A 143681-nucleotide genomic window follows, 5' to 3' on the forward strand; every position below is an offset into this window, starting at 1 on the left:
CGTGTTTTTAGATGCAAGGCAATATTTCGTATGTTTTGATTAGAATAAACAGTTTTGCTTACGCCGCGGGAACAGCTCCCACGTGACCCCACGCCAAGACTGCGCGTGAAGTGACGTCACGTCACGCGCCGTCTCGGCGCTGCCCATTGGTCAGTCGCAGAGCGAACACACCGACGCTGCGACAGAATTCCAACCGGACGGAACTTGGTCGCAGGCCGTCTGCGGCTAGACCGACGGCCCTCCCCAGTCGCAGACCGACAGAATTCGCAGCGTCGCAGGCGAGAATCGCATGCATGTGAAACGGCCCTTACACAGCCCATAATCAGCTTCGCCGAACACCTACAGGCCTACAGAGAGGCCAGATAGACATACCCCACCCCTCACAAAACTCTAGACAAGGCGGAAGAACACACCCTTGGCCGACTACAGACAGACACTCTCGTCACCATCATCATCATCAGCAGCAGCAGCAGCAGCCTGACTACGCCCACTGCAGGGCAAAGGCGTCTCCCATATGTATCTCCAATTAACCCTGTCCTTTGCCAGTTGCCGCCACCGTATCCCCGCAAACTTCTTAATCTCATCCGCCCACCTAACTTTCTGCCCCCCTTTGCTACGCGTGCCTTCTCTAGGAATCTACTCCGCTACCCTTAAGGACCAGCGGTTATCCTGCCTTCGCATTACATGCCCTGCCCATGCCCGTTTCTTCCTCTTAATTTCAACTAGGATGTCATTGCCCCGCATTTGTTCTCTCGCCCACTCTGCCCGTTCCGGTCTCTTTAACGTTACATCTATCATTTTCCTTGCATAGCTCGCTGCGTTGTCCTCAACTTATGCTGAAACCTCTTTGTTAGCCTCCATGGTAGGTACTCCACCAATGGTACTCCTCACTCTACTAACCACAGTGCCCACACTGGAGAGAAATAGCTACAGCTTTTTACATGGTGCGGGCATGCCAATTCAGTCCTGCTGCAGATAGACTTCTGAACCCCAATTTGGAGCAGTGGGAGGCCATTCTGCTCAGCGAGGACCCCGACCAGCAACGAGGACTGGTTCGCAGGCATGGAGGAAGAAAAACTAGGAGGGAGCATGACGTCACAATCTTGAAGCCTAGTCATAAAAAATATAATGGAAAGAATCATGGGAAATAGGCCCTCACGTGACAAGGCAGTGGTAGTCCTTAGCCGGATTTCGGTTTCGGTTTCGCTCTCTCGCTGTACGAGCAATGCGCGACCATCTGCTTGTGTTCACTGACGGCTCCGTGGTGAGCGCAAACTGCTCGCTCGCCGCAGCGGCCACCATCCCCGAGCGACGCGTGCGCTGACTGCGGCGCAGTGGAGACATTGGAGCACATGCTCCTTCGTTGTGCCGCTTCTGCAGTGCCGCGTCGCGAGATTCTCGCGGCCTGCAGGGCGCTGGGAATCATCCCGGACAGTCTCGAAGCGCTCCTGTGGCCGCGCGGCAGTGCGCGCACCCGAGACAGAACAATGGTGAGCCTCTGTGCATTCATCGCGCAGGCGGGCTTGACTTCCCGCTCGCTCTCCGCCAGGTAGTGCACGCGTGACACGAACGCTCCGTGGGTGCTACCTCGGACGGTATACGCGGCCGGGCGCCCTACCCCGGCCGCTAGTGCAGTGTGCCGCGCGCGCGATTAGTCCGAGACAGGACGCTACGAGCGCGCGGCTATGTATACATACACTTCTTTTTGTAAGTGATTGTGCGCAGTGGCCGGGAGACCCCGCGCAGGGGAAGACGTAAAGCCGCCGGCACTCTCTCTCGACAGCGAGAGAGAGAGAAATACTTCACTGCTGCATTTCACGTCGGAACCGCGTATGTGCGCGAGCGTATTCGGCACGACTTGTGCCTCGAGAATAGCGGAGAACGGCGGGCCCATGGGCGGGCCGAAATCCGTCTGCCCGAGAAATAGAATCTTGCGCAGCGCGCCGGAGCGCTCGTTAAACACGTCCGTCCGCCGTGAGCGCTCTGGAAGCCGCTGCGCTCTTTTTTAGAGGCTCGTTTCTTCGCCTACTCTCGAGTTCTCCGCTTATAGCATGCGCTCCGTATGTGTGTATAACGACGAAAGGAATTCCTCTCCATTCTCGTTATGAACCACAGTTGAACAGTGACGAGGTCGCGGCCGCACTCTTTGATGAAAAGTTTACCTGCAGTTTTCTACAGTGAACCCAAAAAACGAGACGCGTAGCCTTCAGACAACCTCGAGCTCGGTACGCATTCCGCCAAAGCTGCAACACAGGCGCGCTTCTGCTCTACATCGGAGCACGGACGTTCACTAAAAAGCACCGCTGGTTGGCAGTCTAGTAACTGTGGAGGGCCTATTTCCCAAGAGTCAGTGCGCAAAAGGGCCCTCGGCAGCGGCGTCAGGGGAGGATGCCTTGCAGAGGCTGAGCGCACTCTCTCCTAGTTTTTTTTACCTCCATGTTCGCAGGGCCCACGCTGCGACGCAGGCCAATGGGCTGCCGGAATGGGCGGACCACCCAAAGGCTCCGGTATTGCCATTAATTTCAATAAAGTTTTCAATCAATCAATGTTTATCACGTTTCAGACCAAAATATTTAATAAGCTTGGCTCCACGAAGTTATGCACATGCAGCGGCTTAAAAATTTCAAGGATGCTTGAAAAAGAAGTATTATCTAGTTTTTTTCGTTAATTTCATGGACTATTGCAGAAGTCAGCCTGGCCAAGGCGTGATTGCTGGTGCCAACGGAAGACCAGATTAAGTGGCGGAAGGATGACATTCTCTCGATGGCTCATCTATATCCCTCGAATGCGTTTAAGGAGTGCTTCAGATGTCCGTGCTGGATATTCAGCCCTGTAAAGCGCTATAAGAAGTGCTTTTGTCAATCCGTGACGGAGTACGTGAGCTTCAGGTAAACAATTCGTACTATTTTACAATGTACGGAGTTAAAGAAACTGATGTTTTTTTCAAAACAACATTTAATGTAGCATATAACAGCAATTTAGCGGGTGAAGAGTCAAAGCTCGTCATAAAAGGCACACCCTTTGTTTGACTCGCTCCTCAGGTGGCCTTAGGCCTCGGAACCGCGGTAGAGTTGCGCGCTGTCACGACGGTCAAACAAACTCTATAACCGCTCTAAAGATAAGCATCCATTCCCTAGACAGACTATGATATAACGCCGTTAACGCTACCACATTGTGGGGCACACGGAAGATAGACTGTATATATACGCTTCGAAAATCAATGTTTTCTGGTCTGTGCTGCGTGAGAAGCACACGTAAAAAAAATAAAGAAACGTCTGCGATGCAATAACTTTTAGCGAAAACCCAGGCAGATATCTAGAAATTAAAGCGGCCAAAATAGGCGTATGCGCACGTACAACAGTCGCGAATACAACACACAGAGTAATACCATCAAATGGAAAGGATAGCGTGAGAAGCAATGATAAGCGAATTAAGCAAGGTGATCAACTTCCTGATCACGTAAGAAGTTTCAAGTATACACACTAGTTTAGATACCTAGAAATGCTCAGTACCTTGCCGACGAAGGTGTGCTTTGTCGGAACAAAGTCCTTAAGGGCTATGTTGCGGATCAATTTTTTTTTTTTTACGGATTTCATTTTCTTCCCTCGAGAAACCGCGAACAGCACGCCATTTTCACGCTGGCTAACCGGGCATAACGCGGCACTGAAACATAGTTCGAACTGTCAGCGCGTAAGCTCGACCAGCACCAGAGGCAGACGAAACGCACATGGCGCCGACGAAAAACGAAAACACAAGCAAAGCAATCCTATCGCGCGAGTTCCCTTGGCGACGGCCGGAGCCAATCATCGTTCAGAAAAGCGCCGAGCAGGGAGACGGGCGAGGAGGATGTGCGAGAGTATGCGGCGCGGCGGCAAAGTTCACGGAAAGGAGCTACTTTCAAGCTTTCAATATCAAGGGGCTTTACTACAGAGAGCCGAGAAAGGCTGCATCAGCAGATGCGGTGAGGCGAGAGAGAGAGAGAGAAAATTATCAGCGTCCACTTTCTATAGGGGTGATATGCCGCACCAATGCGAAATGTGTTTAACGCAACAAACGTAAAACTATAAAAAAATCATTCGCGAGCCATAAAGCCAGTGAGATAAACAGATGCGTGAATGCGGCAAATGCCAAGCATGAATTCATCAGCGAGCCATAAATGCCAGCCAAAAGCAAAGCGAAATATTAACACGACTTTGGCTCTGACATGTGGCAAAAGAGGAACACATTAAATGGAAAGGCGTCAAGTAGATCATCCAACGGCAATGCATTATAAGCGCATTCTGTTTACGCAGGTCTTCGCATCAGACAGTCTGAGCACCGGTCAATTTTTTCCCGCGACCACTCAACGCCAACTTGTTCGAAAATCGATATATACGCGATACGGTCCCATACGGCCACGCGGGACAGTGGGGCGTTTAACCCGAAGGACAGCACGACGAAACATTTCAGCTTGAGAACCAACTGTGGCAACTGCGGCTCTGCGTGGCAGTTCTGCAAAGTTGCTAAGGGTGCTATCAATCTAACAGCGTTGCACCTCTTCGAAATTCAATTATACGGACACCACGACCAGTTCGGAAGTTTCTCGGTTTTCAGGCATTCGAACTCCTAACCTTTTTTTCGTCAGCGAGGCAGCTGATCTGCCAGGTGAGCCTTTCGGTCACTGAAAACAGAGAAAGTTGCGAAAAAAAAAACGGTAATGCCTCCACTTTGTAGATCAGCCGCAGGCGTGCGATCGGCCACCTTAGATATGCGACTTCGTGCTGCCTGCGCCTGTAGTTCCGTAATTTGAGTGAGTATTTCAGGTTAACATCGGGATCGATGTTCCAGACAAAAAAAAAAAAAGTTGGGAAGTTGCAACTTTCGCAGATGCAAGCGGCAAAACTGGCTGATCGTAGTCCCACTTACTCCTTTTGCGCCGGTGGTTGAGGAGCAGAAAGTTCCGAGAAGACTTCGGTGATGGAAGCAGAGTTCGCAGGCAACACCGACGACACCGCACTTCCAGCACTGCACTTCCAACGCCGACGATACCGTAGTTCCAACGTCTACGACACTGCACTTCCAGCTCCGACAACACCGCACTTCCAAAACGGGCCGAGCACGTCGGCGCAAGTTCTTTCGCCCACGATGGAGGAGGATACCAGCTGTGGCTGACGGCGTCAGGCGAGCAGCTGGTACGAACTCAACGTTGCCGAGTTCCAGTTACAGCCTGGAGACGAGGCTGTAGCTCGGAAAGGATTCCGGGTCTTCAGTTGACAGTGTAGAAGCGGGTATTGTTGCACTATAGTGTGTTCAGTCAAAGGACAAACGCCATCCGACAGCAATTTGAACGGCGGAGCTCGCCTGTCGGCCGCCGCGTCTTTGCCAACTGTTAGGCCTAAGAAAAATCTCGCCAAATCTCGCGCGCCTGCCCAAACGGAGCAGACAGTATTATCTGTAATTCTAATCGGCGCGCATCACCGCCGTTCCGCTTTATCGGCCCATCAGTGTTAAACCTTTGCTCGACTGCTTTGTAGCTTTTTCTTCTTTTTGTGCTTGCATGCGGCTTCCACGTGACTGGTCGCGGAAGGGATGCAACAGTTAGTCGTCGCTTAAAGTGCGCCCTCACGTGACCAGGCATTTGGGAACTGACACGAACATGATACACGGTCATGGTGGAGGATAAACTGATCAGCTTCCACCGTGTCCGCGGTGTATGAACATATTTAGTAAAGTCACTGCGCCCGGCGGCGCGCCCAGATATCTTGTTCGCTGCTCCTTGCGCTTCTCTCAAACGCGGACAGACGGCGCCACGTGATGGGGGCTCGTCTAGTCTGCGAGCTGCGGCGACCGTAATGCAGTTGTTGCGCGATCGTTCGGCGCGGCGGCGTGCTCGCGCTCTGCAAAGTTGTACAGTGTGTTTCCGAGTTGTCGGGAGAGAGTTTGGTTGTTACAGCAAGCGCGCAGGGACCCCCCGGCCCCGTTTATCTGAAGGACGTTGCTGTCATTTTTTTCTTGTTCATTTTGTTTTCGCTGAAGAAGAAACTGCTAGATGATACAGCACTTTTTCCACCGACCAGACATGGCGTGCGAAACTTATCAAGGAATGAGCGCTTCTTTCGTGGAAGAAGGGCTATGCGATTGCTTTAGACGTGATTTCAGCAGTACTGGGCACCCGGGATATGCTGCGAGCTGACAAACGTATTGCTCTTTATTCTGGTCACTACAAGCAGCCGCTTTCACGCATATTAGCCTGCGGTGCTTCAGTCCAGCATTCCCCGTGCAGTAAAATGATGAAGCGCAAAGTGGCACACTAAACATCACCGACTGTGTGAATCGAGACGGGCCCGAGCACGAAGTTTGGGCGTCAATCGACGGCTACCGTTATCACTTTAGAAACTGGTATCACAACAAGACTAAGCGAAGGGGAAGGTGAAAGCAAGCAAGTGGAGGTGATGCGCGCTTGCAAGAACAGCTGCACTCTCTCCAGATAACTCGGAAACACGGCACGATCGGCGTCACGGTACAACCTTGCAGAGCGCTCGGCCACGCGCTCGCGCGGTGTATAGCGCATACTGAGTGCGATAGTACGTATACGTGCGCTTTAGTAAGTGCAGCAAGGCACAGAAAGATGGAAACTGCTGTAGAAACCGAATAGCTTTGGGCTACTTCGTGCTTTACTTGCTGGTACTGCATGAATGGGTGGAACAGCATAGAAAATATAGCGAAGATGCTACCGTGCGATCCTTCCGAGCTCGTTATCGAAATGCGTTCATTGCAAAGATTTTTTCGTTCATCCGCACGAATGGTGAGAGCATGCTAAGTATATCTGAGACAGAAATGGTAATAGCGCTTGTGGGGATACACATGAATCCCCTGCCCCATTGTACCGGCCGCGCGTAATTATCACGCGATGCTATGCGCGCGCCGTTCGGGAGGTTTTGCGAGGGAGGGCACTCTCGCCACCCCCGCTTCCTTTCGCTCCCCGCCGCGACGCCGCGGCGGCGACTTTCCCTCTTTCCTCTCTTACAACGGAGAGACCTCCTCTCCACAGCCCGGGAAGAAGGCGCGTTTCTCCCGAGGCTCGCTCGTCTTCTGGCGGGAGCCGTGCACACGCACGGATCAGAGATCTGCCACGGAGACCGCTGCCCTTATCGCCCGGCCACCGTGTGTGACTTGACCGCCGCGGGCCGTGAGCGAGGAACCACGCGAGGTGAGCGGAACCTTCTTCCCCCACATTTTTGCGTGCGTTCTGCCCTTTGTGTTTTCCACCCCCGTACGCGAGCGGAACACTCGCCCTCGTTACGGCGGTTGTATTGTTGCTGCTGCATTGTATTGCTCGGGAGCAATAAACGCTCCTCCGAGTAGCATACTCGTGTTTGTCCCCTCTGGCCCGAACCCGCCGTGGTTGCGACTTACCGCACCGCGGGTTGGGGGTCACAGCTCTGACTGCTAGGGCTGGCACGCTGGTGCTAGAGAGCGACAACTGCTTCTAGCCCTTTGAGCGTTATTGCAAGCATAACCCCCATATTCTTGGCGCCCAACGTGGGGCCAGAGGTGTGACAAACCGAGTGTCTGTGTGAGCGACTGCCGACACACAGACTAGCGATGGCGGCGAGCGGGATTGACATCCAGTCCCTGCTGTGGTTGTCCAATACGGCTTCTCAGCAGCAACATCCTGGTCACGGCACTCACTTGGCTGAGACGCCTAGGCGAGCCGTCCGGACGCCTAGCGCGATGGGCGCTACTCCTCCAGCGTTACGACTTTACCGTGCGCTACAGGAGGGGCAAGAGCAACGTGGTGGCGGACGCACTTTCGCGCGCGCCCGTTGACGGCTTGGGAAGTAACAACACTGCCCACTCCGCCGCGCCCGACAGCCAGAGCAGCGCGACTGCCGCGCAGCTCACACAACGCCCCGAGGGAAGGGACACCCCGTCTTCCAAGGGCGAAAGCGTGAACCACTTGGAAGGCATCAGTCCAGTGGTGAGCGTTTTCAGCAGAAAGGAGCTGTTGGAGGCACAGCGGGAGGATCCATTTTGTCGAAAAGTGTTCGACGGGCTCAGGGAGCCGGGCGGCGCGGCCGCGGCGCACATGGAGGCAACTGGTATTGTTGTCCGTGCGGGGCGCTCGAACACAGCTGGTAATGCTGTGAGCGCGATGGATTCCTATCTGCTCGACTCCGATGGCATCCTGCTGAGATATATCCCCTCCGAGAAGGATACACACGAGTCCTTCAAGGTGGTGATTCCACGCACGTTGAGAGGAGCACTTTTACGCTACTTTCATGACACGTGCATCGCTGGGCATGCGAGTCGCCCTAAGACTTACCTCAAGTTGTGCCGCCTCGCTACCTGGCCTGGCATGAAGCGGGATGCGATACGCTACGCCCGCTCGTGCGACGTGTGCCAGAGGGAACGAGTGGCCTGTGGAGAACACCCTCCCCCGCCAGCAGGCAGCCGCACCGAGACGCAAGGCTCGACAACAGAGCCCGGCGCCTCGTTACAACTTGCGCCCACGGCAGAAACAACTCTGACCAACGCGCAGGGAGTAATTTCTCCTGCTTAATATGGACGGAACACCCCTTCCATATTTCGCACCACGGCTTCCGGAGCAAGCACACGCTTTCTCGTCGGAAAAGACCGAGAGGGGTTAGACTAGCTCAAAAGAAAAAAAAATGTGAGTAAATCGTTAAAAGTAACTAAAAAGAAAAGACAGCTTTGCAGCCGCAGGCCAGCCTTCACAGCGTGCCCGGAGGAGAGCCAGCGGACGCCGCAACGACCGTTGCAGCTTCGAACACCGAGAGCCAGGCCGTTTGGAAGGCGGCCGCATTCCGGAGCCAAGAGCCCGCTGTCGCCACCAAGTTGCGCAGAAGAAGAACAGCTTCCGGTCGGCCGCGGGACGAGCGGGCGGGAATTCGGGGAAACCGGGGCCTGTGTCTACCATGGCGAAAACTGCAGCAGAGAGGCCGCCTTGGAGTCCCCCTGTCCCCGCGGCAGCGGCTTCGCCCGCAAGAGAAGCTTGGTGCCCCGCTGGGCCCGCCTCGCAAGTCCTCTGCGGCAGAGGAAAAATGGGTCGGCGCGCCTTTGCCACCCCCCAACGAGAGGAAAGGAGGGCGAGCCAAGAGCAAGTGGTTCATCCAGCTGAGTGGGGGCCGGCCGTACGCTACGACACGGTGCGTAATTGCCCTGAGCCTGCCTGCCGCCCGCGCGTCCCGGCAAAGCTGCCCTGGCCGACTCACGGGACTTGCGGTCATCGACCCCCTTCAACCCTGGGCTCCACGGTCGTCCATGGCGGTCGTCTACACTGCCTTCCTGCCCGGGCGTCCACGGCTTTCGACGACGGCACTGCTGGCTGCGAGCTGAATCTTTTCTTTATTGGCTTTTAAAGTTAAACGGTGTTTCGCCGGCCCCACTCGGTATAACCTTTTGTGTGAACGCGGTCACTTCTCGGCCGTAGGGCAGTTTTAAGGAGGGGGGGATGTGGGGATACACATGAATCCCCTGCCCCATTGTAACGGCCGCGCGTAATTATCACGCGATGCTATGCGCGCGCCGTTCGGGAGGTTTTGCGAGGGAGGGCACTCTCGCCACCCCCGCTTCCTTTCGCTCCCCGCCGCGACGCCGCGGCGGCGACTTTCCCTCTTTCCTCTCTTACAACGGAGAGACCTCCTCTCCACAGCCCGGGAAGAAGGCGCGTTTCTCTCGAGGCTCGCTCGTCTTCTGGCGGGGGAGCCGTGCACACGCACGGATCAGAGATCTGCCACGGAGACCGCTGCCCTTATCGCCCGGCCACCGTGTGTGACTTGACCGCCGCGGGCCGTGAGCGAGGAACCACGCGAGGTGAGCGGAACCTTCTTCCCCCACATTTTTGCGTGCGTTCTGCCCTTTGTGTTTTCCACCCCCGTACGCGAGCGGAACACTCGCCCTCGTTACGGCGGTTGTATTGTTGCTGCTGCATTGTATTGCTCGGGAGCAATAAACGCTCCTCCGAGTAGCATACTCGTGTTTGTTCCCTCTGGCCCGAACCCGTCGTGGTTGCGACTTACCGCACCGCGGGTTGGGGGTCACAGCTCTGACTGCTAGGGCTGGCACGCTGGTGCTAGAGAGCGACAACTGCTACTAGCCCTTTGAGCGTTACTACAAGAATAACCCCCATACGCTACAGCAAGACGTACACAAGAAAGACTGACACAGGACATGCGATTGTGTTAGCGATACTTCGGTCCGCCTTTTCAAGACTGAGGTACCACATCTTGAACGGTTTTGTTGATGCCTTGTACCGGTTTTTGCGCATGCCTCAAATTTTCTATATATTTGCTGGCTTTGCAGTGAATAAACTAAGATGAAGTAGCGCATGTCCTGTGTCAGTCTTTCTTGTGTATACGTATTGCTGTAGCGCTATTACCATTTCTGTCTCAAATAATGCACCATCTAGTCCAAATAGACGTTCTTCTAAACTATGCTAAGTATAACGACTGTTAAATATAAAAGGTCGGTCGCAACGCGCATGCTCCCACATTTGGGCCACAGAGCCTACGCCTACATTCAGACATTGCTTGAGCAGAGTAATGCGCCGGCACTGTGAGATGACGCCCGCCGTGTAGAGCCTCCACTGTGCATCGATGCAAGCGCCCTCGCACAGGCGCTGCGAACGAAGTAATAACGCGAACGCCGCACTTTCTGCCGTTCAGCCAGCACATGGAGGAAGAAATTTTTTTTTTCCTCCAAGAGCCAGCGCTACTCAAGACTTCCCCTCCCGCCCAAGAGCGAGGAAGCCTTTCCCCCTCACGCCCCACACCCTCGCGCCAAGTGCGCATGGGAGACGGGCGCCACCATCGGCCCCGCAGCCGCTCCGCGGCGGTGGGCTGCATATTTTTGACAAATACTGTACGTATGTTGTCCATGAAAACGTTTATGAATAATGACAGGAAGGGACGCCACTGCTTCCGACATTCCCTGAGAAAAGGTGGTGGGCTGAAGCCTCGGGGTGAGAAATCATCGCCTTCCAGAAGCGCCACCCACCCACCCCACCGCGTGGACCGTGTGCAGCCGAGGCCTGAGCGAAAAACGACGACGATGCCGGATTTGCTGCAAAACGGGAGCCTTAGCGCTATCGCGTGGAAGTAAATGGAGCTCACCAACATCCGCCGGTGGGTGAGTGGTCAGAAAAACCCTCACCCACCAGAAGCTCACGCAGAGGCGGAACGAAAACGGAGGCGAAATCAAGTTCAAATACGCAATGAGAAGGTGGTAATGCAGAAGCGAAATGTGCAACCAATACAGCGAACGCCCATCTTCAGCGTCACATCTAAGATCGCCCGCGAGTTTTAAAATTGAAGAAGGATGGATAACTGGGCGAGTTTGTCATCCGTCAGGCGGAGACAGCTTACCACAAGACTCTCTCCGCGGTCTCCGGTGCTGAGAGCCGGCTGGGAGGCGCCCCCTCCTAATTGCTGCGCCCCGACCGTGAGGCCCCATGATGACGGAAATAAAGTTCATTCATTCATTCATTCATTCATGGGCGAGTTTGTACTGATACATCGTGGGAGGGAACAGCGCGAAACAAAACGACGGACAAAGGAAGAGGACAGCGCTCGTCTTTGTGTCCTCTTCCTTTGTCCGTCGTTGTTTCGCGCTGTTCCCTCCCACGATGAGTTTTAAAATGCTTCGCTGGTAAAAAAATTCGCCTATTTTGGGATAGAAGTGAAATCACCTGACCGGAACATTGCCATTGGCTGGAAGGAGGTGACGTCACAAGACAGGATCATTCTCATTGGCTGGAGGTAAGTGAAGTTGTCAGAAGGGAGCATTTCCATTGGCTAGAGGGAACTGACGTGACAAGACGCGAGCATTCCCGCTGACACTGGAGAGGCCTTTGCCCTGCAGTAGGCGTAGTCAGGCTGATGATGATGATGATTCTCACTGGCTACAGAGAAGTGACTTCACAAGACCAGAGCGTTTCCATTGGCTGGAGGGAACTGACGTCACCAGACTGGACCATTCTAATTGGCTGGAAGAAACTGAGGTCACCAGACGGGAGCATTCCCATTGGCTGGAGGGAACTGACGTCATCAGACGGGAGTGTCGCGTCAACAAGTATGAGGCCGGGATGAGGGAAACATGGACTGATTTAGTGGCAGTAGTGTCAGGGTTCGATGCGCTGCCTTGAGCCAGCAGGAACATACTCGCGGGAGGCTCCAGCGCGAGGAGGGCGCCCAAGCATTCCTAATGGCTGGAGGAAACTGACTTTACCAGACGGGAATATTTCCAGTCGACACAAGCGACGTCCCCAACCAGAACTTACGTCTCTTCCAGTAAACACGTCAACAGCTTTTAATGCTATCGCATTGCTAACAATGTAAATAGGTTAATCATCATCAGCCTGACTACACCCACTGCAGGGCAAAGGCCTCTCCCAGGTCTCTCCAATTAACCCTGTCCTTTGCTAGTTGCCGCCACTGTATCCCCGCAAACTTCTTAATCTCATCCGCCCACCTAACTTTCTGCCGTCCCCTGCTACGTTTGCTTTCTCTTGGAATCCGTTACCCTTAAGGACCAGCGGTTATCTTGCCTTCGCATTACATGCCCTGCCCAAGCCCACTTCTTCCTCTTGATTTCAACTAGGATGTCATTAACCCGCGTTTGTTCCCTCACCCACTCCGCCCTCTTCCGATCTCTTAACGTTACACCTATCATTTTCCTTTCCATAGCTCGCTGCGTTGTTCTTAACTTAAGCTGAACCCTCTTTGTTAGCCTCCACGTTTCTGCCCCATAGGTGAGTACCGGTAGGATACAGCTGTTATATACTTTTCTCTTCGTGGATATTGGTAAGCTACCATTCATGACCTGAGAGAACCTGCCATACGCGCTCCACCCCATTCTTATTCTTCTAGTTATTTCCCTCTCATGATCCGGATCTGCGGTCACTACCTGCCCTAAGTAGACATATTCTCTTACTACTTCTAGCACCTCGCTACCAATTGCGAACTGCTGTTCCCTTGCAAGGCTATTGAACATTATTTTGGTTTTCTGCATGTTAATTCTTAGACCCACCGTTCTACTCTGCCTTTCTAGCTGATTGATCATGCTTTGCAGTTCTTGTCCTGAGTGGCTTAATAGGTTAATAATGATAGGTAAATGTGATAGGTAAATAGGTCCACAGGCATTTTTTTTTTCACCCTGGCTCCAGAAAGACCGCATTCGGCGGTGACGCAGCACTCGGCGACTTGATATAGTCGGACTGACGCCGTCAGAAAGATCATATTACATGAAAAGCCGTTACACTGAGATTACCCGCGATGGACTTAATTTAGCTCAGCGTCACAGCACCAGCTGGAGCACTCCTTGTATCATATCAGATCGTGAATCGTGGCCTGCAAATTATCTGGGTACTGTGCAGAGCCACGTGCTTTTCCCATGCCCTCTGCGTGCACTCACCCCTTTCCACCTTCGGCTATAAATAACACCGATCAATAGAGGAGGGGGTTCACTGTTTCATGACAACCTAGCTGTTCATCCGCTAGCTGGGCGTCCGCAAAGAGCAATGTTTCCAATGTTGCAGCGCCTCCGCACGCGCCTCTTTGAGCAAGCATGCGTGGACGCACTGTCAATGAGTGAGGCTGAGTTCTTGCGCAAATGGTCGACATATTTCATCGTCCTGCGCGGCGGTCGAGTGTCGGCTTTCTTACTGCCTTACTGACGTGCCCAGTGCTGCGTCACTGCGCATGTGCTTGACTAATCAGAGCATTGAGTTCAGCAGTTTTTTGTATTTTTTGATGACATTAGAAAAAAATAAACTTCTCTTTCTACGTCCCACTGAAGGACGATACATGGCGCCAGAAGTGGGATACCATGGAACAAGTAAGGCCGTCGGAACCCCTGCGTTTGACAACGGATGGAGGGCGGAATTGGAAGCTATTTCGTCGGAAGTTCGAATTTTTTCTTCAAGCCACGGCATGCGATGGCAAACCGAGATCGGAGGCGTCAAAGACGGCCCTGCTGCTCAGCGTTGAAGGTGAGGAAGCCCTGGACGTTTTCAACACTTTTGTGTTCACAGGAGAAGAAAGCAAGGAAGACCGTGATTTCAAAGTTTGAAGTGTGACGTTGCTGCCCGACGTGACAGCCAGTTCGTTGATCGATATATTGGGTGCGATATTTTCAAGATTTGGCATTCTAGTCTAAGTTTGCAGAGAAACTGCCCACAGTTCAGCAGCCACGAGTTTATTCTTTTTGCGCAGCTTTATGATCTCAAGCATGTTACATCCAGCCCAAAATATCCCCAATCTAACGGGCTTGAAGAAAAGGGTGTGAAAATCGTGAAGCAGATTCTAATGAAATCGAAAACGGCGAATGAGTGTTTCTGGATGGGCATGTTGTATTACAGGGTCAGACCCACCGAAGATGGCTGGTCTCCAGGCGAGCTGATGCAAGGGATGCGGCTGCGCACACCAGTGCCGGACTTCAATCCCATGCCGTGATACGGGTGCAGAAACACAGCCAGATAAGACGCAACGAGTGCGCTGCACCTCGCCTCAGCAGCGGCGACTTGGTGCGTTTGAATGAGAAGTCCTGGGCACGGAAAGCAACCGTGGTTGGACCGGCCACGAGCCTTTTATGTGCCCACAGAAAACGGCGCTGTTCTTTGGCGCAACCGGCGGCACCTTTTCGCAACGAGGGAACGGTGTAATATCAGTTCGTCATTCATATCCACCCATAATATAGTTCCATAATATAGTTCGCCAGTCATATCCGACGCTCTCGTTGCAGCATAAAGAGGCATTGGCAATCCGGCTTACCTCGGCGGCCATCGGTCCAACCAGCGCGAAGGACGACACGACAAATGAGGCCACCGGAGCGTCTGGGTTACGACCAGCGATTCCAGCAGACAAGCGAACGATGTCGAGTCTGGCGCTGAACAATTCTTGTGTCGGAGGATGTATCATATCAGATCATGGCGCACAGGTTATCTGGGTACTGTGCAGTGCCACGTGCTTTTTCCCTTGCCCTCTGCGTGCACCAACCCCTTTTGCACCTTCGGGTATGAATAACACCGAACAATAAATAAGGGGGTTCGTTGTTTCTTGGCAACCTGGCTGTTCATTCTCGTCGTCCCACTCAAGGACGATACACTCCTCGCGAATACGTGGCCGCTTCGTCTTTGCGGCTCAGAGCAGAGGTTGCGCGGAAGGTGGCGTGAAGCTCCTCTGCCATGGCAGACGCTCTCAGCAGCAGTAAGGAGCCGAGATTCGGCGTGCTCGTGGGCGTCGGCCACGAAAAAATTCAGCCGAACGCGGAGCGAAACGAAAACCCGCTTAGTTTCGAGGTTACACCAAACATCGTCTCCAGATGAACTCGGCATATCTTTCCTCGAAATAAGAATAAAACCGCGTGATTGCGCAATGTGTTATAGTGAGCGGCCAACGCCGCTATTAAAAGAGACTAGAAAGCGCGTCAGATAAAAAAAAAAGTTCCTGCTCTCATGCACTGCCATATTCCAGCGCTCCCAACAGTGTCTTGATCGAGCAAAACGTGCACGCTGACCGCGCTTATGGTTTATGGGGTTTAACGTCCCAAAGCGACTAAGGCTATGAGAGACGCCGTAGTGGAGGGCTCCGGAAATTTCGACCACCTGGGGTTCTTTAACGTGCACTGACATCGCACAGTACACGGGCCTCTAGAATTTCTCCTCTAAAGAAATTCAACCGCCGCGGCCGGGATCGAACCCGCGTCTTTCGGGTCAGCAGCCACGCGCCATAACCACTGAGCCACCTTGGCGGCAAACGCGGCATTTAAGTCTTGGTCTACATTATTGGTCTACATATAGTCATATTCTCTTTATATAGACGTCCACACTGCAGCGTAGACTGGGCGTACACACATTATGCACGAACATCTGGCAAATGTCGGACCGGACACTAATTTTGGTGTTGTAAGTACGTAGATTTTTGGAAAACGGTACTAAAATGGATGTCTGGTGGAGGTGTCTAAGGTACAGCGGCGTAAATATCTCGCTAACGTCCGTGTAACGTTTTATGGTTTACATGGGTTCCTGCTGCGAGCACGGCACGATAACACAACAACAAAGGCACACACACAATATTCAGTAGGGGGCGCAAATTCAACAAGCAATGCGTACATAGTTAGGTGGGCGGATGAGATTAAGAAGTTCGCGGGGATACAGTGGCTGCAGCTGGCAAAGGACAGGGTTAATTGGAAAGACATGTGAGAGGCATTTGCCCTGCAGTGAGCGTAGTACGGCTGATGATGACGATTACATACATGTCATGAAATCACAGTTAAGACTGTTGGAGAAAATATAGGACTGAAATTAGGGATTTTCTGGAGGTGTTCTCGAATATAACTTTTTTGTCTTCTAGGGCATTAAGGAGTACTTTCAATTCGTAGGATACTGACTGAGCATACTTTTTAGAGCGAAAAAATAGTAATGACCAAGAATTATGCTGTCGTATGTTGAAAGAAGGAATTAGCGGATCACGTGAAGCATTTGGAGAACAGTGTTATTACATAATGCAGCTTTTTTGTACATGGGTAATATCCTAAAGGCGTACAGCAGCGTAGGCGTCATAACACGAAAATTTACAAAAAGAGTTCACGTTAAAGACCCCCAGATGGTCGAAATTATACCGGAGCCTTCCACTACGGCACCTCTTTCTTCCTTTCTTCTTTCACTCCCTCCTTTATCCCTTCCCTTACGGCGCGGGGGAGGATAGATTCTTCGACCCCGCCGTCCAGGCAGGAGCCATCGAGCGCGCCGAAGAGGTCGCCGCCAGCTATCAGCTAACGGCCACCTGGCCCTTCTGCTAAGTGTCCAGGAACCCTTCTTTTCCGACAATTAAGTTTTCTCTCTTTCTCTCTCTCTCCCTTACGGCGCAGTTCGGGTGTCCATTGAGATACGTAGCTAGTGCATCATTTCCTTTCCTCAAAACCAGTTTTCAATTTTCAATTATCTCTCCGCGAGTACCATATGGCACTTTATTGCCCGCTCTAGCGCGAGGACTATTTCTTCGATGTTTTGTTTGGTTGCAGTACCTCAAATATAATAAAACAATGTGAGATGGAAGTAGGAAGGCATTGCATATTAGAAGTTTAATTTTGGTTGGTAGATTCAGCCTATGTTGATTTTGTTACAGTCTGCGCATCTCAGTTTAATTTCTCAGAGAAAATAACATCCAGACATTTTATTGCACAGAAGACTTCAATTTTGCTTACCCCAAGTGGTCATGTTGAATTTGTTTATTTTTAGCGTGGAAGATGGTGCCTGGAAGTTTGTACCTTTTGCTTTAGTTGTGTTAATTATCACTCTAGCAACGTCGCAGCCTCTATTAACTGGCAGGCTCTCGCGCTGCGAGCCTGACGAGTTTTTGCGTTGTGTTATGAATTCATCGCGGCTCATAGCGCGATAGTGACAAGCTGTGGCAAGCTTAAGTCGTATCAGGCGGCTGCGCATCTGTTCGGTTTCGCATTACCGCGTGCAGCTGGAAATCTGAAGCCTCGTAGAAACCGCGGGAGAACAGCTCTCATTCGAAGGTGCGCTGTTTTGAACAGATTGTCTTTCACATCTGGCGCCTCAGCTGCCAGCTTCGCTAACTCTCTCAAATTGCCCGACTTGCTGCTGACAGATATTTTTGTTTGCTGAATTGTGGCATCCTCATTGAAACGTAGCAGTTTAGAAGATGCGCTGCTAGATCCACTTTCTGCACAGCGCATGCATGGAATGCGATGCGATACATTTAATCGAGATGAGGTTACACCACGGTGGATTGCACGCGTCAGGCATTGCTGCATGCTCTCGAAAAACTGCTTCGGTAACGTAACTACTGCCCCAATGACATTCGCAACCGTATTCTCATGAGAACAGGGTCGGTACGGAGAATAAGCTTTCGCCACGCTTCGAGACGAGTTCCGTCTCTGGCAGCTGCGCTGGATACCGGCTCCTTGCAGATCGTGCAGCCGCTATTGCAGCCAGGTACAACGATCTTCTTGCCCCATATTAAGACATATTTATGTATTTTTTGCAGTAGCCAAATGCACAAAATATTCAAGACCGGACGAAAGCAAGTCTCCGCAGTCGCAGTCGCAGCCCAATGCATGAGACGTTGTTGCACATCGTTGTACACTAGTACGCTGAACTGAGCCACTCGGTCAGGGATTGCTTTCGGAGGCATGATGTCATGAAACGATTCTCCAATTAGCGACACGAGGCAGCAAATCAATACATACCCAGACAACACCAGACGTGCTGCGGATGTCCTCAAATGATCAGAACATCCTCATCCCGAGCAGGACATTCCGAATACCTTTTGAGTGCGTCGATGGCTAAATTTTGTCCTCATGAGGATGTCCTCAGTTTGTACTTTGCTGGACGGCTCGAAAATGAAAATTCCTCAAACGTCCTACAATCGTCCTATCGCAGGATAATATTGTGGAACGGACCTGGGATCAAGCCAGTTTTCTTTCTTGTACTCGGCTATCGTTAATTAAAAAGTACAGGTTTATTAAGGCGAAAGCCTTTAATGTCTCATCGTTGTAAGCAGCAGTTGTCGACAGAGAATGTCACGCTTTTCAGTTGGTCGTAACGGTCGTGACGTCACAGTGCGCCAATTTCAAACGGGGCCAATTTACCGACGAGCGAGGCGTAGAACCGAATGGGCGATGGCGTTCTATGGACTCCCTGGTAGCGTTGCAAGACGCTCTCGCGTTCCACTCTTAGAGGCGAAGCTTAACATCTTAACCACACATCAGTGACCACACTTTAGGTCAGAAAAGTGCACCCCCCCCCCCCCCCCCCCCCCTGAATTTTGACGGGTGTCCACTGAGATATGTGAGACAGTTACTGCGTAATTTTCTTTCCTCAAATACAATTTTCATTTTCTTCATTACGGGCCATCTTCTTCTTCTTTCACTCCCACTTCCTCCGTTCCTCTATGGTGCGGTTCAGGTGTCCACCGAGATGACAGAGATTTACTGCGCCATTTCCTTTCCTCAAAAACCGTTGCGTTGAAACGGCAAGGCATCGCGCCGAACGGGTGGTGGCGTTCCGTGGACTCCCTGGCAGCGCTACAACACGCTGTCGCGTTCCACTCCTAAAGGCGAAGCTTAAGCTTGAGCTTAATTAGCAGTTCATTAATATTCAGGCATTAATCAGTAATTAACCATTAATTAGTGATTTGTCATCACTTAGTAATTAGTACTCAATTACATGTGACGCCACCAGCGCCACAGAAGCACTGAAAGTGGTGCGGAAAACGCTTTCGCCTCTACGCACTTTAGACTGTCAAAGTGCCCCCTGAATTTTTTACGCTATATATGTGCACAATAGCGATTGAAACCGTTCTGACCCCGAAAATTGTATGCTTTGAGGCAGCGCCTCCTGTATACTTTCTGTTTGAGGAGATATCGATATTTTTGCTTTTTCATCTTATCTGCTTCTGATATGGAGTTGGACTGTTTAGATATTTGGGACACTCATTTTTCCGCTCAGGCAGCAGAATGAAACTCCACAGAGATCCCTGTGGCCCTTGGTAAACCTTTCTTTTTGCTTATTCTGGTTACCTTCGCATGCATTAATTCTGAACACCGGACTCCATGAAAAAAATAGTCTTGATACACACCCTGAAGTAGTCCTGAAAACGTCAAGCATGATCCTCAAGACATCCTGAGTATGCGCAATGGATGAACAAATGGATCCCCGTTGGACTGCTTGAGGACCAGTTAGAAACTACCTGAGGACGTCTGAACATCCTGACGCGGACATCCTGAGGTCTTACTCAGGATGTCTGGGTATATATATGCGCCTTCGGTGCTCGCTCCGCGGCGCAGCGCCGCGTGTCTGCTCGAGCATACAACGCGTTTCTCGGGTCGGAAATCGAAGTAATTGGACAGCAAGCAGTATGAAAGCTTCTACCTGCTTAGAAATAGGCGCTAAATAAAATAAACAGGCATATATGAAGTTTGGGGTGTTTGAACGCTGACTGAGGGCGCAGATGTTCTGTGCATGTGCCGCTGCTCCATAGGAAAGCACGCAGAATCGGCGGAGAGGATAGTGGATAGCCCTCTAAACACGTGCTGCCCTAGCGGCGGCGCTCAGGTGTGGCCGCTCTCGCACATAGCACGGCTAGCGCGGCTGTCAGGGCACCTTTCTCCGAAACGTACCTCTAAGCACGTGCTTGATGACCCGAATGGACGTCTGGTTGTGTGCAGTCAGATATTAGAATTCCGCAAGCAATACCATAAAGGAATGACACAAAACTCGATGTAAAGGCATCACAAGCCTCTTTTGTTACCGTATTGCCAACACATAATGCAATTATTGTCCCCTACTCGCACTGGCTATAGTTCGCATCTAAAAACTAGCGCACCACCAGTGCAATAGAAAATTCTAAAAGTTGATTTATTCCGAGCGAGCATTGTACCCAACGGTGAATTCCAATCACAGATCCGGAGCGGTTCACCCGCTCCGCGACTGAGCCCCTGAACTCCGAAGAGAGCAACTGCCCCAGACCTGCGTTTGGAACACGTCCTCCAGCCGGAGCAAGCTGGGGGCACTCGCGCCATAACAGCGACAAGTACTCGGCGTTCCTTGCGCTTTCGCGCGAGCACCGTCCGCTGTGGAACGGCAGACATCCGGACTGCTCCACGGAGCCGTATGGCTCTGCGACTGCTCTGGCATTGAAACAATACGCGATCCCAGGTCACGATCTGCCGTTGGAATAGCCGTTCTCCGGAAAGAGAAGGAAAAGTTGGTCTCGAAGTGCTCTAAATTTGCGCTTTGAATTCAGTTTAACCCTTGACTGCCTTGACTATGAAATTGTATTTGTTGTGACAACATACAGGGTGTTCCACCTGACTTTACAGTTTTTAAAAATAGCCCGTTTTGAGTTATAATAGCGCTTTTCCGGGCGTAGCGACATCAGCGGTAATATAGCGAAGATGTGCTAACTAGCAGGCAGCTGGTAACTAAAACTGAAGTTAGCTTTTTAACTATTACTGTTAGGCTCCTTAACTATTGAGAGGCTGTAGCCCATTGTAAATAATACCATATCAGTTTTTAGAATTTAAGAACATGGTTACCCTCGGCGCTGTGGTCTAACATTTCGGCTATTTCGACGAGTTGCATGCACTGGAGAGGTTGCTTCGCCTGCAAGCTACTCGAAAGCGAATGCATTTTGGCGCGATATGTAGTCAGTTTGTTGAGCCACAGCACCGAGGATAACCGCGCTATCGAAATTCTAAAAACTGATATGGATATTGCTTGCTGTGGGCTACAAGCTTCTTAATATACGAGGTCTGTTAGAAAAGTATCCGACCTTTGGCCGAAGAAAAAAACTGGCCTAACTGGAGCGTTGGAAACCTAATCATCTTCAAAGTAGTCTCCTTGGGACTCCACATACTTCTCCCAGCGGTGCTGCCATTGTTGGAAGTATTCCGAAAAAGCCTCTTTCGGAATGGAGTTTAGCTCACCCAGTCAAAAAAAAAACCATTGGAACCAATTGGATTTCCAATGGGTTCCAATTGGAATGGTGTTCCAATTGGATGGTCCAAATGGACTATCCAATTGGACCATTTGGGTTTCTAATTGGTGAGCCCAATTGGTCGTACCCATTGCATCCAGTTGGTCCGCCGAACTGCACCCAATTTATCCAATGAATGTTTGCATGTTTGTCGAAAAAGGTAGAACTAATATGGTACTTACAATAAGAGCTATCAGCAGCTTAGCCTAATAAATTGTACTCATCACCTACACCACCACTGGAGCTGAAATTAAATATCTGCGCTCAGTGGGCAAGTGCCACCGGCCCCAGCATGAGAGCCTAATAAATTGGGTATATAAGTTGGAGCAGAAGTGTGTTCTCTGGATGTACATATTGAGCTAATGTATGCTACTAGTGCCTGAATGTGCAGTGTTGCTTGTGTGTGATGCATGTGTGTCTGTTGGCTTTGATTTCCATAAAAGCATGTTAATTTCAATTCCGTAGAAAAATGTTGATTGGCACTAGGCAGAGTGCCTCCACGCAGTCCTCATAAATCAGTTTTCCTTTTGCACATTACAATGTGTTAAGTTGTAGAAATATTCATCCAAGATCCTAGAGCATATTATTCAAACATTTAGCTACCTTTCTCAATGAACGTAACATAGTTTGTGAATATTTTCTGGGTCAAATAACTGCCTGGCCTAATGGGTCCAATTGGCTAGTCCAGTTGGATACAATTGGTCGGGGGCTAAAGACAACTGGAACCAATTGGGAAGTCCAATTGGAAGCAATGGGAATGTCCATTTAGTTCCAACTGGAATGTCCAATTGGTTCCAATGGTTTTTTTTGACTGGGAACTGCAGCCATAATGTCCTCTCTTGTCTGAAATCGCGCTCCTCTCAATGTCCTCTTGATTTTGGGAAACAGCCAGAAGTCGCAGGGGGTCATATTAGGAGAGTAAGGAGTATGTTGAACTACAGGAGTCCGGTTTTTCGCCAAAAAAGTCTGAATCAAGCGCGAGGAATATGCAGGAGCATTGTCGTGATGGATGCGCCAGTTTCCTGTTGATCTCAACTCCGGCCTTTTGTGCCGCACAGCACCACGTAGGCGACGGGGGACATCCCTGCAGTACTCTTTGGTCATTGTTTGACCCTGCGGGGTGCGTACTCGTGGTGTGCCACACAGAGGGAGTCACAGAAAGCTGTCAGCATCACTTTGACATTGCTGCGCACTTGGCAGGCCTTCTTTGGTCTTGGTGACATGGAATGCTTCCACTGTGACGACTGGGATTTGGTTTCCGGGTCGTACCCGTACACCCAAGACTCGTAACGAGTGATTATGGTGTTGATGAAGTCGGGGTCACTGTTTGTGGAATCTAGCATGTCCTGTGAGACTTCAACACGAAGCTGCTTTTGCTCCACCGTGAGCAGCTTCGGCACAAATTTCGCCACAACTCTCTCCATGGCCAAATCATCGGTTATAATGGAATGTGCAGAAAAATTGCTGATGTCCACCTCTTCCGCACTTTCTCGGATAGTCACACGACGGTCCCGCATCGCCACAGCGTTCACTTCGGCAATGACCTGGTCATTTCGGCATGTTGATGGCCGACCGGAGCGTGGCTCGCTCTTTACCGATGTGCGGCCGTCTTTAAACCAATTGTACCACTGTTTAATTTGTGTGCTGCTCATAGCATCTTCACCGAAAGCCGTAGTGAATATTGCGAATGGTTTCCACTTGGCTGTCGTCCAGTTTCTGGCAAAATTTGATGCAGTAGCGCTGCTCCTGTCGCTCCGCCATTTCCCTTGGAATAAAAAAAAATCGATGAGAGCACTGCGCACTGCCTCACTCAAACGCTACGTCCCAGCGACTTACGCTATCGGCAGGCCGGAAAAAATTTGTGCATGCGCACGAAGGTTCAAGGTCGGCTGGTGCAAGAGCGCTTGTTTCATATCCATCAGGTGTTCGCAAAAAAAAAAATAGTCGGATACTTTTCTAACAGACCTTGTATATAATGAGACTAACAGTAATAGTTAGTTAGCATGTCTTAGCTGTATTCTGATGTAGTACTCCGTTGACAATGCTATGCCGAAAAAGATCGCTATTCTAACTCAAAAGCTTATTTTTAAAAATTGCGTAAAGTCTTAGGTGAAACATCCTGAATATGCACGTGCCACATGATCACAATGCCTAGCATTGCTTCATTTCGCCCTACCTGTCTCGCGTGAATGCTAAACAAACAGGGCGGAACAACCTGGAATACGAAGGCACACCAGCTTAAACAGCTGGCAGAGCACTTTTTTGGAGCTGATTAACTGATGCCACCAAGGAACTTAGGTGTAAACTGTGCCCCACATTTGTGCAATTCTGCCACACATCGTGGAGTGTACAACGATTTTTGTCTGAAGTGCGGTCAGCAAGTCATGTGCCAGGTCTTAATGACCCCCGTTATAGCTGAATAAAGAACAGCAGACAAAAATGAGTCAACATCTGTTTCAGTCTTTGTTTTCCAATATATAGGCATGACAACACAACATCATAAGTGTGCTTCACCACCAAACCCTGGCTTCACTCACAATGCCACAGTACAGATCTGCTTCCATTAGAAATGGTTTGTTTTGCATTTCAACATAACGCCCAGCAGAAGAGGTGTGTTCCTCAACAGCAGCTACTAAGACATCCACTTTAGAACCAAGTACAGCTCAGTTTTGGATGCTCGCAGAAGTGAATGCCAGATGTCAGCTCTGAGTGAGTCAAATCTGAGTGACTGCCCAAAAACCTCCAAGTGTAATTATCAGTTCGCCCGCTATGTGGGTGTGGCTCCTTTTCTTTAGTGGCAGTAGCAGCAGGGTGCTTGAAGGCAGCTGCAGAACTGACTGGTTGCAAATTTCTGGAGCAGAGATTCACCCAAGGGTGTAAAGGACCAAGGATGCCACACCTGAACAGTAAATGTGGCACAACATAGCCTGTTTTCAGTCAAACAGCGAGCACTAAAACTATTTTGAAAACAGGAATCACAATACAGACTCAGCACTGGTGCAGCACAAAAATGAACAGTCGTCCCATTTTATAACCCACCACCAATAACACTACAGCACACAAGATGGACTACAATTCGGTACAAATTTTATACAGTATGCATACCCAGCAAATACTCCTCCAATCAGGAACCAACAGCACTTCAAGCTCCCGAAAAAAGGCTACATACAGGTCTGAGCATATGTAGCTTGGGAAAAAAATCAAGTCCAGGCATCGGTCTGTACTTCACACTGAGCATATTCACAGGCTTCCAACGGCAGTGCCAATAACAAGTTGGCAGGTATCAAGCCTTGGATGTATATGACGCAGAGTCCCACAAACAAAGAGAACCTATGCAAGAAGAGTTTAATAATGCACATAAGTGTGAAATGAGCATTTTGCATCTTCATTGAGCACTATACCTGCAGTACTATAAATTATTATATCAGTGCTTAACACTGCCTCCACAAAATTGTGCACCGGATCTGTGTTGCTGGCACAGCAGCAGAATATTTTCAGCACAGTGAAGCAGTCTGTGTAAGGGATAGCGACAGCAAGCAAGGTTATGACAGAAAGAAGTTTTAATATGGGGGCTAAAAGCAAAATATTCGCATTCTCAATGGGCTGTTTAAACACAAATTAAGCTGAAAAGGACCAAATGCAAGCCTATATCACTTCAAAGTTTTGTACAACTAGGAACAGTCGAACCTAGAGTGCAACTGCATTGCACTTTTGATGTATTAAAAATACAATATGCAAGACAGACAGTAACTGGCACAATTAACGACAGTCTGGCGTAGTTTCCAGCACAATATAGACAGGCCTGAAGAGCCACCAAAGACACCACTGATGGCTGTGATCTTATCACTTATCCTTATCTGGTAGATTGAAAGAAAAGCTGTTGGAAGCAGCGGTTCTGAGGAACAGCACTGAACTCAGCACACTAGACCCAGAGTTACAAGTTGCACAACATGATACCCACTGTACATGGCTACAGGGCAAATGGCTGATTGCAAGGCTTCTTTATGCTAAGGACCCCCCACACACAAAAAAAAACCTTCTATAAAAATAGACTCACAAATTCTAATAGACCACACATTCCAGCAAACAAAGCGCACAAAACCATTGTCAAGTTTTCACTGAATGTGAAACAACAGAGTGACCCATCACAATATGATGCGGTGTGAGATACCAGAACAGTTATACAGGTTACAGGACAAATCCCATCACAGATAGGATCAGATCTTATCACAAATGGAGCCACACTGTAACACCAAGTGAGCACTACACTTACACTATACATCAACAAGAAAGAAAAAGAGAACAAGAGAGTAGATGCAAATAACTTATATCATGTACAGATCCACTACAAGGTGTCCTTACCCCATCATCATACTCAGTAAATTTTTTTGCTTTTGATGCTGCTAGCCTCCCGTTATAGTCAGGTTGTAATCGCTAGGCCAGGGTAACTCACTAAGATTACACATCTTTTCCCCAGCTATGCCATCCTAAGAGAAGGTTGGCAGAATACTGCCAGAAGATATCATGACACTCATGATGCTTCACTACAGACACATCCCCAATTACAAGCCTTAAAATTCTGAAAACATACACGAGTTTCTTCTGCTTGAAAATTATGCGCAAAATCTGATTCCTCATGATATTAAGCATGAAATGCTTTTAGCAGACAGAGCTGGGCTCAAATTTCACATTATGGAGTACAGTTTATGTCCTTAGCATTTTTTTAATCAAAAGTTTGCAGTCCACGATTACATGCTGGTATTAAGGTAGTGCCAGGTGAACAAAATATCTCACTCTCATGAAGCCTCACATTCAGCAAGAGCAGGAGGACGAGGGGAACCTACCTCTTCCCCTTGTTACCACAGAGCACCGCTGTGCAGCACTGTTCCCTCTCCCATACCAATAACATCACATCCACATCAATGCGCAAGAGTACAAAAGGAAAAAAAAATGATTTATAGCAACCACGCAAGCAACAGAGGCAGTGTCTGCCAGCAGTCAGTGCTGATTTGACCCTAGTGCATGGCAAGTGGATACACATAGCTAAAGGCCTGCTAGATTTCGTATGAAATTTAGAACAAATCAGATACAAGTCAGAGGAGATCGGGCTTAAGAAGGCACCAGTAAAATAAGGAATCTGATGATTGATGACTTTTAACATGCAACTAGCCTAATGTAATGCAATCCACTGCTGATATCATTATCATACATGGCTAGGAATACAGAACTCAAAAGACAGGCAGCATTTCTGTGGCAGAAGTCATGTTTACTTGGCTCACAGAAAAGGCGCTTTCAATCACTGTGGGCAATTGTACACATTCTAAAGCACTCCATTTTTTTATCATCCTTGTAATTGTTGGCTTACCTTATTATAACCTGCTTATCAACAACACTGCTAATCTCTGCCTGAGGCCACAGTGGGGTGAGCAATACAAGAAATAGCACACAACGCAGCCATAAAAAAAAAACATGAGAAAAGCCATTTTCGCACTTTTAGAAATGTTATAAAATGGCTAGCTGAGCAGTGAAATTCTGTCACCTCCACAGAACAGCTAGAGAGACTTACTGATAAGCGTGGTGCCTTCCGGAAACAGAGGCCAGGCTCTCAAATCTCCCAAGTTCAGCAGCTAGTAACATAACACTGCTGAAAGGCCTGTCATCTTTGAGCTGGAGAGACACAATGTTGTACTTTTGTGACAGTACACCCTTTTTATCATCTTTTTATATCAAATGCAGCGTCTGTATCTCAAACCACGCTGGCAAGAGGTAGCCACAATTTGTACATGATGAGTGGCTTATGGATAACAAAAGTGGATGGTACCAGCTTTCAAGGCATTCCCAGTAATAGTAAGCACCGGATATGTCATGCATTAATCTTTTACTCTGTTACAGGAGTTGCAGCAGTGTAACCAACTTAAATAGTAAGGTGCCAATGTCATGCAACATATTTTTTTCCAAGGCTTAAGAGTCCAGTGAAGCTGATAAGAGGAATGTAAAGAACAGCACCGGTGTCAAAAAATACTGCTCCAAAAAATCAGAGCTACAGCCAAACATCACATTGCTTTTGAAGTGGTTTAACGGGTACTATAAATAAAAGCACTAGTGTAGCACAATGCAAGAAAAAGAAGCAAGAACAAAATAAATAGGCAACAAAAAGTACAACACCCTACACATAATAATAAAGTGACTTGTAAGCATTTTGATTTCAGATGTTCATGCTGCTTTACTTACCAGCAGAAAAAACAAATAGAGGAGTATATAGACTGTCCCCAAAAAAATGTGCAGTTCTCAGGAATTCTTTAAGACTACTACCGTATTTGCTCCCATAACAGATGCATTCACTCAATGAGTGCAAGTGTTGTTTTCTTGGTAAAAATCAGATTTATGACTAATAACAACAGAGCACGCTGTTGGGCAAGTCATGTCTTGTACCCTTCTTATCCATGTTTGCTTTGTGCAATTCCTTCCTTAATGTTTCACTGATTATCCTCCAAACACTGCATCTCTAAATTTTTGTAAGTTTCTTTGAAAAGGAAGAGCATCTATTATGTGAATAATTGTGCTATATACTGGAAGTTGTGCATGAAGCAACCAGGAGAAACAACATGCAGTACTCTCAGTACTGCATGTTGTTGTTGTTTTTTTCAGAGCTGAACCTCTGAAAAAAAAAAAGAAAACGGTAATCCACATATGCAAATCCAGCTCTTAAAGCAGGCAAAGAAAGGAACACCTCAGGAAAAAAAAAAGTTCTGCGCTTCAAGTGCAAAGGGTTCTGAAAGACTGCTGGCACTGCTCATATCATACATGCTAGTCAAAACACTGTTGTCATGTAGTCACCGGAGCTTAAAAAAATAAACACGATATCTTGGCACACAGCACTCGAAGACTTACGGTAAAATCAGGCTGCCAAAGTTTAGCCGTCACCAAGTGCTTTCCTGTCTACAACGTCACTTGTATGCATCTAGAAACCCTGCAGCGAAGTGACCAATGCAAAATTTTCGGTAAGAGTGGAGTACAAGTATTGCCAAATTAATAGAGCTCTATAAACAACTTAAATGATTTATTTCATGACCAGAGCTATCAACAAAACAGCCCGGAAGCAAAAAATCTTACATCTATCGAAGGTGCTCGTCATTTTTCGATTTGAAAATTCTAGCCTAGCTAGTTGGCTACAAACAATTATTTGCGATACACACCTGCATTTTCTCTAGCTTCTAAGACCACTTTGACAGTATCCATTTTAAGCAAACGAAACAGGTAAAATAACTGTGCCTCGTTTCCTAATCATCAATTGAAAAGGCTTGTTCAATGTTCTAATTCCCACACCTGAAAATGGTCAGTGAACAAAAAGAAATGTTAACAACATCAGTTGAAGTCCACGCAACTTTCTGAGATTATTAGGCTTTTAAACCACGATGCATAAGCATCCCTGGCATTGGGTTCACCGACTACATGAAACCATGTGCACCATCTCCTATCAGCAACGTGACTTTGTGGCAGTAGTTTTCGGCAAAATTTCCCTGTGGTCAGAGGTCTGAGTAACGCAGCATTTATGGAGCATGCTCTCAAGACATTCCCTGCTCCACCTATGTGCAACAGTTCAGAAATTACAGGAAAGAACCGAGCAGTGGCTCACAAAATCGCAGTCTCATTAACCACAGACAAACCAAATCGCGCGTTCAGCACTGCAGCCCACGACATTCGGCAGTTTCCGCCAATCCGAGGCTACAACTTGCTGTCGTTATAGTACCACTCACGGGTTCTCACGAAAGAGAACCCGTTCCAAATTTGGCAGCGCATTCTACAACGCCAGATGAAGTAGTGTCTTCGGTCCTCGTGAGTTCCCATTGCCAAAGCAGACTGCTGTGGGCATTGTTTTGACATTGCGGTCGAAGTAGCTGCACACCCTGAGGTGGCTCGACATGTTCTCCTCGTCCGAAAAGGCCCATTTCCTCACTGGAGTGAACCCGTTGCTGAAGTACCAGCTCTGAAAAAGGACAGTAAGGCCACCCTCATCAACCACATTTGCCTACCGATAACAGTGTGCCTTTGATGTAGTAAACGAAACCTTTACCTTATTATGCACGCGTCTTAGGACAGTGGGAACATGAAGTTTTCCAGTCCTGCTATTTCTCTTTTATGACAGTGCACAGGGCAAGACAAAGCAGTGAATTACAGAAAAGCACAACCAGTAAATTTTGGGACTGACCAGAGGATGTGAATATAGATACCCTGCTTGCGCTTTTCATCACAAAGGAGTGGCCCAAGTTTCTCACACTGTTCAAAATGATCCGTGTGCACTGCCAGGTAATACCATATTCACTTGTAGAGCGAACTCACTTGCATAATGAACCCACCCTCCACTTTTGTTGTTGAGAATTTACTTTTTTTTTTAAGAGTTAGCTTTTTTTTTCAGCGCGTTCTACAGTTTTGTGCCGTCCGTAGCACACACTCTGGCAGTGTGCAAAGATGCTGCACGTTGATCACATCATGGCCTGTTTATCTTTTGATCAGAGCTCCTGCGGGTGTGGTGTGCTCCCAAAATTGGCAGAGCACCACAGTGCTGTGCCAGCGAGTGCTCCAGCTACAGAGAGGAGGAGTGTAGCAGTTTAAACCAGAATGCTATAAAACAATCTCTACCTGGAAAAGCTGAGGAATGATTAGGGCCTTCAGGCCCCCAACTGATCTGAAAAGGTCAAGATTGAGACATAAAATGCCTAATCCCTCTCACACCCCAGCTAAAGCTTAAACATTTGCACTCCACACTCGTAACTGTCCTGTGAGTTTTTTTAACGTCGCGTAAAAAACGTGCACCTTGCCTTGAGGGCCAGTGTTCAGTATGTTCCCTTCATGTTTCTGAGATTGGCCAGCGCAGTTGACTATCACAAAATGGTCGGATAGCACAGTGATACAACAAAACACCTTTTGCAGCGAACGATGCTTAACACTGGTGATACGAACACGGCTGACTGCGTTCTTTTGTTGATGATGAATGGATGGACAAACAGGCATGCAGACAGGCAGACTGATATGGCTGATGCTATGAATTTTCGACTGTCGCAAAAAAATCTGTCCACTTTTTTTCCCTGTGTAATGAACCCTCCCTACAAATTGATATCACGCTTTCAGGGAAAAAAAAAAAATTTCATGAGGCTTAGCTAAGGTTAAGCCTAGTCAGATGCGAAGCATATTGATGGCTAGGCTTGGTAATACATGGCTTTCCTTGGTTGACGTTCATCCCGCTCTTCATCGCCCGTTCGAAATGCGCGGGAATGCCGCTCGAGGACATTCCGGTGTCTGTGCGATGCCATCGTTCTCCCTCTCCCAGCGCGTGACGGCGATCTGTCGTGACGTCATGTGTCACGTGGTATGTCACGTGGTGTGTCGTCACTGTACCACGTGGTCTGCACGGCGTGCAGCCACAGCGACGGCACAAGGTGGACCCTCATCTTCCTCTGTCGTGACGTCATGTGTCACGTGGTATGTCACGTGGTGTGACGTCACTGTACCACGTGGTGTGCACGGCGCGTAATCACGGCGAAGGGCTGTAGTGTACCTCCATCTTCCTCTGTCGTGACGTCATGTGTCACGCGGTATGTCACGTGGTGTGACGTCACTGTACCACATGGTGTGCACGGTGCGTAACCACGGCGAAGGGCTGTAGTGTACCTCCGTCTTCCTCTGTCGTGACGTCATGTGTCACGTGGTATGTCACGTGGTGTGACGTCACTGTACCACGTGGTGTGCACGGCGCGTAACCACGGCGAAGGGCTGTAGTGTACCTCCGTCTTCCTCTGTCGTGACGTCATGTGTCACGTGGTATATCACGTGGTGTGGCGTCACTGTACCACGTGGTGTGCACGGCGCATAACCACGGCGAAGGGCTGTAGTGTACCTCCGTCTTCCTCTGTCGTGACGTCATGTGTCACGTGGTGTGATGTCACTGTACCACGTGGTGTGCACGGCGCGTAACCACGGCGAAGGGCTGTAGTGTACCTCTAGTAATATGCTTCGCATAAAAAGTGGGTTTATTACGCAAGTAAATGCGGCAATACTTTCAAGAACATAACCCACGATACAGGATTTGAAGTGTATTAGAAACATTTACCTTTGAGCGAACTCTCCAGCCGCCGGTTCCACACTTTTCCCACCTGAAGTCCACCATTCCGCGACTCTTTAGGAGAGAGCACGAGACATCTCTCAGTCGCTTTGAGACCAGTGAAAAATTGTTCAGGCTAAAGGCATCCAGGTAGGCAGCTATGTGCTGCAGCACCTGAAATTGAAGGGGAAAGATGATGCCACAAGTAATGGCTACTTCAAAAAACTGAACACACCGAAGGCATGCAATTCGAGCTACCTCAAGGACCTGATTAATTTAGGCTGAATGAGGATGCCTAAGAGAGAAGAAAAACTGCAGGCTAAAGGCATCCAGGTAGGCAGCTATGTGCTGCAGCACCTGAAATTGAAGGGGAAAGATGATGCCACAAGTAATGGCTACTTCAAAAAACTGAACACACCGAAGGCATGCAATTCGAGCTACCTCAAGGACCTGATTAATTTAGGCTGAATGAGGATGCCTAAGAGAGAAGAAAAACTGTCTGAAAGAGAATTTCCCTTCTTCAATAAATGTCCCTTCACATAGCTTTCACTTTTAGAAAACATCAAAGAATTTCAAGGATTAGAGTGGATTAAAGTAAAATAGCTATTCTCTCTAAGAAACAAAATATCAAGTGCAATTATCTGATTCAACACTTCAACCCAATTTTTTCAATTTGATTTGAAAGTTTCACAACCACAATGCCCAAAGAACACATAGGCAGCATATCTGGCAAGAAAAGGCTAGTTCACAATCAGGAAACAAAGTTGCAAAAGTATAAGTCCCCCAAAGCTTCCAATGTTGCCAGATTTCAAGACTGACTTACTGTTATGGGCAAGTATAAACAACAAATGAAGACAAGTACAGCAAAGTTAGTGTGTGGAATCTCAGAAGTGCACTTGCAACGACAGCAAAGGTAAGTTAAACTTTTTGCAAGAGCCAAAACTTTTTCCAACCAGTAGATATTCCCCCCAGTGAGCCAAATGTGATTTCGGCTAATTTAAATATTTTAATTTCAAAGATAAGTAACCATGAGGAGTTAGTAATGAAAATAAGAAAACTGCATGTCTTTATACTTAAAATTTTTTAGGCGGTGATATGGGCAAATGTGGCTCATTAATATGTTCTCTCTTTGCCCACACTCTCACTCTATTTGCAAAATTAACAAAACTGCCTGATTGTCATTAGCGCTACAGAGCACTGACTGCTGGGTCTGTGACCGTGCTGCACAATGTGTTTGTGGCGGCTGATGACAGTGGGTCATATTAAGTTTGTGGGTGGGAGTAATTATGTTAAAATTCAGTGAATGGCTGCACCTTACGTTTCAAATCCTTTGCAAAATGCTATGTTGAACCATCTCAAAACCAACATGCAAAATGAGAGCAGAAGAGAGTTTTTAATAAGTACGCCTCAGCATTTCACTCAAGTGCCAATGTGGATTCAAAGAGTATGTGTCTTAGATTTCTTGTTCTGCACGCATCAGCAGTTTGGAAGGCTTCGGATAAGCTGAATTATTCACATAATGACTTCTTCCGACAGAGATGAGCTATACGAAGTACAGCAGACTCCCCTCAAGGTGAACTTGAAGGGGCCACAAAATTTGTTTGTCTTAACAGCAGTGCCCCTAAAGAAAGTGTGTGAACATGCCACGTGCATCCAAATTTAGGTTATATGAAAAACACTGAATATGAGAGAGTAAGTGCAAAAAAAAGAGAGAGAGTAAAAAGAGAGAGAGTAAGAGAGAGAGAGAGTAAGAGAGAGAGAGAGAGAGAGTAAAAAGAGAGAGAGTAAGTGCAAATAGAGCATTTATTGCACTAAACATGAAGTCGGCTGAAGACAGCATAAAATAAGCTTATGTGATCCTACTTGAAGATGGCATTGGTGTAGCTTTCTTACCTTCCCCATCTCTATTTTTTTTCTTACTGCATCCCATAGTGGGTGGTCTTTGCGTGTTTTGTTCTGATTTTTGCTTCCCTGCCTGCTCAGAGTGCTTCAAAGGTGCCCAGCAGGGTAACCGTGCATCTCTCTCTTATCTCACTCCTTCAGCAGCATAGCTGTTACCAGCACCACAAACAGGCACGCAACGAGCTTTTCTGTATGCTGCAGGTAATATGCACAGCTCTGATATATGGCCATCTTTGCAAAGTTTTTAAGCCCAAAATCAATCAGTGGGTGCACTTCAAGCATGCGCGCCTTTTAGTCTCTGGGGACAATGTTCGGCACATGATGTAGACATGATGGCGAGACTTGCGCCAGCATAAGCGTGATGGTGGCCTGCCTTTTCCACACTGGCAAGAGAGCTTTCCCCCCAAAAAAGCACGCACTCTCAAGATGGCTTCGCCACAGCTTTGCATGAAGGAGCATGGAAGACATCTTGTGGTGATTCACTTTCTTGCATCATAGAGGTTTGTTTTACTATGACTGTTCATTTGTGCTGACATGGTGGGTCTCACCTCAAAGGGAAAATCCGAGAATGCTGGGCCATTAGGGGCTGTGGAGAGAGTAGAGGATTCGTCACATGCACCATTGGTGTAGGAGTGCTCATTGGCTAGGCGGTCTCGTGCTCTGAAACAACAAAGAAATCGAGAGGGAATTTTTACAGTCAACTTAGCGCATGAGAGTGCAATTACAATTTCCACTTCCCAAACCAGTAAAGGCTATACAAAAGCAAAATGTTAACAAGCTCGGAATTAAGTTCGGATCCCTCAAACAAAATCTAAAAGCACCCCTTTTTTGAGGTGTTAAAAGCCAGAAATTTTAAGGCGTGGTCCCTCAAATAGTACCTCCTAAAACCACTGCTTTCGAATGCTACAAGCTTGAAATGTTAAGGTGAGACCGCTCAAATGCACCCTAAAAGCACTACTTTGGGCACCTTTTCCATGCTTCTACCTTCTGCCATCCTTTATGACCACTACTGCATGAACATGGCTTTCACTGTGTCATTCAAAATGATGTGCTATCGCACTAGCTAATTTTCTTAAACTAAAAGACAGAAAAAAAAAAAAGAAAAACAAGGTCAAAGCTTGAAGATTTATGACAACCTGGGCATCAGAAGCACTGCAGATATTGTACTGGGCCTATGCATGTACAGTCACGCACAAGCTATCCTGAAATGACGGAGTGAAGCACCATGCAGCTAAGAGAGCATGAATGAACAGAAAGGCATTATGCAGCAACAAGATGAGCTGAGTGCCTGGGCTCTTGTACTGGTGCCTTTCTTACTACCAGTTCATGTTCTCAAGGCTGCATGGTGCCATCCGTAGATTTCAGTCCTTGCTCCATCATTCTAGGTTAGCCTTTCCATCACTGCACATTTTCCAATAATGAATCCTTGTTAATTTGAACCCAGTTAACTTGGAAATCCAGATGACTTAGACGGCCGGAATGGTCCAGGTCAATGCCCAAGTGAGTCTAGGGCGCTGGATGCTGATTAATTCATATACGGATAGCCTAACACCAATTAATTTGGATGGGCTTACAAAGTGGGCCGCGTTCACCTATGACCAACAAAGCAACTGATCGTCCAAATACCCCTCTGCAATCTGCAAGCCTGAATTGCACCGTGCAGACTTGCCTGTGCACTTCCCATGCGCATGCAATGGCAGATGTGGAAATGTTAACAGGGCCTTGCATAGTTTTGGTTTCACTTTTCCGAGCTTTCACCCGTGCGCAACGGCCAGCCAGCTGAACACAGTGGCACAGCATTTTGGATGCTGATTGGCATGCTGCTGGTCTCCATTTTTCTTAGATGGAGCTTCACAAATCCATCACCAACCTGCGTTCCCCTCACTTTTATTTGAGTGTTTATTCTGTTCTTCCAGTGCACTGCAACTGCAGTCATCATTTGCTGTTCACTATTTGTGCTGTGAAGACTCCTCCCCTGTGACATCACTTGCAAGGAGTCTCCTGTCCTACCACGTCACATTGTGGAGGAAGCCGCGGAGGCCTTTACCACTTTGAAGCAGTTCTGCTTCCACATTCCCAACAGCGTGCGCGCAGTAGCCCATACAATAGAAGTGCGAAAAATCGTCGTTGCTGTTAAGTTCGCTGAACTTTCTGCGGCGCCATCCAGCCTCCAGCACCGTGCATGGAACCGCGGACGCACGACGGACGCACCGCGGACGCACAGCGCGACGCGCATCGGTGGCTGCTCTGTTGTTGCTGGCGGCGCCGTCGCCAGAACGCTCGTTCTCGTGTTAGTTGCCACTGGACGCTGGACCCCTGAGCGACAGCTTTCCTTTTTTTTATTGTATAAGGAGCCTTTGATGATTGTTCCCATGGCGTTTCGTATGCACGTGTGCCGGAGGGGAAACGAAGAGGGAGGCGGAAGTTCGGAACGCTGCGAGTTGAGTGCTTTTTGTGTGCGTGCTCGAAACTTCTCCTTTTCTAGGTATTTGATTGGCTCGCATCCTTTCCCCAATGCTTTAAAAACGGAACGCTCCAGGTGAAATGGGGCTGATTTCGTGTCATCAAAGTTTCAGTTATCTTGTAAATAGTTTTCTCCTTGCTTGTTTCTTCTCGTTTATTTTGTGTAAATAAATAGTTAACCTTCTTGTCCCGCCATCGAGTAACGTGACTGTTTGCGACTCCGAACCATCAATTCATCACCATCAAGTGTTTCCTCTCGTCACCACCTGTGAAGGGGAAACTCAACTGGCGCAGTCGAGACAGGATCTCAACTGATCTAGCCAATGACAGGATTTCAACTGTTGCTGCACAGTTTTTATCGCACACAGAGACAATCATTGCCTCGGCTTTTAACAAATAGGTTTATATTTAGGTTTACTAGGGTTTAACGTCCCAAAGTGACTCAGGCTACGAGGGACGCCGTAGTGAAGGGCTCTGGAAATTTCGACCACCTGGGGTACTTTAACATGCAGTGACGTCGCACAGGACACGGGCCTCTAGAATTTCGCCTCCATCGAAATTAGACCACCGCGGCCGGGGTAATAAATTTACTATAATGTGAATGATTTTTGGCAGTTTCTTGGCAGCCATTTGGTAATTCAACCTTCAGATAAACTGGATGCTTTCCTCAGCCCCTTGAAGTCCAAATTCACGAGGTTTTACATAGAAGAGTGCTAAGAGGACAGGAAAAGTCTCACGAACCACAAAACAACAGCTTTAACCAACAGGTATCATGGCTACCTCAAGACTGAGGCACTGGCCAGCACGTCTGAAGTGCGGAAAAATTTTAAATTACGATTACCAAATGTGCCCTCAAAGGCAGCCCATATGGTGACCGTGGCTTGATTTGAACAGACACCTACAGCTGCAAGAAGTGTTAAGCAATGCATGCATGCTGTATTTTTACTCCAACAAGTGCCTGAAGGTCCTGACAAGAGTTTTAAAGAAAAACAGCATTACTCACTCTTCCTCCGTGTCAACTTTTCCACCCAGTTCCCTTCCTTCTAGTGCCGAGGGAAAAGCTAGTCCGAAGCTTTCCAGCACCTCACTGTAGACGAGCTGAGACCCCGATGGTGCAGGGTGAAAACGCCGCCTTGAGAAGCTGCAGCCGTACTGTGCCAATGGACATCGGTGCTCCAACCAGCCATTAAGGCCACAGTGGATATCCCTGTGCACATTCTGATAATGCCAGGCATATTCGTCCCGCCGAAAGACCTGCAGCATGTAATGGCAAAAGGATTTATGAGATTTAAGTTAAGTTGGAGCATGAAGCTCCAACTTAAGGTTGGGCTAGACTTAACAGCGATTCATGCACGACAGTGTTGTGAGGGAGGATGGGTCCTATATGAAAAAGGCACATTTTCTTTTGGATGATTGGTGGACTCCTCGATACTTTGACAAAAAGGTATTCATTTAAATAAAAAAAATTCAAGGGGATACTCAAGCTCCAGCCTACGGGTATGATGCGATAGCATTAATGGGTTAATGCCCATATATAAAAAATTGGTCACACATACTCTGCGTTCATATATGAGGCGGGGGGGAGTCCTCATACCATTCCTGGCACAGTGGCGCAGTGGTTAAGCAGTGCACCACTGCTACAGCAGGTGGCTGCTCCAAACACAGCCACCAGTTGGGCTCGTGAGACCCAGGTTGCTCTTCCCGAGCAACCTCTTGTGGCCGATCATTAACTGAACTGCCACCTGCTACGGTGGGCAGGTTGTGATGATGTCACAGGGTCACCTGACCTAGGTGGCAGGTGGGCCACCTACTTTTCTCGACCCGCCGACACCGAAGCCAGGGTTGCAGCTGAATGGGACCCTTAAAGGGAAACTGCATAGGTTCTAGAAATCAACGAGCTTAAGAGGGTCGAATATGTGAAACTTTCAGGTAAAGCACGTGAAGTATTTTTGGACGACAGCGGTAATTTGAAATCATACCTTCCATGACGTCACGCTGAGTTTCCCTGCACTCCTCCGATGCATTGAGGAGAAGCGCAAAATTCAATCGTCGATTACATCACTATTTTAAATGGTAGTGCAAAAACATGTGGCATGCTTTACCTACAGCCTTTGTAGATTTTAATCCTTGAATATTGTGAAATTCTCAAAAAAGTGCTGCAGTTGCCCTTTAACACTGCTGTGTTAAAATAATGACACTCAATTACTTCTGCCCTCAAACCGCCAATTGTGCACAGAAACTTAAATGTTGAGTTCGCTACCACCAGTGCAAGCAAGATACTGACGCTGAGAACTTGATGTCAGGACCTCTTTAACATCATGCAGGCACAGCTTAGTTGATTAGACCACTCTGCACCGCACAGTAAAGTTGTCTGAGAGGAGACAAAGCAAGCAGGATGCATGCATGAACACATGCACGCACCTGGCCACAGGAAAATGTGTAGACCTTGTCGGGCTTCAGCTGATATCGCGTCAGGAACTCGACACACAGTTCAACGTTGAGGGCGACTCCAGGCTTTGAAGCATAGCACGCACCAGCAACATGCATGAGGCGGTAATCCACATCGTTGCACTTTGCACCTTCCTCTATGATGACGGGTGTGTCTCCCATATGGTTGGTGTAGCCATTCAGGGTGCCCAAAGGGCTATGGCCGTCGAGTGCATCACTTTCACTACAATCGCCGTTACACGGGCATGGAATGCCGTGGGAAATGAAGACATCCCTCTGGAAGAGAAAAGTAGTCTTCTCACACACTTTTTCTGCCTTCTGGCTACCTTTATGAGAACAGCAATACGAAAATTTGTAGCTGCATTAATTACAGTTTACGCACTGACTTACACATGTTACTTACATGAAGTATGCCCATGAGAAATGAGTTATTTTAGGCTCAGTATTGTGGTGCAAATATGCACACAAAGCCTAACATTTTTAAGCACAAGTGAGCACACCTAAACTAAATCCCACTTAACCACTACCAAACCAAAAGCGCAGCACAAATAGCATGCCTGCAAAACTTGCATGTTCATTGTTCCTCTTGTACTAACATGTAATCATTTGCATATAATACATCCAATCCTTGGAAACTGAACCTGGCAACGTTTAACGCAAGAACCTTATCAAGTGAGGCTAGCTTAGCAGTGCTGCTGGAGGAATTAGCCAGTATTAAATGGGATGTCAGAGGGCTTAGTGAGGTTAGGAGGACAGATGAGGCGTATACAGTACTAAAGGGCGGGCATGTACTGTGCTATCGTGGATTAGCAGATAGGCGAGAACTAGGGGTGGGATTTCTCATAAATCAGGATATAGCTGGCAACATCGAGGAGTTTTACAGTATTAACGAGAGAGTGGCAGCTATCGTAATTAGGCTTAATAAGAGGTACAAGCTGAAGGTGGTGCAGGCCTACGCGCCTACATCAAGCCATGACGACCAGATAGTTGAAAGCTTCTATGAGGATGTGGAATCAGCAATGACCAAAGTAAAATCACAGTACACTGTACTGATGGGCGACTTTAATGCAAAGGTAGGTAAAAAGCAGGCTGGAGACAAGGCGGTAGGTGACTATGGCATAGATTCTAGGAACAGTAGGGGAGAGTTATTAGTAGAGTTCGCAGATAGAAATAATTTACGGATTATGAATACCTTCTTCCGCAAACGAGCAAACAGGAAGTGGACGTGGAAGAGACTAAAAATGAAATGGTGAGACTAAAAATGAAATAGACTTCATACTGTGTGCACACCCTGGCATCGTAGAGGATGTGGATGTCCTCGGTAAGGTCCGTTGCAGCGACCACAGAATGGTAAGGTCTCGTATTAGCTTAGATTTGAAGAGGGAACGGAAGAAACTGGTGAATCGAAAGGCTATTAACGAGTTAGCATTAAGAGGGAAGGTAGAGGAATTCAGAATGTCGCTGCAAAACAGATTTTCCGCTTTAACTGAAGAAGACGACCGTAGTGTTGAAACAATGAATGATAATCTTACAGCTATCGTTACAGAGTGCGCCGCAGAAGTAGGTGGTAGGATGGTTCGACAGGATACCAACAAGCTATCTCAGGAGACTAAAGATCTGATTAAGAAACGTCAAAGCATGAGGATGTCTAACTCCAAAAACAGGATAGAACTAACAGAGCTATATAAGTTAATAAATAAAAACTCCAAAAACAGGATAGAACTAACAGAGCTATATAAGTTAATAAATAAGCGCAAGGTAGCCGACATAAGAAAGTTTAACATGGAGAAAATCGAGCATGCTCTAAGGAATGGAGGTAGCCTAAAATCAGTGAGGAGAAAACTGGGCATAGGTAAAAACCAGATGTATGCGCTAAAAGACAAACAGGGCAATGTCATCAGCAATATGGATAAGATAGTTGAATTAGCCGAAGAGTTCTACACAAATCTATACAGTAGCGAATGTAATCATCAAGTTACTGAGGGAGGCAGTCGAGCACAGCAATGGGACATTCCGCCAGTAACGAAGGAAGAAGTAAAGAAAGCCTTAGGAGCAATGCAAAGAGGGAAAGCAGCTGGTGGGAATCAGGTAACAGCAGATTTGCTGAAGGACGGAGGAGAGATTGTGCTACAAAAACTAGCCACCCTGTATACGCAATGCCTTGTGACCTCGAGAGTACCAGAAGCTTGGAAGAACGCTAACATTATCTTAATTCATAAGAAAGGAGACGTCAAGGACTTGAAGAATTACAGACCGATCAGCTTATTGTCCGTTGCCTACAAGGTATTTACTAAGGTAATCGCTTATAGAATCAGGACAACCTTGGACTTTAGTCAACCAAATGATCAGGCAGGCTTTCGTAAAGGATACTCGACAATCGACCACATTCACACTATCAATCAGGTGATAGAGAAATGCGCAGAATATAACCAACCCCTATATATAGCCTTCATTGATTACGAGAAAGCATTCGACTCAGTGGAAACCTCAGCTGTCATGCAGGCATTGCGGAATCAGGGTGTGGAAGAGTGCTATGTGAAAATATTGGAAGATATTTATAACGATTGCACAGCTACTATAGTTCTCCATAAAGTCAGCAATAAAATTCCAATACGGAAAGGTGTCAGGCAGGGAGACACGATCTCGCCAATGCTCTTCACTGCCTGCTTACAGGAGGTATTCCGGGGACTGGAATGGGAAGAGTTGGGGATAAGAGTTAATGGAGAATACCTGAGTAATTTGCGATTCGCTGATGACATTGCCTTGCTAAGCCACTCAGGACAAGAACTGCAAAGCATGATCAATCAGCTAGACAGGCAGAGTAGAACGGTGGGGCTAAGAATTAACATGCAGAAAACCAAAGTAATGTTCAATAGCCTTGCAAGGGAGCAGCAGTTCGCAATTGGTAGCGAGGTGCTAGAAGTAGTAAGAGAATATGTCTACTTAGGGCAGGTAGTGACCGCAGATCCGGATCATGAGAGGGAAATAACTAGAAGAATAAGAATGGGGTGGAGCGCGTATGGCAGGTTCTCTCAGGTCATGAATGGTAGCTTACCAATATCCATGAAGAGAAAAGTATATAACAGCTGTATCCTACCGGTACACACCTATGGGGCAGAAACGTGGAGGCTAACAAAGAGGGTTCAGCTTAAGTTAAGAACAACGCAGCGAGCTATGGAAAGGAAAATGATAGGTGTAACGTTAAGAGATCGAAAGAGGGCGGAGTGGGTGAGGGAACAAACGCGGGTTAATGACATCCTAGTTGAAATCAAGAGGAAGAAGTGGGCTTGGGCAGGGCATGTAATGCGAAGGCAAGATAACCGCTGGTCCTTAAGGGTAACGGAGTGGATTCCAAGAGAAAGCAAACGTAGCAGGGGACAGCAGAAAGTTAGGTGGGCGGATGAGATTAAGAAGTTTGCGGGGATACAGTGGCGGCAACTGGCAAAGGACAGAATTAATTGGAGAGACATGGGAGAGGCCTTTGCCCTGCAGTGGGTGTAGTCAGGCTGATGATGATGACATCCAATCCTACTTATACTCTCAATGCATGAAGAGATTAGGAAGTCTGCTGGTGCTTATATCCTCATGTCATGACAAAAAGTTAATGGGGTAAGGAAACCAAGTTTTCAGGTTTGGTTTCTCTTGCTTATAACAGTGTGCTGGGTCTTAGGCGCATTATACCTGGACCAGACACGCACCAGTGTGATTTAAATCATTTCTCACAAGACTTTTTTCACCCTAGAGTTATGGTTTTGGATCTCGGGACTTGTTATTTCAGAGGGAAGTAAGCAGAACAGCTCACAGGTCACATGTACTTCAAGAACAGTTGCACACTTGCTCCATCACTTGTTGTGAGAAGCATGAACACAGATGCAACCAATGAAGAGCAGCAAACCCATCACTGTTCTGCGAGCGTACATTGCTCTTGGTGGTTCTGTGCACTAGCCTCCCATGTCACAGTTTGCAGGAATTGAAAGTGAAACAACAGGCAGTGTTGTAATGATTTATCTAAACGCCACTGGGCCTCTTCTCCTCCAGTTCTGCACCTGCTCTGAGACCCTGCACGCCACTGAACCTGAAAACTTCGTTGTCTTCACTCCTGTAAGCACCTAGCTATCTTCAAACAAGTCATCTGCAGCTTTCATTGTTTCCAAAATCAACAGAACACAGAAAAAACGACAAGTTGCAGCTGCAAGCTGCCGAAAAGCCCAAAAAGGGGATTCAGTAACGGGCAAGTTTGGGCTAGCTGGTTTGAGCTTTTGTTAATTTTGTTGGTTTGGGCTAGTTTGAGCTAGTTGGTTGAATATTTTGTTAAAAAAGAACAGCATACTGGAAACACAAGGACATGAAAAACATGTGGACAATGACACCGCTTGTCTTTGTCTGCCTGTCTTTCGTATCCTTATGCTTCCAACATACTGTTCTTGATTAGCTATAATGGAGGCAACAGCAGTGTTTCCCATCCTTACAGGTGCTGTGGCCACTGGCATTCTGTCATCCCTGCTGCTTCTGCACAGCTTCCTAAAGTGGCTGTCGGTCCTCAACGACTGCAGGTCCCGCATGGCCAGCGCAAAGTCGAGCTGCAGCTTGCCCGACCGGTCGACACAGTGCGGCTCGCTGGTCGTGTCGCCCAGCCAGCCCCAGCGGTTCCACTCTGCCGTGCAGTACACAAGGCTCGCTGGGCAGTGCTGCAGGTGGCTGCCCACTTGGCTTCGGAGCAGCCACACTGGGCAGCCATTGATGGCGTTGACACAGGGCACCTGCGGTCACAACAGGAAACTGGCCATTCAGCATTTGTGGCCTCGTGAGCAACCCACAATAAGCTGTTTCTCTGGTACTTTTCAAGCCAGTGATGTCATCACACAAGTATGGTTGGTGTCGCATCTTTTCCTACCTCTTCAGAAGCTTCCAAAAAGGCAAGGGTCAACGCAAGCGCACTTTGCAAAGGTGGCGCTCAGAAATAGTCAAGTGGATTCACGCACATTTCAAAGTGTGCGTGAAGCACTTTTAGGAATTTATCACCACACATAACAGTGCTACAAACCCACAAGAACACACATTGGTAAAATGAGGGCTCTAAATTTCTTATGTGCCTTGAAAATCTCGCAACTTCCCTTGTACTGCGCACTGCCCAGCATAAAGTCAGAAGTTGAAAATTCAACAAATGATACCTGAACCTTATTTTTCGACTTTAATTCTCATAACTTAAAACATTAAAAAAATTATACACACAATTAACACTCCGCCACTTGGGAGGAAAAACAGGACACAGTATTTTAATCAGCAAAAATTAGAAAGGAAAAATATCACAATAATCAAAAAACATTGCCCTGTGAGCTTAATTAATCAGGCCACAAAGATACATCATTAAGACACAATTTTTTAATGACAACAAATTGCCTAATGCTCTTTTTATCAAGCTTTTAATTATTCTGTACTGAAAAAAAAACAAAAACACCGTATACATTGTGCATCTTTTTTGTTATCAGCAATCACAATAGACAAGTGATAAGACACCAATACGAGTGTTATTTTCAGTCCTTTTATTTGTGCATGCCAGTGCCTCTGCATAATTACTTTTCTCCGTAAAATATGTAAACAGCGTTGTTATCAGCACTCACAATAGACAAGTGATAAGACACTAATACGAGTGTTATTTTCAGTCCTTTTATTTGTGCATGCAAGTGCCTTTGCACAATTACTTTTCTCCGTAAAATATGTAAACAGTGTCTGTTTTTCTCCTCAATACTACGTCCTCCAACTTCCTTTCATTTGTTTACTCTTATCTCTCACTAACTCTCTTGCTTCCTCTATCTCTTACACTATCTCTTTTGTTTCCTGTTATCTGCCACTCTACGCTATCCTTTTCATTCCTGCCAACAACAGTTCAAGTGGCTAACTTGAAAGTGACAGCTTCTGTATCCAGTGAACACACCCCCACTTTTCAAAAATAAGTAAACCGCTACCACCACCAACACTGTACGGAAATCCCACACTCGAAGGAGGCAATAGCAGTGAAGATGAATACAAGAAAAACAGACCTCCAAAGAAAACTAAGGAATCTATGGGAATCAACAATGACCATGCTTCAGCTATAGCCTGTCATGGTTTCTGGACACTGATTAAAACCTCAAGCATGAACCAGATATTTTCATCGAACTATCACCCCATGACTGATGGTGCACTCTAAGCATGCGTACTTCTAACCGACTGCATATGTCAGTGTATATAGAGAAGAAAATTTCTTTTTTGATTCCTACAGGACAACCCCTTATAGCTAGGGGTGGCTATGGTCTTCAATACTGTATTTTTACTTGTCAGCATATCTTGCTGAAACTAAAAGTGCAGGTAATCATAGAATGCTGATTTCAAATATGCATTTAGATATAAAATATCTCTGCTAGAAGTAAATATATAGCAAAATAAATCCTAATTAGGCCATTTCTTACAGGCTTTCATGGTAATTTCTCAGTTATAAAAAGCTTTTTCAAGAATATATACACATTATCAAAGGCCCACTGCATATCCTAAAGAAATGGTAATAGCGCTGCAATAAGACGTACACAAGAAAGACTGACACAGGACATGCATGTCCTGTGTCAGCCTTTCTTGTGTACGTCTTATTGCAGTGCTATTACCGTTTCTGTCTCAAATAATGCACCATCTAGCCCAAATTGACGTTCTTCTAAACCATATCCTTTCCTTTTTCTCATAAACCTGATTTACTAACAATTACGTCAAGTGCAGGCTAATTAATGCCACACTGTTTCTTTCTTCCTGACTTATTTATTTATGATGAACAAAATGACTTTATGGGCATTTTCTTACCTTTAGGATGTCTGCTATATCCATGCAGTGAGAGAAGAAAGACTGCATTTAGCAATAGCAGATAAAGAAAAAAGAAACAGAAAGAGCGATGGGATGAACATAGCTGAAAACATGAAAGGAAGCAAGCACACTAAGGAGGACAAATCACATTATATATTGCCCACTATCCTTAGCGATCTCAATGAATGTGAATCAATTCAAGCCATACCACTTTGTATACCATAAATGTAAACCATATTGATTGACTTTCTTTTGCTTTCTCACCCCCTGTACTACATTATACAAAACATATATATTTTGCCTTTTCTGTTGGGAAAAATTCTATATGATCATGTCTGTATACCTGCATCACCTTGTAGAAGGGACTGTGGGCTCTGGTCAAGCTATCCTAAAGCTTCACCCAGAACCCCTTTCACTATTCTGATGAAAAAATAAAGTGTCATTATTAATATTATTATTACTATTATATAGATATAATATTATAACTTGCTGGTGCATTGTCTATGCAGTTCAAAATGTACATAATTATTATTTCGATAATAACAACAGTAATAATAACTGCTTTGTTTCACTGATGCATGTGCAAGTTTCTTTCATTTTTAGTTTTTTAAAATGGGGAATCTTTGTTCCAGCTTCACTGTTCTTGAGTGGACATAGACTCTTTATTGCTGAGCCAACCTGCCAGGCCAAGTCTCACAAGATGCTCATAGCTTAGAAAAGCCTAATAAACACTTTATTTAACTTGCATGGTAACAAAATATTATTTATTCATTAATGTTATTGTTATTATAATTATTTGTACAGATTTTATTAGCCTGTTTTGATGTTTTCATACTGCACCGTTTCTCCTATTTTCATGTTTTTGCTTTTTATTCATCTTTCTGTTCACTGTCATGCCTTTGTCTGAAGCAAAGGCTTTGTTGACAGGTTCTTTTTTTGAATCACCTTGACTGTTGCATTACTTGTCTTTATTGTTGTTCTCTGTGTGAAAATGACTACTTTTTTTTGCGTATATGTGTACGGTATACCAGAACCAAGACCTTAGGGTTGTTCCTGGGCACTGGAAATAAAGATTTATTTATTTATTTATTTATCTATTTAATTAATGCCCTCCACAGAAGGGTGAATTTGAATGGTCTCTCCTATGCAGGCATTCAGGATAAAAAGTGTCCCACAAAGATTGGTTACATAATACAAATAAGAAATGAAATAAAAATAGTATTCAAAGCCCATATGCGAATTAAATTCAGATAGCCACTGAAAAAAATTTCTCTAATATTTCGAAAGCACCTTTCATTGGGAAACGTGCCATCTAGCTAAGTACTCATCATTACTCTTCCCAACAAGAACCAAATGCCACATTCAAGAAAACACCTGACATGAAAAAAAATGTGTTACTTTTCAAACTGTGTTCCTTAAAAAACTGTAATACTGATACAATGCAAAAAGTGCTAGCTGAACACAATAAAGTACAAAGGAAACATACACAAAATTACGCACTTCAGAACACTGAAGCATTTCCCACTGTTTTTCGTAGAAGTTCCAAATGGAATATGGTTTTAAAAACAAAAACAACTACCTAACTTAATAAACTTTCTTTTTCATTACTACATGAAAATCTTAGTTCTCATGATGTGTCAGCCTAGAAGAGAAAGAGTCACAGCTTGCAAGCACAGGAAAAGCACACTGATCCATCCTCTATACTCTAGCGGAAAGACATCAGAAGTCCAGTACTTCTAATATTTTGAAAGTATTCTGTTCAAGCATCATTAATACCTGCTACAAAGTGTAACTGATCCTTTGAAAAGAGAAGCTTAATGGGCCTGGAACTTCAAGAAGGTTGGCATTGTCTGCTAACTGTCACATGCATGATGCAGTGTTTAGGTGAGCCGCAGTAAATCTCACAAATGAAAGAATGAAAACCTGTCTTGTATAAGCGTAATGTGTATCAGGTAATACAAGCTGCTCCTGACACTTACTAGCAAGTAACTACGTGATAAGGACAACATGATATCGGGGACAATGATATGAATCGGAGACAATGATATGTTGCCGATCATAGCAGTCGAACTGCACATGTTATTGCATGTGCTGTTCGACAGATGAGATCCCAGTGATGCTTCAAAAACTGTATACAGAAAAGACAGGTCGTTAACGCAGACAAGAAGGGCTGACGCACGTCCTACCTTTACGTTGGGGCACAGCAACTGATGTTCTTGGCACTTGCACGAATGGAAACTGGCCCCGCAGTCGAGCTTGCAGTGCACGATTTGGCAGCTCGTCCTTTTCTCAAGCCGCGCCGAACATTTCGTAACGCTCACGCAGTTGAGGCAGTGAGGATGTATGGGATCCCCGTCTTCGTCCGCTGCCATAGACCTGCAGAGCCACGCAAACGCCATTCCAGGCAACAAGGCGACAAAAGATCACGAACGTATACCCCGGACAATGAAGCGGCGATTACCGCTCTGTCACGCCGGACTGATTCACAATGCAACAAGGAACGCAGGGAACTGTAAATACCCGGCAGGCAATGACCCAACAACCGGTCAACGCCTTAGCGGATGTCATTCAAAACAGCAAATGATTATCACGGCCTACACGCGGAACTTGACATCGAGAAGTGACATTTGCAAACAGTGAGCGCTACAAAAAGACCCCAGTAGTATGCTTCATGCGAGACGATGGCCACAAAATAAGAAAGAAAACTTATTGACCTTTTAGGGAGAGGTTGCTGGGCACAGAGGATCAGGGCGACACTTCCGTTTGAACCAATCTACCGAAGAAAGAGTGGTACACTGAAGCGAATTAATCGCATCGCAAGTGTACAAGCTCGAGCAGTTTGACAAAGGGATTAAAACACCACACACACAGCTGATGGCGCACCGTTGCCAAGCGCGAAAAAGCGCGCTCGCCTAATTTTGGCGCCAATAACCATAAAAACATGATGCTGATCGTACTGTACTGTGAAACAAAGTTTTGGCATAATTAAAAATGAATAAGAATATTATGCTTCTAGTTTGGTTCAGTTGAAGTTTTAGAGAAATACTACCACACCTTCATGTGGCGGGATTTTTGAAAATGTGTTTTTGAAGAACAAGTTTCTGTTTCTCTGAACACCTGTCTGCATTCAGGATCGTTCTTCTTTGTATTTATGACGTTGAATTCTGTCTCGTGGCTTAACAAAGAAGGCACTATGTAAAATAGAACTGGTCCTCTGCATGAATAAATTGGCGTAGGCCGCGTTGAGGACAGTAACCTGGCCCATCGCAACTAAAGGTGGGTGATTGTGGTCGTACGCAGAGCTGAACATGCGAGGATCACTTACGTCACGGCGAGGATGCTAAGGATACTGAGGACAGGTAAGTGTGCCTTGAGTTAAGCCCAACGGCTAACAACTACAGGAATTAGGGCGACCTTCAGCTGGATCTTCGCATAGTGCAGTGAAGCACTTCCCACATCCATCAAATACGTGATTCATCAAATTCAGGACCACCAAATACATGTCTGATGGTCCTGAACTGGGCATGTTCCACTTCAGCCAGCCTGCCTCAAGACTCTGAATGGCAAGGAATGAAGAATCAGCGATTACATCGCAGTTTTTATGTGTCTCACGTGACCTATACTGAACTCTGATATCACAGCGAAAGTTCAGCTGTTAAAACCGACCCAGAAACAGCGCTACCGGTAGCAGGTGATTACCATGATTAAAAAGAAGAGCACAAAACCAAATTCGGTGTCTCTACCCCCATAAAGAGCAGTTGCTGTAGGAAACAAATGAAAAATTCTATATTCTGGTAGATCACGGTTTGTGGTGGCAGAATCCAGTGAATACTGGCGTTTTGGTCTATGATTTATATTAAAAGCCGAGGCAGAAAGTGAAGCCAGATCCGACGACAACGCTGCGCTGTATTCAAATTTTGTCGCTCTGCTGGTAGGCCAGCTACTTCGCCACGATGATCAACTACATTTTATGAGAAGTAATGAGCACAATATCCAGAGGGGTGTCTGTGGCGTTCAAGTGCTGCGTGATGTCAGTGCACGTTAAAGATCCCCCCCCCCCCCTTTTCCATCACGGCGCGGTTGAGGTGTCCACCAAGAAGAGAGTTTCTGCGTCTTTCATTTCCTGATGACCAATATCTCGGTGTGGTGTCCGCCGAGCAGTGAGCAGTACTGTTATCGAAATCTGAAGCACCTGAGCTGCAGCTAGCGGGAATAAAAGGACATGAAGAGGACAAGAAGGAGGAAAGAAAGTAAGGATGGTAAACATTTATGAGCACAAAATAGAAAAGAAGCGAGAAAGAAGACAAAATTTTGACAGCTAGAATAAAGTCCACGGCCAAAGGACGGCATAAGGGCATAGAATTTAGGTGATGTTTGAAAATGTTGTGGTTTTCAAGGCACAAGATTCTCTTCTCCTCCTCTTTTTTTTCCAGCAATTCAGCAAGCAAGCATCGTAAGAATGTGCATGTCTGGAAGGAAAGGAGGAAGAAGTAGAAGTGTGTGCATCTTGAGAGGGCTGCCATAACATTCACCATGGCCTATGGTCAGTACTGCCAACTTTTTCATTTTCAAGCCTGTGCGCACTGCTATCGGGTTCGGGCAGTTTTGCTCCTTTGCTTTGGTCAGCTCCAAACGGTGGCAAGCTCATGATGTGGTACGCAAGTTGGGCCGCTGGCGACAAGGGCGCGATCGTTTCGATTACCTCATTCCTCCCTGCGCCACCTTGAGGGATTCCCCTAAATATTGGACAAACACTGTTCCCACTTAGACTTACTGATCAATTCGCTCTCACGCTACAATATGCATGCCAACTCGTTTAACTCAGTAAGTTGGGCGTTGGTGAGGGGACGGTCCTGAGTTCGAACCGCGAACCAGGACGAATTTTCTTTTAACTGCGCAGTTTTTGTTGAAGCTGTAGCTTTCCTTTGTAGCTGTTTCTGCTTGGGTGGATACCATTGAGTATAATTACTCCCTTACTATTACAAATCACCTCCACCCTGGGGGATCGTCGTACACATTAGATCAATATCTGGGCAAACGGGCAAGCAGGTATACCTATAGACAAATGCTTAACTCGCCACCTTCGTTTTTGGATGTTTGTCTGTCTACCACGGTTATAGCTGCGCTTCTGTGTGTGTGTGTGTGTGTGTGTGTGTTTGTGTGTGTGTGTGTGTGTGTGTGTGTGTGTGTGTGTGTGTGTGTGTGTGTGTGTGTGTGTGTGTGTGTGTGTGCGTGCGTGCGTGCGTGCGTGCGTGCGTGCGCGTGTGTGTGTGTGCGTGCGTGCGTGCGCACGCGCGCGTGTGTGTGTGTGTGTGTGTGTGCGTGCGTGCGTGCGTGCGTGTGTGTGTGTTGTTGTTGTTGTTAAGTTGCGAGAGCATGAAGGTCACTCTTGAAAAAGATCGGTCTTCCGATCGAAACGTCGAGTCCAATAAATATGTTTCCTTTAACGAAGCGTATACCTTGCTATATATATATATATATATATATATATATATATATATATATATATATATATATATATATATATATATATATATATATATATATATATATATATATATATATATATATCAAGCATGAGGGTTCGGAGACGTTGCTCTCGTGGTCGCACATGTTCCATGTTTATTCAGGCCACATACATAGCTGTTTCATTTGCGTCACGAAATGCAGTAATTAAGGTAATTTGCTCAATTCCTGCCTCCCTTTTTTTCTGCACGCAAGATGTGTTGGTCTTACACGGCTAATAGCTTGCCTTGCGACATTCTCTCGCTCTTAAATACATGCAGGGTACCATCATTCCTCCTACGATGACGGCTACGGGTGAGTGAGCTGAATTCATTTTGCTCTTTTAAATCAAGCAGCCGCGGTGGTGGATGAAGTGGTTATAGTTTGGTTTGGTTTATGGGGTTTAACGTCCCAAAGCGACTAAGGCTATGAGAGACGCCGTAGTGGAGGGCTCCGGAAATTTCGACCACCTGGGATTCTTTAACGTGCACTGACATCGCACAGTACACGGGCCTCTAGAATTTCTCCTCCAAAGAAATTCTAGTCGCCGCGGCCGGGATCGAACCCGCGTCTTTTGGGTCAGCAGCCGAGCACCATAACCGCTGAGCCACCGCGGCGGCGAAGTGGTTATAGTGTTCTGATGCTGACCCGAAAGACGTGGGTTCGACCCGACCGCGGCGGTTGTATTTCGAAGGAGGTGAAACGCTAGAGGCCCCTGTACTGTGCGATGTCAGGACACTTAAAAAACTCCAGGTGGTCGAAACTTCCGGAGCCCTTCCCTACGGCGTCCTTCATAACCTGAGCCGCCTTGGAACGTTAAACCCCATAAACCATAAACCTAAGCATGTGAAGCATTCGAAAGCATGTCACAGAGCCCGCGGCCTGAATCGATCTTTCTCTTGTGGTAGTTTTTAACATGCAGCTATGAATCATTGAGCATGTTTTAGATGAACACAATACCGCAGCCTTCACCACATTGTGTGCTATTGCTTGGAAGCACACATTTGACGGAGTCTGTCGTTGGCACCGTCGTTTCAACCCGTTTATTTGGAATACCTTGATGAGCATGCTTGAACGATCGTAAACTTGTCGATGAAATAGCTTTCTTTCTATCTTTATAATATTTATGAGAAGGAATGAAGTTTACTAACTTTAGTTACAATTTCCATTAACGACTGTTCTGCGCCTATCGTTTCGTCCTTCCAGTCACAGGAAAAAGGCCCGCTCGGAGACCGGCGCTTTTATTGCGGTCTTCCTCATGTGCGTGACATTTTGTGGATTGCTGATAGCCCTGCTCATGTTCCTTTTCCACAACAGTGAGTATTGCGCAGAAGGCTGTGCTGCGTGAGCGTACTGAGCGCGGTAGACGCCTTGTTCGTTAAGGCTAGCGTCATCGCCTGGATTAGCAGTGACTCGTGAACAGCCATGCAGTTAAGTTTTTGCCACGATAGCCCCGACATCCCAAGCGATGCGACAGAACGCTTGACACTCTGGCGCTACGGTGTGCTCTGTGACACCGCGTTGGCTCGCTACAACATGACACTGTGGATGCAAGGGCCGTGATGGCTTGGTCCCGGTAATGGCTTGCGGACAAGTATACGGGTGGCGCTCAAAGTAAGGAGAACGCTGTTCAAATGCCAAAAAGCTGGGCGCCAGTGCCCTTAAGTCGCGCGATCTTGTTCCGCATGATTTTAACGCCGCTAGTTTTAGCCTTTGTTTTACGCCGGTCTTATACGTCTTTGCTACACAGCCATTCTGGGGCTTTGGTTTTGCAGCCAGACATCCGGCGATTTCATCTGCCCGTAATGTGGGCCCCACCGCTTTGTTATTTATCTCAGCTCGAGCATTTAAAAAGAAGGAAAAGATCGCGCATTTGGAGCCTTGTGAGGGAAGTACTGTAGTCGTTCCAGAAGGCAGGAAGCCGGTGAGGACACAAAACCATTAGCACCCATTAGCGAGCGGTGCCGGCGGGCGGCACGTCAGTGCAAGAAGCGCGTCACTAACCTGGGCGCAATGCATTCTTGCTTCTAGGTTGCAGATAAGCCTATCTATTACCATTTTTTATAATAGATATATCGAACTAAGATGTCATTAACCGCGGTTAATGACATCTTAGTTGAAATCAAGAGGAAGAAATGTGCTTCGGCAGGGCATGTAATGCGAAGGCAGGATAACCGCTGGTCCTTAAGGGTAACAGAGTGGATTCCAAGAGAAAGCAAACGTAGCAGGGGCCGGCAGAAAGTTAGGTGGGCGGGTGAGATTAAGAAGTTTGCGGGGATACAGTGGCGGCAACTGACAAAGGACAGGGTTAATTGGAGAGACATGGGAGAGGCCTTTGCCCTGCAGTGGGTGTATTCAGGCTGATGCTGATGATGATGATATCGAACTATTTCGCGATGCCCTTCTAGTTTTATATATCCCGATTCGATTTGCTACTTTTAATCACTCACCCGTGTCGCCTCGCTCATTGGCCTGTGTCAATGCTTTACGGACGAACTGTAATGGCGTGATATACCAACCAATCCGGATACACATCATGAGCAGTGGACGAAAAACTTTTTCCCCACAGTCGGAAATCACAGTGATGCAAAAGGCCACGCTTTTTGAAACTCGCGCAGCTGCAGTGTAAACCGTACGCGATGTCTGAAAGTTGGCGATCTTCAAAGTTCGACGATGTGTAAGAAGTGGAAAGAACCATGTCATCGCTAATCCATGACACTTCCTTCCAGTGGCCAGAGAAGAGCACATACGTAAGTACAAACTCTAGGCCAGATTTCACTAACCAGTCGGAAACACTAAACGCTTCTTCCCGTACAAGCGCACCAAGGTTTCACTATGTGTTTTCCCTAAAGTGAAGGCGAAGAGATTCACTTTAGCAGGAAATGCAATGAACAAAACGGACAACCGATTGTATCTTCGAGTGACAGCATAGGAGCCAAGGAATGGGGTGTTCAAGGTAGCAGCGCGCCCGCTGGCAGCTTTCCAAGAGAAGAATGCCCTGAATACCAGCCATAGAGGCTTGCATTCAGGGCATCATAGCGGTTTCCTAATATGCAGGTGGCATGCGTTAACCAGGGGTAGTATAGCTCTGCAGGCAGAAACAGGGGACGTGGCGGCCTGGAAGAGAGTTGCAGCGCAGTGGTAGCGGGAAGGAGCAATACTTTTGCAATAACCCTGGGTGCCGCCATACTGTCCGCTGGACTGTCGTGTGCATCTCGCTCTGGAAACGGCAGCGGAACCGGTTTCCGACAGACCAAAGAGGAGGCGTTTCGATATCTTCCCTGACCGGTGCAAAGGTCTTATACATAAGTCTTGTTAGTGCAGGAGGACGCATACATACATGTATACCGGCTATGAACTTTGAAAAGACTGTTTTTATAAGAATCGCCCACAAGAAAAAGTCCCCTTTTGTTTCCGTGCAGCACTAACACCATCAATCACTCTTTCAGAAGTAATGCAGTACAAGTACCTCGGTCTCTGGATCACTAATAATTTATCGTGAACAAAAACACATCGATACTGTCCTAGCTAGCGCCCTCCGTAAACTCCTTTTTTTTTTTTTAGATCGTATTTGAAATCTACTACACCAGCTGTTCGATCTCTGGCATATAATACCATAATCGCCAAGCGCTTAAATATGCCTAATAATTTGGGACCCGTTCATCGCATCTAATATCAACAAACTGGATCGAACGTAATGAATGAAAAGTAGTAAGAGTTATCTTCAACAAATATGTCCATGCTTCTGTTAGTGAGTGTGGTTTCCCGTCAATAAGCGGAAGAAATCGCATGTGTAGATTAGCGTTCTTTTTTCAGTTAATAACAGGGCATTACAATATTAGCACATCTGGTATTTTCACTTTCTCTTCACTTTATCTCATACTTATCAAGTGCACCTCCAGAACACTGTTGAACAACAAACCCCAGTAAATCAGACCTCTGCTTCTCCGCTTCTATGATGTTTGCAAAAACTTGGAAATGCTGCGTACCCTTCTTGATGTCGCCTCAGGGCACGACCCACTGCCCCCATGATACAGCCTTGCCAATGTATGTGACTTTGCATTAACACGCTTTCGAAAAAAACAAACACCACACGAATATATGTTACAGGACTATACTTGGCACTACAAGGACTTTACGTGAACTACACAGAATTTTACACTGACGGCTCAAAAACAGCATAGTATGTCGGAAGCGCGGTGGTGCAATTAAACTGGCAAAAAATAGTAAGGAACTGTGCATTCATCTTTACTGCCAAATGTTATGCTCTCTCTGCAGCTGTAAGCAGAATAATAAATAACACTGTTGACAACGGCATAATCTACACGGACTCACTGAGCCTCCAGAAATGCAGTCAAACCCTTAGTAGGAAATGTAACATGCAAAACATAAGAAAGTCACTACACAGGAGCGTATAAAATTCTGCTGGGTGCCGAGCCATGTTGGAATACATGGAAATGAGAGAGCCGTCCTGTGAGCTGCAGAAGCTCCCAGTCATGAAATCAAGAAAGTCGGCATGATGCCCCATAGAAACTGCATAAAATTAATACAGAGTAATGTGAAGGCTAAATAGCAGACGGGATAATGAAATAAACAACAAGCTGCATTTTGTAAAGCCTGTCCTCGGAGAATGGAAGACCTTTACGCACTATAAACGTTTTATAGAAGTAATTTTATGTCGCCTCCGCATAGGACACACACGTCTGACATAACTTCTTACTGACGAATCAAGGCAAACCTCTGTGAAAGGTGTGGAGACGACGTTACACTAAACTATATTTTACTGCCATGCTGAAAAGTCGGAAAACTAAGAAAAAAGTAATTTACTCAATTTTATAATGAATACATTCCTTTTCATCCATTATTGCACTTAGGAGATAATGCAATTGTTGACTGTGCGATGTCAGTGCACGTTAAAGAACCGCAGATGGTCGAAATTTCCTGAGCCCTCCACTACGGCGTCCCTCATAGCCTGAGTCGCTTTGGGACGTTAAACCCGAATAAACCAAACAATTGTTGACATACCTTATGCTTTTAGCTTTTAAGAGAAGCTAGTTTTCTTGATGAACTAAATTATAACTCAGCGCCTCACTTGTCTTTGACACACCTCAGCCACTTTCTCATTCCTGAGAAGAAGGCTGAGGTGTCTATTTCATTGGCTGGGAGCCTCTAGATCCTTGCCCAGCCAAGGATAGCCGCTGAGGTTACCTGTCCTTTTTTAAATCTTTTCCCATTAGCCATTGCAAAAATTTTGTTATTTATCTTCACTATGGAAAACTCTGGTAGCTGTTCAGTCGTTATAGATATCTTCTAGTATTTTCACATACGACTCTTCTACTGCGTGATTCCGCAGTGCCTGCATGACTGCTGAGGTTTCCACTGAGTCAAATGCTTTCTCGTAATGAATGAAGGCCATATATAGAGGATGGTTATAATTTGCGCATTTCTTTATCAGCTGATTAATGGTGTGAGTATGGTATATTGTCGAGTATCCATTCTGTGCATTTCTCTACCGCCTGAATGGTAGTGGGAGTAAGGTCTATTGTACAGTATCCTTTACGAAAACTTGCCTGGTCGTTTGGTTGTTTGAAGTCTAAGGTTACCCTGATTCTAATTGAGATTACCTTAGTAAATACGTTGTAGGCAAAGGACAGTAAGCTGATTGATCTGAATTTTTCAAGTCCTTGACGTCTCCTTTCTTATGGATTAAGATAACGTTAGCGTTCTTCCAAGCTTCTAGTACGTTCGAGGCCATAAGGCATTGCCTATAGAGGGTGGCTAATTTTTCTAGCACAGTCTCCCCTGTTACCTGGTCCTCACCAGCTACTTTCCCCCTTGCAGTGCTCCTAAGGATTTCTTTACTTCCTCCTTCGTTGCTGGCGGGATGTCCCATTGCCGTGCGCTGCTGCCTTTCTCATTAACGTTCCGATTACTTTGGCTACTGTACAGATTTGTGTAGAACTCTTCGGTTATTTTAACTACCTTATTAATATTGCCAATTGCACTGCTTTCTTTGTCTCGTAACGCACACATTCGGTTTTTACCTTTACCTATTTTGCTCTTCACCTGTGCGTATGCATACGTATTCGGCATAGCATAGCCATTTTCCATCTGTTAGAAATATTCTAATTACAAGCGCTTTCTCATTTATCCTTCAAGTTACTGTCGAAAGAAAGAAGTGAATGTCGCAAAGAGAAAACCACCGCGTGCAGAGAACATGCGCTGCGCGAAGCCGATCGTGGTGAAGCTGGCGACGGGCATTCGCTCCCGGAGCACCATGATGGTGTCCAACGACAACGGCAGCTGCGACAACGAGCTGCAGCAGGCGTGGTACCGCTTCGAGACGCCCTTCGGCAACCGCATGCCCGAGTCCCCGGCATCTCCCGGCATGTGCAACACCATGGTGCCCTTCTGGTTCTACGGTACGCTGCTGCGAAATCGCCCATACAAAGACACCATTCCCGCCGCATTGTCCCCGTGGATATGGCGTTCTGCTCTACCGAGCACAGTGTCGCATTTTCATTATGGTGAAAAGCAAAATGTAGTGCAGGCATGCAACGACCTCAGTGGCTGCATCTTGTAAGGTTTCATTTTCTGCTATATTATTTTGCTTTTTTTCAGGGGTCAGCCCGATCCCTGAAATTAAAGCCATCGAACGATATATAATGCTTTATGGTTATATGACGTCGCCGTAAGGCCCCACAGGCGGCAGCTGTCAGTGCAAATCAAGGAACAGAAGAATGAATTGAGAAATTGATCTTTAAAAATACACCCACGGTATTGAAATTTATTCGGAGCACTATACTACGGCACGTCTCAGAGCTCATGCGTAGCTGCGACATTCTAAGCCCTACAGTCATATTACCGAGCCCTCCACTACGGCGTTCCTCATGGCCTGAGTAGCTTCGGGACGTGACACCCTATAAACCCATAAATTACAATCATGCTACTTCATCAAGGTACTCAGTAACAGATGAGAGGACGTACAGCGAATAAGACCAAAATATTGTCGACGTATGCCGGCAATCACGTTTGGCACTTCAGGGTGCATGGCGATGACCGCATGCGCTTTAGGTGCAGACATCCATGCGTCAAGCCAACCTAGAGTAAAGTTATTTACTACAAGAAAAAAAACGAAACCGGAATCCGTTATGACTGTAAACAACCTGGTCCAGTGTAAGTTGTATCCGGGGCATAGGTCGTTCGATAATCTTAGAAAAGGTTGCAAAGAAGACCGTCTACAGGCATGAGCACAATCAGAGGAAAAACTTAGCTCGTACTCAAAAGAAAATTAATTTGTACTTTTGCTTCGTACTTTACATGATCATGCAGTTAAGGAATAGAACATAAGTAGAAAATATTCATCGATGTTTTGGGAGAATTGTTGAATGAAGGCTGTATAGCATTCTATTCCGTATTGCTGTGACTTGTACGTAGCCTAGAAAACGTCGAGGCAAGCATGAGCGTCCATGCATGACTCTTCGTATGCGTTGCGCGGGAACGATGCAGGCAGCCACCCGCAGTACCCGAGCATGCCTATGCCCGCCGTGGCGTGCGGCGCGGACGAGGAGAACGCGTGCAGCTACCACGCCAACATCCGGGTGCAGCACTGCGGAAGCTACATGGCCTACTACCTGCAGCCGCTGCCCAGGTGCTTCATGGCCTACTGCATCGGTGAGGCACGTGCTGCCGGCGCTTCCTGCACTATAGCTCAGTGCGGGCAATGTGTGTGCCGCTTTGTGCGCCGTGAGCTGATGGCGGGATAATTTTCGCGCCATAACGTTAAGGCGCCCGTTCGGCAGAAAATCCGGCGTCATCGGGGTTGTGAGCGAAAAAACCAAGCGAGCTACCTAGGTCATGTGACATTGTGGCGTCATCACAACCTGCCCACCGGATTGTGTGCACCACCGTGGAAAGTGGAAGTCGATGACTGGGCGCGAGAGGATGCTTGGGAAGAGCAAGTTGGGTCGCAGAATCCTCACCGGTGACAGCACCTGCCATCTCAGGGCAGAGGCGCATATCTTAACCGCTGAACCACTGCGCTAAGGATCTTCCAGTGAACTATGAATGTAAAGTCGAGAATGATCAATTCCGCATATTTGGGCATTAACCGATTAATGCTGCTTAATTGTCGCCTCCAATCTTTCTTGTACTGCTGCTGCAACAAGTGCAGTACAGGAGAACAACACAGGGATGAAGCAAATGGAACACTTCATGTTAACATGATACGGAGTTGGGCCATCCGGTAAACTGTTCCATTGTAGGCACAAAGAACAGGACAATAGACGGGCGGAGTGAATCGGACATAGTGCTTAAGATGGTACGAAGTTGGCTGTTAGTAATAGTAACATCGCTAATTCCAACTTGTTCAATCGTAGAAACAAGTGCAGAACAAAACAATAGAAGGATGAAGTGATTGCAATACGCACGCCCCTTTCAAAGAGTTCATACTTCATCCGTCTTTCATTTCGCCCTGCGCTTGTGTCCACACTGGAACAAGTTTACGGACTGGCCCGACAAGCCCAGCATCTTACCGCATCATGCGCTGTGTTCTGTTCCCTTCGTCCGTTGTTGTCCACCTTTCCTGGGTTAATGTCTACAACAAAACAAGTTCGCCAACCGCTCCAGCTCTGTGACATGTCATGCGTTGTGTCCTGTTCACTTCGATCGTCAGTTTTTCATCCTCTCCTTGGCTTTATATCTGAAATAAAAATAAGTTCACCAAATGCCCCCGTACCACGCTGAAGCGCCGATGCTGCCCTAAGTCCCGCTAATGTGCGACACCTCTCGCCCTCTCTTTTTTTAGCACCAGCTGACTCTAGTATCGCGATAGCCGCTATTAACTCCTGCTAACTGCGGTTACGCTTCGCCACGGCTTTTAGACCGCTTACAAGCGTACTACAATGTCAAAATAGACCGCAACACTGCACTACTGTTCAAGTCATCATCAAATTATTTGCGTTGTGAAGCTGGTCAACGTTCGATATAGCCGTGTCCATGGAGATGTCCGTGAGGAAACCGCTTCGATTCAACAGGCTGCAATCTTTTCGCACTTCGCTTCCACAAGTGCAGCTTCCCTATCATGATGATGATAATGACGGCATAAGCTAACAGCGCCATTTGTTGGCCGCCAGTAGCGAACACCGAAACCTGTCACTTTGAGATAACTAGAGAGTTATACTGCTCGAAACATGGTGATTATCCTGGCAGAATATTACTTCTCACTGCAAAATCTGACCTATAAAATGCTTCCTGAGCTCACACCAATTATTTCCGACAGCCATAAAAACCAATGGCGTGTACAGAACATTCGAAATTCCCGCGGTGGTTTCCAGCGTTCAGAGCTACGCGGCACGTTGTGCAAGCTGTGCAAACTAGAAGCTTCCTTAAAGATTTCCTGTGCCACCCCTTGAACCCAGCTGCATGTGTTTCTGTAAGCAGAGCAATGAGTTCTGGTTGCCTGTGTGGTAACAGGCCTAAGTGTGCAGAATGTGGGCTCACACCGGCGTACGTGAACTCCACGCAGGTAAAAGAAAAATACAGCACGATGAAGAGGTAGAGAGATGCGAAAACTTTGAGATTATTTCCGGTGTAGGGCGCGTAAAGCGGCACTAATGTGTAGCGGTACAAGTAAAAGCCAGTTATGTCGCCATTGTACACTGTCAAACGCGGTTCTGGAAGGGTTGCCAACGCCACGCTCCGATCTATCTAGACCTACTTCACGAGAGGCTTGCGTCTTGGTCTTTCTCAGTGACAAAATATAGAGTGAATTTTCAGCGCTTTATTTCTTTCGAGCTATCAGTTAGTCTAGCAGTATTTATAAGCTTCGTTCTGCAATCTCGTCACAGCCGGGCAATCACTGTATACAAAGTTTTTTTTTTCTTCCCCGCGAGTACAGACACGCGATACTGCGCTTCGTACGCAGGGGAACTGGCGGTGGCCAAGAAGCGTCGAAACGGATCCGACTACCTGGAGCGCTGGAACTTCACCACCGACATCAGTACGGACGTCACGTGATCAGGGACTGGCACCCCGTCGTCATCCCGCGATTGTGTATCGTCCGAATATGCGGCCGCCGCCAAAATTCTCCCTGGTGTCTGTTTCTTATTCTTACCTCCTCGACGTTGAGCACTTTGCATCCGATGTCTAACAATTAACGTTTTTCGCCCCTAAGCCATAAGAAATGACACTTTTTATCATGGATTCATTTAACACGGACTTCCATCTGTATACCCTTTGCGTTACGATATTTATAAGCATTGCCGCAATAAACTGATTCCTATTCATGCTACTTAAGCACTGTCAGAGGTGGTTTTCGAGTGCCGCTCGGATCCCTGGTTCAAGTCGTCGTCCGTCCCACCAGAACAGAACTAGTCGAGTGAAGAAGGGGGATAGAGGTAGGTAGGTAAAAATTTTATTGATTAACCAAGTAAGGGAAGGCGTTAGGGGATGTTTGGTTGACTTGGTTCTTGCGGCCATCAGTCAATGACTACTGGCGACCTTCTCCGCCCATTCCTCCAGCCTCTTCTGTGAGGCCGGCTCTGAGCTAGAGACCGCGATCTCCCAACCTTCTAGGTCTCTGAGGTTCCAGCGAGATGGTGGTAGGAGTATAGGTACATGAAGAGTATGTGTTCGAAGTTAGCTGTCAGAGTCCTGCAAAGAGAGCATTCGGGCTTGCATTGACCCGGGTGTATTAGTGCCAGATAGGCCGGTGAAGGAAACGTTCTGGACTGGAGTTGCCTCCGTATAGTCTGTTGTTCCTTCGTGAGGGTGTGGTGTGGTTGCGGGTATTGTGAGCCTTTCCTCTCTATAGTGTAGCATGATTTCATTATAGGTGATTAGTCTGTCCCGCGCGCAATCCCTCTCGACTGTTTGACCTGCTCGGTTGATACGCTCGAGCAATAGAGTGCGCCTCCTCGTTTCCAGGGTTGAGAGCGTGGGCTGGCACCCAAACTAACTGAATTGGTTTGGGGTCGTGAAGGCTTGATTGGAAAATTCTGTAGATGGCAGAATGGATCTGTCCCTTTGCAAAATTCCTGATTGCGGTTTTGGAGGGGGATAGAAGAATACGTTGATTTGCAGCATGCACTCAGGCTGCGTGCGTAGCTTCCTGCGCGCACGGTACCAGTATACGCAGCGCAAGAGTGGGCTTCACTACATGTCCCGGTGGCGTGCGGTGAGATCCACAACGGAGTTCGAGCACCGAGCGAAAAGTAGTCCAGTCTGCCCTTGCCGCGCGCGCGCGCTCTCGCTCCGAGTTAAGACCCTCGACATTGGTTGGCTTAGGCGTTTACAAAGCTATAAAAATGGTCGCCCTAAAGAAGTGCCATCAGCGCTCAACTGGTGTTCCGAGATGGTCTTCCCCCAAAATCTCTAAAAAATGTTCCAGCGCTGGAGTTCGAACCACTGACCTCCTGGTCGCCAGAATACACGTTGACAGGTTAGGAAGGGCTAAAAGAAAAATGGAAGAAATTCATAGGTCACTTAAGGCGGCTTACGTGCTGTGAAGGCGAAAACATCAGTGTGCCATCGTGAGCGTTCGATCTCGACGCAGGTTGCGCACTGAGAAATGAAATGAAACGAAGACGCGCCTCCGGAAGCTGATTCCACAAAGGTCCGAGTGAAACACTCGGACACTAGGTTCGAGTAGCTATCGCGAGCTAGCCTTCAAACTGACTTAGAGACATTTACATTATGCGACGATAAATCATATGACCACCCTCAACGGTTTACAACGAACGGCTGCGCGTCACAATTTTAAGTTGTTTTTCGAGGAAAGGAAATGGCGCAGTAGCTGTCTCACACCTCGGTGGACAGCTCAACCGCACCTTAAGGGAAGAGGTAGAGAGTCTGGGAAGGCATACAATTGAACGTGCATATGTCGTCGGCTGGAATCCCTCGCAAGCTAGCCTTCAACTTACGTAATTAGTACATGTTAGCTATGTACAACGATAAATCGTTTGAAACCACCCGGAACGCTGTACGACAAACGGTTCCGCACAATTTTGGTACGAATGCATGTAGTCGTGAAAATTGGTGCCACATTGAGTTCAGTTTGCGGGGGGGCATATACAGAATAACGAAATTATATATGATAGTCTGAAATGGCGGTGCTCGGCTTGCTGTGTGCGTGCTACGGCCGCTTGATGACGTCATCCTGTTTTCTTGCCATCGCTGGGATTTTCAGTACCATCTGCGAGTAAACACTCTAACACACACCGCAGGCTTTTCTCGTAATGGAGCTAGTAAGGCTTTCGCTTTAATAAGTGTCCTGCCCGAACCACAGATTTGCACAACGGGCTTAAAGGGGCCCTGAAAAACCTGAGGAGAGTACATAAACTCGTCCAATCGCTTACACTGTGTCGTCATGAACATTCGAGCAACATAATACAGTGCTACACGCAGCAGAGAATCCACAATAGCGCGTTAAAGTTGCCTAGCCTTTTCCGGCGAATTTTTGGAGCGACGCGGCTGGCTGTGATAGTTAAAAAATTAGTTATCAGAATTTAGTTATCCAGCTTACTACTTAAGATGATACATCGGTTTTCCGGTGTCCGCCAACATTGGTAATACTATTGGTCAAATGTTTAGTAAAATCCGCCAAGGTGTAGTAAATTTATAATAAGGGAGCTAATTACTCATTGGCATCCACCCAAGCGTAGCCAGCAGATAAAGTGACTGCTCCGGTGAAGCGGTGGTCCCGGGTTCGAACCCCGGACCAGAACGAATTTTCTTTCAACTATAAAGTTTCTGATGAAGCTGCATAGCTTTCCTCTGTAGCCGTTTTGCTGCGCTTGGGTGGATCCGAACGAGTAATTAGCTCCCTTATTATTGGTAATACTATGCCGCAAAAGCCGCCTTTTACCTAAGAAAGCTTATTCTTAAAAATTACTTAGTCTTCCCTGAAACACCTGGTATAGTATAAAACAATGCAGGCCTTTCTTTGAATGCCCAATTTATACCAAAATAAAAAAAAATAGCTGAAGAACGCGCTTGCGTGCTCAAACGCAGCAGCAGCTGCCCCAGGAAGACGCGCTGAAGTTGTAATGCGAGAAGAGAGGAAAGAAAAAGTGGGCCACTGGAGAGGCAGTAATATAATCGAAAGAACGAGACAGGAAAGCATGCACGACCGACAAAAAAAAAAAAGCGAAGAAACCAGCGGCGCCTTTCGAGCTGATCTTGGCAATTAACTTCTCGAAGGCCCGTCGCCGGCATGAAGAACGGCGGGCATAAATTGCCTCCCCCTCTCCCCTCTCCCGCCAGCACAGGGGGCAAACCCTCCCTTGTTCTCGCGCTGCAGCGTCGCCAACTAACAGGGCTGCCTCCCATGCAGAGCCCCGTGTGTCCCCCCGAATGACTTTTCCTGACGCACGACAAAGAAATGTAAGTGGAGGGCTGCAGCTTGTGGCGGCGTTATAGTCATGTTAAAGCGGTTTATAGGTTCGCAAAATGGGTTTGTTTATTTCGCCGCGCACGAGGCTTAGCGCGAGGCCTTAACAAAAGCATGGCGGAGAGCCGTTATATACTTCACCGGACGTGAACTGGGTCCAGTTGCGCGAGAAAGGGACCCTTCAGATTCACTTTCGCATACAGTGACGTCTTTATATAGGCTCTGAAGTTGTCCTCGCAGCGGACTGCTGCAATAAGAAGATAAAATAAAAATAAGACAGCGCTGAGTGCTTCAGACAGTTGCCTTAACGGCATTATGAAGTACGCGGCTATGGGGTGCTGCGGACGGCAGACGAATGCGGTCACTGATTTGACAATAACGCGTTACGCGCGCTTTTTGGATGACATAAAGGACATCTTAAAGAAACGCGTTAAGCGCGCCCTGCAGATTGAATATGCAGTTTAGAGGGACAGTTAACAGCTGCCATGCGTAACACATCCAGGACTCTAAGCACGCGAAAGCGTGCAACACGAGCGGAAAGTCTTAAGCCGTGGCTGTAGCCCGTGACAGTGAAGTCGCTGTATACGGAAGGGCCTGAAGTCAGAGCTCCGCTTTTTAACGCCTGCCTATTCCCCCACCTTGACTGCAGCGCAAGCTTTTTGAGTTGTCAGTCTTCTCGAGTCTTGCGCAGTAGTTGGCGCCCTCGAGGCGATTATCCTCTGAGGTGCAAGCTTGTCAAACGGGTCATTCATATCTCTCATTATGTGGCACACTAGAATTTTAACTTGAAGCGGATTTAAAACTTTGTTCCAATTATGCAAACTCCGAGTTATAAGGGGCTATTTTAGAGCAACTGATGCTGACGGGACCAAGCCTCATATTAGAATCAACTAACGTCTCGAATTGGTTGGTTTATGGGGTTTAACGTCCCAAAGCGACTAAGGCTATGAGAGACGCCGTAGTGGAGGGCTCCGGAAATTTCGACCACCTGGGGTTCTTTAACGTGCACTGACATCGCACAGTACACGGGCCTCTAGAATTTCTCCTCCGAAGAAATTCAGCCGCCGCGGCCGGGATCGAACCCGCGTCTTTCGGGCCAGCAGCCGAGCACCATAACCGCTCAGCCACCGCGGCGGCTAAACGTCTCGAATTGAACGAGTTCTAGTTCAAGACAGTCCCCTTTGTAACCTCCTTAGGCTTGGCATTGGAAAATTTCTCCAATATTTTTGGACAACAGATTCGCAGGCGCGGCACCTAAGGAATGAGGTTCAGTGCCGTAAAAAGCTTCTTTCAGAACTTGTGCTGGTACCTACTGAGTATCTTTTCTCTCTTTCCAAAAGTCTCCGCTTTCCGTGCAGGCTAGGTTCGTCCCCACAGCACGAAGAGACTAAATATAATTACTTAGGTGCCACACTTTCTGATGCTCTATGCTGGAATTTACATCTGTACATCCGCATTTCGTACACTATATTTTTTTAAGACACAAGATCAAAAATTCACCCCCGGACGTAAAATTACTTGAGCTTACGTATTCGCTAATTGGATCGAAAGTCGAATTCGCATGCGTTGTTGGGGATCCGTTTATTAAACACAATATTACCCGCCTGGAAAAGGTACAGAATAAGAAAGCTGCAACGTTTATATACTCAAAATTTTCGCCGTATGATTCAGCCTCTGAAAAAATGCAGGCTGATGGCATTCAATGACCCGAACAACGAAGGAAAAATTTACGCTTGCAGTTTCATCTCTTACTTTGGAATCGGGATCTAGCAATCAACCCATCACCTTATCTGTCTTCTTCAACGTCGAGGCACACTCGCCACCAACATTCTAATACGTGGATGTCGTATTTTGCACGAACAGATTATATATATTTTCATTTTTTCCCTCGCACTGTAGCCGATTGTAATGATTCTTTATTGCTTCTCGCCGCGCTTTGATACTTCGATATTTTAACGCGATAGCGTTATAGGCCTCCTTGCGTAGAAAATCCGGTGTCGGCGTTGTCGGCGTTGCTGGCGTCGGCGTTTCAGTCCGTGTCTTTGCAGTCGTGCAGCAGTCGTGCGTTTCCAAGAACTCGTACAGTGTTGGCTCCCCGGTGCGAAGGTGGTGGTGGTGGTGATTATAGGGTATTTTTGGGAAGGGATACTGGACGCGGGTTATGTTGCCCAATTCGGGGGACCACTTTTGGCGTCCAGGGGGAAGGGAATTGGGAGGTGGGGGGGGGGGGGTGGATTGATGTCGCGAAGGAAGCATCTGCAAAGGCGGCCGCCGCAAATATCTTGGTGGAAAAAGAAGGGAGAGAGTGACCACGAGTCCGCTAGCGAGGAGGCCCGGCCCGGGAGATGAGGAAAAAGGGCTTTGGAGGAGGCGGCCAGCAGCCGAGAGGTGGCGGGGAAAACGGCTTTGGACACCGCGCAGAGAGGCTGCACCCTGACGGCCCAAGCTGCATGACCGCATTTGTAAAGAGCTGTAAATAGATTCGGCTCTGTATAATCTGAATCTTCGATGTGGTCTGGATGAATCGGGAGGAGAATAAAACAAAAGAGAAAGGAGGGAGGAACCAGCCTGACTTCACAGCGCTCACATTTTTACAGACTCCCAAGCCGCCTGCAGAACATATTCGAATGGTCGTGTGACGCGCGCGGCTCTCCGCGTATTGGGCGGCCATCTTGAACATGGTCACGTTATTACCCGTGTCTCACAACATGCAGGTCTCGGTGGCAATATTAAGGCTAATGCTCTAGCTAGAGAATATACCCACCAAGTGGGGAACACCGACTATACCCTGTACCCCCTCTCAACCTATTTTTTCGACCCGCCTAAAGACCGTTCGCCTAAATCGGCATCTCTACCACCCGCCACATATGCAACTTTCTCCGGAGGACTCCTACCACCTAAGACGCACCCAAACACCTTCCCCAATGTCCGCCACCTACTCCGCATTCACCCAATATTATATGCCCCTTGTGTGGTGGTATTTCTGCATTCACACACATTAAATGGACATGCAGCGCTAAACCCAACCACTTAAAGCCGCCCAGCATGGCGCTGGAGCAGTGGGGGGGGGGGGGGGGTGACGCTGACCAGTGACACCCTGGAAGACCAGGAGGTGTTAGTCGCCATTGCAAAGGCTCCAGAGGAAGCTACTGGAGTCCTGGACTGAGGACCCCACCCACATTCCGCTCCGGTCTCCTTTTACACATTAAGTGTTTATTCTCTGTCACTCTGTCCTCTAAACAGCGACAAACATGAAGCCGAACCTGAAGCCGAAACATTCCGAAACTTAGCGCCCGAACGATATTCAACAGAAAAAAATACTGGCTAAGCTAGGCTACGGCTTAGTTAAAAGCATTCGGCGAGAGCCGTGATGTGTGTCTGCATTGTGGCCCTCTTCTTTACTCCTTCCCTTCTTTCTCTTCTCATTCTCACTCTTCTGTATCTTCCTCTTCTCTCTTAGCTAGGCTTAATCTGACTTCTCTCTCTTCTTCCTCTCTCTCCTGGTTTGGCTTGCATTCTCTCCCCCTTGGCTTCTGCTTTCTCTTCTCAATCTTGGCTTAGCTTGGATTCTGTCTTTTTCTGTCTCTTTTAATTCTTTCGTGCATTTTCTGTCTCGGCCTGGATTGGCTCTTGGCTTGGCTTGCGGATTTCTACGACAGCTATAGCAGGCTTCAGTTACATGACCTCTCGAGGAGAGGCCCCAGTAACGGCTCCCATCGTAAAAAAAGAAAAGAAAACAGAAGCTTCTTCATATTATAGACCCGAGTTGGGTTCGAACCAGAGTCAGTACAGAACATCTTCCTTTACCAGGCGCCTCAGAACACTCGGGCAGTGTGCTCGGGCAGTAGTGTAGTAGTGAAAACATTTATTTATTTTTTTTTTCAAAAGGAAGAGTTAGGGAGTAGGGGGATGGGGATAGATAGATGTGGAGCTTCAGTGGTCGGTATTCCCTAGTCCAGGATCCCGTTGGCCTCCGCCGCTGCCTTGGCCCTCGTCACCAGCATAAGCTGTGTGCTCGGGTCGGAGTCAGCCAGGAGGGCCTCCCACTGCTCTAGACTAGGGCTATTTACCTTTGGTAGTAAAGGGCTTTTTTCGCAGCCCCAGGTGGCGTGGTACGTTGTGGCGCAGCCCCCACACCACACGCACTCTTTCGCGTATCTGTTCGGCCACATTTTGTGATACATGGCTCTGCTTGGGTAGGTGTCTGTTTGTAGTCGTCTGAGCGTGGTGGCCTGCTCTCTGTCGAGGATATCCGCCGGAGCCGAGTACTTACCGCACCTTTCCTCAACTCTTCCTATTGCGGGAGCATGTGCACTCTATCAAGATTGTAGCTTCCGCTTCGTCGTCTACTCTTTCCAAGCTCCGTTCGATAACACAGAAACTTGTGATTAAGCCTAAGCGGCTACGCATGGGGACGTACTCTACACGTGGCCAAGTGCGCAGCGTACGCTTCCAAAGACATCGATGGTATTCGGTACTGAAGTGAGCTAGCTATTCAAGGCGGATGCGAAACTGGATCCACGAAAATCTGAAATGGAACCCCTATGATGCACTTCTGCATCAGTACAAAAGAAGAAAAAAAAATATGGCGGCGTGGCTCCGAAAAAGTGCTCGCACTGCCCCCGGCGCGCCACTTAGTGCCGGGAGGAGTAATGGCTCGCGCCGGCGTTTCGCGTCATCTCGTTAGCGCGGGATCACGTTGCAGGCCGCACTAAGTCCTCCTCGGCACGCGTGTGGGCGCGCGCGCGAGGAAAACGAATATTTAAGACGGCGACGCCGCGCCGCGCGGTCCTTCCGTCAGTCACCGCGGAGCTGCACCGCTGTTCGCTTTTCTCGCTGCCTTCGAAACAAAGAAAACAAAGCGGCGACTGGCCGGAAAGAGGAGCAAGCGGAAGGAGCCGGCGAATACAGCAACCACCCAGAGCGGCGATGCACAGCGACATGCGACCCACCGTGGCCACCAGCACCTTGGTCTTGTCCGGGACGATTTGGACGTCGGCGCTGGTGTTTCTCGTTGCCGGAGTGGCAACCGTCTCCGGTCACTTTCCAAGCGGAGACATCCCGCCTTCCTGCACATGGCGTAAGTGTGCCACCCAGATACATACGTCAAGATCAATCTGGAAAGGCGTTCACCTGTTTGCCCGGTGCCATCACAAGTCACTGCTGACTCACCGCGCGTTCGACATCGCTTAGTTCACGCACCGAATCCGTGCATGTCCGTACTATCCTAGCCTGTAAGACTACTTAGATACTTGCATCCCCAGCACTAGCCTGCGCAAGATGTGCGTCTACCAACCTGTGCTCATCCGCTGATCCCAGAACTTATACAATACAGTTGTTTGCAAATACGAGTTTGTTCGCTTCGGCAGTTCCCTGGAGTTCTTACGGTCGCTTACACTAATGATGCACGAACAACGAACCGAAGTCTGCAATAATTTGAGCAAAAGTGTTGCACACGTTAGTGAGCATTACAAGGCTGGAATGGAAAGGTGTAGAAGGGGGGGGGGGGGGGGGAAGGGGGGGCAGCCTCGAATATAAATGGTGTAGCAAAATTCGAAGCCGAGATGAAACGCAGACACGAGAGCAGGTACAAATAAGACAGGACGGTGCGGCGATTGTGTCTGCGTTTCATTTGTGCTGCGAATTTTTCCTACGCTATGAATGGCCACCAACTGGACGAAACTACCCTGCTATTGAAATGAGAAAAAGGCTGCGAAACGGCAGAAAATAATGGGCAGCACACTACTGAAACTTGCGCTATTTTACATAGGCACATATAAACTTACGCGAGACTTAGTTCACAAAAAATGTACTGATGCGGTCAAAGGTATAGGAAGGATAAGAGGAAATGTAAGTTCCATACATAATTATATGGGACCAATATCAACAAACACAGGTCCCATGCAAACTTAAATTGTACCTTTTTCTCAGTGTATGCAAACCCACAAAATGCTCGGGCAACACGATTCACTGATTAACTTTATTCGGTTCCTCGATTTAGGAGAGGTGGCTTTTTCAGGGCTTGTAAAATCCCTGAAAAAGACCCCGACCACGTGTAGAGTCATAGCCTCCTTTAAAGGAGGCTATGGTACAGTACACCACCAGTACTGCATTAGGCAGTAACCAGTAAGCGAGGGAACCAAAATGCGAAACAAGACTCACGCATTAATAACACGATAATTACGTCTAGCGCAATAAAAACGAACCTTAATGCCCTTGATGTGCGCACTAGAAACATATAAATACGGATCGTATGCCACAGTGTAGAGTTAAAATACCCGGTCATGAAAAGCAGCGGAATTCATCGATTTACACAAAAGCACTTTTTACCTGCATACCTAAAAATAAACCTAAATTACACCTAAATAACATATATAAAAATAATATATAATAAATATATACCTAAAATATATCTACGCCTACCTAAAAATATACTAGGGTCCCTAAAAGACTTATCTTCCGAACAGTCTTTTTGAGGCGTGTTAAACAGCCATAAACAAAACCAGTCTATAGACTGTCTATAGATTTTTGTCAATAAAGTCGATAGACTTTCTATAGACAAATCCCACTGAGTAGTCTAGACAGTCATAAACAATCTGTAATTTATGGCCATACATCATTAGTAGACTTTTGTCTATGTACTATGAATAGACAAAAAGAAAATATCTAAATCAAGGAACATAGAGTCTATAAGAAGTTTATGACAGTCTCTAGACCATTTTTGACGTGTTTTACCAAGATCAGTAATGGTGCATCAGGTACCACACGAAACAACACACATGTAATCAGGACAGAATTTCAGACCGCTGCATAGACAAAGAAAAAGATGAAGGCATCTGCCAAGAAAGCTTTTGTAGGCAGTATAAAGGAAACGATGCTGAAGACTATACGGCAGGCACGTTTTAGAATTGTGACCATGCGACCAAACTGTTGACTGCAATTTCTGAAAACGCTATTTTCGTGCACGCGAGAATCCGCAAAACTAAAAAACCTTGATCGAGGTTTTTTTGCTCACATTGTACGACATGCCTGGTGCATAAGCTGAACCGAAAATACGGCATCTGTCCGACGACTTTTCATTCATAAATAAATTTGCACTCACAGAATTAAAAAGTTTACAACTAGTGCAAAAAAAAAATGTTTGATAAAAGCAAAAAAATAATTAATAGTTTGGCTGACAGGAAAGCTTCTATTGTGGGAAACAGTTGGAATACATTTCACAACACTAGCTTGAACGTAATTCCAAAGTGTCATTAGATTAATTCTTGACAACATTAGTAGACATGGGTTTTTACACGAGTAAAATGGGTTAGTTGTTACACTGACGCCACTTAAGGTGCGGTTTATTGCAAACACGTTTTTTTCTCAAAAGGTAGTAAGGGTCTGAGCTCTGAATCATATGGTACGCGTAAAAATGATGTTATTTACAATGAACCAAAGATTTTCTTACAAAGTTTTAACTTGGTGATCCGTAGTACAGCGGCAACTGAGCCAAAATTGCGTCTTTTCACGCCCCAGTGCTGGTGGAAGCAGTAAGGGGCACTTTCATTTTCCGAGCAATTTTGACATCTTCGTCATAACTGCTGTAAATGTATTTGCACCCTTTGCTTTGCCTTACGGTGTCTATAACAGCAGTGTCGAACGTCCTTAAGGTTGCTTAAAGTGTCGATAACTCACACCCTCCCCCATAAATGTGCGACTATCCGCGCTAGAACGCCCTTACAGTTTTCGTCACACGTGCACCCAGTCCAAAACATAAATGTCTTCAAGAGGCAAAGATTAATGCGCTCACGAAGAAATAATGTTTCCTTGTAAAGGATACTTGAAAAAAAAAAAAAGCGATATGTACATGGTCACTTTACCTTCGCCAAACACATGCGAACATAAATGCTGTATATAAAGCAGCGACACAATGAACTGGGGTTCACGCTTGATGGTAATAGGTATATACAGATAATCCGAAAACAATTGGGATTTTGCTCTTACAAAGCGAGTAGAAAAATGACGTGAAATTCGTTGTCCTAAAGCGGCTGGATTTTCGGAGGAGTGGAATAGCGTCAAGGAGCGTCTCTCCTTATGCTGCAGCTCATCCGCGGATTCCGTTTGCTTCAAGAGATCTCTTTATTGGGAATCACTTCATCATAAATACGTAAACGTCTCAGACGATGCGGACGACCAGATCGGCAGAAGCAAGGCATGTCAGACTTAGAGCTTTACTTCGTCTTAGTTATTTGATACGAGGGGCACTAGATAAGTTTTGACTTCTTGGCTCTGAGTGAGAAAGACAGGGTTCCAGCGCCAGGAAGGGTAAAGAGGTCGACTGGAGGAGTTATATCTGGCCTGCTTTGTATTCCTCTCTTGGGATGTAGATCTTTTATTAAATAGTGGAATGAAAACGTGCTTACATTGAAAGGACTCGTTCATTTATAACTGCATGCACAGAGATGTCATGGGAAACGGATGCTCGGAGCAGGAAACTGATTCGGACAAAGCAACCAACTCCAAAGGACGCCCCAATCGAGACATCACTCTTGAACAGATAAGTGCGTGGGAGCATATTGAGTACTCTCTGATTTCCAATGGCACGTAGGCTGCAAACTGACGCGTCTTTTTCCTTTTTTTCAAAAACTCCTCAAAACATAGGTACGCATTATAACACGTACGTGAAACTTGACAGATGTGCAGCGCGCGTATAGAAGGCCACCGCCGGCTTCGTACATCCTCTCTCGAGTGTCGCACCGGCTAGGCAAGATACGCTCTGTACTTTCGTGTTTTATTGCGTGCATCGGCTCCTGCATGCGCTATAATGCGAATGAGAAGAGCCGGCCGTCATATCGCGTGCACGCGTCGCACGTTCGCAGCTTCCGTTTGCGGACATCTCATTAACGTGATTTGTGCGCGACGATATGTGTGCCACCCCTTCCGCTCGCCTGAGAAGTGAGAGTCCGACCGAAGGATGTTCATCAGAGGCATCAAGGTGAAACTTCCGGCTGTCATCCTTAATAAGCCTTCGTGACGGGAACTTCACCGTCCTCTCGTTTCACTAAGGTCACAAGGTCGTTTCTTTTTCCACTTTCTACCCGTGGGCTATAGCTGGGCGAATGTTCGAAGCTGACCAACCGCCCTGTCGCAGCCGAAATTGTAGGAAAAAAATAACAAGAGGTGAGGAGTTGATAGCATTGGCTTGTTTTCAAAGAAGTCAAAATTACTAGCCTTTAGCTTTTAAAGTTACTTTACTTTAGACTTCTGTACCGCTGCGGTGGCCTATAGTCGTTTGAGCATCCGCCTCGCATGCGAGAGGTGCAGGGTTCGATCCCCAGTGCCGCCGGGTACCCACCGGTGATACAATTGGTACAAGCTTTCCCCCGGCCTGGTGCTCGGCTTATATGTGGTGAAATGCTTGGGAAATGGGTCTTTGACCCCACCTTGTGCAATGGCGCTCTTTGGCCGCAGTTGCCCTTGCGCCATAGAAAATCATCAGCATCATCGTACTTTGACTTGTCAAACATTCCATAATTCATCACAGTGCGTCACCGTCCTAATAGGCGAGAGAAAATTTCAACGAGCTGTCCAGGTTACCCCGTTTTTCAGTTCCTGTCTGTGCTACTTATGCCGCTATACAGTGCTTATTTTGAAGCTTCAAGAAACTTCCCCAGATCCACAGATGACTGCAGGAACTTTACAGAGTCGGGGGCGCATACACGCATGCGCTGCCACTTCCGGTCCACGTTATAGGAGTCTAGATACTTCCTATCCGCGGTTTTCGGCCTGTTGTATGCACCGTCCGGAGTAGTAGTTAAGAGCCTTGTAAAAAACAGCAGCTCAGTATGCACTAACACGACACGGGTTCATTATCACGCGCAACGTGTTGGTTGTTCTCCACGCTTGTGCTGTCGACCTGTCGTGATTTTTCTCGAAGATTTATATTCCTACCCAGCCAAAACAACACAATGGCCCTCTTCACCTTTTACCGCCTCACAAAACGTGCACATGACGCGAGAAATCTGCGCTTGCAGTATTGGTTGTACCACCGGAGGCAAAAGAAACAGCCCCTCCCCCCCCCCCCCCCCCCCCCCCCCTCCAAGTTCTGGCCCTTGCCACTCTGCGCAGGGGCGCCACCTGACAAAACATTTCTGGCATCGATACCAGCACAGTGTGTCCGTTTCGACACCAAAAGTGCTTTGTCAGGTGGCGCTCCTACGCAGTGGCACGGGTCGGAGCTTGGAGACGGTGAGAGGGGAGGGGCTTTTGCCCTCGATGGTACATTTGTCTACAACAATAATCGCCTTCCCGTTGCGGCTTTGAATTGTGTTTCGTCGTCGCTTTTACGTTCCAGTGCTGCGTGCGCTTCTTGTCGGTGGAGGTGTCTAAAATGTGGAAGTGAGTAGACGGGCTCTGGAGGGTGGGGGTCGGTGGTTCGTGGCGGGTGTATCTTCAGTAGGCTGGAGGCAGGTTGGTTCTTCTGTACGGTGGAGGGCAAAAGTAGGCGGGCAGCGGCCTTCTAGAGGTCGGAGGTGAATGGTTAGTGATGAGCGGGTAAAAGCCTTTTGTTTGGCACGGGGTGGAAGATCATGGAGGGTGGTGACGGGTGCAGGGCAAAGGTGGTCGGCTAGCACGTGGGCGGAGGCTTTCTGGAGGATGGCGGCATAATGCAACAAAGTGACCGATTTCGAGCAAGGTGGTGGTATTAATGCTAGTGCGTTAAGGAATATAGAGAGGTGCTGTTGTGTTTGTACGAATCTCGCGCTTACCCAGTCACTACTAGTTTAAAGAAATACGCCAGTTACCCCGCAGCGACAAATTTCTTAAGCGAAAACGGAGGTAAGGAAAATAGTTTAATACTAGAGAAAAATCTCCCCATACGACACAACACCAAAACATTTTTTTTCATTTTTTTGGGCACAATTGTGTACTTTTCGACTGGGTCATCACGTGACTAAAGAACGACGGCGTATTTTGTGCTCGCTTCCTCTTCTTTTTTCACGCAGTGAACGCCGTTCTCGAAGGCTGCTCAGACGACAGCTTCGAATTCAAGGATATCGTAAGTGGTCCGCTCTTTTAGTGCTGTACACAGCTGCCTTTATACGTACAACCTTGGTGAGACATCACGAAGCCACGTGGTTTGCTGCGGATATGAGTAATGGGGAAATTTAGGGCTGTTAAGGGAAAACTTTCGACGGGTGAGGAAATTAGTCCTCATCAGTCTCCAGGTTCCTGGAGTCGCAGCAGCGTCCCTAAGATCGCACGTCTCAGTAAATGAACTCTTTGAATTCGGGACTGCTGATCATTCAAAAACCATTGAGCGTTTTGACAGTTTCTGCTCAAACCGCGCAAGTTTCCAGTTTGCCAATATTTCCTTTTGAGTCATGTTGCACTTAATTCGTAACGCCTGGCTTATACAAGATTCGAACTTTTAGCCAGACTTATGCAAGAACTTTTAGCCCTGGACTCTCGAGTGTCATAGAAGTAAGAAAACGAACTTAATTGAAGTCGACCGAGGCTGCGCGTCATCTCCTCGGGGCGTGTTCTGGAGCTGTGACTGACGTGACGGCCCCCTGTCCGCAGTCAGGCTGGGACCTGCTGAAGCGAGACTACTTCGCCTGCCTCTACTCGCGGGTCATCCAGGCGGACTCGCGGGAGACATGCCAGGACGACGCCCTGGTGAGGCACTCGACTGAGCCCCCTGTGCTCGCTTCCACTGCTTTTTTTTTCTCTTTCACTGCTTCGAGTGCACCACTGCAAAAGGCCTACTGCTGTTAGTGGGCACCTCACTGTCATCATCATCATCATCAGCCTGACTACGCCCACTGCAGGGCAAAGGCCTCTCCGATGTCTGTCCAATTAACCTCACTGTAAATAAAAATAAATAAATAAATAAATAAATATCGCAACAACCGGACATGAAGGAATTGTTTTTGTCAGAAGCTGCGCAGCTATTGAAAGAAAATTTGCTGAATTCAAATTTAGCAGCTGCGGTGGCTCACTGGTTATGGTGCTCGGCTGCTGACCCGAAAGATGCGGGTTCGATCCCGGCCATGGCGGTCGATGGAGGCAAAATGCTAGTGGCCTGTGTACTGTGCGATGTCAATGCACGTTAAAGAACACCAGGAGGTCGAACTTTTACGGAGCCCTCCACTGCGGCGTCTCTCGCAGCGTGAGTCGCTTTAAGACGTTAAACCCCATAAAATCCAAAAAAAATCCGAAAGTTTTGCAAATTACTCAAAGCAAAATTCTAACTTATGAGGCCAATTTATCGTCCATAATCGTTAAAATCACGGATTTTGAGATTACAATTTTTTGTTTTGTGCTTAAACTACTCGGTAACTTTCTAACAATAGTAGGCTAAAACTCTGCAATCAATACATGCGGGACCGCTTAAAGCACTGAAATTTGGCATCGCAGATTCAACTGCATTCGTTAATTTAGCATTCGTATCATCATGTACAGTTTGATTATGTCAAATTTGCCCACTTCAAATGCTTCAAATGCAAGCAATCCACAGAACTTGTCTAACATTTTTGCCACCAGCTTGACATTTGTAAAGCTTGAAGTTCATTGTTTTGAAATCTCGCAGTTCCGGTCATTTTTATCAAAATATATTCAGCAGCTGGCTCAAAACAGTGCTTCCATTTAGCTGCTCCCAGCTAAATTTAATATTTTCTTAAATTTGACAAATTTTACCTATCAGCAGTGATGCAGCAGCTGTCTGATGTGGGCATTTCAATGTGCCTCTGTACAGAATTATGTGAATTAAAAGCGTACTACAGCATATATACAACACATTTGGTTGGATAAGAAGACGGCGATGACGACGACCCCGAAACGCGGGGCCGTCCTGCAGAAGGAATGGCCTGTTGCCGCTTTCCGATTCCAGGGACCACGGGGATTAAACTCCTTAAACTAAATTAAAAAACGAAGTCCGGGTCGTACTAAAGCACTCGCTAAAGAAGTGCTAAAGGGGCTGAACGTAATCATCGCCTGGTTATGCTCCAGCTAGTTACTTTTTTTGCGTACTTTTTATTAACACATTTTCCCTTGCGAATGTGATCTCTGCATTTCATCAGAAGACGATGATAGTATTTGGCTTTAATAATGTAACATGAGTCATGCTTACCCACAAAACTCAACAGTGTTTCGGGAACACTCAAATCGTACCGCGTGAAAAATTCGTTTTAGTGCGAATGCACTCACACGCTCCGACCACGACCAAGACTCATAACACCGACTAAGAATATTGTCATCTTTGGATCTTGTGTCTTTACCTAGCAATAGCGACGCCATGTCAAGTTAAAGAAACAAATGAAATTAATATCCATGACTGGAGTCGAAGCCGCGGCGGCGCGAACAGATCAGCTCCATAGACCGCTAGGCTATCGCCACTTTTTTTTTTATTGCATGGAAATCAATCCCGCTGAGCTACCAAATACTTTACGTACGCACATACTATTCCGCAATGCAGACACAGATCCTCATGTCTTCGTTTACTGCACCCCACCTGCACATTAAATTTGCGGGAGATGCGTCAAGAACCGGCAACCATTCAGGCGGCCGGTCCTGCGCAGCATGAATCCCCCGCACCAAGGTGCACTGTTCATTGAACAGAGACTTGATGCAGCCGACCACGCCAAGTGCTAAACTGAAACCCATTATCGCTATGTGCATTGCACACCGTATTCTTCGTCCACTGATACTCCTATGGTTTGGTTTTATGGGGTTTAACGTCCCAAAGCGACTCAGGCTATGAGAGACGCCGTAGTGGAGGGCTCCGGAAGTTTCGACCACCTGGGGTTCTTTAACGTGCACTGACATCGCACAGTACACGGGCCTCTAGAATTTCGCCTCCATCGAAATGCGACCACGGCGACCGGCGACGTCTTTCGTGTCAGCAGCCGAGCGGTGATGAGGACATACATCCTAAATTTTATGAGCCGGAATGATAAAATCGGGCTTGAATTTCATGTTGGCGTTGACGGTATATCAATATTTTTTCGTGGCTCGGCAATTTACCGGCTTCAATTGATTCAAACATTAAGTATAGAGTCATTACCATAACCACTGAGCCATCCCGGCGGCTGCTAATACTGCTATGAAACTAATATTCAAGCTTTCAGCTATGTGGCGGTTGTGACAGAGAGATGTGCGCTGCCAGCGTTGGCGTGGACAACGTTGTGGCAGAAACATGGCACTAGAACAATACGCGTAGGCGTTCGCAACATTACTGTGGAAACGCGGCACGGGAGTATAGGCCGTCGGCGTACTGTGGGTATAAACTGACATTGGCTAGGATAAAACTAAAGACGCACCCGTGCTTTCGCACAATAATCGGTTTAACGAAGATAAAACCCTGACACTTTTGCATCTTCTTTGTATTTCCAAAATCGCTGGCGAGATTTGCCTACATTTAGCAAGTAGCAAAGCTGCGCAATGAACAAGGAGGACAGAAAGAAACACAATCGCGCGTGTGTTGTCTTTCTCTATGAACACAACACAGCACAAAACTCTATGGCAAAAGAATAAACGCAAATTGTTCCGGTCCGTACCACCACGTATAACAGGCTATACTAACCTTACTGAGAGTTGACACCGAAGTCCGTAAGGGTGCCCGTAAACCTTTGGCAAAAGTAGAGTCTAAGTTGTTTGCTTTTAAGCCGTATTGTGGGGATCTTGAAGAATACATGGAAGTCCCGACCTTCAGAAGGGTGAGAAGATTTTTTCTCACTTTCAAGAGATTAGGAACGCTGGCAAAGCATATAACGAACAACACAGCATATGGCCCACAAGCAAACTCTTTGGGGTCTGAACATTTAACAAACGCTGCATATTGGCTAATTTCGGCAAAACCGCCGCATAAACTAGCTCTACTTCCAGGCGAGGTCTCCACGCTGTCCTGCTTATTACACAGTCCGCACATGATGATGCGGTAAGTGAAGGATGTACACGTACCTCGATCTAGTCTTACCAGGGTCACACCAATGCGTGCTGTAAATACGAGTCATCCTTAGAGCGAACACGAGAAATGGTCAAGCCGGCTCTTAATTCGAGAAAAGAAGAATAAATACGCATTTATCGTACCGTATAAGCTCATAACGGTGTCCTGAATGACTTGTTAGAACAACCTAAACAGACAATTTCGGCGGCGTCGTGACCACATGCCCCAAAGCCCATGGCAGTCCGCCTGCTTTGCTTGTGCTCACTTCACCTGGATGTGTCTCGTAATTATCCCCCACCTCCGGCGTACTTGAATAGTATTCTCACCTGTTATATTCGCTGTACCTCACAGCTTTGGTCAAGTCATAATATGGCGTGACGACCTCTACCGAAGTGAAATTTCCCTGTAAAGCTAAGGCTTAAAAAAAATCAAAGAAAGCAGCTTATTTCATCCATACTGTCTCGGTCGGTATATGTAACACTAAAGTACTCATTGTCTATATTTTTTTCGTCTACGTTTGCAGCTGAGTCAGGTGGAAGACTGCAGGGTGGATGCCTACCTCAAGTTGAGGGTGAGCCTGTTTTAAGCATCGGCACCCTTGTCAAAGCACATCATACGGGTTGACACAAAAGCAAACATGGTGTTCGGGACAAACTCATTGCATTGACATCCCTGCATAACGGAAGTATGGCGTGTGATGACCACTTTTGGTTTGAGAACCACGTTGATGCATTCTATTTTATTCATTGAGGAGATAGCAAGACAAGCGCACGCCCAGTGATATAAAAATTTTCAACATGATCCCAACCAACGTTGCATGGCCTGAGAAGCTTTGATCACAGCTCGAACCATGGGGGCGGTGCCGTTGTGAGGAAATCAAGGGCGCAGTATTGTCTCCCTAACGGTGTACAACTCCTGAACTGCGCCGACTAACACCTTGCCGGCGAAATTTGTAGTGATGCCAGCTGTGACGTCACCATAGGTTAAACCTAGCAGCGAGATCTGCGCCATAGCCCTTCAAGGACTATGTCTGCGCTAAAGAGGACGCACGGCTGCGATACGCCTCCTCACATACTATCATCGGAGGCACGTGTTTTCCACAAAATGGCGTCATCATAGCTGCGGATGTTAGTGATAATGTTCATAGCGATAAGCAACAGACTGTCTGTGCGCTGAAAGAAAAAGCGCAAGCCACCAGAAACGCTCCCATCCTGCAATTCTCCGTGACGCCGTTGTCCCGCATGCAGTAGATGCAATGGCCCTGTTTCCTGGCGCTTTAAGAAATCGACACGCAAGGAAACCATTTCAAACCAAAGAAAAAATTCAGAGAGCACTTCAGACTTTTTACATGCTGCGAAAGCGAAAGCAATAGTGTGTGCCTCACATCTCGGTGGACACTTCAACCGCGCCTTAAAGGAAGGTAAAGGGTCTGGGAAGGCATACAATTGAAGGTGTATATGCTGTCGACTGGAATCTCTATTGCAAGCTAGCCTCCAACGTGACTATCGAAATGCAACTGAACAACGAAGTGGTTTTTCCCCGACAAAGCACGCCCTTCCAACCAATGGCGCCGGCCGATTCGGGGGGACTATATTCCCTTTCGTCTGCCACTCCCTGCATTTTCACGCTAGCAGCTTGAGAATCGGCCGATGCCATTGGCTGGAAGGGGGTCCTTTGACGGGGAAAAGCCGCTTCGTTCTTGAGTTGTGTCCGACTACAGCACATGTAGACAATATGCAACGAGAAATCGTAACACCACCCGGAACGCGTACGACGAACGGTTGCTCACAATTTTGCTGCGAGTGTAGACGCGGAAACTCGCTCCACATTGAGGTCAGCCAGTAGGGAGAATATATAGAACGAAATTTTATATGACTGCCTCAAAATGGTGGAGTTCGGGTTGCTGTGTGCGTCTGACCGCTTGAAGGGGCCCAGAAACACAATTTTAGTTAATTGTTTTGCCTGTTGATTGCATACAGTGAGTTATAATGGTGCTATTAGCGTCGGTAATACCGCGTATATTCCGTTTTTTAATATTTTAATGTCCTCCCAAAAACAACTTCATGGCTCTGATGGTGTCGCCACACAGTGGCGGGTTTTTAGCAGCGGATATGACATCACCTGGCGCGAGCTTGATGAGCGGACAAACAGTAAATATACTTCAAATTGTGTGAATAAATAGAGACACATTTTGTCACCTGTCTGCGTTTTATATTAGATCAACAAAAACAACTTGTTTGCCTTAGATAAAAGCCCTGCAAAGCAAGTAAAATAAAAATATACCACCAGGGGCGCTCTGGCATGGAAACGACGCTGCTATCTCAGCAAGAACGAGTTACAGAGAGCATTTTGGGTGGAAAAAACAGCGCGAAAGGGACGGAAGACAAAGATGAAGGAAACCACACGGACTTCATCTTTGTCTTCCGTCCCTTTCGCGCTGTTTTTTCCACCCAAAATGAACGTATACCAACTCGCCCAACTTTCCATTCTATTACAGAGAGCAGGCACCCATGGAGTACAAACTTCCGCGACGTGCTCTGGCTGGCTGTTTGATTGGTTGCGCCAGGTGCCGTCATTGGGAGAGGGAAACAAGAGTGGGAAGCCCCGCCAAAATCAAGTTGAGGGCAGCGTTTCGTTTGCTTGTATTTTGAAATTTCTTCACTGAATAACTCCCGTTCCTGTGCATCGATTCCTGTAATTCTTTTTAAGTCAGCATCTGTGTGACATAAACAACCCACCTGAAGTATAGCCGGAATCCCCCCAAGCAGTGTTACGCAGCCTCTTTAAGAGGCCGTCGCCTGGCGACGATTACAGGCCAAAAATTTTGCAAACCCGGTCCACCTGGCGGCTGAAGCCGCGAAGAATCTGTACACCTTCGCCAGTCTTTAGTCGCGGAGGTTCCGGCCCCCGTATATATAGGCTGGTGTGCCAGGGGCGGGGAGTAGGCCTAGGAGGCTTCTTACATCGGTGGAAATTAAATTTTTTATCATCATTATCATTGGCATCGCTGGGGCTTTCTGTACCATCTGCGAGCACACACACGAACGCGCTAACACATGCCGCCGGCTTTTCTCGTAATGGGAATAATAATGCTTTTTGCATTAAAAAAAGCTGCTTTCACTTTCGTGTGGCAAGCTTCAAATTCATCATTTTTCGATCTTCCAGCCTGACGTCAAGCTGAAAAGTCCTCCATTCGACAACTCTGTTCAACTCTTCAAGGTACGAACCAGCCTCCCTCCATCCACTACGCGTTAAGTATATATCTACGCGTTCGGGCGCTGTATGGACGAATCACCCAACGGTGAACAATGTATTTTTGCCTGCGAGTGTTAATGTCGCGGTTTTCTTTTTAATGAGCCAAACCTATGTTAACAAATACCCAGAAAGAAAGTGCATCTTCTGGTTAAAAATTCACGGGCTATTTCGAGATATGTACTTTAAGCATGTTAAATGAGCTACCACAATATTACAAAGCAAAAACTGCTCGGGCATTTTTGTAGTTGTTTATACCTAAACCTTGGACCTACCTCTATAAAACGAGATATCTGAAAGAGCTTCTCCTGAATATTTTGTTTTAGTGAGCTCCCCGTCCTACACAAAGAAAGAAAAACATGAACGCGACATTTTGCCTTCAGTATTTTGGCAGCAGACCAGAGAAGCAACGCGGATGGGAGGCACGTCTGACCTTGTTTAAATCATGCAGCCTGGGCTTAATTTGCTCAGTGGGCCTCTGACCTTCACAGCACGTCATTCCCTTTATCCCGTTCCCTGTTCATGCCATAAAAGAAAAAAAAAACTGCAGCGAATCATGCTGTCTCCATGTTGCCGGAGGTTAACAAAAGCAATTGATGCTTCAATTTTATTTTGCATACTTCTTGTATTTTTCTGGTGAGCCTTTCAGAAGAAAGAAAGGCTGCCATTGTCAAGCGAGCACTTCGACAGCGCCACGAATCCCTTAGTGTACAGTGGTTCACAATGTTTTCAGCCTCAGGAAACCTCACTGTAGTTATGAAAAAATGTCATGGAATCCTCCTGCGTTTTGGCTTCCATCTCCACCCGTTTAAAATGCGCTCAATAAGAAAATTCAAACACCTTCCCCACCTCACCCCCCCCCCCCCCCCCCCCCCAAAAAAAAAAAAGAAACTGTGAAACACCTCCCGAGGAGAGCACATCAACTTGCTCAATCATTACATTGTGTTGTCATGAAAACCTGAACCAAATAATACACTTCTATACGCAGCAGAGAACCCACAATCACGCGCGAAAGTTGGCGAGCCCTTCCCGGAGACTTTTTCATGCAGCATCCTACATAGTTTGCACGTGTGTATACAAGTTGACAGATGGCTATTGGTTGGATTCTTTCAGATGTTGGGCAGCTGCCATGCCCGCGGCCAATAAGCGGCGTAGCTCCGGCGGATCAGAAAGCTCCGCCCCCGGAGGTGGGGATGGCAGAGAAGCGCAGACCTTACAGCATGCAAAAAGTGACGAGAGAATAGGGAAAGGCGCGAATACGCTGAAATTCAGATTTTGACTGCAACTAACGCAGCTTCTACAAAGGGCATCAAAAAAATTCTTGCTGGACAATATTCATGAAGCACGGTGCTTTAGCATCCCAGGCAGACCGAAAATTTCTTAGAGCCCTTTCAGAGCCCCTTTAAGTTAAAAATGACTGCCTACATGATGAAACCCTCTGCTGCAAGCAGTTACTGTATGACATGATTAGTCCCAGAATAAAGTGCATAAAGGAATTTCAGGCTTCAGGACTCAGGCACCTGCGAATTTATGGAAACCCTAAAAAGCACAAGAAAACCGAAACCCGAAGGTACCACAAAACCTCATTTGAGAACCAAGTTTTAGTAGTTCATTTTGTAGAGCGTCTGGCCATGACCGCATTATTTATAGGACGTTTCTTGGGTTCCTGGACATTGCCGACAGCCTATTTCATCGTACCTGTCCACATCTATGACATGTAATGCCCTCTGGGCCAAGAGGCCGGGTAACTTGAAATAAATAAATAAATAAATAAATCTACCACAAAAAAAAATCCAGAATACTTCGTTCGGAACCCACTATTCTCACGTGAAATGGTCAGCGCAGCGCACTATTTGTTGGCACAAGTGACATCCAACTGACACGTTGGTCTTCTCATGACGTGGGAGCAGACATTTTACTCGGCTCGTTATTTATTAATGCGAAAGCATTCTATGGCTCTGTCGCGTCAGCAAAAAGTGTCCGCAATTTTGTCCGCATGGTTACGTCGTTCTCTGAAGATAAATGTGTGAGATTGTGTTTGTGTGACAGAGTGTATGATAAAATGTTGCTATGGAAAAAACGGTTGATGAGGTGTAATTAGTGCATTAATTAAAAGTGAAAAAATACACAGACTTCAAAATAGCCATGGACGTCAGGGGCGTAGCCAGGAGGGGGGGGGGGGGTGCTTATGTTCAGCCCCCCCCCCCCCCCCCCCCCCTGGTTTGGGACAGATATAGTTCTAGACTACGTGTGATATTTTATTTCCTTATTAGCGTTTGATCCCTCCGCAAATTCTATGAGGATGCCGCGCTGCAACATGAGCCCCCCATCGAACAAAATTTCTGGCTACGCCACTGATGGACGTCGATATAGTATGTGGCCGTTTTGCTTTCGCATTGCTTCAGTGCGGGTCGCTATAGAGTGAACTAAAAACAACATAAATAAAAACAAACAATAACATGAGAAAAGCTTTAAATAAAAACAAAGTAAAAATAAAAAACGAAACTAATGGAAAGGCTTTTGCATTTCTGCTCTTAAGCAGACCCAAGTGCAAGCCAGTAATTTTTCAAAATGCATTCTAACAGCATGTTGCACTTCAGTAGGCTACTTTGTCTGACAGCGGTGCTACGTCTCCCCTTTGGCGCACTCCTAATTTAAGCCAAAAAATATCTGTTGTGATTTCGGGATTTGGCGTATTTTTCTGATATACCGGCACGAGCACGCAGGATTAACGAGAGCTATTTAATCACGAAAGTAAAAAAAAGATCTTCAGAGATCCATTAAATCAACACGGTTGATTGCACCAAAATTTAAAAGCCCTAAAATGTTCAAGCATTTTGGAAATAATGCCGACACTTGTACTGCTACTAAGAGCAGCGCAACTTACCCTGACGTGGTCAGTGCACCATGACCTTGCGTAAGAAGCTGACACTGAAGCCTATAATGCACACGAAAAAAGCTACGGTGGGCACTTAAAGGGGTTCTGAAAGCGGCTCTCAATGAAGGTGCGGTATTCCTGGGATGTTAAAGGATGCCGCTTCACGAACATTTTCCAAAAATAATTTTTATGTGTTTTATAGAAGCTGTGTTATCTATAGTTAATATTTGAATTTCAGAGTCTTTGCGCCTTGCCCTCTGTTGACGTCACTTTTTGCATGCTCAAAGGTTGGCGCTCCTCCACCGGCTCCACCGTGGGAACTCCCCGGTAGGCAGAGCTTCCTGACCTACGCGAGCGACGCTGCTAACTAGCCACGGCCATGATGGCTGCCATGGAACTTTCGCGCGCAATTGTGGGTTCTTTGCTGCGTGTAGAAGTGTACTGTTTGGCTCAGGTGTTGATGGACTAGAGGATGTCGTGACTGAGCGAGGTCATATACTCCTTTCAGAAGGTCTTTCGGAGCCCCTCTAAAGTCCCTATGTGTTGTGAATGTGAAAGCAGGCATTGACTAAAGGCCTTAACCATAGAAGCGTTTGATCTAAATGCCTTTACCACAAAGGCCTTCACGTTAAATCCTTTACCGTGAAGGCATTTACCTTCAGAAGGGTAGATGCTTGGGCTTGCTAGTTCATGATTCAGAGAAAAAAACTCGGCGCAAAAACTAAAACACACATTGCAAGCACAGCAAAATAAGTTAACCGTGATGACAGTTCCATAAAACCAGTGACTACATGAGCTACAGGCATAGGAGCGTTCATTTCTAAGAGAATACACTACAAAACTTTTCTGCTGGTGGATTTGTTTCGCCGCACGAAGGCAGGTTTTCTAGCAAAAAAATGGTAAGGAAAGTGTTGTTCAAGTTTGCGTGCTTGGATTAACACCTTCCAGGTCAGTAGCCAGGTCAGTTGTAATTGCCATTATTTGCAAGCCCCTTTACCACTCACAAGCAGTGCTTACCTTGAGTGGAGGGCAAGAACTGTCAGGCAAGAACTGTCAATCGTGACACCTTTAAGTTTCACTCCTACAGGTGTGCAGATTTTGTGCTGATGTGAAGTACTCAGGCACTGACAACCCTGCTCCGGCTCTCATTCCTCCCCCGCCTCTTCTAACCATGCAGAACTGCATGGCGAACACCCTGGGCAAGTTCAGAGAAGCCGGCATGTCTGCTCTGCGAGGTTTCCGGGTAGGACCAGACGTTGGGCCAATGCCGTTCCAAGCCAAGCCCAACATTACCGTCGAGTACGCCCAGTTCGCATGAGACGAGAATAAACATTTATTAAAAGTTTCCAGAGTGTGGCATTTGCCAGATGTGAAGTAGTAGTTAGCAAGTACATCATTCTGAGTCATATGGTGACAACAAATTCGGATCAAAAGAAAGGAATCAGACATGGAGCAAAAGATTTGGTTGCACTGAACTTAATATGAAAACTCTAGTTGTGAACAGCATGTTGCCGATATCCAAAAAAAGAAAAATTTATGGGCAAGCAATTGGATTGATGTAGACAAAATATTTTTTTTCACTGGCTAATATAATTCAGTTCTGATATTATGATTATATCCTAATTTACGATGCATTGTTCATCATTCCACAATCTACTCCAACTCTGATTCGATTCCGATCCCGCCTACGTAATTACGCAAAACGTGTCACATAGTTATCGGGGTGAGTCCTCATGCCACTACTAGTGCAGTGGTTAAGCGAAGCGCCACTGCACTGGCAGGCAGCTGCTTCAGAAAAAAGCCCCTGGTGTGGTCTGTGAGATACAGGCTGCCCTCCCCGAGCTATGCAAGGAGGGATAGCTCCAGCAAGTCTCATTTTTGAAAACATAGTTCTTCGAGAGGCTATATAATTTGCACGTAGGCCTGCTGTTGCCCGAGTCATTTTCTTGTTGGAGGTGGAAAGAATGAAGGGAAGAGTGGCAGGAAGTCATGGGGACAGGTGACAGGTGGAGAGAGTCAAGTCTCCCTAAACACCACCTAGAAGGTGGAGGCTTCACACAAATGCCTTTGCCGCCAGACAGTTTTCGCCTTTATGGCCCTCCTAATGCTATTGAGTTAAAATATATGACAGTTGCATCCTGCCAGTTATGGTGGCTAGCATATGCCAGTATTGATCTGGCTAGTCGGAGCAAGCAGGTTAAGAAAAAAACTTTAAGCAGAGTGTGACGAGATATGAAAGGAAACTTGGTGGGGTAACACTGAGACTGAAAAAGGACAATACCGATAAAAGAAGGAATTCAAGTCTTAAGTTTTGCTGTAGTGGGAATTTAGATGAGATGGAAGTTGTGCAGGGCATATAACCAAGTAAAAAAATAACAGACGCCCTGTTAAGCTAATACAGTTTATAAAAAGGGGAGAGAAAAGCATCCGGGGTGGAAGAAAGCCAGTTTGGCAGATTAGATAAGAAAATCTGGATAGGGTGGCCATGAATGACGATGGACAGGGCTAATCAGCGTGCAAGGGGAGAATATCACCTGTTGTGCAGTGTACACAGTCATGAAGTTTTAGAAACCTGAACCACATTTGTCCAAAGTATTTCCAGATAGCGTTCTGGTGAGTAGTTATATGCGGTCTTACAATTACTTATAGTAATTAAAAGTTATAGTCATCACCAAATTCATGTAAGAGGGAAACCTATGACTGTGGGCTTATTTGCCACATCTTTTCTTAATGCGTCAGCACCACCGGGCTCAATCTAGGATCATAAGCATTACTGTGACAAGGGCAAGTAGCGCAATCACTCGTCTATATCGGCCGCAAGAAAATTTTTCACTTTACGCTGCTCAAACAGCTTTTCTTGTTTGGATGGAAGTTTATATGCCAGAGGAAACCGCTTGTCCACTAATTTCACAAAAATTTTGGTGGGGAAAAAATCTTTTTTTTTTGGCGTGATCCTTCATTTCAACGCAAAGCGCCAACCTCGCAGGAACACAGGAATCTCAGAGCTCTCAACAGTCCACGATGCTGCAAATTCGAGACACACATGAAAGGAAACATGATGACTAACCAATCCTAAGACCTCAGCTCATGCTTGTTTATATAATAGAGGTTTGGTATTTGTAGACAATGAAATCAAAAGCAGGTTTCATCGGCCAAAAAGCATAGACACGCTGAAGGTTACAAGAAAATATTATTTTATGTGATGGATTTGGCTCTTTTACATCAACTATATAATGTGCCAAAAACCTACTAAAAAAGGGGGGGCTTCATCGATTACAAAGTTGATATTATCAAATAGATAACTGCCCCGAAAAAAGCGAAGAGGTAAACAAACTATTGCACCAACCCCAGTGCATCTAAAAACTTGTGAACCTTACCATTTTGCTCATTGAACACCTCCCAATAAACCAAAGCAGAGCGCAAAGAGCAGAAGTCACTGGGACTGGGAAAAATACAACGTGACAGTTCACATACCTGACTAAGATTTTCCACACAATAATTCTAAAAGTTGGCGCATGTTTTGAGAGCAAAATGAAATAAAAGTAGTTCCGCTGCGACGTTAACATCGCAAGTTGTTGATTCTTAGTAGCAACCCAGGTCGTGTTCTGCCTCCAAAAAGACGGCGTGGAAAGCTGCATGCGAAAAGCCCGCAAAAAGGCTGAAGCCAATGGATTAATAGTCACAAATTTGTCACCACCTACGCATGCCTCACTTCACTATGTACAATGTACACGAAGAGTGATATCGAATGGTTTTGCAAAAAAAATGTGATAAGATTAGGCGATATGACAGCGATTTGAATATCACAATAGGAGTGACATACCAGACCATGCAAATTTAGCGCCGGCACGGGGTTAACACACCTCAGCGTGCGTAGTCCGAAGGTTGCAGCACATTGTATTAGCACAACATAGTCATCGCAGCATAAAACATTGAACACATGTCACGTTTGAAGCATACAGCTTCGTTCAGTACATACTCCACGATACACTGCAGTTTTTCTTCTACCGTGCGTAAAGTTGCGAAGACTGAAGGATTCGCTAATGGAGAGAGGTCAAAAGATCCTCGTTTTTAAAATCAGAGGGAGTAGGGTGGGAGTAAACTAGCTGCTATACTTTCTCTAAATTTACACTCTTATCACCGAACGAGAGGTAATTCATTCGAGCTTTGCAAGAATGCGGCGTGAAATATGCAAGTAGCATTTACTCTCTCAAAAGGAATTGTGAAACACTTCTAAGAGTGCTACCAGGCCAGTAGAAACGTACACTGCAGTCTGTATGCGTAAACTTCAGCATGTATAGGGTTGTCTGAAGTGACGGTGCTTGGCTTTTGCTGTGTGCGTCATATATGACTGCTTGGTAATGTCACCCTATATTTCTCGCCATCGCCGGGATTTTTGTACCAGCTGCAAGCGCGTGCACGCAAGCATGCGCACACGCACGCACGCACACGCACACACAAATCGCTGGCTTTTCTCGTAATGGGACTAATGCTTTCGCATTAAAGGCTGATTTGGTTTGGTTTGTTTATGGGGTTTAACGTCCCAAAGCGACTAAGGTTATGAGAGGTGCTGTAGTGGAGGGCTCCGGAAATTTCGACCACCTGGGGTTCTTTAACGTGCACTGACATCGCACAGTACACGGGCCTCGAATTTCTCCTCCAAAGAAATTCAACCGCCGCGGCCGGGATCGAACCCGCGTCTTTCGGGCCAGCAGCCGAGCACCATAACCACTGAGCCACCGCGGCGGCTAAGGCTGATTTAATTACTGTTGGATTGGTCAACGGAGTAAAACAGTACACCATGCACTATTGCTCATAACCAACTGCTGTCTTTTTAAAATGTATCCTTCAGATGAGCTTTCAATGAACCTGCGACGTGCACCTGAGACTTTGGGGAGAAGGTTAACTGGCGGCGTTTCCTGAACTAAATGACTCGTTCACTTCAGACACCAACAGGGCCACGCCCCAACAAGGTAGAACATCGATGCCATATGAGTAAGGCCTGGTGTGCATTTTTCCCTGATGATGGACAATATATAAGCACCGGTGAGCACACCGAAATGAGGGCTGCAGGCGGAGGTCGTAGTTAAGTAATTGGAAATTCGATGGCAGCGAAAACACAGGCTGCAAGCAAGTCCGAACAACTTTTAAGTTGTCTGCTGCACCGGCGCACAGGCAGTTTCTCCGCACAGTTGTTTTCCAGCCAAACAATTTCAGATTGCATGCTTGGTCAGTTTTTCAGCGTAACAGATAACTTCTGGTTCGTGCTTTTTTGTTTTTTATTAAATGAACTCTGAGAAAAAAGTGAGTTGGTCTGTACTGAGATCTATATGGATAGGCTTACCACATTCCAACACAGATGCCGTGTTACTTTGGGACATTGAACCCACAGTTTACAGTCCGCCGTTTTTCATGCGGCCACTCTCCGCATGTGCACCTCTCCTCCTCCAGCTCGACTGGTTGAAAATAAACCACCAGCTTCTATAGCGAATGCACAGTTCATGTTAGAGCCAGGCACACGTGATAGATGACGACAGCTGTCAAGCGTACACTTGCCACTTCGTAGGCACTTGGCGACTTGTGGAACCAGATTGCGCCTGCATCTCCCACGTGCATTTGTTTTCAACCAGTAGCAGAAGAATTTTCGCCACTCCCACAGAGGGCGCCACATCTCGTGAAAAAGGCAGATACACTAAGTCTGCTACTTTCATTGAGAATGAAGTTTTTTTAACCAAAAAAGTCAAAAATAAAACAAAGGTGTCGCCACCATCTGCTCTTTCCACAGGCAAACTGCAGTGCGTCAAGACAGTTCTTTTCAAAGCGGATCCCTCAGTCCGAAATGTGACCAGTTATCCTATGCAAGAACACTAGCCAGGAAAGAATGCTGTTAACGTTTCACCATGCCTCTATTGCAATGAAGTGACTAGGCTTTCAAGAAACCAAAAGATGCATATTGGGAGAAGCATCCATCTTTTAATGAAACAAAGTAAACAAATTCACACAATGCATATGTGTCCAAAAAATAATAAAATATAACTGTAGAAATGCAATCCAGGTCCACACACAGCCAGACATGACCCTGTTATTATGCATGAGCTTTTTGCATTGAGTAAAAGCAGGTTACATACGTTCACCACTTAAATGCACCTATTGTATTTAAATGCTAAGCCCTTCAGGTACTCTGGTCATTGCAGGGTGTGCAAAACATTGATAAGAAACCAGGTACCGTGGAGACAAAACCCTGCTCTGCTATTTCGCAACTTGACTGCATAAGCCAGCTACAAAAGCAAAAAAAAGCAGCAAAAGCTAATTCGTAGGCACAGAATACAAATAAGTAGGAGTGGTACGAAGTGAGAAACAAGTGCTATTATGTCCGATGGTACCACCCTTCAATGGCAGTCATGATCAGCAGTGCTTCTGCAGAAATTACGAAGAGCCCAAGAGTTTTAAAAATGCATAGTCTGTGAATATCTAAACAGTGAGACTTGTACAGTCATGCTTTGTTTGCATTTCTACATCACACCGTACACTCCGGCGCCATGGTTTAGGAAGCCATATTCTGCGGAAGTGTGACACCAGGCTTTGCCACAGGTAATGAGGTGTACGGAAAACCCCAACGCTCTCTTTCATCTGGCAGCCAAACAGAAACTACACAGCTCACAAGCCACACACACCAAACCACTGCCTGCAATCTTCTATAAGACAATAATGAGGATTACTTCTATACATATTCAGTGTCAGACACAACCATACACTGGGTGTTTTACTTCATTCAATACAATTAAATTTAGTGGCACTGTGCTAAATTATAATTATAACATTCTAAATCATCAATTATAGAAACATGCTTTAACAAACAGCCTGCCTGGACATATAACCATACCTCAAAAGTAGTGAACTGTACTTACTGCAATTATTATGTAAAAAAACAGTTGTACCGAATAAGACAGAACACCCAGTAAAACCTGCTTTGAAGCATAGCACCTACATTATAAATCATGCATGCACATTTAAAAAGAAAGCCAACACATATACTACCCAAGTGGTCCAAATGCCTGGCAGCGATCGACACACTGTCGGCTGGCGTTGGTGATCCCTTTGGTTAGTCGTGCAAAAGAGAAGTCACAACAACAGTTGCAAGCAAAGTTCACAACCAATACACCCTGCATCAATGTGATGAATAAACATACAACACAGCATCAAAGTCGAGGAAGTTAAAAAAAAAAAAAAGATGTGTAGACGTATTTAACAAGAGAACCACAGCAGTAATACTGGCCTGATGATGTTACAGCCTGCTACAACCACATTTAGTATTCATAAGAAGTGTCTAAAGCAATCTGCACACAACTGCAGCAATTACCAGCCAGTATGGCAGGAATCCCGCTAACACCACCAGATAGCCTGGAGACAGCAGCAGTCACATGTAAAGTGGTGTGCATACTTTTCATAAGTACCGTATCTTCTGGACTATAGCCTACACCCGGAGTAGTCTGCAGGAGCAAATTTCACCTTAAAATAAAAAGTTTTTACTTAGATAGTATGCACCCGGTGTACAATTCGTAGGAACTAATTTCGGCTGAAAGTTTTTTAGATTGTCCGCAAGCAGTATACAATGGGAAGATCTCATAGAGGTCTGTTCTAAAGCCTTTCAAAAGCACTTTCCCCAGGACTGACAGAAAAAAACAAGTCAAGCATGTCTGATTCCATGAAGAGGTCATCAGTGTCTTCCTCAAATTTGGAATCTGACACCTCTGTTAATGGCGAGCCACAAATCGACCCACTTGTGCACTCCTACACAAGATGCCCTATGCACCTGTAAATCCAAGCACAGTAAAGCAGCCACACTAAGTACTGTGAGCAGCACTGGCCTGCAAAGTGAAACACTGCGTATCGGAGATGATTTCGCTAAGCAATAGCAGGGTAGAATTAAAATGTCTCAGGTGCAGTCGGGTCCCTTTATTTCTTTTACTTTAACAGCTAGGCTACACTTCATCGGCTCTGACAAATGATCTAGAAAAAAATAAAACATGTACAGCCCGCAGACATAGATAGTCCACACCATGCAAAATTTTAGCTTTTAAACAGGTATAGCTTGCAGACTCCGGAAAATACGGCACCTGACCCATATACTGAACTTTTATACACCAGTTCCTTGTAAACATACAATTTTTTTTCCTACATTTTAAAAAAACAAACACGACGTATGGTTCTAGGTTAGAAAACAAAAGCACAAAGCATACGTGAATGCTGCTTTCACAGTGCTAGACTTTACACGAGACCTTGCTTCTCCTGTCAGTCATAAACAAACACCTGAGTGCAAATGAAAAGAGGTTGAATAAATAAACATGACAAGCATACCATCTGTGATGCACGAAAAAGTGCAGCCGAACACAATGTGCAAAGAAAAGTTCGAAACTGTGGACAAGGCAAAACAGGGTCACCGCAAATGATTTCATACCTGCAATGCCCCAGATATCGTGCATTATTCTTTCTACTGCTCACTGCCTCCCACAGAAGCTGCATTCATCAGTGAGACAATAATGTATAGGACCTAAGGATGCAGCAATCACCAGACACGATAACACTACAAAACATGTCGATGGACAATTCAGGGTCTCGAACATCAGCAAAAGACCCCGGGCTCTAAGAATAAAATCTTGAACAGATCTTAAAATGCTGAAAAATGGCTTCACCCTCAGCACTGCCACTTCAGCTCTAAGGTATGTATACCTGAAGTGATGGTTATCTCACAAATGTGAGTGCCTTCCTGAAGCCACGATGTCATCCGATATGGAGTGATGTGAGCGGACATCTGCGGACAACCATGGAGCTCTATAAGGGCTTGTTAAAAGAATTCGATCTGAAATTACAGACACTAACCAGCCACATCATCGCTGCTCAGTACAGAACCTGACTGTTGGCAATCTCGGCTAGATCTGAATACACAAGAGCTAAAAGCAAGCAAAAAAATGCGAACGTGACAACAACTTCTTTGACCTTTCAACAAAAGAAATAGCTTGCCTCATTTAGACCAGACTAATCACTCTTAAAGCCGTCATGTTGGCTCCCATCTAAAATAGATCAAGCTAGGTGCTAGTGTTTTCATACGGCCCCCCATAGTTGCAATTTCAGCCACACACATCATTGTGACAGTCAATTACAAGAGGAAAAATGAACACAAAACACTACAAAACTTCAATATTTTTGAAACAGCCATTACATTCCGCACATCAGAGCTATGGAACTGTGGCCATTCACTTTTCTAGGTTCAGGTAAAATGTGAAAATTGCAAAAGTATAAGGTATCAGCTTCTTCAATACCACAAGTAGGAAAAAATTCCAAGAGGTAGCAGGTTTCATCTTCTGCAACTACTGAACCATCAATGGGTTTAAATATCAGCCTACCGACCCTACTTGTTTTGAATAAAGCTTCAAAAGACCGTGTTAAAATTCTGTTTAGCAGTAATCTCATATATGTGGGTCAGCAGTTCATATGCAGTATGCACTATTTATAACAGTCACCTATTCTGCCAAGCCCTCGCCATGAAGTCTTTACAGGATAGTTTCATCTCCCGTGCATACGTCATATAAGGTTCAAGTTTATCAGACAGAGCCAATGAATTACTTTAATACACTAGCTGCAGCCAAGATGCTTTCACTGGCATCTGGAAAGTGCGTCAGCCTGATACAACCATAATATATGCCTTATAATAAATTCTCAGTATCGTTGCCCTGGATTCTTCATTGTACTGTTCTGCAAAGCTAAACATTCCATGGCCATTCCGAGCCCTGAGAAGACAGAGCAATAATTTTTGAAACTACATAAAAAAGTCCCCGGACTGCTCACATTATGTCACAAATGGCGAATGGTTTACGGTAACCTATCTTGGGAAAAAAACACCAAATGACCCAAGATGTGGACTCAAACTGCCTCATAAATGGCTAATGGCTTGTGATAACGTGAGGCAATCTGGTATAATGAGATAAGAAGTTGTCACTTAAGTGTATGCATTGAACACAGCTACTTGCAAATGGCTGTTGACAAGTAAATGACAAAGTTCTCACACATTTGTAAGTATACACATAGTTCTACATTACACAGCTCTACATTTTAATCATTTGTGAAATGGACTGAACAGTATAATGTAAAATAAATGACAACTCAAGCTGCCAACTTTGGTTCAGACTAGCCTGCACTTCGAGCAAATTAAAAGGCTTTTATGCAACCAAGGTTCAGTACGTTAAACCAGAAGCTATTCTTAGTGAGGGCCCTTGACGTATACATATATGAAAACCATACGAGTGTTCACAATCATCCCTCAAGCACACATCTCAAAACAATGTGGGCCTTTATCAAATGCAACCATGAAAACCACTCATAGAAGCAACGAGCTTAGATTAGTAGTGGAAGGCCACATATGTAGCATTACTACATTAGTGAAAAACAAAAAGACCTCAATCGTTGCGAATTATGTGGCCATAGATCTGTGTGTATATCCTGTCACAAGAGATTCCAAAAGTTCAGTGCTTGATGTCTAAGGTACCCACGCCTTTCTATCAATCAGTCGATTACCACTTTTTTTTAGAATATTTAGGAACTGTTGCCCCACCTCTGTAAAACCTCTCAATAAAGGGTTACAAATGCTGTTCTCTACCCATTGCTGACAGACAATGACAGGCTTGGCATCTTCCACTTGTGTCAAAATGGCTTTCATTGCACCAATGAAGACAATGCACTACCAATCGCCAAGTTCAGGGGAAAACAGCAGATTCAGAACAGAACCACAGAAAACAATAATAAATAAATACATGACATAGTGACATATGAATGGCTGGGCAAGGAGCATTTCCTTGTCCCAAACTAGGCCTGCCATGCACGCCTTTCAACAGGCTAATCTAATGTCAAGAGTAGTGTTAACATTTCAAAGAAGAAAAAACATGACAGCATCAGCAAAATGTGTTGTGCCGGGCACTACCAGAACAGACATCAAGCTGCCAATCTGCTGCCACAGACAGATCACAACTTCTCGTTTGCTTGTCAATGACACCAGAATACACAACATTGCACCACCAAAGTTCAAAAGTATTTCCAAGTTCGAAAGAAAACATCAGCATTTTCATCAGAGAAGCCTACACAAGCATGCGAACAAAGAAAACGGTTTAAAAAGTGTGCACAGTACTAAAGAGCAAAGGTAGGTAGCTTACAGTGACACACATATCATGGCTCTTCAACTACACCAGCTGTAGGACTTCTCATAGGCCCAATGTTTAACAAAAACAATGTTTAAAAAAAAAACACTGCGCCACATAGGCAGTGTTTACATAAAATTTAGAGGTCTATGAAATGACTGTTGCAACACCTGTTGGTGTACAGGTGAAACGTTCGAAAAGCGACACCACTGTCAGTTGATGCCACAGCTACTGTTTGTTACCCATACAAGCTACCTATGCATGCTGGTCTCAAAAGTGAGCCACGCAAGGTGGGACAACAATGAAGCAAGGCATCGCAACTGATACACATTAAACATTTGTTAATCGACTTGAGCTAGCACCTCACAATGGTTCCTTTTGCTTCGTTTTGTTTTAGATTTTAGTTCATTTGATTTCATTTTATCCTCCAGGCAGCCAACTGGCCAGCTCTAGTGCCCTCAAGGCAACAATGACAACAGAAGAAAAGTGCACCGGGAAATATTCTAAACAGAATATTCCAAAACCATTTTTCCTGCACTCCATCCCACTCCTCACCCTCCTCATTCGGTCCCTCACAGTGCAGTTCAGGCATCCACTGACATAGTGAAGTCAGTTAAGGCGCTTTTCCTTTATAACCAAACCCTACTCTGCCTCACCACTGCCGAGTGGCCATGCAGACTGTTTATAGGTTAACAGCGACTGCAGCGCACATTTTAGTTTTGAATTTTTGTCTTGATTTTTGGAAAAACACGTTCTTACAAGATTACAGCCTGCAGGCAACTACAGACTGTACATGCCACAACCTACAGACCCTCTCGAATGATCACGTCCTGGTTTCCAAGCCACAAAGACAGGCCATGTGTGGCGCATCAGCACGTACCTGTACATACAGTGGCACAGAACTAGAACTCTGTGGCTGTCGTGCAACACAGGCATACACTGTCGAACAACACCGATAATTAGGTGGGAGGACATAAATTGACGACTTATATTAGGACAGGCCTGTATCCATGCCCTTACTCTGCCACAAAATATATCTGCAGTATAGCACATCTGGTTCTAAAGCAGGAATACAAAAAATTGAACTCCCAGCACTGGAGCACCACACGGGCTGTAACTATTGGCCCGGGCACGGCCCGGGCCCATTACCTTGTACCGTTACCCACTCGAGCCTGGCCCGGTTTCTCTAATACATGCCCAGGCCTGGCCCAAGCCAGAGCAAATTCTGACCTGCCCAGCCTACCAAATGTACGGACCCAGCTCAGGCCCCAAAACAACACAGGACCTATAGCAGCGCTAGACAAACAATATTGTTCTTATAACTACAAATTTAAGTGTAAAAAAAAAAGTGTTTAGTTTTTTATAACAGATCTAAATTCTCTAGGTTCTAGTTCTGGAAAAGTTGGTCCTTTTGTATTTCCTTTTTTCCAGAGGAAAGTAAAGTGCCTTGAATACCAGACATACCAAAGTGATGAAAATAATATACTGAAGCCGGTTTCCTGCCTCATAGTTTCGGTTTTAATTTTCGCAAGCATATGTCGAACAGCCTCTAACTTTGCAATTGTTCGCCACTGACACGCGCGAGGTCACGCAAGGCCATAAGGCAGCAAGTTGTACGCTATAGTGCATTTAAAGAGCAGAAGCCTCTTCTCCCACCGTGGCATTATGCCACTAGTCCTTTGATAAGAAATTTGACAGGAAAGGTGGTGAGGAACTCCTGTGCCTTGGCTTACACTGCTCCCTGTCTGACACGCACATAAAAAAAAAAGAGCACGAATACCCACTTACCCTCATAAAAAGGTCCAAATCAAATAAATAATGACTGGCTGTACAGTGAAACAGAGTGCAAAGGGGCATTAAGAGCATGATTAGTTCCAAAATAAAGTGGCTAAGCAAAACCTGTGGGTTGAGGTTTGCAATGAATGACACGCTTGGAGAGACCAAGAAGCAGGGTTTCCCGGAAACTAATTCGAGGAACCCTGCACACTTAAGGTGCTCAGCGCATGCTGTTCGACAAGTGCACCAGTCCAGAGAGGTCTAGTTCTGTGCCACTGGGCTACGGCGGAGTCAGGCCCGTTGCAGCGCACTCCAGCGAGCTAGCCGAGCTGTGCCCTCAGGAGTGCGGCTGTTCCTCAAACAGCTTGGCACTGTTGATGCCCCGCACGGTGACCTTGTTGGGCCGGACGATGAGGCCGTGGTTCGGCTTGCATGTGAAGTAGCGCCTCCCCTGGACGCTGCCGTCGTTCCGACCCGTGGGACCCCGCAGCTCCACTCCGAGCCAGGTGCCTTCCTCAAAGTGTACCGGTCCGATGTACCGGATGACGCCTTTAGTACAATTATTTTTTTGAAGAGCAGCGATGCATGGGTGCAGGGGAGAAGAAACATGTGAGAATGCACTCTCTTCTCAAAGAAAGACTTAGATGAAAAAAGTCAGTCTTATTAGATGGACAAAAAAAAACAAAAACAAATGTGGCTCAAATGCAGCTCAACCGCTAGAAAGTGTGCCTTTTTGCTCCGTTGGCAACAGTTACTCAAGAATTGACAGAACAACAGTCTCACTAACAAGATATCATGTCACCTGAAAAGGTGCCTACTGGGCTTTCTGCACTTTGCTATTATCTTCAACCAAAGCAGTGCTTCCTAATTCCATAAGTATAGGCATTCTCCAGCCTCAAAGGGGGATGCGGGGCTAAAGCATGAGAATCTGAATAGCTTGTCCAATTTCAATAAGATTAGCACTACTAATATGCACTTCTGCAAACTTTGCTTGTTCTTGCACAGTGAAACAATAATAAAAATAGCATTTCTTAGTCCAAAACTTTCAAATACTGCCATGCATCTTGTCTCAGCACAGCAGTTTGGCTGCATGAACACCCATAGCTTTATGCCCCGTAATGACAATCCTGCCTTTTCTCTGGAAGCAAAGCCCTTCTTGATAATACAGCCTCTTCTGTTGGCTGCAAGACGCTCAAAGCTATATTTAATACTTAGCCTGCACAGCCCTCTTTTAAAAAGTGCACGTTCACACCTTTACAAGTGAGCATGCTTCAACAGCAAAACTAATGCATTTTTTGTGCACAGTACTCAGTACACTGTCCTTTTTGTATGGAAATCAGTCTGCAATTCAACTGAATCCATATTAATCAACATCCAGCAGAAATGAGTTGGACTGAACTCACCACCTAGCTCCTTATAATATATTAATGCGAAAGCATAGACAGCTCATTGACTTGAAAATCCGGCATTGCCCAAAAAGTTACAGCTTTACAAAACTCACACTTGGCCGAAACAGTGTGACATCATCAAAAGCGAGAAAATACGAAATGTTAACCAGTAACAGTCACTACTAATACAACTGAAACTACTACAAAGGAATAGAAAAAGAATAGAATTGCTAGAGAATTGCAATGCTTTCGCATTACTCGCATGAACGGTCCTTAAGTGCCCTCAGTAATTTTGTGCAGTGTGCACAATAAAGCAGCGGTACCCATTATGCCTTTAAAGGCATGTTTGTTGGACATTTTGTTCAGCACTTATACTTTTCTTCGGGCACATCTGTATAAACTAAGCTTTAATTTTTAATAGTCTTTCTTTTTAAAATCATCTTCCTTTCTTTCTCTTGTTCTTGTTTCTGGGTGAAATGCTGGTCAGTTATGCCCACTCTGAACACAGACTGCATTGCTTTTTTACACGTACCGCTTTCTTCATGACACAATTCCTACTCATGCAATGGCTGAAGGTTGTTTAGACGGAAACTAACAATAGTTTCATACACCAATTGTTTGCTTTCAGAAGCTGGCATTCAGTGTGTGCATACTACACATACTGCACATTCACATCAAGTGCCTTTTCAGTTTCTTATACTCTCAAAGTCAGCGCTGATGCTTCCAGGAGGTGTCTATAAAACTCCGGATGGAAAAATTATGAGTGCCTTTCACTTTGATAGGAACTGCCCTCCAAGACTCAGTTTGATCATGCTGGCTTAGCTAATGGCATTTCCAGCTTAATCTAGCATGATCACAGTAACCTGTGATCAGTGTAATAATGTCAATGTGGTAGTGAACATGAATGCCAGAAGAGTTGCAAAGGGTTTTACCTGCCCCTATGGTTAATAAACAGATGAGAGGCCTGGAGCACAAGTGAAGAGACTGACAGCGCTGTATGCAACACATACAACAAACAGCCATAAATGAATCTCATTTCAGTTTTGTCTTGAGGGAGAAATGAGTGAAATGATATAGACCGTTATATTATTGTTTGTAAGAAAATGCTTGCACCAATCCAACTTCATATTCCATGCCTCTACTGCACTTCAGAGCTGTACGACCCTAAAGAGCTAAAATGTCATCCTAGTATGCAATTTGGCTTTTGGGGATGAGAGGCACGCTTGTAAGCCACATCAGCTCAATTTTTCGTATAAATTAAACTCCGCTTAAGTGCTGCTAAACCACCACCACTGCCAGCTATTCTGCAAGACAAAATCATTGCTTTTCAAGAGAACACAGTTTTCTGATGTGTCATGGATAAGAGAGCCCTGTAGATTAATACTGTAACAGAAAAGCCCATGATGGTGTAAGCAACTAATTCTATGCTATAAAGCTTAGCTTGATTGCCTACGTCTAGGAGAAAAAAAAGCTGTGCAAAAAAGAAAAAACAGTTAAGCCAAAAAAGAAAAAAACAACCAACCAAAAGTGCACTGTAATATGCTATACTAGCAAAAGCATTCGCAATGCCAGTGGTTGTAAACTACGTGCCACTACAGATAAGCAACTACAGATGAGCAACCCAAAGACAAGCTGCAGCAAGACGAAATTATACTTTCCATTAAAAAAAGATACCATGTTTACATATTTGCTATGCACCAATCAAGTGCAAAATAAGAAATAAACCTCTACTTTCAACTTACAAGGAAGGCAACTGGCTAAAAGCGCTCATAATAGCCCTGCCATACAAAAAAAAAAACACATGCACACTGCATTGTACGGCATCATATCATAGGTAAAACAATCTACTCCAAAAAGATTAAAATTATGCTGCCTTCAGTACAAAACAGTAGATAAACATTAACAGTTATACAGGTGTGTACCAGTAAACAAGAAGGCTCTACAGGCCAAGGTGCTTTTTGGCAGCAGTACACTTGTAACAGCAAGAATGTTAGCGGAAAGGTTCTCTGAATAATAAAAAGTTGTTGAACATTCAAAGTGATGGCACAAGTCAGCTACACAATCTCTGTTAGATGCATAATCACACGGACAAAACTTGCTTTTAAGCAGCTTGAGATGCTCATTCAGTTAGTGACACACAACATGTTACAGGGCACAGCACATATAGGGACCTGTATCTTTCTCAGAGGACCATTGAGCAGAATGCTGTAAAGGTCAGTTCATGCTCTAGCCACATTCAGAGGCAGCACTTTGCAGTCTCCAGTGTTTTATCCACCTGGAAGAAATGGATGACTGTCATCTGCCACGTGAGTTCAGAAAAGTATGTTTAAGTAAGCATGTGTGCTGGTGCTGCCATCTTCTGGAAAAAGAGAAGGAAAAAAGCTCTGCCACTACTCTCCACGGCATTTGTTCTGGTCTCCGCCAGAAGATGGCAGCACCGGTCCTTAAAGTAAAGTAACACGTCTGTCAACATAATGCAGTCACCCATCAATACAGGCCAACTTCAATTTGTCCTCAGAAGGATGCTAGAGAAAGACACAGGTCCCCCACGGATAAGAGAAGTGGCCTGTGGGGTGGCTTACCAAGTTCATTGCAGACAAACACATTCATCCCCACAGTCAGCCAGCAGCCTTTCTTGAGCACGGTCTGCACTGTTTTAGCATGCTGGGGCTTTGCGCTGTTCGGCCACAGGCAGAGGAGGGGAAAACAGGCGGTTAGGGATCCGGCGCTGCTCGGGTTGGCACACTAATCTCGTGCAGCGTAATACAAGCGGCAAAAAGCATGTGAGAAGTGCAGCATCAAAGGAATCGCTGGCATTCGAGTGGTTAATAAGCAACGCAACTACTCACGGCGGTTTCTTCTCGGCGGGATTCGATCTCTGCGATGCAGGACTGCCTCCCGAGTCACCGTCTGCACAAAATAACAAGGTTGTGCAATAAAGCATCCCCAGCAAAGGGCACAGCAGTGCTCACAAAAACACAGAGAGAACATTGGAAAGCCAAGCTGACAGCAGAACCTAGCCCCACAATAAAGACACCAAGTAAATACCAATCCGAAAAAACAAATACAAGGAATTGAACTATTCACAAATACTAAGTTTAACTTCAAACAAACAATGATGTAGGCCAGCAGACTGCTTACTGATGCAAAGTGCTATGCATATAAAGCAACTGCTTAATGATCAATAATGCCTCTGCACACATTTCGGTAATGATAGGCATTGTGTGTTTATCTTTCATCTGACCCGCCCACATTTCACCCACGTCAGCCTAAACTTCAGTCTGTCATTGCCACCTGTTCCACCAGTGAATATCAAGAAAGCATCGACACACCGTTATACCTGGGCCTTCATCGCGTCATCTTTGGATTTCCTCCTCACAATGAAAAACGCTTATAATCAACATAATTTCCACCGCAGATGCCTCCCGCCTTGTGGCATGGACACACTGCCAGAAGTGCAGCATCATTTCAATTCGCAATGGTCAGATACCTGTAGAGCTCCTGCTGATGGATGTATTGAGGTCAACCAAAGAGTCCAAGTCCGACGCTTCCTCATCTGTTCCCGGAGGTATCCTGCATGAAAATAAAGAACGGGAAGGACCGTAAAAAATAAAGACAATGGTCAGCTTAAAGTCAAAGAAACAATCACAGGTGATAAAAAGCATACACAACAATTAGGCCCGGGCATAAAATACTCTCAATCAGAGGCCAGCACCTGGTGCTAGGCAAAGAAATTGAGTTGCACTATAGCTGCGGCTGCGCTCTTCCATGGTTGTTTAGTATAATGCATCTTCAAGTTTCTGCAGGCAGCCAGGCTTAGAACTTCTTTTCAGATTGACTGTAATAGCCAGCAACTTTTTGGTTGTGAAGTTTTGCTCCAGTTCAACCATACCCACTTCTTGAAACCAATGGAGTGCATTCTGAACTCAAAGGATCACTGATCTGTATGGAACTCTTGGCTGGCAAAGCTACAAAATGACTTGAAATGCTCAAAGTGAAAAGGAGAAACAGAAATCAGCATAACCTTTTTTGTGTCATTGTTCAGTTTGCTATGCTTACACCACAGACTCATTTTTCAAAACCATTGGAATACCACCTATACACATCTAATGCTTGAAACAGAATCATGACCTTGGGAAAGTTAAGCAAATACAGGGTGATCTTAAGTAACAGAAAAAATAAGAATACAATAATTCGAAACATGTAGAAGCCAGCATCATGTGATTTTCACTGAAATGCACTGAAAAGCATTGAAATTTTCTAAAAGTCATTACTAGAAAATTTCATTGCCAGAATAGTTACATTTTCCACCAGCCTGTGGCGTTTCAGTTGTTATTAGTTTGCATGATGATGATGTGTGAAACTACCTGTCACTGACAATTTTAACTATTTTGACAACCAAATTTTCTGCTAGTAGAAAAAATGCCATTCTCTGCACTTCCGTGAAAACCACATTGTGCTGCTGTCTACACATTCTGAATTACTGAATTTTTACTTTTTCTGTAACCTTTGGATCCTCCTGTACTTGACGTGAAAAGAAAGAGAAACCTGTGAAACCTCACCATTTCACCTTGGAAGGCAGGGCGAAGACACCGTGGTTCGGAGGGCAGGTGAAATAAGTGACGCCGTTGACAGACCCGTTGTTCTTTCCCTCGGGCTTGGCCAGCTCAATACCACACCAGTACCCTGTGCGAGCGGGCGACAGTTGCTCGCAGAGAGCTTCTCCCACAAAAACGCACACACGCACACGCAAATGCAAGGAAAGAGAGAAAACGTGCACGAATTAAAATCATCATTGCTGGTTCTAAAAAGCATTCAAACAGTCAAGGTTTAAAATGCAAATAATAGCGTTCGTCAGGAGTCAATTTTCGTTCATAAATTGGATATTTGGGATACTTGGAGCGTCCAAGAACCTATTTATGGCCCAAATATTCAAATGGGCCCAATGCCATTTTTATAACTGAAGTCTTCCCTTGTACACTGCAGATAAAATGTGTACTCCTGTGAAATTTTATCACATCCACCTTTAAGGGGCTCTTAAAGGTCACTTGCATTGTTACACCTGTGCATAAAACATTAAACTTTCCCCATGCTTCCACCCATGTTCCATCTGTTTCAGCATTATTGCTGTGGTTCATGCCTAAACTGTAACTCTGCATTTCTTGCTCACATATGTGCTGCCCATCTATTCATCTCTTTATTTACCCTTTCATTAAATTTATCAGACCGAATATTGAATACTGCAGCATTTGAAAAAATTGCTCAGCTAATACCAAAACTATGCCCACTTTTCTCTCATTTCCATGGCAAGTAAATGGAGGAACACGCTGCAAAAGGTAAAAACTAGGCGTGCCCTCTCTTAAATCCTCAGCAAATTAAGTTGTCTTGTACTTTCATATTTAACAGTTACCTTAAGACACATACAGTAAAAGCTCGTTACTTTGACCCCTGTTAATTACCTGGAAATCCAGAAAATTCGAACTGCCAGCTTGGTCTTGGCCAGTGCCCATGTAAGCCTATCGCATCAGTCACTCGCTAATTCAGATGCTATGGGTGTTGCACCGGTATGTGAATGAGCTTCTGAAGGGAGGCCACGACCAGGTACGATGCAACCGATCGTTGAAAAAGCCCCACCCAAAACCCCAAGTTTTCTGCTGCATAGTGACTCGCGCACCTCAGACGTGCGCGCAACGGCAGACATAAAGACGAAAGAAAAGTGCCGCCTCCGAGAATAGCCAGACCACATAGCTTCGGTTATGCTTTCCTGATCTTCACACCAGCTCCCAGCAATGGCAGCCCTAGCAGCCAGCACCAGCCAGCCAACCAACCAATGTTTCGGACGCTGAGTGGAGTGGCAGAGGTTTTCATCGCTCAATCTCACCTCACCGCTCTCTGTGCATGCACAGTGCTGCTATAGGTGACGGAGACACGCCTAGATGCCTTGTCTGCTTCCCAAGGCCACATGTGGTGCTAGCGTGCACTGCAAGTTACTAAGCCACATGTTTGAGCATTCTACTTGAGCAGCGCCGGGGGAGAAGGCTCAGAAAGTGGAGTTGCCTGCTTCCACTGCGGCATTAATTAACTGAATATGCACATAGGTGGTGAGCATTGCCGAATAGCATGGATGGCTTTTGTTTTGTTTTTCACTTCCATTTCTTTGTGAAGAGCAAGCAGCAAGCACTCTGCCGCTCAACTAAAGCGCCGTGCCCTGCATAGGAGAAACGAAGAAAAATAAATAATTGGTACCCTTTGTGCACCTCACAGGCGCTGTTAGAGCAGTGCGAACACCTGTGTCGGATATATAGTTCTTAGCGGCCATGTTTCGATGCAAATGAAATGCAAAATGCACCTGTGTGCTAGCTGATAATTCGTGTTGAGTTTCGGTACGTTATGGCTGTCGCAGAAAAGACCATTAGGTCCAACTAGGCATTCCAATTGGATCCAATTGGAACCTAATGGGCTCAATAGGTCAGTCAATCGGACCCATCAATCAAATTGGGTAGTCCAATTGGTTCCCTTACTTCCTTACACACCCTGTCTGCGCCTGATGTCATCGGGGTAGGGGACGCGTGGTAAGGTGTGTTGCCCTAATAGGTAGCAAGCTACTGCAAGCAGCAATTTTTAAAAATTATTTCCAAATTATAGGATCAACGCAGAGCTTTCAAATTTGACTCAAATACCCAGAAGGACCAGCTCTACAGATCTGCTCCACGAGAATATGCCCATTAAAACCATTCCAGGGTCCCTTTGACGAGCAACTCATTTCCTTATCCCTGTTTAGAAGATGCATTTTCCGGGAGAAATCAGGTTTAACCCAATGTTTAAGCAATGTGCTCAGGTTGCACGAATCGGGTAAAACTGGATTTCACCCAAAAACGAACGGCTCTATGTATATCCTGTCCATGCGTTTCCTTGCTTTTTTAGAACCAACATGTCCTCCAAGAATCTCTTCAGGTGCCGTTGACATGAATCCCGCCATGGCAAGGCACAGTGCTGGTAACGGATGACATGTCCGAATACTTTGAATTTGGCACGAATGCTCAAGTACCGTTGCCCAGAAATTCAGTAAAATGTTCAATCCGGTGACCTGTACTTGCAGCGCAAGCTAGCACTGCGCACGGGTTTGGGGCCACGGCTCCGTAAGAAGCAGATGACATGACTAGCCTCATCTTCGTCCCTATAGCAACGCTGCACATGCACAGAGAGCAGCGGGGGTGAGATGAAGTGATAAAAACCTCTCCTGAGCAGCATGCTACTGATACAATATGAACTGGTGGGCAAGTATGTCAAACATAGTATCACATGAAGCTGCGCATCGACACAAGGCTAAGAGGAGATGAACAGCTGTGTTTGTTCGCCTCCTCTTAGCCTCGTGCCGTTGCACTGCTTCACATGATACTGTAAATTTAAGTCAAAAGAGATACTACTGGGGCTAGTTGGAAATACATCCTTGAGGATATTGGTGAGCGCTAGCAAAAAACTAGCGCTAGCACTCAACAATACCCTCAAAGATGTATTTCAAACTAGCCCCAGTAGTAGCTCTTTTGTTACTGTGTTGCTGGTGTTTTCTTCACACTCTCCCTTTTTTTCTCTTCTCTCTGCTTCGGCTCTACTAAGCGTTTCCTTCGCTTCCTTCTGTGTGGTTCTGCTCTTCCAGTGTGCCGAACTGTGCATTCGTCATGTGCCATTCGCAGTTCGTGCGGTGATTGAAGCCGCCTCATACGCAACGATGCTGCTTGTGAGGAATGTGACCCAGTAGCTGTGAATCTCCACCCCGTCACACCGTGAAGGATGCCGGGAACACTCTCATGATTTTGGAGCAGTTCACTTCAATGCTCCTGACAGTATGCACGCAATAAAGCATTGCTGGGGATGTGAAAAACAGGCCCTGCCTCACTATTTTATGTCAAAAGCAGGCACCCACTTCCCAGTCTTTCGCCAAGTAAATTTACTGCAATACAAGTAGTTCTTGCCAGTTTTTTCGTGGTCATCCGATTATTTGAACTTTCGGACATTTGGAACGATTTTTTCCGATCCCCTGAAGTTGTAGTTAACAAGCTTTTACTGTATAACAGAAAAGACTAACAAATTTTTCAACATATTACCACCTAGTATATAATGTTTCCTGTTTTCTTAGCTTATGTGCTGCACCTGCAAGTCTGCGAAAGAACACTTTTGCATTATAATTTATATGGTTATTCAATTTGCACCTTTCTCCTGATGATTACTTTTTTTTTAGTGTGTATGCACTAATTATTCTATTATCTTTAAGTATATTTCCACTTGTTATCGGCCCACCACTGACTGCTTGCTACATTTAGAGTGCTTTACATAAGCAAATGAAAATCCCACTCGTGGGTTTTGCTTTTTTTGTAGTGATTTCCAACAGCAAGCCGGATAACTTTGCATGCATGTTGGCCACACATGAAATGTCCAAGAAACAATATTGCTGGCTGCTACTGCCTTCACCCTAATTTTTCCTGTAATTTAACCATAAGGCACATAAAATAGTTAGCTTAATAATAAAATTAGTTTAATAATAAAAAAAACTGAAATTTTTACAATCTTCTGGGGTGAACCAGTGAGACGATTATGCTGCACCACATCCTAATCTTTGTCCCCCATAGCTACAGATGGCGCCACATTTTTGAGAATGCCCCCTTCATGTTCTTTATGGCCCGAGACTACTCATTGCTAACTTTCTGGCCACCAGGGGGCAGCTTCTTGTAATAACTTACGGCTATGTTACAATTTAGTTGTGCTTTTTGGCAAGGCCACCAAATCGAAATCCAATCCAAATTCAACAAAACGCCAATGCCATTTGCCTCAAAGAAAGCCCTTCATACAGCCAGCACTGCGAAAACTTCACAATTCATAGGCCCTCAACGGAAATGAGAAAGAACATCAGAAGACATGAACCTGGTGCAAACTGCGTTTCGCCCAGGAAACGCACGACGCCCTTGCGCTGGCCAACGACGACAGAGTCTCCGATGGAGAGCTTGTTATTCTTCCGGTCATACAGGTGCTGCTTCTGCCTCAGCGTTGACAAGCCTGAAACACCAATCAGCAAGCCGTGCGTAGCACTTTATGTCCATGCCAATGCATATTGCAGAGCAGAAAGAAGGAATATATCCTCTGAACACAGAGCCAACAAGCCTGCCTGCCACTCAACATCACCAACACCATCTATACAGCCAATGAGATTAGATGTGCTGACGGCCTTGTAATATCTCACCATATGATGGACCAAACAACAAAGATAGCCCATTTTAGACCATCTTGCTCTGTATAGGCATTCAAACCATCTATACTGCTATTTTTATGTTAGTTTTTTTTTTTAACTTCATGAGTAGTTATCATTACATTTACCACAGGTTCTAAAACTTATGTACTGTTCAAAGCACATAATATTTATGAATGAAAAATTGAACGCTCAGCACAAAATTAAAGAGGAGATGAAAATATGCACAGAGAATGTAGCAAAAATTTGTCAAGAAAGAATCAACACGCATGAACTGACAGCAGCTAATGTATTTTTGTGAACATAAGTGACACCATGGGACATTATCCATGGCATATTAGAAGACTCCAGAATAATTTCTAATGCATGGGATTATTTAATGCCCAACCAAATCTCAGTAAAGGCACATTTTTGGCATTCCGCCTCCATTCAAATCAAACTGCTGTGGAGAAGGTCAAACCTGCAAATCTGTGTTCACCAGCTGAATGACATTACCGCTGAGACGCCAGATCAGGTACACAAAAATTTTTCAAACAGGGTCCACGGCTACAGAATGCTGATAAAATCACTAGTTACATACAAGAAAACTTAACTGTTGCACGCAGCAGAAGACTACTGATCTCATAGTGCACACAACTACTATATTGTTGGTCTATGACTTACCAGTCTCAATTTTTGAGGAGACATGAGACACATCCACTTTCGGGTATGATATGCTTTTTGGCGGCCTGCTCGGTTTCGTAGGTGACGCTGCATCTACCTGGGGGCTGCCGTCATACTTCTGTATCTTTGTAATAGGTGCGAATATTCCTGCACAGCAGAAAAAGAAAGATGCACTTGCCAGTGGTTCTGCACACAAGCTTTTTGGATGAGTCAAATAGTGCCTCGGAATAAAGAATGTAGTTAATAATGCCATTCCCCTCCAATTCAATTTGTTAAGCACGAGAAACAACCAAAGGGAAGAAACTTTCACAAGGTGCTCACAGTTTCTGTGGCAGAAATATTGCTAAAAGGCAGACGTGAAAGAAAAAAATGTGGCCAAGATTTAGTGAGGGACATCGAAACTGTAGCACAGGGAAAATTGCATTTACGGTAATCATTTTCCTACAGTAACTCAATGCTGAGCCCTAAGCCATCATATTACAAACAGTAACTATGGTATGCGCAGTAAAAATCCAGCAATCCGGGCTTGCGTTTCTCACACTGGGATGTTCATGTACGGCTATATCCTCGCACTGTGATACGATAGGGCTAAAGGACAACTAAAGACTACACGATAGGAAACAGTAGCGGGTGCATACCATGATTCATAGGGCACTGAAAGTAGGAGACTCCGCCGAGCGAGCCGTCATTTTTGCCAAGGGGATTGCACAACTCCACACCTGCCCAGATACCAGTGGCAAAGTGGATGGTGCCACAATAACGCAGTGTACCAACCTGCAAAATAAAAGTTATTAATACCTGTAATAAAAATAACTGCACAATTAAAGAGACAATGCCTTGCAAGATAATAATGACAATATAATTAATCACCATGTGCAAGGTCGTTATGTTGCACTGTCACCGCTCCTAACGTTTCATTCCTCTTTGACTCAGTGATATACTGCTTTAACTACTCCACAGGCCATCACCTCAAACAAAATTGCTCAGAGGCTTTCAATGCCACTAGGATGAACCCCTCCATTAGTTTTTATTACACGTATTCGATGTCTACATAAGTTGCTTCAAATCACTCTTTGTATTGTATGAATACAGCAGAGTAAAGCACAGCCCGGCACATGCCATGTACACCAGCTTACCCCTCTCTTCTTTCACTGCAGGATATCACTACATGTTAACGAAACCCAGGTTGCCAGAATTTCTCCAGAGCCCTCCATTACAATGCTCCTTCCCCTCTTTCTTCTTTCACTCCCTCCTTCATACTTTCCTCATGGTGCAGTTAGGGTGTCCACTGAGAAGCCAGAACTCTGCTGCATCCTTTCCTTTCCTCAAAACCAGTTTTCATTTTTTCATTCAGCTTTAGCTTGTATGAACACTTTGAATGTTCCTCCAATCAAGGATAAATGCTGCCACAGCCTAAAGACAACAAGGGAAACTGAACTGCACGCTACACAATGCATTGTGGACAGCACTCAAGGCATCAAGCTATTTTGAAAGAACAACTTCCAGAAGAACCTCAAAGGAGTTAAAGTGGCTTAATTAAAGTGCAAAGATATTTCAGAATGCTAATATGAAAAAGAATGCCCATAAAAATGGCAGCACACCATTGTTGAGGAATAAACAAACCACTTCATCATACCAAACACAAAGCTTCATGAATTGAGCTGCAACGATGGCTGCCTTTTCTTCCACTTTCAACAGTATATGAGCATACGAAAAGAAAAAAGCTAGACTTAGAGTGCAAATCTTCGCCAGTCATCCCTACAGCAGAAAATGTGGAACACACCTGCACTAGCACAGTAAAACCTCATTAATTCAAACTTCATAGGACTAGGAAAAATCTCCGAATTATCCGAAGGTCAGATTTTAACGAATGGCTGCCAAAAAACTGCCAGAAACTGCTTGCATCTTAGTAAACTGATATGGTGACAAACTGAGCAAAAGTTGTCTGCTTTTCACATGAAAGCAGAGCGGAATCAACAATTTCTCAAAGTTCCATCAGATGCTTTACCATGTGAAGTGTCAGGAATGTCAACTCAGAACTGCTCCAGAATGGTCAAGACCTCCGCGACCTCCTTCACGGTTGATGCAGTAGCAAGTAGAGCCAGTTTACATGCGGCATCATTACAGGCCAGGAGGCTACATTGCACAAAGTGTGACCAGCATATGATCAGCGCTGATCGAATCAGTGCTGGTCAGCACTGATGGTCAGCACTGATATGATCATTGCTGATGTGACCAGCGCTGATGTGATCAGTGTTGTAGTGATCAGCGTTGATGTGATCAGTGCTGGTCGATCAGCGCTGGTCGATCAGTGCATGGAAAGAGCGGAAGAACTACAGAGACAGAAGCGAGAAACCTTCCGGTAAGAAAATGAAGACACCAAAGACGTGCCAATCAACATCTGAAACCGAATAAAACTACTTCTGGCCGATGTGCTGCCGGGCCATCATAGTCCCTACCTGGAAGAAAACTGAGAAAAAGAGAACTGAAACTAAGTGGCCACACAATCATTCAGGAACGGTACCCCCCGAACTTTGTCATGCCTGCCGTTGAGTGCAAGTGAACCTCTTGAGAGTGACCTTTGACGCAACACTCGATATCTGGACGATCACGACCTGCGCTGTTTATACCATGACACGGCCTATGGTCATGAGCCCATCCAATTTAACTGGTGTAAGCCCAGCTGCTTATTCAAATTAACGAGCGTCTGACGTCATATACTTAAATGGGCATCGGCCAGGACTGTGTACACAGCCAAAATTATCCAGATTTCCCAATTAATAGGGTCAAATTAATGACATTTTCCTGTAAAATTGTTAACATAAGTTAAGCCTTTTTTACTCGTCCAGCTGAGAACGGTCTCACTTCTTCCAAAGTTCAAAAAACCTTCACAAAACAAGGCAGGCCGAACGATCATGTTGGCTGCATGTTGATTCGAAATGATTCTTATTTAGTTTCTTGGTTTTCGAGAAAATCCACACCTTGGAGCCACCCACGGTGACTTTGTCACCAATCTTGAGTCCCAGTGACTGCAGCAGGACGCGCCCCGTCGATGGAGAAGGGGCCGCCTCCTGCTGCTGAGCGCTGCCGTCTGAGCCGTGGACGCCTGACGGAAGTGAACAGCGCAGGAGGTCCCGCATGTTGCAAGCCGTGCTGACCTCACTCGGCAGCGCTTCACCTTTTCTCATCTCTGGAACACATTCTGTATGGCAAAAATAAAGGAGATAGACAAGGAAGGTCAAAAAAAGAAACTGACTGACGGTACGCTTCTCAGTAATGCAATTTCTTAGTGCAGCTACTGCCGTATTTGAACCACAGGCGACTGCAGATGGAACACGCAGTGCCTAATGGAGGTGGCTATGGTTTTCGCCTTCAGCAGCACGCACAGCAATCTGGCACCACTAAGGCTCTCCTCAGGCGGCACATCTCGCTACCCTCCTCCTCTGTTTTCCTCTGCGGCACCGCTCTTGCCTACTCTCGTTGTATCCTCCTTCTTAGCTTTCCTCCGCACGCTCTCTTTGCTAACGACATAGTACTTTCATCCTCCGCTGTGCTCTTCATTCGCTCTGCCGGTTATGCCGATGCTGAACGCAGAAACCAGCACTGAAGAGCTGCGGTCTAAAAACTGCCCGACAGTTACTACACCTTACCCACCCTACAATAATGCCTCTCAAGGCGCTGTAGGTACCTTGAATAAATACACCTTAGTAACAAAAGATTCAGTGACAGCGATTTGCAATGCTAAATGCGCCATTCACAGCGAAAGTGGCACTGGCCCCGATACACCCAACACTGCACTACGCAGAAATGTGAGCAGCGCAAGAGCTAGTTTAATTGAAGAATAAAGTTGGACTAGTTGGTGCTTTTAATCCACAGGCCACGACATATTACTAGCGTTAAAACACACACAAAGGACAGAGAGCAGTAACACACAGGACAGACGCTAGATTTTTTTATTTCAACTGCAATTCATTGCACACGTATGTGAAGAATTCACTATGCGCATCTGCGCATGCTCAATACACAAGGCATAATTAATTAATTAACACGATCACTGGTTATTGCGGACACACAGATTACAAAAAGAAAACGTAAATTCACAGTATATTGAAGTGTGTGCTTTTTGCCGAGTAGGCAATTTCTTTACTCGTGAGGGCTATTGTAGGGGTGCTCATGCAGTTCTCTCCTGCTTTATTAATTCAAAAAGCCTCAAAAGTGGTTCGAGAAGCAAGTCAATAGGGAAATATTTGAGGCTTTTTGTATTAATAAAGCAGGAGAGAACTGTGTGAGCGCCCCTTCAATAGCCCTCACGAGTAAAGAAATTGCTTACTTGGCAAAAAGCACGCGCTTCAATGTACTATGAATTTACATTTTCTTTTTGTAATCTGTGTGTCGGCAATAACCAGCAATCATGTTAATCAAGTATGTCTTGTGTATCGAGCATGCACAGATGCGCATAGCGATTTCTTCACATACGTGTGCAATAAACGGCAGTTGAAGTACTAGCGTCTGTCCTGTGTGTTTCTGCTCTCTGTCCTTTGTGTGTATTTTAACGCTAGTAATATGTTGCAGTCTGTGGATCAAGAGCTAGTTTGTGCCTGTGGGCACAGAGGATGCCACAAAAAGGTGAACAGCGGTGAACAGGCATGAAATGCCTAGTGAGGCATAGTTCAATGCTATCTAGACTAGATTTCCACGAGACATAACCAAATTCATTCCTCTACTCCTGTAAGCTTCACATCTGTGTACACCCATGCAAAAGCATAAAGCTTCTACTCCAATGAGTGATAATTCTGGACTTTGAGTGATACAACAATTAAAAAATTTGTCTCAGATGACTTTGGCAACCATTAGATATAAATAGATGTTGAATTTTGCTTCAAAACCCACTTTGGTTACACTAAATTTGTACATTGAAAGCTTGCTGAGCAATGCCTCTGATGACGACAAATTACACAGGCTGCAGTAGCACCATGTGTATTAATGCAACTGAAACTAATAGTATGTGCAAATGTATGTCATGGCTGTAATTTTTGGGTAAAGCTATACAAAGAAGTTTCAATGCAAAGAAAAAAAAAACCCATTGCACTTGCAGGATCCCACTACGGCGTCTCTCATAGCCTTAGTCGCTTTGGGACGTTAAACCCCATAAACCAAACCAACCAACCCCCATGGTTGCAACCCACCAGTGATAACTGAGCCATGACTACATCACTCGCTCAGTCCAGCGTTACTCCCGGCCTTATTCCTTACATACTGGCTATAATCCGGCAACACAAATGCTCGCATTTCTCTCAATCAATCAAAACAAAGCACCTCACTGCACTTTTTCTAACACTGTGAAATCATTACGATGCGACAGTACAACTGCAGTCAAAAGATTTCAGAACGTGATGTATCAGCAAAAAAGTGTTAATTTCATCACCATCTTCAAACACAGCTAGGAAGAGATACAGGTGTGTGAACTGACATAAAGAAACTTGAAGGGACATTTGGGACAACTCTATCAAATCCGACAGTTCAGCATTTCATGGCTTTGTTTTTGCTTGTACAGCAGCAAAAGATTAAATCATTGCTAGGAGATTTGGATTCGAAATTGAAAAAGCTTTTCCCGCCACTCTGATTCAAACTTGGAACTCTTTGATGACAAAACAGCCGAAAAGCGACATAAACTTGAACTCTGATCGCTGAACGCGAGCGGTATGCCCTGGCAGCAGCCGAAATGAAACCTAGCACCAGCTGGATGTTTAAGGCATCCATCAGCCGCCATTGGTTCATTTACATTTGCACCAGCGTTATGATGGATCCCGGATTCCATTCCTGATCCTGACAATGAACTGCAGCTTGCATTTCCACTACCTCAATCCAACAAAGCACGCAATGATTTTGAGGCTGAGGCTGCACGCCTGGCAGGATAGTCCGAGAGTTGAGGAGTTGTCTCCGTCAGCAGCAAGCCAAGCTACTGGTGCGGCAGCTGTCACCATCGAGCCACCATCATGATTGATGAGTAGAGACTGGTCACATATGGACATATTCAAATTCTGTAATAGTCCTCATAGCACTGCTTATGCAGCCCAGCGTCTTGGGCCATTGACGAAATGAACATGTTGAGCAGAGCATTCGCTGACATGGAGGCTCTTGTAACATTAGCTAGCCACGTTTTCCTTGTTGCAGGTGCGTGCCAAGACATGACCCAAGACAACGCCGAGACAATGTAACCCAAGATGGCGCATTCTTGAAAGCACCCACTGCCTACCATGCACATCCACACACAGTATTCACTTCCACAATTTGCACACCCCCAACTTTTTACCCGAATTTCTAAACAAAAAAACTACTCACATATTTTGCGCTCTGCTGCGCCAGACCACCAGCATATACGCAGGTGCACTCAAGGCAGTCTTGGGAAGATAGGCATCGGCGTGTTGCTATGTGCACTTGTGAAAGGTGCGAAAGGTGAGGGCACGAACTGTGCACCGTTTACCTGGCTCGCTCGCACTGGCAGTCGATTACCTGGACGGACAGTTGCGCGTGTACCCGAATCCGAAACTACTGAACTGTTTGCTGCTCGGTTTGCCACTAGTCAGCCAGGACACACGCGAGGGCGCTGTTTTATCGACTATCTCCTTTGCCTCCCACTGCTGGCTTCCCAATTCAAGCCCACCTGAACCATCATTGTTCACCATCATTTCTTTGGGATGCTGGCAAATGGAGAAGCTTTTGGCTTATACACAACTTATACAGGGAGTTTAACCAGAAATTTACCCAGGACTTTACCTGGGGCTTAAACTGGAAATCATCTGCGACTCCGTCTGAGACCTTATCTGGGACTTCATCTGGGACTTCATTTGGGACCTCACTTGGGACTTCATTTGGGACTTCATTTGGGACCTCACTTGGGACCTCATTTGGGACCTCATTTGGGACCTCATTTGGGACCTCATTTGGGACTTCATTTGGGACTTCATCCGGGTAACGCAGATAAAGTGTCTCATACCTACTATAGGTTGAGGTTGATCGGAGAAGACCTCACCCGCATCACTAATGTATCGCGGGTAGTGTCTCATACAACTATTACCGCAAAAGGCAGGCTATTTTCTCAATCACACTCACCAAATGGAATCCTTCCCAAGTTATCCAGGCTGGTCAAGCTGGCACCACAGTCTGCAAGGGTCTGGGCCGCCCCGAGGCACAGCGTGGCAGCCGCTATGTGAAGCGGTGTTCCACCATCAAACACCTGGCAGGGGCTATCAATGTCTGGCAAGCATGAAAGAAGCAACCCCAGAGTAAGGTGGGCGAAAATTCCCTTCCCTGGCTTGCCTTCACTGCCATGTGGCACCCCTTGTCATATTACACCCATGTGTACAGTTGTGAGTAAAAAAGATTGGCACTAGTGACGTGCCACCATACTAAGAGATAGCAACATTCAGCGCTGCGGTTATGGAGACGCCAATAACAAATGCGCCAACTATGTTCGCAAAGCATGACGCTGCGCCAGCCGTGCATTGCAATTTTTGCCACTCCATTAACATCATTGTGCTAATCTTTTTTACTCACAACTGTACAGGCGCCCAAATCTTTAGCTGGCGTGCGCGAGCGGCGACTTTTCTGTTCGTCAGCGCCGTATGACGGAGCGAAGTTGGAAATAGGATGAGGCTAAGCGCATGCTCACAAAGCACGCTCAGCTGGGGCCGTCGTCTGCTAAGCTGTTCCTTCTTAAGGACGTCACCCCTTATTATCGCGTTTCGACGAGCAGACAGCGTGAGTAGGCCAACGGTTTTGCTCGCATTTTACGCTGCGAAGAACAGCGTTGTAGCAACCAAGCGACGAAATAAAACAGAAAGATATGCCGAACACGCCCAATCATGCGATAAGCCGGAGAACATGGGTCGTTATCATTATGAATGGAGAACATGGGTCATTATCGTTATGAAAGGGCTATCACTAGCTCAGGCAACAATCTGCAAATCTTCTTCTTTTGTTTTCCTGATGAGGTAGCGAGGAGCATCTTCGATCCGGCTTTCGTCCCAGTAGGCACGTATGATTCTGCCCACTGAAGTCCCAGCCACTCCAGTCGCTTTAGCATCTCCTTCTGCGATGAGCCGCCCAATGACATCCCTATAATTCGGAGTCTTGTGGCTTGACATACACGGAGTGGCAACTTGATAACTATTCCGAACTGCTGCGAGCACGGCTGCAGAGCAGCTTCACTTCAGTTTCACAGGGGCCTTTTAGTTTCGTCGCCACGCTGAAGCATAAAGCACGCTGAGTGTTGATAAGCGCCCTTCGTTCAGATGATAAAAAGCTTTCGCGTCAGCAAGTAACACATGAACGACCCGTGTTCTCCGGCTTATCGCATGATTGGGCGTGTTCGGCATATCTTTCAGTTTTATTTCGTCGCTTGGTTGCTACAACGCTGTTCTTCGCAGCGTAAAATGCGAGCAAAACCATTGGTCTACTCACGCTGTCTGCTCGTCGAAACGCGATAATAAGGGGTGACGTCCTTAAGAAGGAACAGCTTAGCAGACGACGGCCCCAGCTGAGCGTGCTTTGTGAGCATGCGCTTAGCCTCATCCTGTTTCCAACTTCACTCCGTCATATGGCGCTGACGCACAGAAAAGTCGCCGCTCGCGCACGCCAGTTAAAGATTTGGGCGCCTGTACCTTAAAACCTTATAATAAGCCTGACAGGACAGCCACAAGTACGCGTCAAGGCAAACTCCTAACATTTTTCTCGTGAATACCATGGAAACCACTAGGAGAGGAAAAAGTGACTGTCTTATTTTCCATATTGTTCTCTGCCAGCCTCTTTTTTTATGCATAAAACATTTAATAATGTATTTTTATGCACCAGAGTCACGGGAGAGGGCATGAGGTAGGCCAAAATGAAAGGTTCTAAACTATTACTTTCGATCACCTGGCAGTCTAACAGACTTTTTTTTTTTTCGAAAACCGGACCAAAATGGTCACTTTTTATTTCAGAAAATAGTAATATGCTTGATCTAAACCACAAAAAAATGCCATAAATTTTTGTTTTCAGTGCATCTTTATTAGATAAGCAAAACAAAAAAAAATTGGGGAACACTGCAGTCTGCTGCACTGGAGAAATGCAAACGCATTTGCATTTGAACGTCAGCAACTTTCTTTTTTGTAAGCCATCGTTGTCTAACCTCAGTACACATCCTCAACACACTTTACTGCCGCACACAACATAACGTGTTCACTTCGTCAGTACACATCCTCAACACACTTTACTGTCGCACACAACATAACGCGTTCCCTTTGTGCCAGTCTAACACATCTGAACCAATGAATGACCCTTTATGGCGTATGCGTTGCGTGCCTGCCTGGCCCACAGAAGACCTGGGTTTGAACCACAATGCCAGCGAATTTCTTTTTTTGGATGGTCATTTTCATGCGAACGCGCTCTGCCAACACGCTCTGTTTACACACTCTTCCGACAGGCTCTGCGGACAGGCTCTGATGACATGGTCTGCCAACACACTCTTCCGACAGGCTCTTCCAACACGCTCTGCCGACAGGCTCTTCCAACACGCTCTTCCGACAGGCTCTGCCGACAGGCTCTGCCGACGGGCTCTGCCGACAGGCTCTGCCGACAGGCTCACCAGACACGCTCTGGTGACAGGTCCTGTACGTGCCACTCATGAGACAAACGCTTTCGCATTACAAACTGTGCTGGATGCCTTGTCTAGTGTTGTTTTCTTTTAGTTTCCGTCCAAAAGTGTCAAAGTAGTAGGCTTTAAGTTGTGGTGCTTTCCTCTAGCGCCGACAGATGACGTCACCACTTCCCTTCAGCGGAAACTCAGTGTTGGTGGCTCTCGCTCCCTCGATCTCATAGCAGACAATTCTTGTTTCGCATCATCAAACGAGATCACCAAACCAAGTAAATATCATTGTCCAACTTAGCACAAGACAAAGTTACCTTAATATGCAAGCTTAATGCACAGTCTCACCACAAACGAACCTCTGATAGAGCGAGGAGAATTTTTCAAAGCTGCGGCAGTAAAATTTCCGAACACTGTATATAAAGTATCCTGGCAAGATGAACTTGCATGGTTAGGGAACAGCACAAGGATGAGACACAAAGAACAATCAAAGACACACACACAGGCGCTAACTATCAACACTGTCTTTGAATGTTCCTTGTGTCGCATCCCTGCGCTGTTCCCTAACCATGCAAACGAATCAACTAGCCTGTCAATTCGCTTTTCTAAAGATTAACTTATTTAGAGTGACAGCCGTTTCCAGGACAGTTTAGCACTGACGCATGCATCTTCCCATACAGGTTAGTTCCTGCAGTGCTCTTCGGAGTACCCACTCAGTTTCTAACAGCAGCCTGAAAAGGTTGCTCGATGTGTGTGATTGTGCTGTCTATGTGTTTGTCTTTGTACCGTCTTAGTGTTCTATGGTAACCCTCCCAGGAGGGATGCCCAGGCCAACAATGCCAGGCAGGAACAGGGACTAAGCCAGTTAGTTTAACTACATATAGTCCTTTTTTAGAGCAAAAGCTTTTCATCTATTTCTGGCCCTTGCCACACAAGCATGTGAGAGCGAAAAAAAAAATATTTTTTGAACTTCAAGGCAAAATTGTAAGTGTTCCACCAAAGCCCACACATTTCCGAGGGTTTAGGAAATAAACTTGTCTTGCTAGTTCAGGAAAACAAACGAAAAGGGGGCTCCTTATCGCTTCAATAAATAGGCGCACACTTGAAGACTTCCTTGATGCCGTTCAAAATCTCTTTCACACTGCAAGAAGTGACGTTTACTTGTAATAAGGGAGTAATTACTCATTACTAATTAATCTACTCCAGCTTGGGGGTTTCCCCTTAAGCATTTAACCAACTGACGTTTACTTGTGTTTGATCATGTGAACAAAACTGCTTTCCACTTTTTCATACCGCAGTCTAAGTTTCCTACAAACTAATGTTAATGTATCTTTGATCTGTTGTGTGATGACAGTTTCATTAATAAAAGCCCAACCCACTGATATTTTTTCAGGTTAATTTTCACTAACTTTCTGAGATATCGATGCTAGATATAATGCCAGATAACTTCAAAAAGCAATAATTGCACAAAGAAGTTGGAGCTTCCCAGTTAGTGTGTTTATGAGCCTGAAAGGGTTACACGAGGCATTCTGCGAAAGAGCCAAACATGTCTCTATCATGCTCTTACCTCCCTAAATCCCCCTCTCTAGTTCAGCTTTCAAAAGTCAATGACTCATTTTTTTCCTCACCTGCCTTCTTAGTAGCCTTTAGCAGCAATTCGATGACCGGTGGAACATCAAAGTAAGCCGCATAATGGAGAGGAGTCATGTCAGTCCAGCGACAGCGTAAGCTCGCATCTGCGCCATAGTCCAGCAGCATGCCCACAGTCTGTGTGGAGCTCGTCAAGTCTCCAACACCAGTGGCCCCTGACTTGCAGGCGTAGTGCAGGAGCGTCATGTCCGTCAGGCCATCACGGTCATTCACATGAGCACCTCTTTTCAAAATCTGCATTTAACAAACAAAACTAGTCATTAGCCTCGGCAGAGCAGGACTTGCCAGCTTATCCATGTTTTGCAATTGCTGGGACGCTGCCTTCTGACACTCAAAACTGCTGGAAAGAATGGCGTGAAATACTAAATAAAGACAACAAAAACATAACAGGAGTGTAGCAGACATAGCTTAGCACTGTTCTGAGATATCTGCCATATCCCACTGTTAGCCCGGCGGGCTGGGCAATTTTATTTTTCTTCCTCTTTCTTGCCTATTAACATATGTTAGCCTGTTTTGCCCTAGGAGGTGCGGGCAGGGCAATATAATTTTTGTTTCTTTTTTAACTGCCCACACTAATTTATGTCCCCAAGAAAACCCCAATGTGCCTGGGCATTTCCATTTTTTTTGTTGTTGAGAAGACCCTACAGACTACAACACTTCGTGACAAATGCTATGTTGCCGTTTTCTGCACTTCTTGTAAATAAGTCAGTGCGTACTACGAAAGGTAGCAGACCATGAACAAAACCAGAAGGCACACACGTGCAGTCTTAACAACAGAATGTCGGCCTACTGAAGAAGTAAATGACTTTTGTTTGTTAGTGGGTGCACGTGTGTGCATCTTCTCTCCTGTTGATGTGTTTTGCACAAAGTTTGTCATGTTTAACACCAACTGTTTGCTTAAGCAGCTTAGCACTATTTGGCGCTACACTAAGAAACAGCCACCCTACATTCGATTTAGTGTCTATTTCTTATATAACAGAGCTATGCTCCTCCAAGGCTCAGCGTCTAAACCATCAGTTTGACGAGTGCACTGCAGGACCTCCTTTAGCACAAATTTGACAACTCTGAGAACTCAAAAGTTTCAAGATTTAAGACAACATTCACTTCCCTTTAAGTTCTGCAAAGTTCTCTCCTCCACACCTATGAAATGCTTGAACAACTGTACACATTTTGTCATATACTAGAGTGAAAAATGGCACCGGTATCTATACCACACCCTCCATCCATGACAGCACTTACTCCCAAGTCAACCCATAGCAAGTGGCCATGAATGGCACATTTTCAAGACTGCCTGTATGGGCCCGTAGGGCCGAGGTCACCCTTGCAGCCCCTCGGCCCCTGTAGACCAAAGGGTCCCTCGGACTCTGTTGACCCAAGGGACCCTGCAAACCACCTGTCTCTGTGGGCCCCTTGGGACCCTGTGGTCCAATGGTCCTGCAGGACCCTGTGACCCCACTGAACCCAACAGCCTCTGCGGCCTTTGTGGTACAGGCCCGCTTGGATAACAGACTCATTGCCCAGCATAAAGCAGACAAGGGTAAGGCAATGAGGGGCTCGTTATGAAATACATATGAAGGGAGCTGTTGGCTTCCATCATTGCTCAGCAGGTAAATGTAATGTTGGGGATAGGGTTGCCCTGAGTAAGACAGCCAGACGCAGCTGATGTGGTGGAACTCTGATCAAGAACGTTTATTCACCGTGACATCACCTTTTATAGGCTCGGGTCGCGTGACGTGACCCCAAACCGACCTCCAGTGCCCATACAAGACAAGACAATCCAGAACTGGGAAGAGGAACTGAAACTCACAATACTACAATAAGCGTGATAGTTTTATGACAATGAAAATGCTTAACACATCGTACCTCCAAAGGAAGTCCCTTATGCAACTATCGCTCCTGAAGGGATTGCACCAACGTTCCCACCCCAAGCGTGGCTAGAATGCAAACAGACCAGCATACCTCTGAAGCGAGCGTCTTGATGTCCTTCTGAGTGCGAGGCACCCACTGCCGCAGTATGGCAAAGATCTCGGGCACCGTGGTGTCGTCGCTGTGCAGGATGTTGAGGCAGCTGGGGCAGTCGGTGTCAAAGAAGGGCACGTCCAGCATGCGGCACTGCGGACAGGCTGGAGCATCCGTAGGCTGGTACACGATGGCGTGCTGCCTCGCCACATGGCTCCCTCTCCTGGCCACATCTCTGCCATCTTCGACCTCACTGACACCCATCAAGGCAGCGCTACTTCAAGATGGCGGATGGACGCTGGGTGAAGTTAAAACCTGCACATAAAAATTCACAGAGGAACTGCCCTAGTAAAAACCCATGCAGTATTGGATGAACATGACAAATAAATTTGTGAGGGTTGACATGTGAGTAGAAAGCAATGCTCCATAGAATGTTGGAGAAGTCCCTAGCAGATCTGAAGTGCATATACACTGTCATGACATGACAGACTTTGTCAGCTGTACAACACATACAAATAGAGTTCATTTTTGACCACTAACTGTCCAATAGCCAGTTTGCGTTTAGGTTCAATGATTTTAAATGCGAAATGAGTATGAAATTAATGTAGAAGTATGTATTATGAGCACAAGGTTTAAGGCCAAAGAGGCTATGAAGTACCATGGTTCACCTGTAGGCAGAAGTGTTGAATAATAATACGGGTGGAACTTTACAAGGCAAAGAACAAAGTAGAACTATCATTTTTCCTGCTGACACAAATAATGACGCCATACTGTACTTCTGCGCTTCATAGTAAGCCTCCAGAGTACCTGATCTAAGAAGAAATAAAACGTTCAGGAGACTACGTAGATAGGCATGTTCATTTGACCTTCTGAAGTTAGATCCAAAGCAGCAATCGAAAGTGAAACTTACTGTCCTGAAAATACTCCCAAGTGTCACACCAAAGATGCAGGGCAGGAACATTATTCAGGACACTCAAATTCTTACTAAGCGTTTAATGCCACAGACATAACAATGCTTGAATGCCTGAAGTATATATGCAAAATAGAATTTCTACAATGCAAGTTCAATTTCTGCTGGCACTAAAGAACATCTGTAACATGCACATATTGTGGGCTTGCCATTCTCATCATGTAAAGTTTGCGGCAAGTATTCAGACTGAGTATAATTTTGTTGTTAATTTCCAGTGAAGTGGGTCCCACTAGTGAGGCATCTGTTATACCACGCCGACAATGGATTTTCTGGACAACGGGGCCTTCAACAGTATCGCGTTAAAACATAGGAAGCCATATGTTCAAAGCTTACTCTACTAAGATTCATGTCTTTCCTATCATTCCATAGTGGCTGTATGACTGCAGCCCCAGAATGTCTTCTAGCACCCCCTGTACCAAACTCTATGGTACCAACACCAGAAGCAAGAAGCACCAGTTCAACTTTCCATGTCGTATCTACTAATTCCTTGCAATAAAAAGCTTGGAAGCAGACCGTATTAAGAAGGCAAGATGTGACCAGGAATACCACCGCAACCATTAACAGATTTGTTCGAACACATCATGAACTGCTTCTGTCATTAAAAACAGTAGCTTAATATGTCACGGTAAGCATGTATCAATAACTGAACAAACAGATTATTCAAGGTGGCAGCAAAGGTTGCTTGGGTTCAAAAATAAAAGTCTGCAGACACTAACAAAAAGCACCCAAATTATGTGCTACCTAGCTGTTTCCAAAAAGCACATGTGGCACACGCAATAAAAGGAGAAGCTAGTGAACGCCAGTTCTACACTCCTCAACCCGATAAGTGCATTTACTTAAAACCTCCTGGCACACTTAAGCGTACCAACACATGTGAAGCAGTCCATAAAAATTGGAGGGGACACTTAAGCTCTGCCTTGAGGATACGATGCAATAGCATTAACGAGTTCATGTCCATATATGCGGAATTTATCATTTTTAACCCAGGTGAAAATCGCAACTGGTCTAACTGGTTTAAGGAACAATTTCCCAGTTGATTCCAGTTGGATACCAGTTGGATGAAACTGGAATTCAGCTGGGAGCCAACTGGAAACAACTGGAAACAACAACAATTGTTCCTTAAACCACTTTGACCAGTTACGATTTTCGCCTGGGAACTTTACATTCATATGTCACTGAGTCCTCATATACCACTCCTTTCGCAATGGAGAATGCGCCACTGCCCTGCGATGGTAGGTGCCGCCATCGGTGGGTCTTGTGCGATCCAAGTTGCTCTTCCCGAGCAACCTCTCGCGATTAACCATTAATATAACTCCCACCTGCCAGCTGGGTGGTTTGTTCACAATCCGGTGAGTAGGTTGTGATGGCCCACAAGGTCACGTGACCTACGTTGCCCACCTAGGTTGCTTCTCCGTGGGTGGCTGCCTGGGCCACCCTACGCCACCCTGTTTATCGATCATAACGCCGGCAACGCCGACGCCGGATTTTCTGCGTGACGGGGCCTTTAACGCTATCGCGTTAAAAGAACTCCCTACCTGCAATCGAGTTTCAGATCAGTCAGCGTCATCCTCTTAGTGACAGAACAAACGGTACGTGGAAAGCATAACAAGAAAACACTTCTTGTCGTTCAGCAGAATTTGCTAGAGACTAAACGGCACGCGCAGAACTTTCTCCTTGTCATCATTCTGCGTTGTAGTGCCGTTCAGGGCGCTCTAATAATGGCTTTAGGCCACAAATGCGATTCTACAGAGAAACTCGCGAGCGCAAAACATCCATAAACTACGATCGAAACAGCAAACACACCGCACACTGCCGCTCCCGAAGCGCTACCGGCAGCATGGATTGAGGCGGCCGCAAGCAAGGCAGCGGGGGGTACCAAGCGCAACATCATGAAAGCAATGCTTCCTGTAGATTCCGAGGAGGGCAACAAACACACCGAAAGAACAGGCAGTTTCGAAAACAGTGTAACGCTATAGCGGCACGAAATTCCCGATTTGCGCCAGCACGAAAGTGCGGTTTTTAGCACATGTGCTGCTACTTGCCTAAGGCCTTCCGGTGTGCGGAAATCGGGAGCAGTTCTTGCGCCAATGAAGTCGGTGCGCCGGTGACCCGCGTTTTGCCAAGTTGGTCAACAGCAGCCACGCATTACATGGCGAGGTCGCTAACACCGTGCGCGGAGCGGCCAAGCAAAACGAAAACAGGCCGACAGCCGAGCGCTCGTCGAGTACTTGGAACATTCGACGACAGATGGCGGAACCTAATTCCCTAAACTTTTTATTCTTTTTATTTTTTTTTTTTTATTTAGTCTTAATAAAAGATTAAATAGCAAATAATAAATAGCAAAGATAGCTACATAATTATTATAATCACTATTGTTATTAGCCGAATTAATTTAGCTCATGGAGGAAAAACTCAGGAGGGTCGCGACGCCAAGCGGCCAGCAAGTACTCGTGTGAGGTCTCCGAGATCGGCTCCGGCACTCTGCTCAATCGTAGAGGCCACGGGGCCAGGGCGGCAACGGCTCAGGAAGCCGCGCCCTCCACCGCTTTTCGCTCTCCGGGACAGTCCCTATGTTTTGGCGTTGGTATGTGAAGGAACAAACGTCTGCTGACATCAGGCATATCTTGGTATTAGATGGTCAATATTGCCCTAGCAGTTGAGCTGGCTTCCCTGGTGAACAACGTTCAACGATGGCCAGCCAGAACCAATTTTCCACCAAATATGTGGGCAGTAGCAATGGCTTGCCAGAGTGGCATACATCATGGCATACAATGGTCAATGTTGTCGTGCCAGATTTTCTGGCCTGTGAACATCCGACATATCTCGGTATTAGTTTGTCAATATTGCCCTGCAGTTGGGATGGCTTTCGAACAATGTATGCACACTGGGCTGCGGTGCCCAATATTGTGCCACCTGTTGTAATGGGTAGCCCATAGAGCTATTATGCCAACTGGGTAGCCAATGTCATACGCTGGTCAATGTTGTCCCGCCACTTTTTCGTTGTAACTTAAGCAGTTTTCGACAGAAATGTCACGCTTTTCAATTGGTCGAAATGGTCGTGACGTCATTATGCGCGAATTTCAAACGGGGCCAATTGTACTTCGGCTAGTAACCATGCAAACAATCGAAGGGATGGTGTAGTGATGCTCCAAGTAAAATAAATATATAAATAAAACCGAGTAGGAGATTGGTCGAGTTGGGGAATAGAACCAGGGTATCCGGAGTGCGAGACGAGCACGCTAACCACTCCGCCGTGCCAGCTTGATGGATTGGGATGAACAAACGCGCGTGTAGTGAACACGGTGTCATCGTTCATTCCCTTCCTTGAAGAAAAAATAAGAAAAAAATTGAAAAGAAAAAATTAAAGCTAAAAATTTAGAAATAAAAATAAAAGGGAAAAATAATAAAAGCATACACAAAAAAATCGATGCAAACCAGTGCGCAAGGAAAGGCCTTCGGCTTGCAGCACTTTAGAAAGCCAAAGTGTCTCCTGAATTTTTTGATGGCTCGTCGACATAGAACATGGCACTACTTGGGCTGTGTGCGTGCGAACCGGTCGCACGCACCGCCATATGCAGGACGGAATATCCACTCTACGTTACTGGAGGGAACTCGACGCTGCATCCGCGAGTTTCCTGGGAGCCTCACCTGTAAGCATCTGCGGGAGCAGCGAATGGCCCGCTGGGGAAGGTGCTCCACAAGAGAGAAAGGTGTATGCTAGGGCTCTGCATCCATCGGGCCGATGTCATGTGCTCCTTAGGGAACCAACAAGGAGACGCGCTCGACGCATGTACGGCAGAAGGCAGAGAACGGATCCACGGCTGCCGTGCTCCGAAAGACTTCATTCGAATGTGCTGCCACATATTCTGTGGGTTGGGCGGCCAGCATCGTGTACCCTCAGAAGTGGCGTTCTTCTGTGACGGGTTAGTGCGGCCTTTTCTGCAATACATATGCAGTCTCCTAGCAATAAACGAACTAAGCCACTCAACAGTTCTGAGCTTGACTTCAGCGGGCACGATCGATACCTTTCGTCTGAGGCAGTATGACAAGTATATATCCTAAACTTTCAGATTGTGGGGCAATAAAATTAAAACATATGATATGATCCATGATATCCTGCATGCAGCAACTCACTTAGCGATCACAAGGCCGTCATCGCTACATTAAAAAAATTAAAACTGTCAAAAGAGAAGTCTCAAAAATTGTTTGCTGGCACTGCAGCGAACGCCCGAACATTCGATCACGTTATACACGCGAAACTGTCCTGTGAGTTTTTCTTTACTCCATGCAAACTTTTCGCGCTACTGTATGGTACCTATATATGTCATTTTGCTTCACCTCGTCGTGCGCTATAAAGACAACATTTATTTGTATATGACCACTGGCGCATTTTGTGCGCCTCTTCTTGCAGTCATCGCATAATAAGCTCATCCGTTTAGTTCGCAAGCCATCTTGGCGCGTTTCCGGCATGTTTCATGATCGGGGCGCCTTTGTATCTTCTTACCATGACATGTTTACTGCGCGGTTAAGAAAAGTGGATGAGCGATAGGTATTCTCCTTACCCACTAGACATTTCTTAAGTTTAGAAAGTTTTGGAAGCCGTGGACGAACTTTATGAAAGTGTCTCAGCTAAACATAACCAAGTATTAAAAAAGGCAGGGTCCTAAGCTTTAGACTGGTAGGAAAGCTTTCACAGCATTTCTTTGAAGCCTCAAGAAAAAGCCGTATCGTTATGGATGAATTTGTTTCATGTCGAATAGCTAAGTAGATAAGAAACTCACCTTCCTGGCATTCCTGCGCCTCTCAGTGGTGCATATGAACTATATATCAAAGCGTCAGCTTTTCCTGTATTTATATAAAGAAGCTATATCTGTACCCCTAAAGGGCCAGTTCAGGTGCGCCAGTACGTCACGCCCCGAGAGCTGTGCTATATGTGGCGCATGTCATGCCTTCTTTTGCACCGTGTTGGTGAAGTCGACTACAAAACTATTTACTTTTTATCACGCATAAACTCATGCAGATCGATGCGCAGAACACAGCGCTCCCAATCCCTTTCTAGCTGTGTGCTTATTAAAGCGCTGAGGCAAGAGAAACTCTCCTAAAGGAGCACCTAGTTACACCATGTGGAATGTATTCTTGACAGGCGGGTGTATTTTTTTGAACACTATTTAACCCATAGAGTTATTACGCGGACCTAACCCACCTGCGCGGCCTTTCAACCTTCCTGCCCTTCAGCACTCAAATATGCCGCTTCCTTAGCTTTCCCCCCGTACCTTCTCGGTAATTCCGCGCTTCATGATTTACGAAAGAAAAGCAGTAGGTATCTTTACCTTTAAGGCGAGAACGTTAAGGAGCTAGTGAGGCGGAAAAGCCGGCATCGTCGTCGCCACAGTCTGCCGCGGCTTCGTCGCATCGTTCGTCCCTAGAAAATCCCGGGAGCACCAGCGGCGGAGGCCTTGCACAGCGTGAAAGAACAGAAGCTTTCCACTTCTCGCGGATGCCATCAGGAGCGCTGTGAGAGTGAGTGACGTCACCTATCGTCCTGGGAATGCGCTAGCTCCCCAGGGGCTAACGAAAACATAAATTGTGGAGAAACCTGGGAGGCCCTTCTGCCGAGCGAGGACCCTGCTTCACAGCAACAAGCCATCCGCGAGGAATCAAGACCTCTTCGCCTGCTTCTAATCGCGGAGGTCCCGGACCCCGTCACCAAGGCCTGCGTGCCGGGGACGGGAAGTAAGGGGCTTCCTTATCTGGCGGAAAATAAAGTTTTCATCATCATCATCGTCGAGGAAGCGGAGTCGAAAGTTTCCATTGCGCACGGGGGCCTCTAGAAGCCAATGTTACTAGTAACGTTGTTGAAGCAGTGCGTAGTTGCCGTAATGGGAGGGAAATAACTAGTAGAATAAGAATGGGGTGGAGCGCATATCGCAGATTCCCTCAGATCATGAATGGCAGTTTACCAATATACCGCAAGAAAAAATATATAATAGCTGTATCTTACCGGTACTCACCTATGGGGCAGAAACGTGGAGGCTAACAAAAAGGGAAAAACCACCTTGGCGCAAAATAATTTCACACAGACAAAAGAGAGACAAGAGAGAGACATTGTCTCCTCGTCTCTCTTTTGTATATGTGAAATTATTTTGCGCCAAGGAGGTTTTTCCAAGTTTCAAGATGCTAAACCAACGAGCCTGGCAATATGCCTTACTTAAAGGGTTCTATAGGTTACGGCGACCGGTGTAACTGCTCTACCCCTATTCATTTTTCTTTTCTTTTTTTTTTTGGTGGGGGGTGGGGGGGGGGGGGGGGTGCAAAGGAACATAGAGTAGTGTGGGCAAGTTAAAAAGAAATAAAAATAATGGTTCCCAGCCCGCACCGGATGAAAGGAACAGGGCGATATAAACACTCGCTCGGCTGTCTTCTTCCCCTCGTCACGGAATTACAGCCTAAAAATGTCTCTTCACTGTTGCTTAAGTGATATACCACGCCTGTGGTGCATGCATGGGTGCGATATAATTAAGGGCGTTGATAGGCTCACTGTGTCTTTCGAAAAGCTACAGACAGCAAATGCGTGGACAGGATGCATTCACAGCGTTATGCCCTTCGTAGTGCTTTTTTTTTTTTTTTTTACTGTGTGTCCCAAAGGCTGCTACGCCAAAGCCGCTGTTTTGCAACAAACATGTGTCTTTCATATATTTCACGTGTGCAGTTCTGCCCATTACACCGTCATTTTTTAGCACATATGTCCAGTGATTTCCTAACACCACCTCTTTTTTCTGAAGGCGTCCCCTTAATTCGTAACGATTTTGTTCTTTTTTTTTACACACGACGGGATATTTTTTAATAGCGCCGGAAGAAGGGCGTGTACGTGAAGGGAGGCATCGTTGTGCTGGTTAGAGGCACATCGTCCATAGTTGGCTTTAGGTGGAAGAAAGCACGAAATAAAAAATTAAATAAAGATGGCAATGCCTTCTCCTCTATCCTCAACACCCTGCTCTTAAAAATTTAGACACCCCCATAACTTCAATTCTTGGGGAAACCCCTGTATATGGCTTTGAAGCGCAGCAACGTACCTTTTGAGTGAAAGCGAAACAATGCACGACATAATGCGGCGGCTTTCAGTTCACCTTACAAAGTTTCAAAACACCCTTGATCAGAAATTACATTCGATTGAGAGCGTGTATTATTTAACAGAGTTTGTTTAAACGGTCATACGGCGGATGCTGATATTTTTTTTGCGCTACTTTTCTCTTACCTTCTGGATGTACTATGGGAATTTAGAGGACAGGGGTACATAGGGTGAAATTTTATTGTACAAGTGTATGCATACTTAGCAGCCGAAGAAAAATTTGTCCTGACCGGGGCTTGCCCAGGGACTACTGCACCCGTCTACTTAGATGCAACATACCAAAAGAACTCGAAATATGAGAACGGTATACAGAGGCGGCCGGGCGTGCTCTGATGGTTCATATCTCGACGTTGAGTTCTTTCAGCAAAACAAACGCAATATACTGTAACAATCATACGTTCAAACGTGCGATAGTCAATTCATTTAGACATGCGCGGCAGGGTAACGCTTTACAAGCCTGAGAATTACGCATATGTTACTGAGCAAGGTGACCACACAAGAGCATGCTTACTTGCTGCAGTGAAGCGCCGCACAGGATCGAGATGAACAGAAACCGCCAGACCGATGCCGCGGCCGCGTCCAGACTAAATTTAATATTCTTGGACGGTAGGCATTGAGCAGAGAAGCCCTGATCGTGACCTCACGCTATTAAGTTCGTCTACGAGACCGCGAGAACGTGCATAGCGTGGCCTCGGTGAACGATCAATTGTTTACGGTCGTGAGATGGCTGCCTTTTGAAAAGACACAAAATACTCTCCCTCTATATCGTCGCCAACTCATGAGAGAAAAGGATGTCACTTACTTCTGTAATGAAAATCCTGCTGCTGTCAAGCATCCTAGCTCTTTCTGCAGCTTTCATCGCACTAAAATAGCCGCGCGCGACTTGAAAACGGCGCTCAAATTTTTGGTTTAGCGGTACTGGTTCAGGACAATGACGAATGAGCATTCGGTTACACTGAGGCGTGTCTCCCAGAAAGCTATATATAAAGGTTTCGAGTCTGACAGCTAAGGTAAGAAAATGGCAAAGAAAACATAAACACTACAAGAACGAATGTCGTGCGAGCGCGGACACGCGTGTCAGATCAGCGACATGAGCTGCGTTTTCGTGCTCGCAAGCAGCTGGCATTCACTTTTGCCTTTATTGTTCTCAAAGCCTTTGGCAGATGCGAGGAACAAGGTGTTCCCAATCCCGTTCTATTTGCGTAACAAGCACGGCGGCAAGGGAAACAAACGCACAGCTGCCCACCAGCCTGCGTACGCCGTTCCCCCTTTTCGAGGCTCTCCCCGCATTTCAGCGGCGTCGGGGGAGGCGGCAGCAGCAAAGACGACGGCGCAGATGTGCCTTGAGCACGCTCGTACGTGAAACAATGAGACAAACAAGCGGACCACAAAGAATAATGTCTTTATGGAGGCTAAAGAGCCGCCAACTCTCTGCCTACCGACCTAACTTGGAACCAAGCGGTGAGACGTCGAGCAACACTGCATGATGAGAGAGGGAGAGAGAGATAACACGAGAGAGAGAGGGGAAGACCAGCGAGCATCTTTGGCAGGAGCCCACTGCGGCTCACTGCGCGTAATCAACGAAAGAACGGAGGCGTAGTTCGTTTGACCCAACCCCGACGAGCGAGGCATCGATTACGCGTCGAATAATTTGCCTCATCTCCGACCAGCGTGGAAAGTCGCTGGGAGCCTTGTCCAGTCGATCACCCTGCGCGGAATAGTTTCGTTACCCTTTCTTCGGTGTGGTGCGTGCCGCGTTTACGACGATGCTCAACGTCAATCAGCGTTTTACTGCGTCAGAAGCAGGCCGACCCGTAAAGAGGTGCTGAAGGAGCGTCTCCATCTGCCGCGATCGTTACGATGTGAAGAGGCGTTCACGCGTCGTTCGGGAGTCACCGCGCTTGGCCGATCGGACTTGTGTACTACACAGAACTCAAAATGATGGCTTCGACGAGGGACTCCTTCCAGCGCAGCGACGACGAGGAAGAGCTGGTCTTTGATCAGACCGGTCTGCTTACGAACAAGCTCTCGTCTCGCCACGGCGTTGTGTCCAGAAACCATGCCGTGAACTCTGGAGGCCGTCTGACGGTCGCTCGGACTGTCAACCTGTGTCTGTCGTTCTTTGGCTTGGTGAGTCAACCGCATTTGCGCAATCGCCAGCTCGCCGGTAGCCCGTAACGATAGCGACGAGCGACAGCTTTCCGCGAATGCCAAAATCGCACACCGGACCTCTCAATGTGGGCCAGAATCACGGTTGGAACTGTCTAAATTGTTAATGTGTGACGCTTGTTTGATATTGCCCGTACGGAGATGGAATGAGGCTTTCGTTTTGTTTGAAACAGCTTTGATTTTGACAAAAATTCTTGGTGGATACCGCATGCTTGTCCCATTTTTTGAGGCTCAGTGGCGTGATATCTTACTTAACCGGTTTCCAACGGGCTTATGGGGAACATCACCCCGAGGGTGCTTCAAAGAATGCCGAAAAGCAAACCGTCCAGTCATATACACATCCAGATAATTCTCAGCGAAGGTATAGTAAGGGAGAGAGACGTGAAACTGGTGTCTGAGAAATGTAAGAGAGGCGCCTTTCTGCCCTTCTGGTTGGAAGCAGTACAAGCAACAAAACCTACCATCTTGTGCTGGCAGCTTGTAAAAAGACCGAATGTAGTCTTTTGAGTAACACGGGTAGAATTCCACAAATCTAGTATCTAGGTTATCATGCTGTCAGTATCAGCAGCCTGTTATCAAAGTGTTCATTAGTTTGGCAGCACCCTCCCTTACCTTCAGATAAAAGCCTTATCATTTCTGTTTTGCCCACAGCAGTTCCTGACCTTGTAATAATAGTGTAGGAAAGGTTGTTCGTGCTATTCCATCTTATGTACCTAATCTCCTTGTGTGTCCCAGTTTTTCTCAAATTAGAGCTTTTCCCCTTTTTCATGTTAACATGCCATTAAGCGCGTGTGCTCAATTTCACAGGGACTCTGCTTTGCCATACCAACAGCAACGATCCAAGACCTTCAGAAGAGAACCAATGCCGAGGCCGACATAAAACACATCTATACAGCACGCTATGGCGGCTATATATTCGGCTGCCTTATAGGTGACTTTCTTTTTTTCTGAGTAATGTTTTGTCATTGAAATTAAAGCCAAAGGATTTTGGTGAAACATTGTCAGAAGTATGTGCACCATGCTCTGCAAGTTGCCCTTTTCTGTGCACTGTTTAAGCTAATTTTATCTTTACCTTCAAGTGGCTTGTGGTGTCAGTGAGGAAGCAAAAGATTTTTAGAATGAAATACAAGTGTCAGGTGTGTTCACATTCCATAAAAACAATGCTACTATGCCATTTTGTTATTAGTGCATGTTAGGTAATAAAGGGCTTGCAGTTATGTATAAATATGTTTTAATCGTGACTAAATGCAAAGTGCTTGCAATTTTCGTTTTGTTGTTGCCAGTGTGAAAATTGGTATGATCAATGAAAACTTGTACTGGAAAACACACTTTAGGAAGCGCAAACCAGGCTTCCATCACACTCCTGTGTCCCTTGTTAGTCCAGTGCAAGGCCCTTCTGAATGAAAAGTTGTGTATTATCCCCCTTAAGCCCACTCCTTTTCGTTCAAATCTCAGGCGTTCAAATGAGAGGCTGGAACTCACTACTAAAGGGCGCTCAAAGTCACAGGAGTTTCACCCCTTGACATTTAACTGTGTCTGTCTGGCATTGTATAGCTAACCACAAAATGTAACTGCATGCCATCGGCATGAGTATGGGTGTAGTCTGTACACTGACACATCGGACTGCAAATGACACACATGGTTGATTGTTGAAGTGGCAGGAATGAGCCCACGATGTATAAAAGGTGCAGGGATCCTCACTTTGATATGCCTGTTTTATGCAGGCATACAGAAGTGCCTTTGGCAGAATCTTGATTTCATTCTGTTCCTGATCAATCTTTTTGATATGGCCTTTTTTCACATGCACAGCTTTCTCGTGCTCCAATAGTTGAAAACTAACTACCGGATTTTACCGTGCTTGTGAGTGAGCGCTGCAAGCAGCTGCTGCCAGCGCACGCCTGCCACTTCACATCCGCATTTGGCGCTTCGTGGAAGTAGATCGCACATGTGATATTCACAAGCGTGCATTTTCAACCACTTTTTGGGTACAGTGGATAAACTTTCATGCACTCCCCAGAGGGCGCCATGTCTTGCGAAAGAGGCTAATTGGAAGTTTGCTTCAGTTATGCAGTTGACACTTATAGTTGACACTTTTTTTTTCTAATAAACGTTAGTCAAAATAAAGGGATAGGCCAGAGGTTGTTTATAATTTCAGAGTGATTACACAATTTTTTCTTGCATTTCTCTCTGTCCAGGTGGATTTTTATTCGATTGGTATAACAGACAGTTCCTGCTGTTCCTCAGTATTTTTGCTACGTCCATTGGCATTATAGTGATGCCCTTCTGTGCCCAGCTGGCAACCCTCATGGCATGCTCAGCCATTACTGGCATCACCATGGGGTTCCTAGATACAGGTAAGCACAACCTAGACACATTCCATTTGTTTTAGCATTTACTAAGCCAATCTGTAGCGCTTTCCAGTGGATGTCTGGTGTATCCCCACTTATAAGTTTCTTTCCTTCAGAGTAACATCATTTTCATCTGCACGTAGCATCGTGAGGACAGAGCACAAAAAAACACACGAGGACAAACAAGCGCTGAACTTTAATTTGGAGAATTGGCAAGTCACTGCATATATACCCGGAGTAACAAAACTCTCGCCAGAGTTACAATAAACACGGGCCTGACGTGCCTGTATACGGTGTGATGTCAGTGCATGTTAAAGAACCCCAGGTGGTCGAAATTTTTGGAGACCTTCACTACGGTGTCCCTCATAGCCTGAGTCGCTTTGGGGCGTTAAACCCCATTAACCAAACCAAACTAAACACGTGGCGAAAGGGAGGTATCACAGGCAAAAGTGAAACATCGGTATAGAATCTTGGCAACGTCATCTGTTCTACACCTCCCTTTCACCACGCGTTTATTTATATTTGCAAGCTGAGCAGTCAGGTCATAAAACACTTTTGAGGAAACTGGCATTGAAGTTATACAAGCAGTTCATGCCCATCAAAATGCCCCAGAACTATGATGTTCACTGTCTTTGGCTGTGGGGAGGCATTCTAAAAGCACGATTCTGCCAAAAAAATTTCAGCGAAACCACCTTTCCAGTGACACCAATCTGCTGCGAGCAGCAGTTTACAAGCCGAGCTACCACGCTTGAAAATTGAATATTTTTGCGGAGATTTCAGCAAGTTTTTTGGCACCTAGTCACAAAAATATTTTGTTGTCACTTCTGAGCTCATTTCGCAGAAAATTTTTTGGGATGCGGTTAAAAGATCTTATAGGTACCAAATATGATGTTTTTTTTTTTTTTCGAGATTTTAGTGATTTGAAGGCTCTGTTACCTCTTAAGAATGTGGTTAAGAAAGGTCCAAAATTTTGTTTGATTATATCAAATAAACCACTGGTCCTTAAGGGTAACGGAGTGGATTCCAAGAGAAGGCAAACGTAGCAGGGGGCGGCAGAAAATTAGGTGGGCGGATGAGATTAAGAAATTTGCGGGAATATGGTGGCCGTGGCTGGCGAAGGACAGGGTTAATTGGAGAGACATGGGAGAGGCCTTTGCCCTGCAGTGGGCTTAGTCAGGCTGATGATGATGATGATGATATCAAACAAGTCAGGGGCATTGAAATTCTTGCATAATTACATCTTGCAGCTAGTTTCTTGTTTAGGTAACAAGAACAGCTTTGACAACACACTACTTTTTTTTTTATTGCGGAGGAATTCTGTGTGGCAGTTCTACATACAGGTGGAGCTTTACTGCAGACTTAAGTTGTATCCAATTACAGATCCACTTAAACCATAGCTGTGCACAATGCAACTTTGCCTAGAGATAGAAAACTAGGAAAACACCTTTCAGGCGCCGCGCTACAAGCTGTGCTATTCAAATTCGCTTTGCAACGTCTCCATTGCAGGTGGAAACGTCTGGTGCCTGGACCTGTGGGGTCGTCACAGTGCGCCACTAATGCAGGCCCTGCACTTCTGCTTTGCTCTCGGAGCCCTTGTTGCTCCGCTGATTGCAGAGCCATTCCTCTCGCCTGTGTCGCTGAGCGGAATATCGCCAACGCATAGCTTTGGTAATGCCTCCCTTGCACCCGAGACGTACGCTCACATCCCCCCCATCGGAATACACCATGGCATTGTGGTCAGCAGACACCACTCGCATGTTGTGCCGCACTTATTGAACTCGCCGCCGCCACCGGACATAGTCTCGAGACCACGGCGAAGCATCAGTGAAGAGCCACTGAATAGCACCGACGTTCAGTTCCCATCCTTTACGAACATCTCCAAACACAACGAAAGTGACGCTGGAGATGAAACGGAACAGCACACATTCTTAAACTCAACAAGCAGTGAATCTAATGACACTTCAAGAGTAGAGAGTAGCAACAGCAACCAGACGACATCTTCGACACCAGCCCCGAGCACAACTACACTGGCCAAGAAACCGACCAAGCCCTTCTATGCCGAAGGTATAAAAAAGGAGGACAAGTGGGATCGCAAATCTCAGAAAAAGGCACCCAAAGTACCTGCAATTGCAGCAAGTCCCAATTCAACCAATTCATCTACGCACACCAACGCAACATCTTTGAAACCGAATTCAACTACCAGCTCAACACCAGCACCTGTGTCAAAGCAGAGCTCAGCAGCCCCAGTGTCGGCGCAGACAACGTCACTACCTTTGTTGGCACTGAATGAAAGCAGCAAGGCATACAGTTCGAATGGAAACGCCTCGACAGAAACAAGTGTACCAAACAATTCCAGCGGAACAGGAGGTGAAAGCACACTTCAAGAAAGCACTAATGCCACGTTAAATGTGCTGTCAAGCGTGGGCCCAACGTCATCATCAACAGTTTCCAGTGAAGTCACTACTGGTAATCCAACAACCAAAAAACCAACCACGAACCAAGTGATAACCACCAAGCGATTTATTATTGCCACAACTATTAAACCAAATGTGGCATTAGTCACAGATTCTCCACCAGAAAAACATGATGTGTATACCACACACAAACAGTCTGATCAGTCCATGAAAGGTGTGGTCACAACTGAAACCAAAAGCACAACCCAAGCTATGAACTTGCTTACAACGCAGGGTAGTTTGATGAAAACAACTCGTGCCACTGTTGCTCCTGAGGAAACAACCACAGTCGATGCGCCAACGAAGAGTGAACAGGCCATTCCAAACTATGGGCCAGGCGTTGAGCATTTGGCCACTGAAAAACCAAAGCAGCACATTTCACACAAGCCATCAAGCCTGGTCCCTGAAACTCTTAGCCCAATCACAACGTTCAGGCCCATGCAGCCAGCAGTCGGTGCCGCTGAGGACAATGCGCCGAATGGGAGCAGTGCAGAGACCACCAACAAGCCACCCTTGCTCACTACTAAGGCAACACTGCTTGAGCAGGCATCACCAACGGGAGAAACAGGTCTCACCTCGTGGATCACCCACAAGTTCATGGAAAACAGAATAGGGAAGCTTGAGTTTGTCTACGCCATCCTTGGAGCATACCTGTTCATCGTGTCTGTTGTCTTCCTTGTGTTTCTGTGCACGAGCCCGCGTGATTCTCGGTCACGTCAGGAAGAGGACATTAAGATGCCTGGCCCATCAGGCAAGCGCAGTCTGGTCCTGCTCAGTTCACTCTTCTTCTTCCTGTACATGGGAATGGAAGCCGCCGTTGGCGAACTGCTGCAAATATATGCCGGCCACCCTGGAGGCTATGCACTCACGTATGTTTTCTGGGGCAGCTTTGCAGCAGCACGTTTCCTTGCCATACCCATTGCAATCAAGGTGTCCTGCCGCAACATGCTTCTCGGAGACCTCGGCATCTGCTTTCTTGCATCTGTTCTCCTCGTGGCTGGCGCAGACAGGATGGAGTCTCTCCTCTGGACGGGAGTCAGTGTCTTGGGTGTTGGCATGGCGTCTGTCCTGCCGACGTCGCTCGCCTGGCTGGAGCGCCACATGCGTGTCACGAATCGCGCCGCTTCTGTCGTTCTGCTCGGCGCCGCTTTTGGAGAGATGGCGCTGCCATTCCTCGCAAATCACCTCATTGAGCGCGAGCCAGCCGTCTTGGTGTACGTCAACGTGAGCGTTGTCACGCTGTGCTGCCTCAACTTTGGGGCCCTCTGGCTGGCGGCAGCCAAACGTGGCGAAAAGTACGCTCCGGACGGCGGGCCACCCGACCGGTCGCTCTACCAGTTGGCGAACCTCGACGATGGTGACGACCAGGCCGACTTCACACTGCTGAGACCACTGTGTGCCAATGGCGAGAATGGCTTGCACTTCAAGGGAAAGCACAGGTTCCCAAGAGGACTCAGCGCAACGTCTTGAAGACCACTTTTCCTTTATTGTTCTCCGCTAGTGTGCACCAGCCAGTGCGATTTTTTGGAGACAGACTACATAGTGTGCCATTTCTCTACACAAGTATGTGCGCAGAACTTGACAGTCAATAACTGCAGCCGAATGCGGCATGCTAGGTGTTGTGTGTTAGGGGGATACGCTGTATTGCTGCGACTTGCAACGGCTTTGCATAAGCCCCATGCCTCTAGAAGCTCTGTTCTGGTTTCGTGTGGCGATTTATACGTAACCTTTATATCAAAGGAACAACCAGACTTGCCCTGAGAGACTGTGGTGCGACAAGTGTTCCAAGTGCTAGTTTCGTCCAACAGCTTGGATGAGTCTGATGAGCAACGCATGAGCTGAAGTCACAATGCTGTTCAAGTGCAATTTTTTCAGCTTTCAGAGTAGAAGAGAGCTAACGAGGCACAGAGTTAAGCTCTGTACCATATGTGAAGATCACTGCTTTTAGTATACACTGCAGTCATACTGTGCCAATAGTCCTTGCACACAGTTGTATATTGCTACCGTGATATCACTTTACGTTACATAGCGCAATTATCTGTTCACGCTATCTGCTGTGAATGACAGCCTAGTCAATCTTCTTCTGTGGGGACATTGTGTAGCATCATAAGAGCATTTTTAAATTTTAAATTAAAACTTATCCTTGTCTTGTTGCTCTTTTAGCTTTAATGACAGAATTAGTGCCAGATGCATTTCTTGCCAAGCTTAGTTATTTTCTTTAATAAAGAGTAGCGTGGAAGAGAGATTATGGCACCTTTCGCTTTGTGTTGAATGCGTGTTATTGTTACTTTTCTGGTGCTCTGAGCAGGGTCTTTTATGTGACAAAGCATCTATCACTGCAACATATAACCGAGACTTTTGCCATAGTGTGTACTACTCCCGCACACCATCAGTGCGCATGGTAGTTATAAGCGGCAGTGGTATGTGCTATGCTATAAGTCTTAATAACAAAATACACTTCCAGCATAGTCTTGCGACGGCCATTTTGTGGATGCACTGAGTTAACGCTGCTGTGAAATATGCTATGGCGAAACTATGCTGTGAGAAGTCAAAAAGAGTTTAAATAAAAGGTTGCAAACTAAGTGGCAGATACTGTTTCATATCCACACATTAGCGTTTGTGCTTTCTGTGACACCGTGATATGGTCTACACGTGAAACCAGCTACTGGCAATAATGCCACCAAAATTTTTACATAGTTCTGAGCAGAGTCACTTGGCTCTTATCATTCACGGGAGCAGTGAAGGACCTTTATTCATTAAAAGGCAGAGCAGTTCGCAAAGACATGAGTGAACTGCACATAAATGACGAGAGGTAACGACAGGAAAGACGCTCAAAACGCAAGAAATATGTACATTAATCAATTCCTGAGGTGTGGAAAATAGAAAGTGCAGTAGTATAGCATAAAATGAAACAAACATAAAAACAAGCATAGAATGCACAGCACTGTGCCCTTCATCCGTTCTCACTGCATCTGTCCTCCTCTAGCACAGAGCAAGTAGCTGACACTTCTACATGTTTCTTGGAAAAAACAGCGCTAAACGAAGGACAACGAGAAAGGGTACAACAGGACCGGCGTTGTACTCTTGTACTCTTTTTCGTTGTCCTTCGTTTAGCGCTGTTTTTTCCAAGAAACATGTACCAACTAGCTCAACTCTCCGTTTTATTGACACTTCTACATAGCTATCTACTCAGGCTATCTGCCTTCACAGCAGATTTTTTTACAGTAATTACTAAAACAGCAACTTTCAACTAAGAAAAAATGGAGAAAAACTCACACGCAAGCCATTTCAACTCCGCTGCACTGCACATTTAATGCAGTCACAAGAGCACTAATACTTCAACATTTCAGGAAGAAATGAGAAAAAAAAATGCGGGAGAAGTAAATTCCTGGGAAAAAATACAAAGGATTTTTTTTCAGCTGTGGCTGTTCTCGTGAAGCAGTGCAGGCAGTTAAGCTTAAAACGAAGAAAACAAAATTCGAGTAATTTTGGCACAACTACGGCAACGAGAAGAAGGAGAAGAAAAAAAAAACAACCTGCCTACATAATGCAAAAAAGCGTCAAAGCTGCAGCAAGGCATGTGCTGAGCCCAGTTTTAAAAAGACCAACAGCGACTGGTGAAGGCACCAACTGGAACCAATGGAATTCCAGTTTGCTCCTGTTGCATTTTGGCTATTTCCAACTGGCATCTTTATCTTTTTTTTTAACTGAGATAATGGGATAAGCCAGAAATCCACAAAGTACAGCTTGAACATGAGACTTCCAAAAAAAAAGTGTGCAGTGGTGGGAGGCGGTAGTTGGCGGAGGTGTTGAGCGGTGTTGCAGTTACTCTTAAGGCTCGATGAAAATCTGCACTCTGCCGCTTGAATTTCCACCGGCAACAATGAGGCGTTCGGGATGAACATCTACAAGTGAGGAGACCGATGTGATGCTCTCGCCCATCAACTTGCAAACGAGTGCGCCATGATTGGAGTAGACCTCAATGCGCCGTGGCTGCTCCATGCTGCCGACCAGGAACAGCTCATCGCAGCCAGGCATCCAAACTGCCTTGAACGGCGACAGCCATCGCCCGGTAAAATTGTTGTGCCTTTGAGGATGGAAAGAATGATGCATTAGCAACAGGTTGTCGCAGCTGCATATTGTAATTCAGGAGACAGAGGTAATACTGTATTGATGTATTAACTGGTGTCGGAGTTTCTGAAAAAGGCCTAATCATCAGAGTAGTGACATCACAACCTCGAGACCTTGCAAGGGTAATTCAGACACCCCAGTGTGATCACACTCTTGATTCCTGTGTATGTGTGTGTGTGTACACGCACGCACACACACACACACACACATATACGGTGCTTTGTCAACGTGTGGGACCGGCACTGTGAAAGACAAATTGGTGCTACCGTGCTCATATTGGTCAAAAACGCCTGAAGGACTTTTATATATACAAAGTAATTGCGGTGAAAAGTAAACAGGGTGAACCGAGTGGGATTCGTACCCACGATCTTTCGTTCATGCAAAGCACACACATATGCCGTGAAGTTTAGGCATCACATTGTGACCTGCTAAAACATCATTACGGTTAAAACAATGGTAAACACATCATGAAATATCTGGGTATTTAGATGTTTTAAACCAGTAAGAACGCATGTTTTGCTTTAGCCCTGTTACAGCTACGCTTAATTGAAAGCTTAATTCAAATGCAATGGACAACCATGAAAACAACAAGGAATGCTTACTTGAGTGAAACCAGCTGTTTCATCTCTCCAGTTGGTGAAATGTCGTTGACAACTCTACAAGAAAAAAAAAAAAAATACACATAGTGGAAATCGGTGCCGTGTCAACGTACGACATGCTCGAAAGGAGATCGTGCAGATATTTGTCCACAGGCCTGAATTGCATATTACACTGTCTCTTGTGCCGCGCCCCCTTGATATGCGCACATAGGCAGGCACTTAAATGGTCAGCAGGCTCCCATCAATAGGTCTAGAAAGAGTCTGGCCGCGTAGTTTCGTTTTCGGAGCTTCGCTGCTAGCTCACGGTGAAGATGGCTATCGGCTCAGCATATCAGCGAGTCAGTCAAGCTGCACCACTCAGCACGACAATGTCCATGTCGCTCATTTTTTGTTTGTTTTTTGAAGGCACCTTGGCGCTTCAGCGCCAATTCACACTTCCCTCGTTTCTGCCCGCGTGGTATTTCCGTTTTTATAACATGTCGACACTTCACGCTATCCTTCTCACATCCCACACCGCATGTGAAAAAGCTCTTACGCCACCATGTCACACGCTGAAAGCAGCCTAGGAGACCCTACCATTGTGGAGCATTTTTTGCTTCCGACACTCCTGACAGCGTGCACGAAGGAAACATATGAAAGAACTGCGAGAAGTCACTGCTGTCGCGCAGTTTTTGTCTTAAAAGGAGGTAATTATTGGCCAGGTTCCCACCAAATAAATTTCGCTTTCACGCAAACAGTTTTTGGTAGTTTTGGGGGAGCCATTCGATAATTTGACATCTGGATAATTTGGACATTTTTTATACCCCTTTAAATGCAGAATTAACGAGGTTTTACTGCAATGATTTGATGATGCAGTCAACATACTTTAGGGTGTCATCAAACGACGTTGTGACAATCCTGTTTCCCTTGACTGGAGAAAAGAATGCTCCGGAGCAGGAACGGTTGTGTGTCAGCATCGCCAGTGGTGTGGGTCTCCGCTTGGACATCATTCGGGAGTCCCATAGCTTCACTTTCCTGGAAACGTGACACCGGAAGTGAGGTAAGGCAGGATGGAGGATGCACACGTAAGCAGAACACAAACTGCAAAACCCAAATAGATGGAAGAAAAAAAAAAGATGAAAGCAAAACATGATGAAGTAAAAAAATATGGCCGATTAAATTTAGCGTGGTGAGGCAAAATGCAAATTAGGT

The 143681-nt window shown here is 46.1% G+C and overlaps 6 protein-coding genes and 1 long non-coding RNA gene across 12 annotated transcripts in view; 4 read left to right on the forward strand and 3 right to left on the reverse strand.

Moving 5' to 3' along the window:
* The first annotated feature begins 13063 nt into the window (after positions 1–13063).
* LOC149365321 (uncharacterized) lies at positions 13064–15016 on the forward strand. Its single transcript, XR_016290578.1, has 3 exons — positions 13064–13990; positions 14360–14656; positions 14743–15016. It is a non-coding gene; the product is annotated as an uncharacterized LOC149365321 (long non-coding RNA).
* Positions 15017–23946: 8930 nt separating this feature from the next.
* LOC149365322 (F-box only protein 30-like) lies at positions 23947–48121 on the reverse strand. Of its 2 annotated transcripts, XM_089541919.1 has the most exons (8): positions 47961–48121; positions 47433–47622; positions 42888–43178; positions 38392–38694; positions 36974–37224; positions 34056–34167; positions 31615–31779; positions 23947–29493 (listed from the first exon to the last, which is right to left on the reverse strand). In XM_089541919.1, exons 2-8 carry the CDS (start codon positions 47616–47618, stop codon positions 29308–29310), a joined length of 1494 nt encoding a protein of 497 aa, XP_089398045.1. In that variant the 5' UTR covers positions 47619–47622; positions 47961–48121; the 3' UTR covers positions 23947–29307. The 2 variants fall into 2 exon arrangements, with proteins under 2 accessions (XP_089398045.1, XP_089398046.1); XM_089541920.1 differs by lacking the exons at positions 23947–29493; positions 31615–31779 and adding an exon at positions 31867–31962.
* Positions 48122–49779: 1658 nt separating this feature from the next.
* On the forward strand, positions 49780–60768 carry LOC149365323 (pancreatic secretory granule membrane major glycoprotein GP2-like). The gene is made up of 7 exons (XM_089580758.1): positions 49780–49789; positions 51033–51066; positions 51958–52067; positions 53481–53501; positions 56964–57173; positions 58261–58425; positions 60677–60768. Exons 1-7 carry the CDS (start codon positions 49780–49782, stop codon positions 60766–60768), a joined length of 642 nt encoding a protein of 213 aa, XP_089436884.1.
* An 8302-nt stretch (positions 60769–69070) lies between these two features.
* Positions 69071–86518, forward strand: LOC149365324 (uncharacterized). Its single transcript, XM_089580885.1, has 6 exons — positions 69071–69221; positions 75130–75182; positions 75707–75802; positions 79594–79641; positions 82236–82289; positions 86378–86518. Exons 1-6 carry the CDS (start codon positions 69071–69073, stop codon positions 86516–86518), a joined length of 543 nt encoding a protein of 180 aa, XP_089437011.1.
* A 4635-nt stretch (positions 86519–91153) lies between these two features.
* LOC149365325 (CAP-Gly domain-containing linker protein 4-like) lies at positions 91154–125872 on the reverse strand. 5 transcript variants are annotated; one of them, XM_089541923.1, is made up of 13 exons: positions 125704–125872; positions 122692–123006; positions 120711–120966; positions 116571–116663; positions 112439–112659; positions 110096–110231; positions 109458–109604; positions 108473–108604; positions 104116–104272; positions 103044–103126; positions 102403–102463; positions 102136–102230; positions 91154–98714 (listed from the first exon to the last, which is right to left on the reverse strand). In XM_089541923.1, the coding sequence occupies exons 2-13, from the start codon at positions 122953–122955 to the stop codon at positions 98503–98505; spliced, it is 1857 nt and encodes a 618-aa protein (XP_089398049.1). In that variant the 5' UTR covers positions 122956–123006; positions 125704–125872; the 3' UTR covers positions 91154–98502. The 5 variants fall into 5 exon arrangements, with proteins under 5 accessions (XP_089398049.1, XP_089398048.1, XP_089398047.1 ...); XM_089541922.1 differs by having other exon boundaries at positions 104116–104239; positions 116571–116714; XM_089541921.1 differs by having other exon boundaries at positions 116571–116714.
* Positions 125873–132086: 6214 nt separating this feature from the next.
* Positions 132087–140342, forward strand: LOC149365326 (uncharacterized). Its single transcript, XM_089541933.1, has 4 exons — positions 132087–132920; positions 133767–133890; positions 135155–135313; positions 136814–140342. Exons 1-4 carry the CDS (start codon positions 132729–132731, stop codon positions 139228–139230), a joined length of 2892 nt encoding a protein of 963 aa, XP_089398059.1. The 5' UTR covers positions 132087–132728; the 3' UTR covers positions 139231–140342.
* The window catches only part of LOC149365327 (WD repeat-containing protein 76-like), a 25598-nt gene continuing 20937 nt past the window's right edge, over positions 139021–143681 (reverse strand). Inside the window, exons 12-14 of the mRNA XM_089541943.1 lie at positions 143355–143504; positions 142494–142547; positions 139021–141847 (exon numbers count right to left, since the gene is read on the reverse strand). Of these exons, the coding sequence (XP_089398069.1) occupies positions 141592–141847; positions 142494–142547; positions 143355–143504 (460 nt within the window). The 3' untranslated portion in view covers positions 139021–141591. The remainder of the gene's footprint in view (positions 141848–142493; positions 142548–143354; positions 143505–143681) is intronic.

Source organism: Amblyomma mixtum, chromosome 1 (genome assembly GCF_055824585.1).
Source record: "Amblyomma mixtum isolate Tamu chromosome 1, ASM5582458v1, whole genome shotgun sequence".
Classification (NCBI taxonomy): Eukaryota; Metazoa; Arthropoda; class Arachnida; order Ixodida; family Ixodidae; genus Amblyomma; species Amblyomma mixtum.

Bases quoted from the DNA above. Each gene is read 5' to 3' on its own strand.
- LOC149365322 (XM_089541919.1), bottom strand. From the start codon at position 47,618: ATGGCAGCGGACGAAGACGGGGATCCCATACATCCTCACTGCCTCAAC. The intron at 38,695-42,887 runs GTAAGGATGGGA...TTTCTCTTCCAG, and splicing joins TGCCAGTGGCCACAGCACCT to AGGGATGTCTTCATTTCCCA. The intron at 29,494-31,614 runs GTAAATGTTTCT...GTCCTTTTTCAG, and splicing joins GCTGGAGAGTTCGCTCAAAG to AGCTGGTACTTCAGCAACGG.
- LOC149365325 (XM_089541921.1), bottom strand. From the start codon at position 122,955: ATGGGTGTCAGTGAGGTCGAAGATGGCAGAGATGTGGCCAGGAGAGGG. The intron at 104,273-108,472 runs GTTCATGTCTTC...TTGTGGGAGAAG, and splicing joins CGAAACGCAGTTTGCACCAG to CTCTCTGCGAGCAACTGTCG. The intron at 103,127-104,115 runs GTGAGGTTTCAC...ATTTTCATGCAG, and splicing joins CTGCCTTCCAAGGTGAAATG to GATACCTCCGGGAACAGATG.
- LOC149365323 (XM_089580758.1), top strand. The intron at 51,067-51,957 runs GTGAGTGAGCTG...TCGTCCTTCCAG, and splicing joins TCCTACGATGACGGCTACGG to TCACAGGAAAAAGGCCCGCT. The intron at 57,174-58,260 runs GTACGCTGCTGC...GGAACGATGCAG, and splicing joins GGTGCCCTTCTGGTTCTACG to GCAGCCACCCGCAGTACCCG.
- LOC149365324 (XM_089580885.1), top strand. From the start codon at position 69,071: ATGCACAGCGACATGCGACCCACCGTGGCCACCAGCACCTTGGTCTTG. The intron at 75,803-79,593 runs GTGAGGCACTCG...CTACGTTTGCAG, and splicing joins CATGCCAGGACGACGCCCTG to CTGAGTCAGGTGGAAGACTG. The intron at 82,290-86,377 runs GTACGAACCAGC...CTAACCATGCAG, and splicing joins ACTCTGTTCAACTCTTCAAG to AACTGCATGGCGAACACCCT.
- LOC149365326 (XM_089541933.1), top strand. From the start codon at position 132,729: ATGATGGCTTCGACGAGGGACTCCTTCCAGCGCAGCGACGACGAGGAA. The intron at 132,921-133,766 runs GTGAGTCAACCG...TCAATTTCACAG, and splicing joins GTCTGTCGTTCTTTGGCTTG to GGACTCTGCTTTGCCATACC. The intron at 135,314-136,813 runs GTAAGCACAACC...TCTCCATTGCAG, and splicing joins CATGGGGTTCCTAGATACAG to GTGGAAACGTCTGGTGCCTG.